This window comes from Dermacentor silvarum, chromosome 1 (assembly GCF_013339745.2).
Source record: "Dermacentor silvarum isolate Dsil-2018 chromosome 1, BIME_Dsil_1.4, whole genome shotgun sequence".
Taxonomy (NCBI): Eukaryota; Metazoa; Arthropoda; class Arachnida; order Ixodida; family Ixodidae; genus Dermacentor; species Dermacentor silvarum.
Genome location: NC_051154.1, coordinates 57,763,885 through 57,908,063, shown reverse-complemented (window position 1 = coordinate 57,908,063; position 144,179 = coordinate 57,763,885). Strand labels below are relative to the sequence as shown.

General features: G+C 45.6%; 1 protein-coding gene and 1 non-coding gene across 3 annotated transcripts; both read right to left on the bottom strand.

Annotated features, from left to right (window-relative positions):
* Positions 1-32,759: 32,759 nt before the first annotated feature.
* Trnar-ucu (transfer RNA arginine (anticodon UCU)) lies at positions 32,760-32,832 on the bottom strand. The gene has a single exon. It is a non-coding gene; the product is annotated as a tRNA-Arg (tRNA).
* A 12,181-nt stretch (positions 32,833-45,013) lies between these two features.
* On the bottom strand, positions 45,014-142,962 carry LOC119463840 (nuclear factor of activated T-cells 5-like). Of its 2 annotated transcripts, none has more exons than XM_037724662.2 (15): positions 142,747-142,962; positions 137,848-137,940; positions 134,707-134,963; positions 129,616-129,923; positions 119,082-119,250; positions 113,735-113,905; positions 112,919-113,109; positions 105,607-105,806; positions 99,580-99,714; positions 99,293-99,366; positions 92,577-92,706; positions 83,296-83,364; positions 65,700-65,879; positions 63,806-65,011; positions 45,014-47,907 (listed from the first exon to the last, which is right to left on the bottom strand). In XM_037724662.2, exons 2-15 carry the CDS (start codon positions 137,912-137,914, stop codon positions 47,903-47,905), a joined length of 3,162 nt encoding a protein of 1,053 aa, XP_037580590.1. In that variant the 5' UTR covers positions 137,915-137,940; positions 142,747-142,962; the 3' UTR covers positions 45,014-47,902. The 2 variants fall into 2 exon arrangements, with proteins under 2 accessions (XP_037580590.1, XP_037580606.1); XM_037724678.2 differs by lacking the exon at positions 142,747-142,962 and adding an exon at positions 142,530-142,674.
* Between the last annotated feature and the right edge of the window lie 1,217 nt (positions 142,963-144,179).

The window sequence follows — 144,179 nt, the reverse complement described above, 5'->3', positions numbered from 1 at the left end:
TTTGTGCATACATGCAGTGAACTTTGTTTCCAGTGACACTTTTTTTGCCCTTTATCAAGCTGTATCTTCGCATTTGTATATTCCATTTTATCTTTGAATATCTAATGGATATCTTGAAGAACTCCTGCCTTTTATATGTACTCACTGTTGCGACTATAATCTCGGTGTAATTACAATACATGACTGGTAACGGCTGCTCATGCGCAATCTATTGCAAAGAAGGACTGCGTCATTGAGGTTTTTCCCTGGCTGTTGCATATGTACAAAATGTAAACAAGGTTCTTGAATGACAAAGATTCATCAAAATATTTGTCTTCAACTTGTTCATTTCATGACCTTTACGTTTTTCATATAAGCTGCATGCACTGCTTTGCTGGTTTCGAAATCATATAGTTCTAAAGTTCGTGTGATATTTTCTGTACTTGTTAAACAGACAAACAAAAATGTGGAAACATTGATATAAGTTATTTCTGCCACAATTTTTGGGACATACGCATATATTCTTTCAAGAAAAAATTCATACTTTACTTGACCGTGCGTAGCGTTCAATAATTCGTATGCAGCATCTAATACACAATGGCATTGTGTCACAGACCCCGTGAACGAGGCACGAGGCGCAGACGCCGGACCAAATTCCAAAGCCGACTTATCAAATTCCGAAAATAATCCCACGAAAGCAAGGACAATTAAGAGTGGGCCCTCTGGTGCGCCAGCGAACGCCGGTTGCTGTCCAAAGACCGAGTAAGAGCCGAGAGTTGTCGAAACACAACAAAATATATTTTTCACACAAGGCAGTTACACACACACTTGCACACTTAGGCTAGACACAACACAATACAAATCAGATGGGTATTAACAAACGCAAGAAAATAATTCTCGACAAGCACTAAGAGTCCAACACGTAAAGTACAAAATAAATAGGAACCCTAAGTGTCCAATCGTATTCACCGTGCTGGGTTGGTCTTGGAGTCAGGCGATCTCGGTGTAGCTCGGGCATATCTCAAAGAAAGAACTGCTTCCGGAAATGCAGACGCTCGATGAACCCGTCGACTAGCTTGCCGGGGAATCCCCTTCTTCCGCAGACGCTCAGTCTTCACGTTACATCACTTCAGCGGTGCGGACTGTACTCTCGACGATTCTCGCACGGCGGTTATATAGCTTCTACAGTCATTCTCAAACATTCCTACCGGAGTCATGATCTCGTAGCATGACCAAAGCTTGGGAACCTTCAAGTCTTTTCTCGTACCTTCGACCGCTGCTGTCGGAGCTTTGTCAAGGGGGGGTGATGACTCATGCTGTTGGCGCACACTCACGCTGTAGTTATCTGTCTCGACTCGCCGGGTGAGAAGGTGTCTCGGCGCGCGCGTGTCCTCTCTCTCTCTCTCTCTCTCTCTCTCCGGTTAACGTCGCTTCGTCGAGGCTATTCTAGACGTTTCGGTGCCGTTGTTCGCGTTGCTGTTTGAGGCAATGGAAATGCCTCAAACATTGGCAATGGCACATTGGCAAAGGCAATGCAGTTATTATTCATGTATTTGATCCCTCGACAAATTCTAGAAGGAGAAGGCCGCGCTGCAACATAAGCACCCCCCCGAACAAAATTTCTGGCTACGCCACTGAGCGCTACTGAGAAAGAGTGCACATATCTCGTATGGGCTGTTCAAAATTGTCTTCTTACCTTGCGGGCTCGAGGTTCGTCATCGAAACGGATCATTGTCCTCTCATATGGTTGTAGACAACGACTTCCAAAAATGGTCGCCTCCTGCGTTGCAGTCTCGTATTGCAACAATATTTATTCAAGATACGCTATAAAAAGGGAACTCTCAATGGCAATGCCGATGGCTTAAGTCGAAGCCCCTAGATTAACAATCAGCCTCGATCGTTTCATCAAAATCGTGTTTTTTTTTCCTGACGTAGGATTGTAAAGGTTTTCATTTTGCTTACGCAGTTGGGTTAAGTCATGTCTTGTGAAGCATGTAACAAGTTTATGTATGTATTTAGTGCTGCTGCAAGTTGGTAAAACTGTCACTTTTGAGCGGGGAAATAAGCCTGGCAGAGCTCAGTGGGGATTTGTCTCGCGCTTGCTGACTGAGCGGCTGAGTCTCAGTGAAGTTCTGCAGATGCATGCGGTGAACGAGAAACTGCAGCGAACACTTCTGAGGCATCTAGACTCTGACTGGGACGTTGAGTTACGTTGGAGAACACTCACAGTGTTTCGTGCTCAAGATGGCGCTGTGTGACAACCGACGGCGACTGCAAGCATCAACCTGCGTCATCCCTCTGGCCTGTGGATGCCGTCCCCTGCCCATCGGGATCTCCTTCGGCGGCGGGGCAGTCTGTTACGATTCACTTAGAGCAGCCATGCCCGGACCACGTGCAGTCTGTTCCGATTCACTTTGAGCGGCCATGCCTGGACCACGTGTAAACGCATGGGATACGGTGTGCATAACGATCTCGCTCGTCAACATGAACAGACGAGTTCGTCACGAGGGTCAGAGGTACATCAGTGACGAAACCTGCCGTGTCGCCTTGCGACCATACCACCCCGCTGCATGTGGACGTTCACCCCGCTACGGTTGCCCACCTCACTACTTCGTCTAGTTTGCCCTGTCCTGCAGTGGGCGAGAGGAGAGGGGAAGAGTGCCCTGTAGTATATCAGTTTCAGTTTCAGTTTCTGTTTGCCATTACACGCCGCCAGTGGCGCCAGTGTTGTCACCTGTATATATACATGCCTCTGAATAAACAGGGGGCCTTGTTCTGTTGCGGCCGTGACTGTGTTTGTGGTTCTTCTATGGCGTCCGCCGAAACACAACAATGGCGACGAAGATGGGATCTTTTCTAGGGGTGTAACCGCGCCTGAATTTTTTTTTTTTTTTTTGCCATGAGCTGTATCGGGCTCGCTCCGCCGGCCCCATTCCTGCCTGTACCCGGCCGCCCTCCTGTTCCTTGGCCGCAATGGCACCGGATGTTCGAGAACTTCCTACTGGCATCAGGAGCGTCCGACTTCAAGCCCGAACGTTGCAAGGCCCTGCTGATACACAGTCCTCGGCGTTGAGGGTCAACGTGTCTTCTCCAGTCTACTGCTTACATCGGATGCCGCCCAGAGCGGTGAGTCAACTGCCGGTGGTAAGCGTAGTGAGGATGGCGGGGACGCCACTCAGCCTTCCGTTTATGACGAAGCTATCGAAACCTTAAAGCAACATTTCACAAGCACAAGCAATGTCGTCGCAGAAACGCATCGGTTTCGCCATCGTATTCAGCAGCCGGGGGAGTCTGTACAGGAGTATGTTGCTGCATTACGTGCGCTCGCCGTAGCATGTTCTTTTGCGTCTCTGGAAGACTCGCTTCGTGACCAGTTCGTGGAAGGGGTCGCGTCACAGCACCTTCGCGAACACCTTCTTCTTGAGGGCTCGAGCCTCTCGTTCTGCCGAGCAGTGGCATTAGCTTCACAAGTCGAACAGGCCAATGAGGACATTCAAGAATTTGCTTCCGGCAACATGCAGCGCATATCAGGGCACTCTCGCTTGGCGTTAAACGACCATAGAGGCACTGGAACCCGCCACCCTTCTTCGCGTGACGACGCGCCCCTGCGTGCAGCTCGTACCGAAGCGAGCCTGCAGCACGACACCCGCCAACCTGCCTCGTATCTGCGCCCATACAACTCATCCTCTCACTGCTATCGTTGTGGTTTGCGCCAGCACCGTGCCACATCACCCCGCTGCCCTGCCCAAGGTGAACGTTGCTATCATTGTGGTCTCATTGGTCATTTCAGCGCGGTTTGCAAAAAGAAGCAACGGGCCGTTACTGTTCGCGAGCTTAGCTACCAGACATTACCCGACAATGAAACTGACAATGAAGCTGTGAACATTCTATGTGTGAGCGCGTCCGGCCGCGCCGGAATTCTAGTTGAGGTAGCAGTTGGTCACGCGACTTTAACATTCCTTATCGACTCGGGATCTTCAGTCTCCATTCTAGCGGGTAATATTTTTGATAGGCATTTTGCCAGAAAGGTGCTGCTGTCCGCGCCCCGTGTGAAGCTGTTAGATTATTCGAAAAAGCCTATCCCAGTGCGAGGATGCTTTCTTTCGAAAGTCTTATACAAGGAACGCGAAGCGTCGATTCTGTTCTACGTTGTCTCGCAAGGCACATCGCTTCTGGGTGTCGACACCATTATGGCTCTTGACTTCCAGATTGATGGCTCGTCTCTCCGCTGCCTTGAGACTACTACGTCAGCTAACAGTGCTACCAACGTACAGGTTCCAGATCAAGAACCAGTTTCATCTGCACTTCTTCCAGCACAATTGCGCAATGAATTTGCATGCCTTTTCGACTCCACCCTCGGCTTAGCCAATGGGTTTGTGCATCGTGTCAAAGTACGGCTCTCGATTCCGCCCGTTGTAGCAAAACTTCGCCGCCTTCCTCTTTCACTCCGAGCCCAGGTATCTGAAGAACTTCGTCGGCTAGAGCAGTTGGGTGTGATAGAGTGCATTAACGCTTCAGAATGGGTGTCTCCGATTGTGGTTGTTCAAAAAAAGGATGGAGGCATTCGTGTTTGTGTTGACTTACGAGAGCCTAACAAAGCTGTCGTGACGGATAGCTTCCCTCTTCCACACACCGAAGAACTCCTCCACAGTCTCGTTGGGGCAACGCATTTTTCTAAGTTAGATCTCGCATCGGCCTACTACCAGGCTTTGCTCGATCCTGAAAGCCGTGACTTGACCACTTTCATAACTCACTATGGCCTCTTCTGCTTCAAACGCGTCTGCTTCGGGCTGGCATCCGCCCCCACTGCATTTCAACAAATGATGTCGAAAATCCTTCAAGGATGCGCAGCTCTGGTGTTTTGTTCTATATCGACGACATCATTGTTTTTGGGAAGAGCGAACAGGAACACTTGACCAACCTGACCTCTGTACTGCGGGGCATTAAGGAAGCAGGGCTCAAGTTGAATGACAAGTGCGTATTTGGCGTACAAGAACTTTCCTTCTTGAGACACAGGATCACACCGCAAGGTATCTCTCCTTTGCCAGAGAAAATTGCTTCCATTATGAATACTCCAGCGCCCACTGATAGTACTAGTCTGCGCTTTTTCCTCGGACTGATCGAGTATTATGCCAAGTTCGTTCCCATGCTTGCTGACATGGTAGAATCAATGCGAGCTCTTCTCCGGAAGAACCAGCCATTCATTTGGAATGATGCTGTAGACGCCAGTTTCGCCAAGGTGAAGTTTCTGCTCTCTTCCAGCAAAGTTCTGCACATGTTTGATGCGTCCCTTCCGGTTGTAGTGTCCACTGACGCATCTGACTGCGGACTGGGTGCTGTTCTCCAGCAGGTGGATGGCCACAGGCTGCGAACTGTTGCCTTTGCTTCACGCACACTTTCACCAGCAGAGAAGAAATACGGAGTAGGAGAGCGTGAAGTGCTGGCGTGTGTTTGGGCCTGTGAGCATTGGCATACTACTTATGGGGACGGCATTTCACGTTGCGCACGGACCACCAAGCTTTGGTCTCGCTGCTCTCTTCTCAAGGCACTGGGCGCTGCCCCCTTCGCATTGCACGGTGGTCGGAACGGCTGCTTCGCTACAATTATACTGTAGAATATCGGAAGGGTCTGAAAACCAGGTGGCCGATGCCCTTTCTCGCCTTCCAGTTCCGTCTCCGCAGGAAAATATCTCATTTGATGAGGTTGTGTCCTTTGTTGAGTTACCGTGCCTCACTAAAGAGCAGTTTCTACAGGCCCTTCGTGAAGACTGCATGTTGGACCAAGTCAAGACCTATGTCGCCACATCTTGGCCTGCACATAAGAAGCTCTTGAGCGAACTTCAGCCTTTCTTCCTGGTATGTGAAGAATTGTCCGTCGTTGACAACCTGCTCCTGCGCGGCGAATGAATCGTCATTCCCTTGTCTCTCACACCGCAAGTAATCGCTGCTGCCCATGAAGCTCACCCTGGTATAGTTCAAACAAAGGCTCGGCTACGAGAACGGTTCTGGTGGCCAGGCATGGACAGGCAAGTGGAGCTTTCCATCCAGAACTGCAGCATCTGCCAGATGGCTGACAAAAGTGCGAAGACTGCTGCTGCTCCCTTGCAGCCAGTACCCCTGCCAGAACGTCCATGGCAGAAGCTTGCCGTTGACATCGTCAGCCCTATGGAGATAGCACCACATGACTGCAGATACGCCATTACGCTCATCGACTATTTTTCCAAATGGCCCGAGGTTCAATTCTGCAGTGAAGTATCATCCCGCACCGTCATAAACTTTTTGCTTTCTGTGTTCTCCCATGAAGGCTATCCGGAAGTGGTAGTCTGTGACAACGGGCCCCAGTTCTCATCTGAGGAGTTCATTGAGTTCCTCAAAGATCGCGCTATCCGCATTGCGCACTCTTCCGTTTACTACCCGCAAGGGAACGGACTTGTCGAGCGGTTTAACCGTGTCTTCAAGAATTTTGTGCAGGTCGCCATGCTGGAACAGCGTCCGCTTCGCCAAGCAGTAACCGAGTATTTGGGCATATATCGCTGCACGCCACATGCCACTACGGGAGTTGCACCGTCTGTTCTCCTACACGGACGGCGACCGAGAACACGCCTTGACGTTGTGGGTCACCCGTCGCCAGTTTTCTTCAGCGATCTTGTTTCCGAACTTCATCGTCTGCGCCAACGAGTTAAGAGCAGGCAAGACTACAGCAAAGAGTACACAGACCGTCGCAGGGCTGCGAAGAAGACAACAGTGTCTGTCGGTGATTACGTTAGAATTAAGAAACCTGGAATATCAGTTAAGGGAGACCTCACGTTTAGCCAACCGCGGAAAGTAGTCCGCCCCCCAGCAAGGTCCATCATCGTTTCGGCTTGATGATGGACGAATCTGGAACGCGTCGAAGCTATCCAGGGTACCTGCAGCTTCAGCCGCATGGAATCTGCCGCATAATGCTGTGTCTGAACCCGCGACTCCGTCGTCGGCATCTCAGCAATCCAACGACTACGCCTCAACAACTCGATCCGAAGCCTCGCCAGCTACGCCCACGCTACGAGCTCCAGCGCCAGCTGTGTCGGAGGACCCTGTGTTTCAACGTCGGGTCCAACCACCGAGGAACAGAAGGCCTCCAGATCGATACCGGGACCACATGTAGCTTGTGTGCTAGGTGCAGACGGGTGCAGTGCCAGAGAAGTGCTGCATGAACTGTGTGCAGACGATTGCGTGTCTCTGCGAGCATTTTTTTTTTATTGCTTGTTCTAGGCCTTCTTGTTGTTCCATACAGTGAAGAGCACATGTCATGTATGGTTGCAGATAATTGTAAAATTTTGTAAACACTGTATATCAATACTAATCTACTAACTACTAACTGTTACTTACCTTGTTATTGTAAGGAGGGGAATATGTAGTATATCAGTTTCAGTTTCAATTTCTGTTTGCCATTACACGCCGCCAGTGGCGCCAGTGTTGTCACCTGTATATATACATGCCTCTGAATAAACAGGGGGCCTTGTTCTGTTGCGGCCGTGACTGTGTTTGTGGTTCTTCTGTGGCTTCCGCCGAAACACAACATGCCCGGATGGTGGAGGGTATAATAAAGCTAGCAAGCAGCCACGTGGGGAACACTTTTGATTTGCTCTAGCGTGCAGGTGCATACACGCTGAACGTGTCTCGTATGTTTTCTTTGGAACACACCGCTCACTCGTAACCATGTATTAAACTTGTGTCATTTGTTTTTATGTCGCCTCGTCTTCCCTGCCAGACCCTCTCCGATGGTCAACCTGGTTCGAGCTACAAGCAGACGTTGATGAAGGTTCACCAAACCTCGGCCCGTAACAATATAGTTTTAGAATAGGGGCCCCAAAGAAATAGCGTCGACACCACTGCGCATGCACAAGACGCAAACTACGTTTGGGTTTTGCGTTGGGCACGCTATTTCAGTGATTTAGCGGGAGCCCCAAAAGCTGCCCCAAAAGCTTTGCGTCAACAAACATGGCGGCACCCATTGAAGCGACGGCTGTGACCGAGTAGCAAATGGCTCGATTCGTGGTAACGCGTGAAGTTCGTAAGCTAGAAGTGACTGCGGTTATCGCTTTCTCTCAACTAACGTTTGTAGTGAAGATTGATTCATTAGACGCCGCTGTCGATTCGATTCGATTGTCGATTTTTTGGCTCGTAGGCCTAACGTGGATTAGCTTGGCTAGTGAAGGCACGTGAAGTTGGTTACTCAAAATTAAGCACAACAAATCGCTTGCTGCTAATCGAATAACCTCTCAATTGTAATTAAATGCAAAACCACGAAAGTCAAAATTACTCTTCTTATCATAAAATGGTATAGTTTATTTTATTATTTATAATAGTTTTTCTTTGACACCGTAGTGGTGCTGCAAGTGCAAGACACTATTCGCAAACGCAAAGCCCTATTCGAAAACTCTTCACTAATGCATGCCCCAACGCTAACACCTGCAAAGCTCTTTGGGGCCCCAAACTGTTGAGGCCCCTATTCTAAAACTCTCTAATACTTAGGACAAACCCGTTTAATTATGCAACATACAAATTGTCGCAGTAAAAGCGCTGATGAGCGGGCCGGAAGAATAAAAAAATGCAGCATTAGGGGGTGCGGGCACAGCGGGGGCGTGGCACTGCGGGTCATGTGACTTCCGCTTAGCACGTGTTGTCATGGCAATCGTTGAGTACCTAGGGACATAATCGCTTAGGGACTTTTGAGGCGCTGGTCTGGCACGAGACGTTCTTTGGGGGTACCGCCAGTCCTTTGTCCGCAGGCGCGAGGACAAGCGGGTGCAAGAAAGAAAATGCGCCCGCTCTCGCGCAAGCGGATACAGCTCGCGTTTGTACCCCGGTGCGGCGGTTGGCCCGGTACCCCGGTGCGGCGGTCGTTGGGGTGCTGCGGAGCGCAGCGTAGCAACACCCGAAATAAAAAAACACTGCTCCAGTCAGGTAGACAGCTCCCTCCCTGATAGTGAGATTATATTTGGATCATCAAAATAATGATGCGTTTATTTAGGAATACCATCGTTTCTCTCTCGCACCCGCTTGTGCTCGCGCCTGCGAGAGAGAAACGATGGTATTCCTAAATAAACGCATCACTGTTTGGGTGATCCAAATATAATCTCACTATCAGGGAGGGAGCAGTCTACCTGACTGGAGCAGTATATTTTTATTTGGGATGTTGCTACGCTGCGCTCCGCAACACCCCAACGACCGCCGCTTCGCGTCGGCGCCCGGCACCGCGGCTTCCGCCGCGGCACCGGGGTGCAAACGCGAGCAGTAACGCGCGGCCGCGCATACCAGTGCCTCAAAATTCCCTAAGCGATTATGTCCACGATTGCCATGACAACACGTGTTAAGCGGAAGTCACGTGACCCGCAGTGCCACGCCCCCGCTGTACCTACTAGCTATTGTAAAGTCGCGACCCGGGCATCTACTAAACCAGTACCGCACCCAGGATCTCTGCCAGGGGGGGGGGGGGGGGGACAGTTTGCCAATACCATCTAAACAGCACTAATTTCAATTTCTTTGCGGGAAATTGTCAAAAAATGTGCTTTTTGCGAGTGCGCAGACGATTGCGCGTCTTACAACTTAGTTGCAGTACTCGAAAGGCGCACGGAAAGACGAGAGGTTAAACAAAACGGGGGGGGGGGGGCTAACTCGGCCTCAGGAGGGGGCGGGTTACAACCCCCGAACCCCCCCCCCGTAGGTGCGCCACTGATCTAAAAAACCCGGCTCGTCCAGATGGCCGAGGACGCCGACAGGACCCACGGACTCCTGGCCGCCGCCTGAGGAGGAAGAGAGAGCGACTCTCCCCCTCCCCCCTGCTCCCTAACCTCATCCGGACTCAATAAATGTTTTCTCTCTCTCTCTCTCTCTCTCTCTCTCTCAGGGGATGCTTTGATACTATACGAGCAATAAAAAAGGTGCCTTACCTCGCAAACAACACGGTTCTTTGTCGGAACAAAGTTCTTTCGGCCAGTGTTGTGCAGCTACTGCTTTCCTTGTGGTATCATAAAAACTATTGACCCTTTTCGCGCAGCAGTTTGTTCTATTGAAACGAGATGGTGCTTTCGGCGGCGCGCCGCACGTGTCAGCGACAGCGCAAGAATATAGGTGTCCTGTGGCACGAATACGAAACCATTACCGCTACTGCCTTGCTTCCTGTGTGCGATCAGCTGTCGGAAAGGCAACTGCAGGTTTTCGCTAACGCTCTGTGCTCCAAGCATGCTGGATTGAATCATGTGGATTGAAGACGTGTGCAGTAGTTGGCTGCAAAAATAGTGACTGGCATATTGAGGAATGGAATGAACCTGTGTGGGCAAGCTGCTAGAACACTTCCGCAACTGTCCGTACGTGTTACCGGCACTTCGAGGTGTACGGCTTTCCCCGATGATACAGAAATTTGCTCATCCGCCAGCGTTGTATCGCTAACCTTCAAAGAAAGGGCTGCAGCCCCGGAACGTCGGCAAGAGTGAGTACCACTCGACAAAAGGAATAGCGCCGCTTCCTGTCATAGTAAGTTTCGCGCACAGTATCTACATACATCTACCACCTTGTATCGCTTTAGTGTACTCTAGTATCGCTAACCTTCAAAGAAAGGGCTTCAGCCCGGGAACATCGCCAAGAGTGAGTACCGCTCGTTAAGCCATAGGCAGAACGTTTTAATTTTTCCGGTAGGTGGGGGGGGGGGGGGGGGGGAAGCTGGGGCCTGACCAGCTTTCCGAACCCTACCCATCTATGCTTATATACAGGGTGTGTCCGCAAAGTAATGTCAGTGAGTCGAATAAAAAAAAAAGTTATTGCTCAGATCAGTACAACACTTTAAAAGGTTTTAAAATAGGCTCCTCCTCCGTCGATACATCGCTTCCAGCGAGATTTCCAGGCATTGAAGGCGTCACGTGAGGCCTCCTCCGAAACGTCCTTTAGAGCCTTGGTGCAAGCCTCTTTGACTTAGTAAACTGTCCCGAATTGATGTTCTTTCATGAAGTTTTCATTACTTGTCAAAGCACGCCTAATGCCACTGGTTTCGTTTATTTTCCGGAGGCAGAATAAAGGATAATAGAGTGAAAGTTATCAGGTGCCCAAATAAATAAACATATTAACAAATAAATAAATAAGACAGTGGTATCTCAAAAGCGCGAAAGGACTTCGATAGCAAATATGGGAACAGCGTGGATTGTGTTATTGAGCGACAAATGCAGCATATGACGAATAAAAATAAATAAGGAAAGTGCACAGCATGGACTGGGGAGTTTTACCAATAGCACAACCACACGTCTTTTCTTACCCAAATGGTCTCACTCTGCTTGCGCTGTTATGTACCCCATTTTCCTTCTTTTGTATAACTTTTTGCGTTGTTTTCTAAGCCAGGTGGTTCGCTTTGACTTGTAAGTCGGTGCCTTTCTCTCTCCTATTAACGACATCAGTTCGTTGTCTGATGCGATGATTTCACCATCATTGAAAGAGTGTTCGTTCGGGCACTTGATCTGGAAATGAAGTCGTCGGCCATCTTATTCACATTGATTTTGCGGGAGAGTTCCTTGTGGGCTTGCAAAATTGCCAGATGGTTCAAACGGGCTTGTCCAGTCGTCGACCGCAAGTATACATTTTCAGTCGCCGAAGGCAAGAAAAGGACCTGTCGGAAGTGGTCTGCGAGACCGGTATGGCCAACGCAATTTTTTTTAGCTTGGCCATTTCCGGCAAAAGGTTTCGCAGGTATTCGCCCTTGCCCGCCGTAAACATGTGCACGACGTCTTCGAATGAGTGCAATGATGCCGACCTTTGCTGGCTTAAAATCTCAATGAGCATATCTCTGTGCAAAATCAGGCGTCCTGGTTCAAAGTCGTCACCGCAGAACGCTATCACCGTAGAACATCCCTATGGCAAGCTGCTCAATGTGGGACTTATGCTGCCACATATCAGGTGGATACCTGTTGTTTAACGAAGACAGCACTGTGTCAAGTACTTCATAGAACCTCTGGCGGTACATGTCACTCGCTGATGGAAACACGTGAGCTGATAGACCTTCTTGATAGCGGCGTGGAGTCTTCTTTTGCCTATCAGCTAGAACACACGGGTCCTCAACTCCTACTTTTCCTGCCTCTGTCATACATACGCGGGTCATGCGCTTTATTTTATTTGAAGCTTGGGCCATCCGAGATGGCTGGTCCCTTCGCGTGCGCTGTCTCCCCGCGTGCATAGTACCTTTCCGCTGGTGCTTATACGGTGGAAAATACGCTTCCTTTTCAGCGTTCTGGCGAAGTATCAATAAGCGAGGTGCCCACTGTTGGTTTTGTCGTTGGTGCTCATGCTGTGTTTGTAGCCGGTGCACATTGCAACGTCCGCAGCCGCGGTAGAAGCGAGCTCGACGCCTGTTTTCTATTTCTCCTTTTATTGCGACAGCAATTGTATCGACACTCCAGGCAAATGCTCGCTGTCGTCGTCGCCGTGATATTCCGTATAAAGTCCAAAAGTCATATGAATGAGCCACCCATACACTGTGGGTGCGAGAAAAAGCGCGTAACACTGAGCCGAAAAAGATGGCGGCTTGATCGACATTATCTTCCCATGCGGTCAATATTCGGGGTAGTTGGAGGTCACGTGATCAAATGCGCGCATGGGGAGGAGAGCACGCGTCTTCTCATCTATCCCTGCCGCAGCTGCGAATGACTGTGCGCGGTTGACGCTTACACGACCCGCGTGCCGTATCCAGTACCAGTAACCCGTATCCAGTAACCAGTATCCAGTATCCAGTAACCCGCGTGCCCTAAGGGCGAAGCAATAAATGCGATAGCAACACAGCAATGTCATACGAAGTAAGGTGAGCGGCTTTGGAAGCAATACAAATTGTAGTAAACATGAGCTGATTAAGTAATCAGGTGTGCTGCGGCGTAAGTAGACCGACATGAAGAGAGACTCGATGACCACAAGGCGCGTGTGAAACGGTGGTGTTGATGAGAAGCGCTTCCCGTGGGCAGCGCGTGCGAAGGGACACACCTGTAGCGCTGCACTGCCGATCCGGGCAGCATTGCATGTGTAGCGTGCGTTGGAAAATGTGGCCCGACTATTACTTTTTACCGATTTTATCTATACGGAAACTCACGGCGACGGCGACGGCAGAAATCCGGTTGAAGTGTCCATGTAATTGCTATCGCAATAAAAGGAATCCGCTTTCAACGCCCTAAAGAGCGCGCTGACGAGTCAGCCCGTGCTAAGATCGCCAGACTACACGAGGAGATTTGTGGTTCAGTGCGATGCGAGCGAGCGAAGCATGGGCGTTGTACTATGTGCCAAAAGGGAGAGAGCGAGGAGGAACACCCCGTACTTTACGCCAGTCGGAAACTCACTAGTGGAGAAGAAGCGTATAGCGCTACTGGGAAAGAGTGCGCATATCTCGTATGGGCTGTTCAAAAGATACCCGCCGTGGTTGCTCAGTGGCTATGGTGTTGGGCTGCTGAGCACGAGGTCGCGGGATCGAATCCCGGCCACGGCGGCCGCATTTCGATGGGGGCGAAATGCGGAAACACCCGTGTACTTAGATTTAGGTGCACGTTAAAGAACCCCAGGTGGTCCAAATTTCCGGAGTCCCCCACTACGGCGTGCCTCATAATCAGCGCTGGTTTTGGCACGTAAAACCCTATATATATTTTTTTTTTGTTCAAGAATTGTCTTGGTATCTTGCGGGCTCGAGGTTCGTCATCGAAACGGATCATTGTCCTCTCATATGGTTGCAGACAACGACTTCCAAAAATGGTCGTCTACTGCTCGTATTGCAGCAATATTCTGTCGAGGATAAGCTATAAAAAGGGAACTTTCAATGGCAATGCATGGCAATGCCGTTGGCTTAATTAGAAGCCCCTAGATTAACAATCAGCCTCGATCGTTTCATCAAAATAGTTTTTTTTTTTTTTTTTTTTTTTTTTTTTTTTTTTTTTGCCTGACGTAGGATCGGAAAGGCTTTTATTTTGTTTACGCAGTTGGGTTAAATCATGTCTTGTGAAGCGCATAACAAGTTTATGTATGTATTTAGTGCTGCTGTAAGTTGGTAAAACTGTCACTTTTGAGCGGGGAAATAAGCCTGACAGAGCTCAGTGGGGATTTGTCTCGCGCTTGCTGACTGAGCGGCTGAGTCTCGGTGAAGTTCTGCAGACGCATGCGGTGAACGAGAAACTGCTGCGGACACTTCTGAGACATCTAGACTCTGACCGGGACGTTGAGTTACGTTGGAGAACACCCACAGTGTTTCGTGCTCAAGATGGCGCTGTGTGACAACCGACGACGACTGCAAGCATCGACCTGCGTCATACTACTGGCCAGCGGATGCCATCCCCTGCCCATCGGGATCTCCTTCGGCGGCGGGGCAGTCTGTTCCGATTCACTTTGAGCGGCCATGCCTTGACCACGTGTAAAGGCAAGGGAAACTATGTGCATAACGATCTCGCTCGTCAAAATGAACAGACGAGTCCGTCACGAGGTACATCAATGACGAAACCTGCCGTGCCGCCTTGCGACCATACCACCCCCGCTGCATGGGGACGTTCACCCCGCTACCGTCGCCCACCCTCACTACTTCGTCTCGTTTGCCCTGTCCTGCAGTGGGCGAGAGGAGAGTGGAAGAGTGCCCGGATGGTGGAGGGTATAGTAAGCCAGCAAGCAGCCACGTGGGGAACACTTTTGATTTGCTCTAGCGTGCAGGTGCATATACACGTTGAACGTTTCTCGTATGTTTTCTTTGGAGCACACCGCTCACTCGTATAACCATGTATTAAACTTGTGTCATTTGTTTTTACGTTGCCTCGTCTTCCCTGCCAGACCCTCTTCGATGGTCAACCTGGTTCGAGCTCCAAACAGACGTTGATGAAGGTTCACCAAACCCCGGCCCGTAACAATACTGAGAACAAACCCGTTTAATTATGCAACGTACAAATTGTCGCAGTGACAGCGCTGATGAGCGGGCCGGAAGAATTAAAAAAATGCAGCATTAGGGGATGCGGACCCGGGCATCTATCTTAACCCGGCTCGTCAAGGTGGCCGAGGACGCCGACAGCACCCACGGACTCCTGGCCGCCGCCTGAGGAGGAAGAAGGAGCGACTCTCCCTCGCCCCCCTTCTCCCTAACCTCAACCGGACACAATAAAAGTTTTCTCTCTCTCTCTCTCTCTCTCTTAGGGGATGCTTTGATACGTACGAGCCAGTAGCGCACCCAGGATCTCTGCCAGGGGGGGGGGGGGGGGGGGGGGGTTGACAGTATGCCAATACCATCTATACAGCACTAATTTCGATTTCTTTGCGGAAAATTGTCAAAAAATGCGTTTTTTGCGAGTGTGCAGACGATTGCGCGTCTTCCATCTTAGTTGCAGTACTCAAATGCGCAAGGAAAGCAAAAGGGTTAAACAAAAGGGGGGGGGTTAAGTCGGCCTCGGGGGGGGGGGGGGGGATTACAACCCCCCGAACCCCCCCCCCCCCCCACCCACCCCCGTCGGTGCGCCACTGGTACGAGCAATAAAAAAGGGGCCTTACCTCGCAAACAACACTGTTCTTTGTCGGAACAAAGTTCTTTCGGCCAATGTTGTGCAGCTATAGCTGCACACTATTTTTGCTTTCATTGCTTTCATTGTGGTATCATAAAAACTATTGACCCTTTTCGCGCAGCAGTTTGTTCTAGAGAAACGAGATGGTGCTTTCGGCGGCGCGCCGCACGTGGCCTCAGCGACAGCGCAAGAATATAGGTGTCGTGTGGCACGAATACGAAACCATTACCTCTACTGCCTTGCTTCCTGTGTGCGATCAGCTGTCGGAAAGGCAACTGGGTTTTCGCTAACGCTCTGTGCTCCAATCATGCTGGATTGAATCATGTGGATTGAAGACGTGTGCAGTAGTTGGTGGCAACAATAGTGACTGGCATATTAAGGAATGGAATGAACCTGTGTGAGCAAGCTGCTGGACCACTTCCGCAACTGTGCGTACGTGTTACCGGCACTTCGAGGTGTACGGCTTTCCCCGATGATACCGAAATTTGCTCATCCGCCAGCGTTGTATCGCTAACCTTCAAATGAAGGGCTTCAGCCCCGGAACGTCGGCAAGAGTGAGTACCACTCGACAAAAGGAATAGCGCCGCTTCCTGTCATAGTAAGCTTCGCGCACAGTATCTACATACATCTACCCCGTTGTATCGCCTTAGTGTACTCGCGTTTCGCTAGCCTTCAAAGAAAGGGCTTCAGCCCGGGAAGGAACATCGGCAAGAGTGAGTACCGCTCGTTAAACCATAGGCGGAACGTTTTAATGTTTCCGGCAGGTGTGGGGGGGAGCTGGGGCCTGACCAGCTTTCCGAACCCTACCCATCTATGCTTATATACAGGGTATGTCCGCAAAGTAATGTCAGTGAGTCGAATAAAAAAAGTTATTGCTCAGATCAGTACAACACTTTAAAAGGTTTAAAAATAGGCTCCTCCTCCGTCGATACATCGCTTCCAGCGAGATTTCCAGGCATTGAAGGCGTCACGTGAGGCCTCCTCCGGAACGTCCTTTAAAGCCTTGGTGCAAGCCTCTTTGACTTAGTAAACTGTCCCGAATTGATGTTCTTTCATGGAAGTTTTCAAGCGCCACTGGTAGACGACGTTCTGACAAACAATTATCACCAAAGGCTGTCTTTATCATAGGAAATATTTCGACTGCGGACTTGCTGAGGTTCACACAAATCTTGACGGCAATCCTTTGTTCCAACGAGCGCTGCATTGCGGTTTGCACGGGAAATGAAAATGAGATTCACGGAAGAGCAACCGCGTGTGGGTAAATTAACTTCCCCCTCCACCAATCCCAACCGGTCCTAGCGCGCTGCGGCGCTTCACAATATAATCACTGACATTAGTTTTCGGACAAACCCTGTATATATTACGTTTAATAAAAATTACACCGGAAACTTCGTGTGACCTCGAAATTGTTCACTGAAGTGACCAGCTTATATGAGTATTTGCATGACCTCAGAGTAGGAGACAATTCAGTTTTACAGCCCGAGTCTCCTCGTACCACCAAGAGAGTGGCATCTCTCGGATGAGCCATGCGACAAGCGGATTCAGTTAAACACGTTAGGGAGTTATATTTGTTTTGTGCGCATGACGTCGCACAAATACACATTAATGAAAAAAGCCATGTAACGCCTTGTAAATGGTTTAATACAAAAGATACAATCAAGAAATATTTTCCTGCCGAAAGGTCAGTTATTGAGAAGATAAGACATAACATATATAAAAATTAAACGATATATAACAATTTCTGAACACAACTTATGACGAATATTAGCATAAGTATATAATGCGTGTCCATAACGCAATAGTTTCATTACTTGTCAAAGCACGCCTTATGCCACTGGTTTTTTTTCCGGAGGCAGAATAAAGGATTATATAGTAAAAATTATCAGGTAATAAATAAACATAAATAAATAAGACAGCGATATCTCAAATGCGCGAAAGGACTCGATAGCAAATATAGGAACAGCGTGGATTGTGTTATTGAGCGGAAAATGCAGCACATGACGAATAAAAATCAATAAGGAAAATGCACGGCATGGACTGGGGAGTTTTACCAATAGCGCAACCACGCGTCTTACCCAAATGGCCTCTCTGCTTGCGCTGTTATGTACCCCATTTTCGTTCTTGTGTATGACTTAATGCGTTGTTTTCTAAGCCAGGTGGTTTGCTTTGACTTGTAAGTTGGTGCCTTTCTCTCCCCTATTAAAGACATCAGTTCGTTGTCTGATGCGATGATTTCACCATCATTGAAAGAGTGTTCGTTCGGGCACTTGATCTGGAAATGAAGTCGTCGGCAATCTTATTCAAATTGATTTTGCGGGAGAGTTCTTTGTGGGCGTGCAAAATTGCCAGATGGTTCAAACGGGCTTGTCCAGTCGTCGACCGCAAGTACATTTTCAGTCGCCGAAGGCAAGACAAGGACCTGTCGGAAGTGGTCCACGAGACCGGTATGGCCAACGCAATTTTTTTAGCTTGGCCATTTCCGGCAAAAGGTTTCGCAGGTGTTCCTCCTTGCCCCCCGCAAACATGTGCACGACGTCCTCGTGCAATGATGCTGATGTGTGCAATGATGCCGAACTTTGCTGGCTTAAAGTGTCATTCAGCATATCTCTGTGCAAAATCAGGCGTCCTGGTTCAAAGTCGTCACCGTAGAACGCTATCACCGTAGAACATCCCTATGGCAAGCTGCTCAATGTGGGACTTATGCTGCCACATATCAGGTGGATACCTATTGTTTAACGAAGACAGCACTGTGTCAAGTGCTTCATAGAACCTCTGGCTGTACATGTCACTCGCTGATAGAAACACGTGAGCTGAGGAACCTTCTTGATAGCGGCGTGGAGTCTTCTTTTGCCTATCAGCTAGAACACACGGATCCTCAACTCCTACTTTACCTGCCTCTACCATACATACGCGGGTCACGCACTTTATTTTATTTCAAGCTTGGGTCATCCGAGATGGCTGGTCCCTTCGCGTGCGCTGTCTCCCCGCGCGCATAGTCTTACGTTTCCGCTGGTGCTTATACGGTGGAAAATACGCTTCCTTTTTAGCGTCAAACGGGTTCTGGCGAAGTACCGATAGGCGAGGTGCCCACTGTTGGTTTTGTCGTTGGTGCTCATGGTGTGTTTGTAGTCGGTGCACTTTGCAACGTCCGCAGCCGCGGTAGAAGCGAGCTCGACGCCTGTTTTCTATTTCTCCTTCTAATGCGGCAGCAATTGTATCGACACTCCAGGCAAATTTTTGCTGTCGTCGTCGCCGTGATATTCCGTATAAAGTCCGAAAGTCATATGAATGAGCACTGTGGGTGCGAGAAAAAGCGCGCAACACTGAGCCGAAAAGGATGGCGGCTTGATCGACATTATCTTCCCACGCGGTCAATATTCGGGTTAGTTGGAGGTCACGTGATCAAATGCGCGCATGGGGAGGAGAGCATGCGTCTTCTCATCTGGACCTGCCGCAGCTGCGAATGACTGTGCGCGGTTGACGCTTACACGACCCGCGTGCCGTATCCAGTTGTTGGTAATCATTGGGGGGGGGTGCAATGATAAAGGGCGAGCAGGGATGGCTGCTAACTTCATGCGCGCTGTCTTAATTTCCTTCTTAGGCTGTTTTTCCACGCCTCAAGCGTTGCAGATCGCATAGCCTAAGTTAGGAGACAGGGGTAATTGGAGATCGCTGACAGAGGCCGTCCTGTAGTGGACAAAAAGATATGCAGATGATGATGATGAATGTAATTTTCGGAGTCGCGTTGAATCGCATGGCTGTACGAACCGTTCGTCCCCGCTGCCGGCGTTCTTCATAATGCCAGCGTTGTGATAGCGACTGCTCGTGGTCATCCAGCGAGATATTTACAGGCTTACATGGTCGGTGCATTGCACGATGTTTGTTATTTTAATTAGTAAGTAAATGTTACTACAATTCATATAGGCGATGTAACCAACGTAGAAACTCGTGTGAGGGCTGCACTTTTTGCCGCAATCTTGACGAGCCTTATGTACATGGTACCGGGCCATTTTATCTAGCTTTTCCAACTACGAATATGAAATCCGCCGTAAACCTCCGCGATCGCCTCCTCTCGCCATCTATAGTCGTGTACAACTTTAGAAGGCAGCGACATTTGCCCCTCAAAGGCGGGATGCACACGCGCATCCAGCAATGGGCGCGCACTCTAGACTGACGTCATGAGCCGGACGGCTGGTGACCCCGCCGACAGAGGATATGGCACTCCACGCTTCGAACTGGGCCGACTCGCGTCAGCGGGACTATTTCTTTAGTCGCGGTGGCAATCGGCTGCTGCGTTTCAGTGATCAGGGCGGGGCGCCTCTCCTGTCTTCTTAAGTTGTAACCGACTTTTTACAGCGAAGCTGTTACCCTAGGGCTCAGCTTTCGATCGTCGCGTCCGGCAATGGAAAAAAAAAAAAAAAAAAACCTTTCATTGGCCGTATGCTGGTGCGAGTGAAAGTGCGCGAGGGCGAGAGACGCGCGCTTTCCCGGGGAGCGAACGCACAACAGAGCGCAAGCGCAAACGCAACTTCCCAGTGGAAGGGGAGTTGTGGGCGAGGAGGGCATCGAGGCACTCTTTATAGACTGTGCGTGTGCGTGCCCGCTCTCCCACTGCGGCGCATGCGCGCAGCCCTGCCGGCCTCTGCCGCCGACTCGCTCTGGACAGGAAGATTATTTAGGAGCCGGTCAGCGCGGGCGGGCGACCAGATAAGGTCACATGCGCGCGCATGCAGTCGCGGCGCCTTGCGGCGCGTCATGCAAGCAGCAGCGAAAAAAAAATTACTCCATCTCCCGCTAAGGGAACTATGTGTGGATGCGAAGCAGCGGGGAGATGGTTTCGCGGCAGCGGCCCGAGCGCTCATCGCGGCGCTACACAGGCGAGAGAATGAGGCGCGCGCGCTCCGTCATTTTCATACCGCGTAACTACCGTGGCGCCCCCAGCGGAGTATGCAGCTTGAGCGGGAAATGGTTTCGCGGCAGCGGCCCGAGCGCTCATCGCGGCGCTGCACAGGAGAGAGAATGAGGCGCGCGCGCTCCGTCATTTTCATACCGCGTAACTACCGTGGCGCCCCCAGCGGAGTATGCAGCTTGCGGGAAATGGTTTCGCGGCAGCGGCCCGAGCGCTCATCGCGGCGCTGCACAGGAGAGAGAATGAGGCGCGCGCGCTCCGTCATTTTCATACCGCGGAACTACCGTGGCGCCCCCAGCGGAGTATGCAGCTGTCGCACCACCTGTCGTGCACGCCGCTCCGGATTCCTAGAGGAGAGAGGGGGGAAGCGTAGGAGAGGAGAGAGAGGGGGAGTGGACGCGCAAGCGCTGTGGGGGTGTGGGACGCGGGAGGGCGGACAGAGCCGCCGGCAAGAAACGCTTCGCATTTAAAAAATTGCAGAAGCCCGGGCGGGCTGCTCGGGCGCGTTCTCTTCGGCGGCGTCCGTGTCTTCCGCTCAAAGCAGACGACAAGCAGACGACACGGGCGTTCCCTTCAGCGGGCACGCCGTAAATAGAGTGTACCGTAACGTTGTATTTGTGGGCCCTGTAAGTCAAATAGCAACTGTATTTGTCGGTGTCTGTTCGAGGGCCGTAATACTAACAGCGCTGCTGCGTGCTGTGTGCCCTTCTTCGGAATTTGCTAGCCTAAGATGGGGACGCAGGTGGGATGCGTGAGTGCCCTCAGTAGAACTTGTCAGGCGCGCGGCTGATCGGGAGCAACGCGCGCGACCGGTTGCCTCGGCAACCAAAACAGCGATAATTTCTTTCTCGCCGCCAGCATGATAGTGGCTCCGTGGGCTTGTGACATTTTCTGGTCGCCGCAACTGGCGGAGTTTCCACTCCTAAAGGCTCTCGCCCGCCTCTCCCCTAACGGTGTCTACAACGGCGTTTAGCCGTTCGTCACGTAGCCAGCGTTTTGACTGCGCTTGTGTGCGGTCACACAAACAACGCGCACAACTGTTGTCGATGGCGGCGGCGTTTTGCCCGCGTTCGCACCGAACGCGCGCGGCGTTGGTGACGTGTTTATGAAGAACGTGCCAACCTTTGCCGTACACCCTATGGCGGTGTACCGTCGCGACCATAAGGCCATAGCCCCTGTGGTCCCTAAATAAATGAAAACCACCGGATCATATATATTTCTCATTCTTTAATAGTTCAAATAACCAATTACACCATCACATCTTAATAGTCATAATTGGAAATACATAATTCCCACCATACTACAGCTTCGCTGGTCTTCCATCTCGACCTCAGGGGAAGGACTGACAGTTTTTTTTTTTTTTTTTTAGTTGCGACGCGCGAAAGTACGCTGCACGGGAAAATTCGCAGTGAAGAGCGATCGCAATCAGCGGTGAACGCGAATGCTTCTCGGTTGGATTTAAAAAAAAAAAAACATTTGCTTTCAAGTTGGGGTGGGGCTCTTATACGGATTTCTACGGGAAAAATCTTCCTTCGTGCAAATGTCTTATGCTTCGCTATCACTAATACTACTTCGCATTTGCGGCGAAACTGCAGCCTCTTTTTTTTTATTTTTTATTCTGAGTCCTAGTAAAAGCTCTGCTTTTAGAATACCCCCTGAAGAAGGAGCCGATCGAATTGGCTCCGAAACGTCGGGCTAATAAATTCCCTTATTTGGTTGGAGTCAACCTCTAAGTCTTAATCAATTTTTTCCCAACCAGACAGGTAATTCTGTAGAAATGTTTAGCTTCAAGTCTATACGTGCAGACTTCGGACAAGAGGCAGTGCAACTTGCAAAGAACTATATCAATTGACCTTTTAAAAGCGGCACACCGCCACCTCTGAAGAATACCCCATGAAGAAAGAGCCGAAGTGGCTCCGAAACGTCGGGCTAATAAATTCCCTTATTTGGTTGGAGTCAATCTCTAAGTAATCACATGTAGTATCTACACACATTACACCAACTGGCACGGAAACTTACGCCCACTATATCGCCAACGTGTCAAGAATACGTGAATGGGCGCACACTTGAATATGTGCGCACTATATATGCACAATAATTGACAGACTATACACCGAGAACGCACGAATGGTCGAAGCTGAATGTTTCGTGACAGTCCACAAGAGTAAGCGAGTTACTAGCGATAATATATATTTGCTACAAGGTTTTACAATGTACAAAACAGCTCCGTTTCAAGCCTTGTGCGCAACAAGAACAAATTCATTGGAACTGAGTTTACCTGCGAGCGATCAGGCAGAAAATAATCAGATAGTGACGGCAAACAACATTACCTTGGTTTTGTCCAGCTACATGGCATTTGCATATTTTTAAATCTTGGTGCATGATATAGCCTGGACACCCTGTATATAATACAAACACACACACACACATTTTGGTAGCATCCCCCCCCCCCCCCCCCAAATCGGAACACAGAGGAAAGCGGAAATGAAAGACCATCAAATTGGATAGTGGGCGGCTATCATAAAGGCAGTCACGTCAGGTGCAAAAATTTGTGTGTTGCACATGCCAAATATTCTTTTGCTGTTATTGACACCCTGTATATAATACAAACACACACACACACACACACACACACACACACACACACACACACACACACACACACACACACACACACACACCACACACACACACACACACACACACACACACACACACACACACACACACACACACACACACACACACACACATTTTGGTAGCATCCCCCCAAAACCAGAGGAAAGCGGAAATGAAAGACCATCAAATTGGATAGTGGGCGGCTATCATAAAGGCAGTCACGTCAGGTGCAAAAATTTGTGTGGCCAAATATTCTTTTGCTGTTTTATTTAAATTTAATGGCATACGTCACCATGTACCAGTTCCTTATGCTGCACAGTCTTCTTTGCATATATTTAATCTTGTGCACCCCATTGGGCACATATATTCCCATAAAAAGATCAGTGATGAATATTATGAAGTAATGTATATAAGAAGCAGTTTGGGCTCCCCCTTCAACTACGTCATAATGAGGTTTTACTGTATTCTCATCTTTTTTTTTTTTGTGTGTGTGCTAGTGGAGCCAATGTTGGTAATGCGCAAGTCAGTGCATGTCAGCAAGTGAAGAGTGAAGCAAGTGTGCGCATCTTTGTGTGTAAGCTGGTGTGTCCTGTAGGCACGACTGAGATCTCTTCCACAATGGTGATATAACACATTGGTGATATAACACATCTGATACAACAGCTGTATGTGGTTCATTACAGATTGGACAGTCGCATAATTAAGGCAGTATTTACACATAGGTTGAAAGAGTTCCTGGGTGCTAGTTTGTGACCGTACATTCAGAAGCAATAGTTTACTTCCTCACCCATACTGCCAGTCAGCCAGATTCCACATGTTGCTTCAGGAGTCAATTATCTCTGTTTATTAGAACTTAAGGGGGGACGTGGCTTTGAAAATCAACTTTCTGATTTCTTCATGGATTTTGATGAAAATTGGCACAAATGTTTAGAATATTTCCCTGATAGTTCCATAAAAGTTTCAGAGTGATACCTTGAGAACATTTTATTGAGCAGAATTTTTCTCTCTTGAACTTTCTGGAGGGCCTGGGGAGCTTAAAAAACATGATGGAAGGCTCGTTGAGTATTGACTGCATAGCTCAATGCGTGCTGAAGGTCGTGACAGTCTTACTTTTTTTTTTTTTCGCAACACAAATTTTTTAGATAGTCATTTTTCAAGTTACCTTCGCACCAAGCACACTTTCGGGGTGAACGAATAGCCACGCCATAAATTTATAAAAGGTCAAGATAAAAATGCGAGACTGTCTCGACCTGCACTGTAGTCCAAGGAACGTGACAAAAAAAAAAAAAAAAAAAAAAAAAAAAAAAACAGAATCAAAATAGGCTAAACGGTAACGAAGAAATCAGCTCCAGAAACTGAGCAGAAAGGCGAAAAAACAGTTTTGAGAAAACGGCTCTCAAAGTTGCACCTTCTCTTCAGTTCTCTAAAACGCACCAAAGTTGTAATCTTTGATGTGTTTTGTGATGTGGGGCTTCTTGGACATGTGGCCTCTGGTCTGCTGAGCCTTCGCTTTGCCTTTTTCATGTTTGTATGGCATTCTTTACTGCTGCTCTACAAAGAGCATGGTACCTGGGTTTCAAACCATGTGAGGTGCAGAACTATGTGGGCATAAATGTACAGTAGTTCTAGCGTTGTATCTGCAGACTGCCTCATTGATAGCAGCCTCTAGTGCAGTCAGTGAGGCATTGTTTTCTCTTGGTAGAATCAACCATGTTACTGAATGAAGGCTCTCAGCAGCCTTCTGAACCATCTTCCATTGACAATGGCTATGGAGGTTAGGAGAGCCACTGATAGATAGGCAGCAATGCAGCTGCTAGGTGCTTTCCAGCCTGTACTTTTGTATCATGCCTCACTTCTGCAGCCAGGTGTCTGTGCCAGCCCAAGTGGCCTAGTGAACAGAGCTCATTATGAGGTTCTCTTTATGAAGGGGTGGTATGATAGGTATTGTTACGAGATATCGTGGCATTACGATAACAGAGTCGGCGCGCGATGTGCTAAGTCGTGGGTACGCGATGTGCGAAATGCCGAAAAGTGCGTAGCCGCGGGTCCGAGGAGTCGACACTTGTTGAGCGATGTGCCGACGCGCGAAATGCGTAGCCGCGGGCTCGACGAGTCGACGCTCGATTTGCTTAGTCGAGCAGTCGGAGGCGCCAACGCACGAAATGCTTAGGCAAGGATCTAAGAAGTCCGCGTGCGATGTGCTTCATCGCCGAGTCGGAGACGCCTACGCGCGAGAGGCTTAGCCGCGTGTCCGAGCATTCCGTGCCCGAAACTCGGCCGCGACGTCCGCGTCGCCGATGCTCGGAATGCTTAGCGGCGGGTCTGAGACGTCCACAAAAAGCGGGATCGGCCACGCTACTGCGATGTCCGCGTAGCGCCCGCTTTAACACTCGTCGAGATTACGGAAACTGTCCGAAGCTCGCGAGGAGACCGCAACAAGCGGAGCAGACGACGCCATCACGGAGCGAGAACCGGACCAATGGCGAACCGCGCTGGAGTCACGTGGCGGGCGCGGCCAATCGGTGGCTCCGGCATGACCTTCAATCATTTGCTTTTTGTGTGCTTGTTTCTGTATGGAGGAGATAGCTGAAGCGGCAGATTTGAAGACGGAGAAATGCGCTTTCCAACGAGACCAAGATGGCGGCGCTCGGCTGCGCCGTCCCGGAGAAACAGTCTAGCCACCGTACCGGAGATATCGTGGCTTGAAAAACGCCGTTCTTTCGCGATTTCCGCGCAATTTTTCGGCACCTTGGCAGATACAACAATTTTTTTAGAGCACTTCTACTAGGTTTTCAGTGATGATACTTCGGAATCAGATAGAATAAGAGTTACAGAAACTGAAAATGTGATTTACAAAAAATCGATTTTTTAGCCATTTTTCGCGATGCGAAAGCCGCGTCCCCCCTTAAGCTCCACCACTTTTTTTTGCATCTTCAGGATCGTGAAAAGCATACTGCTGCAAGATAGATCAGTAATTTTCAATTTTCAGTGAGTTTTGTCAAGTTTAGAGTGTGGACTCTATGAGGTCATCATCTATGTCATACATACTTGGAAAGCATCCATCCAGCCACTTGAAATATATGCTGGATGTAAAACATTGTGAGAAACGATGAAGGATAGTGAACCTACCTTATGATGGCATACATCAGACGCCCAGATGTCTACCTTGCAACTCGTTTTACTTATCCACCTTAAACACATTATTCAAATTGGCAGCACAGTCCCAATCAGAGGTGTCTCAAGATCTTTCGACACATTTTAAATATCATTATTTTTGTAAGTGCTTTTTCACACAGCACCTGAAGGGGATGTGAATTTTCAGGCTCTCCACACTTAAAACTACATATAACGTTCTTGAAAAGTATGTAAAGAAACATTTCACTTTTTCACTGCTTTCTCAGATGTTCACTTTTGTGGACACGGTGTGGTCTACAAAAAAAAAAAAAGCCAGAAAAAAAATATTGCATGTAGGGGTGGGCGAATATTTAAATATGAACCGAATATATTACACATTACATATTCATATTCGAAAAGGAACTTATTCGGTATTTTAAAATAATCTAAACTAACCAAATATTTTGCAACAGCAAACTGTTAAAATCTGGTTACGTTAAACAAAGTATAATAAATTTGCTAAACAAAGTATCATAAATTATCAGAAGTATTGCAATTATCAGACAAAAATTTTCAAGTCAATGCAGAAACAAAATGGGTAATACAAGCTTTGTTTTCAGTTTTGCAGCAGAAGCCTGCATGCCGACATGTGACAAGCGTGTAGTCTGTGATTTAGTGTTTTTGGAAGTCTAGTCATGTAGCAGTTTAATATTTTACGCTACTACCAGTGATGCTTTCCTTGCATGTTTCTACAGTACAGAAGTCATTCAGCAGATTTTTTTTTTTCCTTTTTCTTAACTTCAGATCTTTTTTCCCAACCATTTATGTAGCGTTTTTGGAAAGCTAATCATACAACAGCTATAGCCATTCATTCTTTTAAAGCCTGTTTGCAACCAGACTATAAAAAGGTTGATAGGCTATTCAGCAGGGTTTTTTCTTAAGTAAGAATGAGTGATGTTGTGTTTAACACTGTACTCTTGTCCGTGATAGTTAGCTGTCCTTTTTACGTGTCAGTACAGGCGGACATTATCTGCACAAGAAATGAAAGTGATTAGTATTTGACTAATTTGTAAAATGTGCTAATTAACTTTTAAACTAATTACTTTATACCACATCATGGCAATTTATAAATTGTAGCTGGTGACTTTTAAGGTGATACCGACTTGGAATGAATTCTGAAGATGACACCAGTTTTGAGATACGCCTTCCCAAAGTCTGTGACGAAATGCACTGATGTTTCAGTAAGTTTTGAGCTTCAATGCATAAAAAATGCTTTGTTAAAAAAGTAAGTGGAAAAGTGTATTTTTATGGCAAGTTTGACAGTGCTTATCTCAGAAGCACCGCTAGTTTCAGAATTGAATGTGCCTTGTACATCACTGGCTTCAATTTGTATATTGCAATATGTGCACTGAAGTAATTAGTTAAAAAATTATTAGGGAAATTTTGTTCATTACGCAATTATGCATCTTGACTTGCAATGTAAGTAATGTCCGTCTCCTCAAATAATCCAGATCAGTGAGTAGATTTGTGCTATAGGCCACAGGTGATTTAGAAAAATTCTGTTAACATTAAAAAGAAACACCCGGTGTACATGTCTGTCTTTGATTATTTAATATTCAGTACTCAAACTACGTATTCAAGAAAGTTGATATTCGCCCACCTCTAGTTGCAAGCAACAAATGAATCCTTCACAAGTGTGCTTTGCTGGGTGTGCGGCACAAGTCATTTTTGACACATTCCTTCCTAATTTATTAATTAAGATATATGCACATTGCACTCTACCTTGAGTAAAATGGGGAAAAGCTGTAATTTTTAGGCAATAAGCATGAGAAAGTGCTACACACTCAGCAACGAATTCGGTGCTTTGCCAAGTAGCGCTTATGTCTGCAGTGCTGCAAATCTGGTGTGCTGACGCACTCCGGCCAGTTAATGCAGCCATTGTACCTGCTGGCGCCTATTGGTAGCGACTGCGGATTGGCCTATAGCTGCTTCTATACTGCCTCAGGGCTTTCAGTGCTTGGCATGACCACATTTTCTTGGTGCCGTGTTACTAGAAATGATAAGGCTACGTGTGATATCTGTTCTTCCAAAGTCCTTATTGAGGAGCTTCTCAGCATCTGCATCTCAGGTATTTTTACTAGCTGTTACAAAGTGCGAGAGTTGAAAAATAACCCTCACGGTCTTTTCATTATTCTATCCCATAGGGGGAAGATTGACCTGAAGTGAGGTTTCTCCACTGAATCACTGAAGCAATTATACTGCAAATTGACTTCCTCTTACAGTGGTTGACATTTGCATTCAGTGTCATTGGGGCGGAAGCTCTTGCCACACTGTGCTCTAGCGTACGCTATGCCATTGCTTACGCTATAAAATAGCGTGTCATCACTGCGCATGCGCAGAACGCTATCCGGCTGATAGCGTATAGCGTACGCACCCTATTTGTCAGATTTAGCATTACCGTCTTTGCGTGGTTTGCGTAGTTTACGTAAAACATGGCAGCGGTCCCCGCTGCCCGCTTCGAATTGAATTTAGCGTGACTTTTGTAGAATTCGCTTCGTTCGTAGCAAATGACTGCGTAAACGGCTTTCGCTTAGTCTCAGGTCGCTTCAACAACAGTGTATTATGGATAACCTTGTGGAGCTTTCGAGATCGCTTCTCGTTTCGAACGACACAAAGCCTAACGAGGGAAACCGATGGATGGATGAGGCTGAACCCTTTAAATCGGGTGGTGGCATACGCCACCTAGCCATGACTATTAACATATTTTGTAATTTTGTGGTGGGTGAAATTTCACCCCAGCCTTGATTTTATCCACCAATCAGATAACCTCTGTTTGGTTATTTCTACCCGCTTAAAGTCTATTTTGCCTTCACTGTCCCTAAACCCCAATGCTTTGAAAAAATCAGCCCCGTTGCTTTGCACTGTAGGGCTAAGCCCTTTACAGAAAAGTATGAGGTGTTCAGCCGTTTCCTCTTCTCCACACGCACAGCACAACGTGTCTATACCTTGGTATTTGACTCGGTACATCTTAGTCCGCAATACTCCCGTCCTGGCTTCAAACAACAAAGAGCTTCCCCTAGAATTATCGTAGATATTTTCTTTGGCAATTTCTTGCTTGAAAGTTCGGTATGTTCCCAGTGCTGATTTCGTCTGCATCCCTGTTTTCCACAGACCCCTCTCTGTTTCCTTAACTTTTTCTTAACTGCTGTTTCCTGGTTTGCACCCCTCCTGCAGTCCAAATATTTGATTGACAGTTTTCTGGTCAGCTTCCTCCATTTTGTATCAACATTCCTCATGTACAAATAACTGAAAACTCTCCTTTCCCACCGCTTTTCTGCCATTTCTCTCAATCCCTCCTCAAATTCTATCTTGCTGCTGGACTTCCCTGCCCTCGAATGACGTCCATCCCATGTCACCCTGTACCCCCTGATTTGGTGTATTTCCGTGTGCTCCCAGAGCCAGTCTACCTACCCCTCGCTGCTTAACTTCCAACCTTGCTCGAACCTCTGATCTCACGCACAGGACCGCATTGCCAAAAGTCAAACTAGGGACCATCACCCCTTTCCAAATCCCTCTCACCACTTCGTACCTATTGTAATTCCACAGTGCCCTATTTTTCATCACAGCTGCATTTCTGCTACCTTTAGCCGTTACATATTTTTCATGTTCCGTTAGGTACTCAGCCCCATTGTTTATCCACACTCCAAGATATCTTTACTTATCCACCACCTCCAGCGTAACCACCTGTATCCTATGCTCGCTGCCCTGATTATCATTAAAAATCATGACTGCCGATTTTTCTTTACTAAACTTCAAACCTAAGCTATCTCCCTCTTTAACACAGATGCATCCATTAATCTCTGCAAGTCTTCCTTGCTGTCAGCCATAAGTACAATGTCATCCGCATACATCAGTCCTGGTAATGACTGTTTAATCCATTCTCCTTGCTTGAAATAGGAAAGGTTGAAGTAAAGTCCGCTCCTCTACAATTTTTTCTCCAATCCTTGTAAATACATCATGAACAACAGAGGTGACAGAGGGCACCCCTGCCTAAGGCCCTGCTGTATCTCTATAGGTCCAGATACCTTGTTTTCCCATTTTATAAGCACCTTGTTACTTTTATAGATATCTTTTAAAAGATTTCTTACTCCATCTTCCACATCTAGAGTGCCCAGTATGTCCCACAAATCCTTTTGGATTACACTGTCATAGGCTCCCTTGATATCCAGAAATGCAAGCCATAGGGGCCTGTGTTCCTTTTCTGCTATTTCAATACACTGTGTCAACGAGAACAGGTTATCTTCTAGCCTTCTTTGTTTCCGGAACCCATTTTGTAGTTCCCCCAGCACCTCCTCGCTCTCCACCCATGCCTGCAGTCTGTCCTTTATAATCTGCATCACCACCCTGTAAACCACTGACGTCACTGTTATGGGATGGTAGTTGTTTATGTCGGCTTTGTCCCCCTTTCCCTTATATATCATGCTCATCCTGCTCAGTCTCCACCCGTCTGGGGCTTTACCGTCCATTATCATGTTGCTCACTGCCTCTCTTAATGCTTTCTTAGATTTTGGGCTCAATGTCTTTATCAACATAATTGGGATGCCATCAGGACCTGTCGACGTGCATGATGATTGATGATGATTTATTGGCATCCCCTTTGAAACGGGGCGGCGACAAATAGTCACCTAGCCTGCTTGATTTAATCAGGCATACTATACACGTTCTTTATCTAGCATTTTTGTATACCTCTCATTATTATTTTTCTTTTTCAAAAATTTTCCTTGTGCCGCTGCCTATGATAGAGATCAGGTCGTATCCATCTTTTCCCTGCTTTTTTTCCACCAGTACTCCAATCGTCTCTTGCTGATCTCTACGGCTGATCTGTTTATGTTTCCTTCCACTTTGAAACCAAGCGCTTCTGGGAGTTGCACGTTACCTACGGTTCTTGCTGGGTGGATCCCATCAGGATGTGCCGAGTGGTTTCTGGATCTTTACTGCAACATGCACATGTCTCATCTAGTTCCGAATATTTGTTCCGATATGTTTTCGTCCTTAGGCAACCTGCTCGAGCCTCAAATAGCAAGGCACTGCCCTTTGTGTTATCGTACAGATTTTCCCTTCTAATTTCTTTCTTCTCGTTCTTGTAAATCTCCATTGTCCATTCGAGATATGTCAGCGCCACCTGTCGGTGAAGTCGAGAGATAGGCGCGACGATGGCATATTGCCTCTGAGATTGAAAGATCTCGCAGGCCAACTAAAACTGTAATAAACGCGCGCTGTTTAGCGTACGCTGTACTATAGCGTATAGCGTGATGGCATTGCCTCTGAGATCGAAAGATCTCGCAGGCCAACTAAAACTGTAATAAACGCGCGCTGTTTAGCGTATACGCTGTACTATAGCGTACAGTTTTAGTTTAGCGTACGCTATGCCATTGCGTACGCTATAAAATAGCGGGTCATCACTGCGCATACGCAGAACCCTATCCGACCGATAGCGTATAGCGTACGCAGGCATATAGCGTTACCGTCTTTGCGTGGTTTGCGTAGTTTACGTAAAACATGGCGGCGGTCCCTGCTGCCTGCTTCGAATTAAATTCGGCGTGGCTTTTGTAGAATTCGCTTCGTTCGTAGCAAATGGCTGCCTAAACTGCTTTCGCTTAGTCTCAGGCCGCTTCGACAACAGTGTATTATGGATAACCTTGTGGAGTTTTCGAGATCGCTTCTTGTTTCGAACAACACGAACGAGGGAAACCTTTGAGATATGTCAGCGCCACCTGTCAGTGAAGTCGAGAGATAGGCGCGACGATGGCATATGGCCTCTGAGATCGGAAAATATCGCCGGCCAACTAAAACTGTAATAAACGTGCGCTGTTTAGCGTACGCTATTAGTTGCGTACGCTATACTAAACTATACTAAAGTTGCGTACGCTATACGCTGTTAACGCTATGCAAGCGTTAACACTTCTGTTAGCACTTAGCTAACACACGGCACCCAGTATGAAACCATTTTTAAAATGCCTTCAAAACTCTTGTCATGTTGAGTGCACTGAACATCAGACACACCTGTGTCAGAATGGTTGTTTTGAATTCTTGCAAAAATATTGTTGCATGATGTTTAGAAGCTTTCTTCTTTTGGTTCCATATGCTTAGAAATACCTGAGAAAATAATACATTTTGATGATGTCAGAGTAAAGGACGCCACATCTCTCTTAGCGAAGGTGGCTTAGAGGCACCATTATTCATAAATGTGGACGGCAACATTGGGCATTGCCTGCAATGCTGTTACATTTGCGAGATGAATAAAAGCAATACTTTCGCATTCACGGAACCTTATGTTTACTGCGGACTTCATAGAATGCTGCAACGTCCAGTTCCCACGATTTTTCTAAAACACTTCTGCCATGCCGCTCTCATCCATTTGACAATCTGAAGGTGCGTTTAGCAGAACCTTCCAAACAGATTTTTTTTGTTTCACATATATATAGGCGGAACTTGAAGTTGGCGTCGACAAATGATCGAGGACACAGCGCATCTAGGGATTATATTTCGTGGACATCATGCTGCCATAAAAACTTTAAATAAAAAAAATGAACGCACACTTTCGTTCGCCATCCCTGCCGGGATTCGAACCCGGGACCTTTGGATTAGAAGTCCAACGCGCTATCCACTGCGCTACAGGGACAAGGTCAACGAAGTTATAGTATCAGTTAATTCAAATTTTGTTCGTTATTTACCTGCGCTCTTTTTTGCAAGTATGTGCAGTGACAACGCTCTCGCCTCACTCAGGTATTTGCTGCTCACAAGAGACGGCCCGTTTCAAATGATTTTTTTTTTTATTGCGTTGCGCCGAGTAGCCGATCCCGACGATGAAGGACGAGAACTCCGATACTCGACGCGTTTCATATATATGAAGCGTTTCGCAGCATGATAAGGCTTAAGTTTTTTATTCAAGCGACTGTGGCTCGACTGCGGTCCGGCGTTTGTTACCAACGCGTTTAGTAAACCGATAACATATAAACTTCTGTTTTATACCCGACGGACAGCTTAACCGCGGTTAAACTTAACCGTGGTTAACGCGAACCGTAATACGTGCATACTTGACAAAACAGCGCTACAACAGACGAGGACGAAGAAGGGTAGGTACTACACACACTAAAGTTAGTTGAGCGCAGGAAAACACTAGGACTAAAGGACCGTAGAACATACGTAGCACTGCGCTCAACTAAACGTAACCACGCTAAACGCAAAGAAATAGCGGGGTCAGACTGCGCATGCTCAGCACGCTATTTCAGTTTTGCGCGTAGCGTGGGACGCTAAACGCCATCCGTGCTAAACGCTCGGAGCGTTGCAAACATGGCGGCACCCTCGGCCCTTTGGCTTGACCATGCAGGTTCTTTTCAAGGCTTGGCGTAGATCCACACGGCTAGTTTGATTGTCGAGCTGCTCAGTTTGCTGCTTTGACTACTTACAGCTAGATAGCGTGGCGAAGTTTTGCACACGACGGTCGTGGCCGATTGGTTCTTTATTCTATGGTGGAGCTCAGCGCAGCAGGAGCAGCATACCAAAGAATAAGTTCAATTTTTATTTATTTTTATTTGGTTAATTGATATCTATTTTATTTGAGCTATCTATATATATATTGTTTTTCATGCTTTTTTAGTTTCTTGGTTAGTTTGGTAGGACGTTAGTAGGTAACGAATAGTTCTATTTTTTTGGAAGCGGGTTGTGGCGCACGTGTTGCATGGTGAAAGCAGTGTAAAGCGGCAGTTTTAAACAGTGTTAGGGAAGCTAGCGAAGGTAGCCGGATGGCGAGATTGCCGTACGGCTTACCGTGGGGCTTTGTTCAGGTATTTTGGTGGGCTTTCTAGTTACGTGGTCGGGCGGACGATGGTGCGGCAGGCTAGGAAGGACAGGGGTGATGGCGAGATGGTGCAGTGCTAGGAGTGCAAACGTTGGTGTTATTTGGACGAGACGCACTTCGCCAGTTTAGCCGACGCTGAGGAGGCTAGCTTCGCGTGCAGGTCGTGTGAAGGATTTAAGGGGGCTGTGCCGCGGATGGAAGGGGAATGGGCAGCTAGTGTGGAAGAGCTCAAAGGGGAGCTGAAGGCGGAGCGAGAGCGGCGAATTGAGCTCGAAACTCGGATCGGCGAGTTGCTTGACAGGGAGGGGGCCGAGGCCATCCTGGCAAAGCGAATAGCTGGCGAGCTACAAGAAGAACGGGAAAAGCAGGCCGTGCTGGAAGAGCGGGTGGAGGCGCTAATGACACAGGCGGCGCGTAATCCCGGGTCAGAGCTGCGTCAGGCGGGCGGCGGGGACAGCGCGGAGACTCGGGCAGAGGTATGCTATGAGAACAGGGAGGGACGCCTAGGGGCCGTAGAACAGCAGGCGAGAGCCGGCGGCAACACGGCGGTTCCACAACTCTACAGCGAGGTAGTGCGGCAGGCTTCGGGTGGGAAGGGACGAACGGCAGGGAGCCCGTCGTCGCGTGTCAGTGGCGCACGGCGGGTGGAGAACCAGCTAGCGCGAACTGGAGGACGGCAATCGCAGGCGGGAGGCAAACGTGTAGAGCGAAGGGTCCTAGTGGTGGGGGACTCCAACGTAGCGAGGGTTGAGGAGGGTGTCCTTAAAAAAGTGAAGGCAGACGGGCGGGTGAGGGTGCAGGCCCAGTCAGGGAAGTGCATGGTTGATGCAATGGCAAAAGCTCAGAAGGTGGTATGGGACAACATGGAGCACGAAAATCTGGTCGTTATCCATGCTGTTCTCAACGATGTGCTGAAGGGAAGGAGCCAGAACCTAAACAGACAGTTAGAGGTTGGGTTGCGTAAACTCAGAGCAGCCTCTGCGAGTGTACATGTGACCATGTGCACAATCCCAGAGGTCCAGGGCCAGGCTAGTGGGATGGAACGGAGTGTGATTGAGGCTAACCGGGTCATTAGGGGTCTGAGCCGACCACTTAGGTACGGCGTAATGGACGTAAACCGGGAAGTGTACGAGTCTGGCTCCCACCCTTTTGCACAGGATGGTATTCACTACAGTGGTGCCACGGGCGGGAGGGTAGGTAGTAGGATAGGGTGCCAAGCTACGGCTTTTTTGGGGGGACCCAGAGCCCTAAGGCCACCAGTGTAGACGAAGATGGACCCAGAGAGGCCCCGAGATTCAAGAAACGTAGAATCGGTAGGAGAAGAAATAGACGCAAGCACCAGGGGCAAGGTTATTCTGACATAGGGTACATTAACATGCAAGGTGGCAGGAATAGGCTGAAGTGGTAGGAGATAGACGAGCAACTAAGGCAGGAAAAGCTGATGGTATAGGGGTTTGTGGAGACACATCTTAGGGACATGGAGCAACCACCCTGTAATCCTGACTATGCATGGGAATATTGCAATAGAACAGAGGGCAGCAGAAAAGGGGGTGGAATTGGTGCATTCATTCATAAAAGTATGAATTGGCAAAGGGTCAAACAGGAATGCAAGGAGCATTTATGGCTAAAAGGGAAAGTTGCAGGAGAGCAGACACTCCTTGGCTTTGTATGCCTGTGGACAGGAGCAAATGCCAGAGGAAAACAAAAAAAATGCTGGAATGCATATCAAGTGACATTAATGAGATAGGACGAGGGTGCGAGATTATTATACTAGGAGATATGAACGCACACATAGAAGACATGGACGGGTACACAGACTCAACAGGCAACATGATGCTGGATATGTGTGAAATACATGACTTAGTTGTATGCAACCGTACTGAGAAGTGTGAAGGGCACATAACATGGGAGGTAGGGAGCCTGCAGTCAACGATAGATTATGCACTAATGTCACATAGGATGCACGATAGGCTAAATGTAATGAACATAGATGAATATGGCTCCAGAAGTCTAGGTAGTGATCACAAACGTATTGAGGTGAGTTTTAGAAGAGAAATGAAAGTAGGTAGGAGGCAAGATGAACAACCAGGTGGGATATTTTACTCGGAAAAGCAGCTTGAAATAGCAGCCCAACAAATTGAGGAAGTAATTTCAGAGGATACAAAAACAGAATGGACATATGCAAATTTAACAGGGCTATTTGAGCTAGAGCTTGCTAAGGTACGAGTCAGGCCAAAGGGGAACAGAATACGTAATCCCAAGATCTGGTGGGATGAGGAGGTTAAGAAGGCCATAGAGAAACGTCAGGAAGCATCCAAGGAACACAGATATTCAAAGCAGAGGACCAGAAGCTGATGTAGGCAGAAAATGGAATAACTTCTTAAACTGTAGAAGGGAAGCATCCCATTTGATCAATGAGAAGATTAGAAGAAAGGGGAGCCAATGGCTGTCAGAAAACAAAAAGGATAGAAAAGCAGCAAAGAAATTTTGGAAACATCTCAACTCCTTGAGTAATAAGACTAGCCTAGAGCAGAGGTTTATAGTTACAGCTCAAGGTGTTCGGCTAGATGGAGATGAGGCAATGGAACATATAAGAACAATGATGACAGAAAAATTTAAAGAACGAAACATAGCATGTGCTCAATCAGGTGAGGATAGACTAGTTAGTGCAGTGGCTCCACTTGCACAAAGCGAGTGGGAAAGGGCAGAGAAGAGGGTTCCTAGTAGCACGTCGACAGGTCCTGATGGCATCCCAATTATGTTGATAAAGACATTGGGCCCAAAATCTAAGAAAGCATTGAGAGAGGCAGTGAGCAAAATGATAATGGACGGTAAAGCCCCCGACGGGTGGAGACTGAGCAGGATGAGCATGATATACAAGGGAAAGGGGGACAAAGCCGACATAAACAACTACCGTCCCATAACAGTGACGTCAGTGGTTTACAAGGTGGTGATGCAGATTATAAAGGACAGACTGCAGGCATGGGTGGAGAGCGAGGAGGTGCTGGGGGAACTACAAAATGGGTTCCGGAAACAAATAAGGTTAGAAGATAATCTGTTCTCATTGACGCACTGTATTGAAATAGCAGAAAAGGAACACAGGCCCCTAGGGCTCGCATTTCTGGATATCAAGGGAGCCTATGACAGTGTAATATTTGTGGGACATACTGGGCACTCTAGATGTGGAAGATGGAGTAAGCAATCTTTTAAAAGATATCTATAAAAGTAACAAGGTGCTTATAAAATGGGAAAACAAGGTATCTGGGCCTATAGAGATACAGCAGGGGCTTAGGCAGGGGTGCCCTCTGTCACCTCTGTTGTTCATGCTGTATTTACAAGGATTAGAGAAAAAATTAGAGAGGAGCGGACTTGGCTTCAACCTTTCCTTTTTCAAGCAAGGAGAATGGATTAAACAGTCATTACCAGGACTGATGTATGCGGATGACATTGTACTTATGGCTGACAGCAAGGAAGACTTGCAGAGATTAATGGACATCTGTGTTAAAGAGGGAGATAGCTTAGGTTTGAAGTTTAGTAAAGAAAAATCGGCAGTCATGATTTTTAATGATAATCAGGGCAGCGAGCATAGGATACAGGTGGTTACGCTGGAGGTGGTGGATAAGTACAAGATATCTTGGAGTGTGGATAAACAATGGGGCTGAGTACCTAACGGAACATGAAAAATATGTAACGGCTAAAGGTAGCAGAAATGCAGCTGTGATGAAAAATAGGGCACTGTGGAATTACAATAGGTACGAAGTGGTGAGAGGGATTTGGAAAGGGGTGATGGTCCCTAGTTTGACTTTCGGCAATGCGGTTCTGTGCGTGAGATCAGAGGTTCGAGCAAGGTTGGAAGTTAAGCAGCGAGGGGTAGGTAGACTGGCTCTGGGAGCACACGGAAATACACCAAATCAGGGGGTACAGGGTGACATGGGATGGACGTCATTCGAGGGCAGGGAAGCCAGCAGCAAGATAGAATTTGAGGAGGGATTGAGAGAAATGGCAGAAAAGCGGTGGGCAAGGAGAGTTTTCAGTTATTTGTACATGAGGAATGTTGACACAAAATGGAGGAAGCTGACCAGAAAATTGTCAATCAAATATTTGGACTGCAGGAGGGGTGCAAACCAGGAAACAACGGTTAAGAAAAAGGTTAAGGAAACAGAGAGGGGTCTGTGGAAAACAGGGATGCAGACGAAATCAGCACTGGGAACATACAGAACTTTCAAGCAAGAAATTGCCAAAGAAAATATCTACGACGATTCTAGGGGAAGCTCTTTGTTGTTTGAAGCCAGGACGGGAGTATTGCGGACTAAGATGTACCGAGTCAAGTACCAAGGTATAGACACGTTGTGCTGTGCGTGTGGAGAAGAAGGGGAAACGGCTGAACACCTCATACTTTTCTGTAAAGGCCTTAACCCTAGAGTGCAAAGCAACGGGGCTGATTTTTTCAAAGCATTGGGGTTTAGGGACAGTGAAGGAAAAATAGACTTTAAGCGGGTAGAAATAACCAAACGGAGGTTATCTGATTGGTGGATAAAATCAAGGCAGGGGTGAAATTTCACCCACCACAAAGTACAAAATATGTTAATAGTCATTGGCTAGGTGGCGTATGCCACCGCCCGATTTAAAGGGTTCAGCCTCATCCATCCATCCATCTTTAGCGGCGCATCGTTGTCTAACAAGTTACAACAGCGTTCCGCAAAGATTTAGCGTGAGTAACACGCTAACGCTAGCGCAAACATTTTCCGCAATACTAAAACTCTCTATTAGTACGTTGCGTACTAAATGATCGCCGATATGTTTTTATTTTTTCCTCAAACTAGCTGTTGCCTCTGTCTTGTACGGTGGTGCTTGCGCGATATATAAATCATATAAGCGCGTGATTCAGAGTATACGTGTTTATCCTTTATTCTACGTGCTTATCTATCTGACGAGAGCGGTGCCCACGGAGAGTCCGAGGATCGCCGAACTCGTATTTGTTGCTAGTAGCATTTGTACACGAGCTAAAATCGAAGGAAATTAGGCAGTTGTGCATAAGCTACCCAGCAATCGTTCAGCATCACGTTTTTAAGAAGCAGTACGAACGAAACAAGTGCACGTGCGGGTCCGCGACATTTCATCGAACTGTTCGTTGCAGGAGCTCTGTGATCAAACGCCGGTGTCATCGTACGTACCACCCAACGCCATTTCATCGAACCCCACTTTATGAAAAAAAAAAGCCAGTTTCATCTAAAGTGCAGTAGCCATGGTCGTGTCAAAGTCATGCTCTACTTCAAACGATCTCAAATAACACCTTCTCGCCGTCACGTAACTACGTAGCACATGAAGAAACTATCACTGAAATGTGAGCAATAAACAATTGTAATTATTAAGGCAGAGGATGCATTGAAGGAACAAAATATGTTCCTGACTTGCAATTAAATTAAGCATGAAGAAATAATCAAACTTTCACTTAATGCTTTTTTCGTGCCCTGTCATATATATATTACAAAACATTTTTTTCATTTCTGTATGTGGGCTTCAGGAATTTTATACATTGGTGGAAGGATTTCAAGCTCAAAGTACTTGCCTCCCAGCTAGTAAAGGGTGGACCAGTGGCAAGAACTAGGCGTATGCAAAAAAGTATTATAATAAAGTTAACCATGTGGCATATGGTACAGCAGGAGGATTAGGTGCAAGCTTAAGGTGGGCCTTTCATTCATTTACCAACCGACTCACGGTTTCCCTATCTAGAGTCCTACAAAATGAGGTCAACAGTATGCACAATATGCATCCCATAGTTCCCTAAAAAACTTGCAAATCTTGCAGTGCAAGTCACTCTGCTCATATCATTGCACCATCCTATTCCAATAAACGCCCTCATGTGCCAAGTATCTCCCAATGGTAACAAAATACCAAATATGCCTCCAGCAAAACAGTAGAGACAGACCATGCATGTAAAAAGCACATCTGCACCATTAGAATTATTGTTTTAATTAAAAGAGCCCACTGAATCACGAGAAATTTTATGCTGATGAAAAAGAAATTTTATCTTTATTAACCTATTAAAGCCCAATAATTAAAGCTGCCGGATCTCAACATTAATTTAAATGCTACAATGCTGTAATTTAAAGTAGACTGGGCCTTTACGCAAGCAAAACCTGCAGCAGTTCATGAAAGGTATGCAACAAGTTGGAGCTCCTCAAGAGAAACATTCTGAACACAAACGGTCAAATCAAACTTTACCCAGGACAGGTACCAGTGCCATTGGTAGCTTACCAATGCCACTGGTTTCCTCTTCATGCATGTATGTGGTACAATGGATAAGAGCTTTAGTGTTGCCTATTAAGACACAGGCAATGTAATTTTAATTGATGCAAATGAAGATATATATTATGCCAGGTGCAGGCATACAGGACTCAAAACATAGGCATTTTGGTCAACAAATGTGGTCTCTCCAGCAATGTCGGTTTTCTTTTATTATAATTATACATGTTGCATGCCGTGCTTGGCAACGTTGACAAAAAGCAACATCTCTGTTGGCACAGGCTTACCTGTAAGCAGATGGGGACCACCTCCAATTCAGTAAGGGGGTTTGCACAATTGTTACTACATAGCTAGTCCTGCTTGGCAGTGGGGTGTACATAGTCTCTCTTCTTTTTCTTCCTACTTCTTTTGCAATTTATAATGAAATTGTGCACAAATGATACCCATTTATTGAAAATGTCCATATTGCTTTTCTTTTTATTGCAAATCAGTTTACCTGAAACACTGTTCATCATAGCAATGGTGATGACAAGAGAAACATTGCCTTCATCAGCCACAAGAGAGGGAGTGGGAGATATTTCTGCGGGATCCTTGTGCTCCACAATACAGGCTTTGAGAACAGCCAAAATACCTAGCATTCATGAAAGCCCAGTGTACTTTAGAAAGTACACCCGCATTCTTCTATTGTAGTGCCATAAAGCCACAAAATGCCTGCAATGCGATGTCTTCATCATTACCAGCATTCTTTCTTTAAAGCTTGCACATGAAAATCAGCATCGAGAAGCAAATATTATGCCTGATCAAAAAGAATAAAGCAGTACACACAGCAGTGCTTGCCACAGTCAGTTCAACTTTGGTAGATGCAAGACTTTATGTAGCCGATAGAAAGCCACAATTTGGTTGTGTTGGCAAGATGCTTCCTAGTGAAACTGCATTCTTAGTAATATGGTATGTTTATTCTTAACATTATTTCAAATAACTGTTCTGCAGTTTCAAAAGTACACTGTGCATGAATGGGTTACAGGAATATTCTTTTAACCTTGATTTGACTTCAGCTGGTAAATACCAAGAGGTTAGTTCCATGTACATTAGAAGCTACTTTTGGTTCCCCAGTTGGTACTCTGGTTGCTATAGACTCTGTTGACTGACAAATTCACTTAATTCATGTGTTGAGAAACAAGTGGTCCCTAAACAGTCTTGTGGTTAGGTACTATCTTGTGCATATTTTCTGCATTTTCTTATGCACAAAATACAACTTTACATCCTCACATGTTTCATGCTGGAGCAGAATTCATAGCTTCCACAGTACTACTGGAAGTAATCTGCAAATAAGCATATCAGATTAATGCGCAGCTTTTTATGGCATTACTGGTCCAGCATGATTGTGGTCACAACTTATCATGGCCCCTGAGCCGCACCAACAACCCCGTTTGTCAAGTCCAAAAAGACATCGCCGCAATTTTCTTGTTCCTTTATTTTCCCGCATTATTTCACAGTGGAGTGCTTTACCAGATGACGTATCAACTGCGTGTGATGTTTCTGATTTTGAGGAACGTATGTTACCCCACGCTTGATTACTGCTGCCACTTTTGAATCTGATGCGATGACTACTGCGTTGTGCTATCCTTTTGGCTGCCGCACCTGAAGCTTGATTGCTGACATCTTCACTAGGTCCGACTTTCTGCAGAAACCTTGTCTGCAGTTTGCTTTGGTATTGCTTGCCCACTTGCTTGGTCTTCAGCAAACGACTGCAGTATGTCGTAAATAAAAATAAAAAATAACAATGCCCATGTAGCTTCTATTCATGAACATTACATACCGACTCAAGACCAGTTCATAATTTCTTTAGCACAAGGAAGTGTTTTTATACAGCATGTATTTTTCTAGCTGCATCAAACATTTAAAAATAGAGGAATATAAATCACAGTGACATGTTTACCAATAGAGCATCCAGATTCATAGCCTCTTCATGAGTAACAAAAGCTTGTTCACTGAAAATTTTATCCAGCTAGATAATGGCCTTCAAACTGCTACACCCAAGATCAATAATTAATGCAACTTCAATAATTATGCAAATAACTATGCACATTACTCCATCTGAAGAAGCTACCATTCTGGACAATCGAATGGTAAACGTAACTCCATGATTTACAGTACTCTAATTAAATTTCTTTTTTGCAGCTAGGAAAAACACCCCGTATATAGCATTAAACGTATGCATTTGCAAACTTTTACATAGAGCAGCTGTTATAGGCAGGTTAAGCTTAAAAGGAAAACCAGAAATACATATGTAAATTGGGTGCAACAATTAGGTGGGTGGCATCAACACATTTTAAACCTTCCGAGTGCTGGGCATATCTACCCACTGTGTGCTGGAGGTTTTTCCAAAGTGAAACAAATTCCATTTCTGTTGCACGTTAACAGAAACACGTTAGCAGACTTTAAATGCAAATCGTATTTATTGGCCACGAGTTGAACATTTAGCATTTTTTTATCATAACAGTAAAACAAAAATAATGCTAATATTGATTTTAATTAGGATAATTAGTATATAGTAAGAAAAATGTATGAGGGTAATTTTTTGAATTGGTTCTTGCAAATCAGAATCCACATGAAGTACTTGAATTTAGGAATCACTGAAAAAAATGTTACAGTTTCGCCCGAAAGGCTAAGGATCAATTGCGATAGCAAATTAGTAGAGAGCTATAAGGAGTAGGGATAGTAGTTTTATCGGCTGCATAGCCTTGACACATTTGCTTACTAACTGAATTAACAAGCGTGGTGTCTGCGCGCACAAGCAAACATGAATAGATCACACTTGATGACCGCAGACAACCAGTCAAAACGGTGGCGTGGGGAAGCGCGGCCGCCGCAGCAAGCGAAGGTTCGTGCGGTCTATTGCTTCAACGGAAACTGAGCGGCGAATGCACAGCGCATACAAAGGTCAGAGCTGTGTGGAGATCGCTCGCAAGATACGGTGCGCGCGACACCGACAGCCCGTACCGGCGCAATGTACAGGAACGCATTTGTTGGCAGAGTAGAAGCCGCCCCCCCCCCCCCCCCCCTCCCGCGCTGCCTTCCCGCTTTGCTCCTTTCGCGTGGGAGATTGTGTCGCCAGTTCCCCTTGCGCCCGGTTGCAAGATACGCGTTTGGTGCCGCAACAGCGTCTCCCCCCCTGCCTCCCATACCCCCACGGCCTTTCGCGCGACGGAAGTCGCGTTTGCTCTCCGTGATAGCGCGCGTCCCCCGCACGCCTTCACTCGCACATACGGCGCGCGGCGATGATTTTATTGCCCTTGGACTTTATACGAAACCTCACGGCGACGGCAGAAATCCGCTTGAAGTGCCCATATAATTGCTATCGCAATAAAACTGTGCGAGTTTCTTGCTCCGGTTTGCTATTCTGTAATCTAGAGATGCATGCCATCCGAACAACACCAATTCGTAAGCTTTCTCACACCACCTGCCGCATACAAAAATTTAACACACTTCTGTACAAATCTCATGACCAGTACACATCCACAATCACGAATTATCTCAGAAAAGGCAAGGAGTGGAAATAGTTGCACGGCTTAACTCGGGCATGGCAAGGGGTGCATACAGATGCCCAAACGAGATAACTTGGGCACTTGAAGGGTTAATAAGGTGTGGGACGTGTTTGGTATTAAAATGGCACTCTTTCACGAGTCTTTTCCAGCAAATATTTTTCTTTTAAGTGTGCCTGGTATGAATGGAGCTACAAGCAATAAAATGTTTCCCCTGCTATACCTTTGCGGTCCTCTTCTGTCATTTGTCCTTTTTACTACATTGGAAGCTGTGGCATCCGAGTGCAATACCTACAAAGTCACTCCCAGCTACATAATCAAAGCAGTGGCACTGCTCCACACTAGTAGATGGCGCCACTACCACATAAGCGATGAGACTTCTCTTGCAGAATAACTGAATCTGGGCGAGCTCGTGCACAAAGAACGAAGGACACAAGCATGTTAAAAACAAGCGCTGTTTGTACAAACGGACTTCTCCGCATTGTTTAGTCGGGCCTTAGTGCAGCTAGTGGCATACTTGGGCCAACAACAAGAAGCGCACACAATCACTGCTACCAGCGGTAGTCAACAGTCTGCGTTTCCAATTGTGGACCAGCCTTTCTTTCAACCTTAAGCAAAAATGTAGCCAATTAAAGTTTGCTTATACCTTTGCGCCAACAGGCACTGGAGCATGCAGATGCACAAGAGGACAGAGGAAATGCCAAATTTTAGTGATAAGAGGTTTGTAGCTACTGAAGAGGCAGCCTATTGCTCAAGACCTACATGCAAAACTGAAGTCCTTTGTTTTTGAGATGGACATTTATAACATTCATTTAGCAGTCACATTGAACAGTATAGCTGTGTTATGGACATTTTTGCATTGTTAGAGGCAGTGATTATAGATGAGCAATTGTAAAGAAGTGTGGTCAACAGCCATGATGCTTCATGTATCATCATTAAAGATGGGAGAGAAAGCAGGCATCTCAAAAAAGTTGAAAAAAGGGGCAGGTGGTCTTTTAAGTGAAATTGTGCATAGTCTTATGTACAGGAATAATAATCTGTTAAGAACAGCATTGTCTGGTGACTGGACATGTATTTTTTAGTATTATTATTGTCATGTTTAAAAAGTTTTGCAGTGTCCTTTAATGCAACTATTTCCTGTAGCTCAACAGATAAGGTGCACATGGCACTTTTGACAAAAATATGAGGGCAAGAGAGAGAGTATCGCAATATGAAGTGTGGTTTGAGCGAGCAACACCAGCTGGTTTAATGAAAGTAGAGAGTAACATGCAAGGCAATAACAAAAACATGCATGTTCACATGTTGCGCCGCACGTCATCTTGCACGTTAGCTAGAAAAAAAGAGAACTAGAAAGGACTCGTACGCATGTTCACTTAACCATTTTATATATACAGTACAGATTATTGCACAAGTGACATCATACACAATGCTTCCGAATGCAAGTACAGCAACAACAACGCTGATAAATGTCTGGCAGTTGCCAAAGTGTACACCAGGTTATATCCATTGGACCTATGACACAGCTGCCAGCTGACAAACAATTGTGGCTGCACATGTCAAAGCATTTAGACCCATGGGAATATATAAGACAGCATGTTTATGATTAGTTTTAAAAACTTACAACCTGGTCAGCATTGTTTTGCATACAGTATAAATTTAACAGAAAAGTAAAATTTACCACCTTTACTTAATTTCTGAAAAATTATTGTTTGTTTCCTTTTCAGAAAAGTAACTGGTAAATTGATCCAGCTATTAACAGTAACCATTATGACAGCACCAAAGGTGCTTCACTAGTTATACAATGAATGGTTCTTTTGTGGGTCATGTATGCCTCACCACATTACACATAAGATAGCTGAATACAGGTCTGTACTTAGCAAACAATACATCAGTTGTACAGTACCAAGCTATCAGAAAGTTCCATATGTGATGGAAGCTTCATTTGATTTGAGAATCAATGTTTTCTGTGCAATCATTATATTACATAAAAATGTACTGAATGCTTATTACCAATTATATTTCTTCTTCAGGGGTTGCTAAAGTTCAAATGCAGGCATATGTAAAACAAATCTGTCACACATGAAACTTGCACACTCTAGAAGCTAATGATGTATCTTGTTTTTGCACTATATAACAGCACTGCACAATCTATAAACTGCGAATCCATTGGTTACTTTGTCATGCAAATTAATATGACAACACTTCAAAACACACACACTGGACGCCCCATGTGACATGGATCAATATCCACTTTCCAAAAATAAATAGTTCATTTTCAAATGTGTGAAAGCATAAAAGATTTGTAAATGGAACTTCAGTGTGGTTAGTATGCATACCATAGGCATAATTATTCTTTCCACAGCTGTTTCTACTAAGCTTATAACAGCACCAGTGAGAGAGCCAGTTAATCTCAATAAAGAATAAGTAACCATTACCTAAGTTACAATTCCAAAGGTACTAAAGCACCATGGGGCAAAAAAGCGAAGAGTGACACATCTATCTGCTTTCACCCACATAAAATGAACAGTTGTACTTATCATGAAGCTTGGTGCATGTCACATGGGGCAACGGCAAGTCTCCTGAAAATGAGACAAGTGGCAAATAAGCTCCCTACAACGGAAGATATCAGGATAACTGCCCTTGAGCAAAGTGCAGCAGATCAGAAAGAAAACCTGCGGTTTAAACACACACAGAAATTAAGGAGTGGCAACAAAATTAGCACACACCATGTCATTCCTTAACTTTGAGGTGTCCGAGAGATAAATAACAATGCTTCATTTTAAAAAGCTAACAAAGTGAGCCTGGTGGCAGAAAAATTTCAGTGAAGGGCACACCAACACAGCATTTTTCTCCCTAAGTGACTAAGCTGGCACACACCTAACAGAGAGAGCCTGCAAAGCAGGCAGTAATAAGAACATTACATAGTATCTAGTAACTAGGTTTGTATGTTACAAACCAGAATTTAACACTGCTGTATAAACTGTTAGAAATGTGCCGCGTCAGATTAAAAAATGCGGTTTGTACGCTCTCTGTCAGCCCTCAGCATTTTGTACGAGAATAATGCGCCAGTCCACTCATGCATGCCACATTTATATATGTGTTATGTATGTGCATGCATACATATATGTATATATACTATACGGATCATAACAGTACTACACACATTTTCACAACAGGGCATGACAAACACAAACTGCAGTAAATATGCAGGACCATGCAGCAAAAACTCATTTACCTATTATATCAGGGGACTGAAGAGCAGACATTGTGGTAACAACTCGCACTTTCGACTATTGGTGTATCACTGCTAGCTGCACAAGCTCAAAACGCGAACACCACACACAACTAAACTGCGAAAGAGCACAATTTTTGCTTTGTGTGACACAACTGCGCTACCCCGCAGCCAGTGCTATTGGCTGGGAACAACAGGGCTACTGTCAACTCAGGAGCTGACATTGTCTTGTGAGATTGGCACGAGGCACGTACCAGTGACTCCAAAATTGCAGAAAGCTATGTCAAAAACGGCAATAATTTACAATGGACCAGGTGAGCCATGTAGCCCACCTTGTTTCAGCTGTGCCCACTTTTGGCTGTGTTTATACTGAAATGACCCACAATGTTAAAAACATGTATGTCTGTTGTGAAGATATGTTGCAAACACAGCACACTGTGTGACTGCAATTCTCATGAACAAAAAACACACATATAAGAAATGTAAGAAACTGATTTCACAAGAACTTGATTTGTTATGCTTGTGTCCTGTTAGCACTCTAGATGGCAAGAACCAAGACATTCCGATGCTAGACAGGTGAGGCTGTCACACTTCCTGCAGCTCTGAATATTGATTGTAACCATATTCTAACTGCAATGTTCACCTTACAAAGGTGGCAGTATACCTCCGCCTCTCATAAGCAGTGCACTGTGTCTATGTACCAGACTACATACCATCATGCACCTAAGTAGAACTGCTGAACAGCCCTGCACCTTCATGCAAGCTCTGCAGGGTTACAAACGAAGTGATGTTCAGAAGACAGTGAGATGAGGCAAAATGCTACAAGCTGACAGTGTCCAAGTGCCTCCATTGTTGAGTCAGATGTTCTTCAGACTGCAGAGAAACAAAAGATGAAGCAAAAGACAAGTTTTACTGGCACAGCTCATCACAAGAGGGGATACTTGTTAGGAGTAGAAAACATCACATTCTGTGGCAAAATAAAGGAGTTTTGCTCAATCAGTATACAGCCCCAGTCTTGCAGATTTTTTTTCTTGTTTCCTCTGCTTCTGTCATTGCTTGCCCACTTATTAATTAACCAGTTAACGTCGTAGCCCTGTACTTTGCACTTGCAAAAAATTTCACTGGACAGACTATGGCAAAAAAAAAAAAAAAAAAAGTAAAGGCCAGCCAACCTTCGTTAACAATGGCTGACTGGCCTTAACTCTTTTTGTAATATTCTGCACATATTCACTTTCTACAGGCTTCATTTTACACAAAATTGCATTTTTACTTATGCATGTTAATGTTCCTGAATACTTTGTCAGATATATTTTCATGTCCTGATCACATTGCATAAAGGCACTGCTAAGAATATAATTTGTTTTTCATTAATCTTCTGTCTGCATTTCAGACGTCATTACAGTCATATTCGTTGTGGTAAACCATAAACCTTCTTCGGGACAAATAGATAAGTTTTATTCAATCTCTCTCCAATGTCAGCTTTTAAGATTTGTTTGTTTGTTTGGTTCTACAAGAGCAGTTTAGCATGCTGTTAAACCACTTCCCAGCTACCACAGCTGTTCCTGCTGAAAACATGCATTTACTACAGTGACAGGCACATGCAACCAGTGGTTCAACGTAATATGTTGAAACATTCAATGTTCAACATACAATTTGATAAAAGAAGCTCCTTCTTCTATGTACAGTAGAACTGCATATAGTAAAGCTCTGATAAGAGTAAATAAAAGCACCAGTACTGATTTTAGCTATCTATGGAAAAAAAAAAAGTATACATCCCAAGTCAGATACCACACCACTATATACCAATGGCCTTGGTAGCACAAATGCACTTCAAAGCATGCACCTCCGAAGTAATCACATGGCTGAAATCCAAGTTTTAAAGGGACATTAAAGGCAAACATTGAAGTCAAAGCCAAAGTGATGGATTCATGTCCTAAATTTTTAGAGCATCACCTTTACTGAGACCAAAGCTTTCCTAACTCGGAAGGCGACATGAATAGCGATGACATGAACCGCACAGCATTGGTGCGAGTAAAAAAACGCACCAGCTTTCATGACTTGCAACGTTTCATTTATAGTGTCCAGCCATGGACATCTTCTTTCTGGGGATTTACGTGCCAAAACCAGTTCTGCTTATGAGGCACGCCGTAGTGGAGGGCTCCGAATTAATTTTAACCACCTGGGGTTCTTTAACGTGCACTACAATGCAAGCACACAGGCGTACACGAGGTCGATCCCGTGACCTCGTGCTCAGCAGCGCAACGCCTCAGCTGAATGAGCTACCCTGGCAGGTGTCCAACCATAGACAAAAAATAGTTAATTATGCTACATTTTATTGCGAAAGAGAATGGAGTTCGGCTCATATTAGTAGATTTCTTTACGCCATCTTTTACTGTGCTATTTGAGGGGCTGTAACAACCTCTCTGTGTGGTCCTGTTGACTCAAAGCAGGTGGTACTGCTTGGCCAAGCTGTTTCGTTCCGCGACCAGCAGGGGCAGCGAACTTGAAGTACCTCCTGATTGCCTGTGACGAATCGCTTCGGGAGGCTGAAAAACGTCCCGCTGGGAAAGATCAGCGGCGACACCATGCCTATACATCTTTCAAAGAATACGTGTCACCCGGGCGCCGACCACGACGCTAGGAGGAGGAGACTCTTGGAAAAGGGACGCTACTACGTCGCTTTCTCAGGGCCACTCGACAGACCAGCTGGCTGCCAAGGCCGTTCTCCAAACAAACCCGTCGATGGCTGGCCCATTCCAGGAACAACAGATGCGTCAGTTCAAGTCAGGCGCGCAGCCGCCTGTCTACGAGTGTCCCCTCCTTTCTGCGGGGGAGTGAGCTGTGTGTGCCCGAGGGCACTTCTCTGAATGTGTTCGGGAAACGAAGGCGCCGGGGTATTATGCACACTCTTGCCCTCAAGGAGGGCCCTTCGGTGACTCTCGACGCTCCGATTGGAGGATGGTGGGACCGCAGCTTGGCCAGAGGGCTTTTAAGCGGACTTTTGCGGCTCTCTGGTGTGCTTCGATCCAGTCATGCTAGACTGACGAGATGTAACGTTCTCCTACTTCTCATGTAAATAATGTAAATAAACCCAGTACTCTTCGTTCTTGGTGAGAATGTGTTCCTCCCTTCAACAACGTCTTCAGCGTGGATGAGGCGGACGACGGCATGGGCCAGCTACCCCTTTGGATATGCCCGAGTCCAAATCCTACAACTGGTGGGCAGCGTTGAGATTGACCTCACGGATCTTGGGATGGACGTGGTGACCGACCGGTATCCTGATCAAGTTGGAGGCGACTTGGGAATGACCACCTCTTGCAACTGACTGGATACGGCGGAGAAGCACTGGTGATATGGTGCTGCTTCTGTGGGTAAGCGTTTGATTTTGGCTGTAAGATTTACCAGGCTTTAATTTTTCTGTGTTTGTAGAATTGAATCGCTGGGGATCTTTTACTTGTATTCTGATTCTGATTTGCGTGTGTATCGCAGCAAGTATTGTGTGACAGCAGAGCCAAAGCCTAAAAGTAGCGACCATGGTCCTGTTGAGTTTGACGAGAGCTAGCCTGTTGTGGTTGTGTGAAGAGCTCGAGGTAGACGTAGAGGAGGACTTAGCGGAAGCAGAGATTCGTAAAACCATTCTCCAAAGTGACCATGATTTGAATATCATCGAACATCTCGGTAACAAAATTCAAAGCAGAATACAGGAGCAGGAAGCAATTAGGCAGGAACAGGAAAAAATTAGACAGGAAGAAAATAGGCAGGAATTGAAAAGAATATTGCAGAAGAAATGCAGTCCGGAAGAAAAGGAAGCAAGCAGGAAGTATGTAGCATCGGTGGAGAGATATATTGGACGTTTGCAGCAGTCAATTGAAGAAAGAGAATGGTGGCTTGAGAAATCTAAGTTGGACGCAGCGAAAGTGGGAAAAAGTCGCTAGCAGGGTTTTCTCAAGAGCCAGAGAGAAAAATACCTGTGAGGTTAGCAGCGCGTTCAAAGGTGAACTCAATGTGTTAGCTGCTAACGATGCCTTTGTGGGAACAGAGGCCGATGAAGGCCGTAATGAGAGCGACGAGGTGCTGTGCCAACAGAGCACTGCAGAGACAGCTAGGCCAGCTGTGAATGAATTGGCACATTCACCGTGTGTGGGCGTCGCAGGAGTTCTTAGCGAGATCGTTAATGAAGAACAGGGCACTGCTGACCCGACAGACACAAGCACCCAAGTCGAGTCAGGGCTGCGTGCCGATGCGCAGTGCAAGCTGGACGATGCGGTTGTGGGCAGTTCGCAGGATTGCGAGCTGTGTAGCTGAAAGGTAAACAACCGCATGGTTCAGGGATCGGTAAAGCTGTCTGCCAGTCTAGGGTGCCAAAAGAGGGATGATTTAGGCACGAATCATTCGGACTGTGCGGGTGAGACAGCGATCGAGACTGACGAGCTGTGTGCCGATGCACAGCGTGACCTGGACAATGCAGTAGTGGGCAGTCCGCAGGATTTCGAGTTGCGTAGCTTGAGTACAGACTGCTGCATTGTTCCAGAGTCGGTCGAGCTGTCTGCCAGTTGGGGCAAAGAGGGTGATGATTTAATAGTAAATCACTCAGACTGTGTAGGTAAGACAGTGATCCGGACCGAGGAGATACGTAACGGTCAGCACGAGGCGCGAGCAGATGACTCAAAAGTGAGTTCGACGAAGAGGCACCGAAGAAGGAAGCGTAGTAAGGATCGGAATGTGGTAGAGAGTCTGACGCAGCCTAGCAAAGTGAAAGGCGTCAAGATGCATGAGCGGGGCACCAAGAAAAGAAAGATGCGAACGGCGTTTTCGATTAAAGCGTGTCCGAGCCACCGGCTAAAAAGCGTCAAAGGAGCATGCTCTGCACGAACGCGGAAAAAGGGCATGGGGCAATTATGTTCCCCGTTGTTCCTTTGTTTTTTTCGGGGTGCAGCATGCAGTGCGAAGGGTCACAAGGGAGCAGGACGAGGTGAAGTGATAGGGAGACGCGACGAGGTCAACCGAGGTCATTTTGAAAGCATGTCGCCAGGGCACAAATTGGCAGGGGACTGTGAAGTTTCGAAAGAGTTGACAGAATGTCAGGCCTTTTGTTGTTCCTGGATGGCCAGGATAGCTTTCAGGGCGCGACCACCTCAAGTACGGCTCAAAAGTACGAGTCCGTCGTAAACAATCGGAACGACAGGAAAAAGAGAAGGTTCCGCAGAAACAAATGCTTTGTTTTGTTTGTTTATTTTTTAGCATTTAAAAGTTTTGCGATTTAGGATTAGAATTTCTTTCAATAAGTAATTTATAAGCTTTGTTTGTTTTCTTTTGAGAAGCTCTGAGGTTTGAAAGATTTGATTTCAGTAAAGCTTCAGTTTCGCGAAGTGTTCATTAATGAGTAGTCAGGTTTTTTTTTGTGTGACTTGAAGCGTCAAGGTCCTTTGTTGAAAGCCTATTGTAACGTGCGCGGGTATTAGGTAAACCTTTGTTAAAAGTGCAAGTTTTCTTTTAAGGTTACGTGCATTGTGTTTTCAGTGAGTGCATAATTTGCACTGAGAAGCATATGTTCCATTAGCGCGTGTCCTGTGCGGACAGAAGGAAACAGAATGTTTGGGACTGGGTCGCTCGTATGTGTTGAGGGCGGCAGTGTTCTAAGTTTTCCAGTAAGCGTGCGTGGAAGTAGGTATTAGCAAGCGCGTTTTCCTTTTTGAAGTTTTTCTGAGTGCGCAAGTTACGCAAGTTTAGTTTTTGTTATCTTAAGGCGTGTCCTGCAAAGTCAAAAAGGAAAGAAAACGTCTGCGTGAGACGCAAGTATGCGTTGTGGTTTGGGACCGCAAAATTAGCGTGATTTTGATTATGTATCCTTTAGAGTTCACGAGGCTGTGCAGTGGCACCAGCGAGTGCGATAAGTACTAGTCCACTGTGAAGTGTAGGAACAGGCTGTTCGTGAAGTTGGACTGCATAAAGAGTTTTGAAACAGTTGGTTTCAGAGCCTTTGGTTTTAGTTCTACGTATACCTTTGCTCTCGTGCAGCGCGACAGTCGGGTTTCGTTGAACTCAAAGGAACGTGAGCACTCGCTTTGGCGGCACAAATTTTTGGGGTCGAAATTTGCAGTCCCCAGTTGAGCAGCTTATATTGAAATTTTGGTATGAGGCCTAGTGAATTAAACAGCTAATTCCGGGCGTTTGCACACTGAGTGGTACCGGGTTGTCGTGATCGACTCTTCCGTGCCGGTTGTTGCGAGATGGTTGGAGGCATTCCGAGTTTGCAGTTGTTGCAGAATGCCAAGCCATCTTCTTGGTCACCAGCCACTCTCATCCTGACCAGCGGTTGTCAACGCTGGCCAGTCGAGATTTTCCGGGCCATGGAGGAGCTGTTACATTTGGTGAACAGCGGGGGTAGCGAACTTGAAGTATCTCCTGATTGCCCGTGACGAATCGCTACGGGAGGCTGAAAAACGTCCCGCCGGGAAAGATCAGCGGCGACACCATGCCTATACAGCTTTCAAAGAATACGTGTCACCCGGGCGCCGACCACAACGCTAGGAGGAGGAGACTCTTGGAAAAGGGATGCTACTACGTCGCTTTCTCACGGCCGCTCGACAGACCAGCTGGCCGCCAAGGCCGTTCTCCAAACAAACCCGTCGATGGCTGGCCCATTCCAGGAACAGACGCGTCAGTTCAAGTCAGGCGCGAAGCAGCCTGTCTACGAGCGTCCCCTCCTTTCTGTGGGGGAATGAGCAGTGTGTGTCCGAGGGCATTTCTCCGAATGTGTTCGGGAAACAAAGGCGCCGGGGGATTATGCGCACTCTTGCCCTCAAGGGAGGGCCCCTTCGGTGACTCTCGACGCTCCAATTGGAGGATGATGGGACCGCAGCTTGGCCAGAGGGCTTTTAAGCGGACTTTTGCGGCTCTCTGGTGTGCTTCGATCCAGTCATGCTTGACTGATGAGATGTAACGTTCTCCTACTTCTCATGTAAATAATGTAAATAAACCCAGTACTCTTCGTTCTTGGAGAGAATGTGTTCCTCCCTTCAACAACGTCTTCAGCGTGGATGAGGCGAACGACGGCATGGGCCAGCTACGCCTTTGGATATGCCCGACTCCAACTCTTACAAAGCATGAACTTTGAGATTGCTGGCACTGTAGAATTTCTACTTATTTTTATAAACCTATATCCTTATAAACCCAACTCCCTCACCCTTCCATCTATGGATGACTCCAGTCAAGAGTGGATGCTGTATCTATACTCCATCTCACAAGCCAGTTGCAGCAATGTGGAAGCTACACGAATTCTTAGCTAATAGGAAGGCCACATGCCCCTCGAGATGTGCTCATCTGCGGCGCGTTGTCTGTTCTGCGTCGGCTTGCCATCCTGTTACATGCTCCATGGTTGATGGATTGACACAAGAAATGTTTTGACGCCATAACCATAAGCTGTGTTTACATGCATTCGACAGCAGGGCTTTGCTTTACCTGTACACTTTCCCTGCAGTTACATTGCAGCCTCCTTAGCAAGTAGTAAAGGCGAATTCCCTTACAAATGTTCACCTGCGCCACAGCGTCTGCACGGCACCTGCTTGGCATTTGTTCGCTACTGTCATCACGTACCATGTTAGAGCGGGGTAGTAAATTAATGATGCAGTGAACAATTAGACTTTTATAGCGTTCCACATCGTCAATGCATCACCAATGCTAATGTTGTGGTGCCATCTACTAAGTGGAAATCAAACCAGTTTTACGGCTCAGTGTCGTGTCTCTAGTCCTAGCAGCGTGAAAACAAACAGCTGATCTCAATAATTACGACAAAACATACCTAATGATTTGACCTCAGCTTGAGATGAGACTTAGCGATGAAGCATTTTACTGCTTGTTTCTTGCTGACAGGGCGGAGAGCCAGTAACAAGCGCGAATTCGGATCGAAGCAGGCGGTCGGTGCTGTATGGGCACTGCCATGTTGCCACGGTTAGGGTGGCTATTACGGTTACCAGTGGCAACTGCCACAGTAATTCTCGGTATACGACGTGCATACACAAAGGTCCTAACATGTCATGTATCGCTGTACCGTATCATGTAGCAAACAAAAATAAAACTCTCTAGTGTAGCCAATAATCAGCCAGTTACACCCGGAACTATATACCGCTGCGCAAGGATACCGCCTATGTACATCTCATACCTTCGGCAGTGCTGCAACCAGCTTGTGAGATGGAGTATAAGATTTCAATAAATACATTTGTCCCTCTACACAAATCAGTTTATTCATCAAAGGCGATTTGAACCACTGAAGAATTGTGTGGGCCCTCCTGTTTCTTTGTATATATAAAGCAGGTGTTACAATACTGGAAATGTAATCTTAACAGTACAGTACAGTACAGTACAGTTTGCCTTTTTGTGTCCCTTATGTGTTCATCACTGCATGCCATAATGCATAGTGGTGGCTTTCAAGGGTATCTTCAATCCTGCTGCCACTTTTAGCTACTGAATCCAGTTTTTTCATGCTTCCTGTTCAGGGAAATGACAGGCATGGATTAATAATCCATACGAAAGGTTCATACTTGTATGGACAGCATGGACACAAGTATTCTACAGGGTTTTTTGTTACCTGCATCAACTCTTTAAATTAGATCACAGTGACCCTATGTTTACCATCCAAGCGTCCAGTTCGGTGGCCGCTAGGTAAGGAGTAATTTGTGCAGTTATGTGCCCACAACTAACAGAGTTGGTTTAGCTTTTTATTAACTTACCTTAGATGTGCTCAAGCTTTTGTAAGCTGGTTTTCGATGTTAACTAGCCAAATGAAATTTTGAAAAAGACGTTTTTATAGAAGCTATGCAAATGATGATTACACCTTTGCATACTGAAATCGAGACCACTTAGGAAAAACAGCAACTATGCCATCAATCTTGCTGCCCAGTTGTGCCTCGAAGGTGAAATAATTGTTCACATAGCTCCTACAAGAACCTTTTTTATCTTTGTTTACCCTCCCTCAAAATTTAATTGTCCGGCTAGATAATGTAGAGAATAAGCTTCCATCTGCTCGAATGCAACAGCCTTCTGATTTAATAATTAAAAGGTAATTAAGGCAGATCCGTTATTTGCATGCAAAACTGCACAGTATACATAACTGTGCAATATACTCTTTATTTAGAGATTGTGAATTTGTACACTCATATGGTAAACAGGAGGTCACCATAGATTTAATTGCCTTAATTAAAAAATTTGGTGCCACTCAAAATAAATGCAACAGTACCTATATTGCATTATTTTCTATTTCTAGACTATTCATTCAATTTTGAAGCAAACTTGAGTGTGAAAATAATGTTTGGAGTCATTCAACTTAGCCTGACAGCCTGACAAAGTAAACATATATCTTGATCCTGAATGGTTTACTAGTCGTGGTTCTGTTGTATTTGTGTACCTTAAACTTCATGGTGTCCTCACAATATCAAGCCATCAAAAGTGAGTGCACTACAAAAATGCTTGGATGAGGATTTACACTGCATTATACAGTAGAACCTCGTTCATACGTAATGGGAGAAAAAAACTAACTGGGCAAACGTACGATTCAAGGTCACAACAAAAATTGGCAGACTTAATTTAGTTTACATCTACGTAATGCGAATCGCTGCAGCAGAAGACGCCGACGCGCGCGAGCTGATGGAGGACGAGTGGCCCGAGACGTGTGTTGTCGCTTTCGCGGCTCCAGCAAGCTCATGTTTGCGTTCCTCGAATTCGGCCTTTGTCAACAGCTCCCTCGAGTGGGTATTTTTGAGGGATGTTTTCACGTGCCCTGCGGTACAAGACGCCGATGGGCCCTGGTGGTGTCCGAGCGACCCTTGTCATTCAATTGCACGTCGTCGTTTTCCTCTAAGAAACCGAAACGAAATCGAGCTAGTGGGCGACGCCGAAATACGATGCCGACGATGCCGCCTGAGCAAAATATGACGCTCAGCTTGTGCCGCCTGCAGCAAGGAATGGCAGTGCATTCGGACTATTGCCTGTTAAAAGCAAGGAGGTTATAATATACTTACTGTTAAAAGCGTGCAGTATGCTTCCAGCGGCAATACGTCAAACGCGCTTGGGAACAGATAGGTGAATATGCTTATCTCAATAGGGATGGTGGCGATAAATGTGAATGTGGCGTGTGACGAACAGGGAGATTAGCTGGTACCGAAATAGGAAACTGAGTGCGAGCCGGTGTTTTCACGTGGTGGTCGAGTACTGTGGTGGGCCGCTACTGTTCTCAATCGCGCGTGCCTTGCGCCTTTTCTTGTTTACATGGGATCTAGTGGCCGGAAAACGTTTTTTCCGATGTACTAAACGCTGGTTCTGAAAGATCACGTTCTCCGGGAAGGTATGAACTGGTAAAAACAAAAACGAAGTGTAACTGTATTGGGTAGTTTTTTGTGTTGTCGATGACAAACTTTGGCACCGGGAAATCGTACATAATGGGCACAAGGTTTTACTTTATATAAGACTATTGTTTGCTCTTTTTTTTTTATTCGGGGGGGGGGGGGGGGGGGAGGCTCGTACAACAAGCAATGACATATGTCACTTCTACTAACAGTTGTAGTTAGAAAAAAAAAATTACTTTGACAAATTAAAATTTTGTCTTATTTTTTAAAGTTTTTTTATTTAGAATGACAGCAGTGCTTGCCATAATTTTTAACAAGTTTTTTTCTATGAAACACTTTTGATCAGTTCATGAAATCCCCAAATCATATGTGATGTTATGAATGCTGAACAATGCCTATACATTGTTGTGTGCGTGTATGTATACTATCGACCAAGAAAAGTTTACGGACCAAGGGATCTGACAAAAAGCTGAATATCTCCGCAGCCTCAAAACGCCAGTCAGGTATTTACATTTCCAGCCTCTACTGGCATATGTGAACAACATTGTGATGTACGGTTTTACTGGCTACTTTTAAAGGCTGCTTGGATATTTAGCGTTTTCTGAGATCCCGTGGTCCGTAAACTTTTTGGGTCGATAGTACATACAATGCTAAAGCAACAAAGTCAGTGACATGGAAACAGCATTTCTATGTCATTCCTTCTTGTTGTTTCTGCAATATATGCAGTGGTGCCACTGACGAACTGAGATTTGGAGCAATTTTTGGAGCAGCAAAACCTTAATTTTGGAGCAGTTTGGAGCATCCAGCTACAGATTTCGGAGCACTTTGGAGCTAATAAATGCCAGCTGCTGGACACGTCCTAAGCTATTTCAAACACTTGAAATTGACAAGCATTATTCCAGAAAGTATTTGCTTGCTGTAAAACAATGTTACTCTGCCTCTAAATACATGAGTTTCCCTTTAATTTAAATGAAGACAACAAACCTGTTCACACAGTGTGCTGTGATTAGTTTATTTCAAGTTGAGCGAAGCTGCTCAGATGTTGCCTTTTACATCCTATGATTTTTTTCATTGACAGCTGACACTTTGTTATGTTTTCAGCAAGGCTCTAGCATCTGTCAGAAACACCTGGCCAGACTCAATGTCATCAATGCTTTTCTGAGCCAGGCCAGCCTTGATGAGCCCCTTGTAATGCTCAGCCATTGCTTCAAACGACACCAGGTAATTTTCAATGGTCTGTTTTCCTCGTAAAGCTGAAGCCTCTGTTCAGCAACTGGCCGATTCCCAACTGGCGTCGACCGATTATTTCGACACCAGCAATTCAAACAACCTCGATTATTTGGACTACATTGAGGCACCATCACTGGTCCATAAATTTAATGTATACAGGTAAGTACAACCGAAATTTCGGACACCTTAAGGTACACCATTTTATGTAATTCGGACTCCGCCTGCACGACTGCGTGCTAATTTGACCGCCGAGTTGAGCGGAAATAGCAATATTTTGGCGTTGATACGTCGCTGGCATCGTCGCAGCATGGAGGTCGGCCATGTTGCCGGCACCTCCTGGAAACCGAAACTAGCGAAGCCTAGTTAATCCAGCACCGACCGCGCCCAAACCGTCGGGCAAGCGAACTCCGGCAAGCCATTCGGGAGTGATTGAGGTGGCTCCGTGTGTCTAGCGTTTATTCATTGACATGTTAACTAGCGACACGGTCGCGGCGACTGAAGTTGTTTAAGCGGTGCCTACTACACCCTCGATGTCTCCACTGACAAGGACAGTGACTGTTTTAAAAAACGCCGTCATTCGGCTATGATAGCGCGGTCGACTCCTGCGTGGTGGTTTTGTGGCGATGCATTCCGCTCGATTCTATATGCCGCCCTTGTCATCCACCGTTCTCTGCCAGCTGATACCATATAACGCAGGCAGAGCGCCGCTCTGATGAAGCGCACGGAGTGACAGTGGAAAAGGCATCGCTACAAAATCGCGGTCCTGTGGCTAAAGGTTGAAGATTCGGTGCATGCATTAATTGTACTTTTGTCTATTTGTAGTGACAGCATAACAATGGTAGAAATATGGACTGACCAGATCGTAGGTAAGCACGACTAGCAGTGGACACGTCGACGGATGATAGCGTTCCTGGCACACTACCAAGTATGCAGACGCTGACGCTAGTGACATGAAATCCCGCGAAAGTGAACGTATCCCTGAAAGTGGTCAACTGAGAATAATGTCTTTTTTAGCCACTGGCGGAATAAATTCAGTTCTTTCCTGGAGAACTTGGATATTTCTGACTCCCAATTATTCGGACTTTTAGGCAGTCCCCATAGAGCCAGAATTATCAGTCACCGACGTATAGATAACGTTAAGTTCGATTTATGAAGCCAAGCCGCTTTAGTCATGCGCGCTACACACGTCTGCAGGCCACTGCAGCCAGACACGTAATGCGCAGTCACTAATTTTGGCGCACTTCGGCGCAAAATCGCGTATTTTTATTAGGATGGTGCAGGAAATCTCGTATGGCGCAATCTGGCGCATTTGGCGCAGGAGTGGGAGCACTGTATATATGTTAATAATGTATCACTAACAAGCCTAAACCCACACCATGTCAACTTTCTGCAAAAAAGCTGTGGCAAATCTAGTGTTAACCCTTTCCGTGCCAAAAAAGAGTCTCACTTGTCCAGGTATTTTCTGCAATATGTGCCAGTCATGAGTCTCACTTGTCCAGGAATTTCCATTTGCCTGTTGAATGTCACAGATGAGTGGAAATTGTTTTATCATTTTGGTGTGAATGCTGTGCTAGTACTACTAGGTGGCACCAGCATCCTAGAAAACTGATTTTTTGTGGGCTTGCTTGGCAGAAATGGGAGTGGAACTCTGGCTCCCCTCAGTTTTGAAAATGGCGGCACAGTTAGGTGGGTGCAGCTTTTTAAATGCTGGAATTATGGTGTTCCTGGATGTTTCTTCACCTCAAGTAAACAATTAGACCTGGAAAGCTCTAGTGAGTCGTGTTCGGGACTTAAACTTAGTACTGATGATATTGGGGTAGAGTTTGAGCCTCTGGTGGCCTCTCTTGCATGGGCGCAGCTAGATGAAAACGCTTTGCCGCTGGTACAATTTTCCTTTCCTCGCACTACCAGGAATGATGCATCACATGGAGGAAAACAAAAGCATGCTTGACTTCTGTCTCAAGACATGTCAAGCTTGTCAAGCCCGATAAACATTGTATAAAGTGTTTCTGTCGCTGTGCCTATTTGCAACTCAAAAACATGAAAAAAATTGACTGTAACAGACAACAAAAAATAACAAATGAACTTCTGATATAGCAATAACAAAGCATCATTCACAATGAATCATTCATAAAGAAAGCCACCAAATGGTTAATGACATCACTGCACTTTTGATTATAGGCTTTAGAGCTTAAGAAATCAGAAGCAAGTCATAAATAGCCCCAACATTTAATTATTAGATCCTAGCAGACTCTAGATTGTTGTTGATAATCAGTGATTACGTATGTACACACTATGTAATCTATGGAAGACAACAAAATTTTTATGTGCGTATGCTTTATGAATGTATAGGCACCGGGCGGCCGTCGTGAGGCGCCAGCAGCACGCCGGCGATATACTGACGAACAGCGCCGCGAACGGCAGCTGTCAGAGCACTGGCATGTGAAGCCGACGACGGGACGAAGGCGCTCGGTGCTTCCAGTGATTTGGCACTGCGGGTTTTAAGGGCTGACGCATTGGAAAACGCATTTTCGTGTGTCTGCTTTTGAGAAAGGTCGTCACTTGTATGAAGCCGATCACATTTGTGGCATCAGGCAGTATATAAAGCAGAAAACAAGCGCAAATTGCGATGCAAATGCACCACGCGAACGGAGCTCACTACGGCAAGCTATGACGTGGAACTCCAGAAGTTATATTCCAGATGTTATTTTATTTTGCGCGTTAACATTCTCGCGTATTTAATCATTTAAAAAGGCGAAGAACACAAAAATTATGGACAGAAAAAAAAGGAGACATACGTCTTCCTTATTCTGTTTCTTGAGCTGTTTCGCCGATCTCCCGTTCTCTGTCCGTTGTAGTTCTTTTATCTTTGCAATGCTTCCTCATTCTTAATTGATTATAAACTAGCTCAATCTTCAGTCACGGCCCATTTCATATAGCTTAGCGCGACGGGAGCCGTCGGTGGTGGCTAGTGTGATCACGTCACTGCGTTGGCGTGCGCCGTCGATGCACAGCACAGTCATGTGCCGGACGCAACCAGAGTTGGGAATTGCTAGGAAGGAAAATGTACATTAAAAGGAAGACCGATACACTGATAAGACGGCAAAATGACTACAAATCTGAGTGTTCGCCTTCGGTGCCCAAGCTCCAGAGCCGTTACACTGCGGAGGCGAAGACAGGCAAGTAGGACACGAAGCTCTTGCGTATGAACGGCTATTTTATTAACGTTAGGACAACTAGACCATAGCAAATCAGCGTCGGAAATGCACAGTGCCCAGCGATTGAAGCGCTGACAGCGCGTGGCTGCCGCCGTTTTCGTTTTTTTTTTTCCTTTTTGCCTCACAGGTGAGCTCCGTGGGACCAAATGCAGTCATAATGCATTACGAAGGTTCTCGCTTTCACTCTACACCAGAATGCATCAGTTTGGTGTCCCCAGCGCTTACAGTCAGTGCAAAAAGCGCTGGCGACCATGCGATTTGAGTAGCACTGTACGCGCTGTTGCCTACAGACCGCACATATACAGACTTTCCACCTGAAAAACGCGATGCCGTGATGAACCACGACTGAATTGAATGGCCTAACCAGCTTCAGTCATGTTTCAGTAACTGTTGATGCACCCAAAAATGCAACATGTTTGATCAGACTTAGTTTCGACCCGGCCACCACATGCGCCCCGGCCACCACATGCCATTACATTCGCGGCACCGCCGCATGAAGGCACCACCGATCCAAATACATCCCGCACCCGGTGCCTATAGGACTTTTGGCTCCTGCGTGATATCCAGCCAACTGAAACATCTTATTTCTTCAGCATATATTAAAAAATTGTGGAATGGCAAACTGTAAGCAAATGCTACAACTACAAGTCTCCAAAAACACTACAGCTGAGGCATGATGCCACAACAAACACTACGAAGCATTCCAACACTCACTGCGTGAGCATATTTATCCTTTTCTTACAGCCAGCTCTTAGTGTGCAAATTCAAAATACCACCGTCATCAACATTATCATATGACAATATTACAACTTGCTCAACCCAGTTTTACGCAGTAACTGGTAATTTAGGTAAAATAAATGAATGGCCAGTAATTAGTTCACGAATAATCCAAGTTTCATCATCATCATCAGCTTTTTAAGTCCACTGCAGGACGAAGGCCTCTTCTTGTGATCTCCAATTACCCCTGTTGTGCGCTAGCTGAGCCCCCGACTTGCACCTGCAAATTTCCTATTTTCATCACCTTACCTAGTTTTCTGCCATCCTCGACTGCGCTTCGCTTCCTTTGGTACCCATTCTGTAACTCTAATGGTCCACCAGTTATCCACCCTACACATTACATGGCCTGCCCAGCTCCATTTTTTTCTCTTAATGTCTACTAGAATATCGGCTATCCCTGCTTGCTCTCTGATCCACAACGCTCTCTTTCTGTCACTAAGCGTTACCCCTAACATTTTTCATTTCATCGCTCTTTGTGTGGTCCTTAACTTGTTCTAGAGATTCTTTGTTAACCTCAAAGTTTCTGCCCCATATGTTAGCACCGGTAGAATGCAATGATTGTACACTTTTCTTTTCAATGACAGTGGTAAGCTCCCAGTCAGGATTTGGTAGTGCCTGCCGTATGCATTCCAACCCAATTTTATTCTTCTGTAAATTTTCTTCTCATGACCAGGGTCTCCTGTGAGTAATTGACCTAGATAAACGCACAACTGTACATACTATAGAGGCTCACTGGCGATCCTGAATTCTTGTTCCCTTGTTAGGCTACTGAACATTGAGCCCAAGTATAAAGTACCTTAATTAAAAAGTGGCCCTTTTTTACCAACAACGGAAATTTTCAGTAGTGCAACAGACAGTTAAAAAAGTGGCAACTGTTTGTCATGATACAAGACCATAAAACACCATAGAAATAAATCACAATAATAGCATTAACTTGTGGCTACTGCAATACCTAAATTAAAAACCATAGTATCACTCACAAATTCCAAAACATATAAAAATTAATTTTCATCAGCCAATTTCATCATCCAGCAAAAAGAACATACAGCATACTCCAGAGTTTACAATGTACACAAGAAAATGGTTGAGGTCTCAGGTCAGATGCTTCATTTGTTGGGTGCACTTTGGTTTCAGCAAATCTATTTGGCACAAACCATATCATTCTTTTCATTTAAAAGAGAGAGAGAGAAAGAAAGCCTGCCATACCATTGTCAAATGCATTGGGGTTGATCATGCGCAGCAGCTCCGACTCTGGAAGCATCGACATTGCCGAGATGTGGTCCATGTTTGGCCCTTGAGCTTGGGTTTGTGCTTGCTGAGCCGATTGAGGAGTTTGATCCCTGGACACACCCAAGCTAGGCTCCACAACAAGCGTTTGCGGCTGGCTGACTGGCTGTGCTGCTGCCTCAAAAGAAGTCATGCCAAATGCACCAGCAGCCGCCATACTGTCCTGGCACTGAGGGTTGCTATCAAAAGTACCAGTCACTGAAAACTGAGCACTTCGTGCTGTGTTAACACCCACTGGGCCTGGGTCCATGATCACTTTGTCACCAAACACTACGGGCACCTTGGGCTCAGACTGGGTCAGCATACCATTCAGTGAGTCTGGCCAGCTGGAGGTGACCTCTGTCTTGACTCCTGTGCAGGTGAAGTCCATGCTCTGGACCTGCTGCTCCAGGCTACTGGCAGGCCAACTTGACAAAGACAGCACTGGAGCATCCTTCACCTTCTGTTTCTTGAACTGCTGTTCATCTGTAAAGGACGATGTAGTGTTGTCCAAGGGCTGCATCTCGGGAGGCCGCCCTTCAAGGTCTGGCTCTGTTGACGCTGACTCGCAGTTGATCTGTCCCCACAGCGGCTTGGCAGCGTTCTCAGTTTGGTTTTGGTGGGCTGTAGTCAGAGCACTCCATTGGTTCTCACACTCAAAGGTGGCTGAGGCAGCGACTGTGTGAGCAGGTGTGCCCGTCTCTGTTGTCACTCCCATGAGCTGCTCTACACTGCAAGGAGGTAGCATGCTCTGGTCTGAGTAGAACAGACCGAGGCTTCCCAGCTGCTGCTCATCTGAGGCCTTCAAGGGTTCCTCTCCGGGCAATTCATAGTTTGCAGCACACTTGTCTGGGGCACCTTCAGGAGCATGAGAGATCTTGCGCTTCAGGTGACATGACTCAGCAGGGCTTGTGTCTTCAGCTACAGCTTTGAGCAGTGTCTGCTGAGGAGCTGATGAAACTACGAGGCTCAATGTGGCAGGTGCTGCTGGCTGCTGCTGCTGCGACTGCTGTTGCTGTGGCTGCTGTTGCTGCTGTTGTGTCTGTGGCTGTGTTGGCTGTGCTGGCTGCTGCACCACTACAAACTGGATGTTGTTAGGTGCTGCAGCTGCTGCTCCACTGCAGTTTCCTGGCTTGGGCTGAGACTCTGAAAGAATTCAAGGAAGTCTTGTAGCATTCTTTAAATGCTAGAAAAGAAAAGTTAGCAGCCACCTTTGTTTTTCCTCCCTTTAATATTTTTCAACATAGCTTTTACTTGACAGCGATAGAGGGCTTTAAAAAGGTTAGACACAGACTTAAGACACCTTTCGGCATCCATAAGTCACTTGTTGCGCAAAGCAGTTAAATAAGTATTATAACTGTTTTTGCTTGTTTCATTCTAGAGCAAGCGAAATACACCTGCTACCTGTTGCTTCCAGTAGCCATGCCTTGCATGGCCTTGAATTATGCAATTTTCAGCAATCTGATTATGCTAATTACCCCACATTCATAATATCTTACCAATCTTTTTTTTATCTTCAATTCCTTTACTCCCTCTATGCAAAATCTTATTTTGCACTACAGAGTGACATTACCAATGCTCAAACTGTCTCCTAGGGCATTACTGCTTTGTGCAGTAAAAAATAAAAGGTTGCGCAAAAGCCCCAAGTAGACTAAAGGCCTGAATGTGGAAGGAACACAAATGAACACTAAGAAACAGGCAAATCAGAAATAGATGACATACTGCTTTGTCTGCACTTGGCATTCATCTTCTTGCACAAGGGCACCAGAAGATTACTATGCCATATGCTGGAACAAATGCAGTACACAAGAGGACCATTCCTTTCTTTACCAACCTGGGACAGAAGCTGATGCAGGTGACAAGGCGATAGTTGTAGTTGGGATGACAAGTGTTTGAACCGGGTGACGTTGTGCCCGTGGAGACGTCCCCGCCAGTAGTGGAATTTGAATTATGGTCGGAAGCTGTGCTCCCTGTGAACTTCCAAAAGGCTGTGGCTTCAATTCCAGGCCTGACGCTGCACATAGCAAAAGCCAATAGTACTTGGAGAGCATGCCATGATAAATAATGCACATTATAAATAATATAATGTACAGAATGCCATTTTTTTTTTTTTACTTTGCACAAGCAAAGTGGGTAGAGCACTAAATGACTATTATCTTGGCTTAGTGCAGGAGCGTAAATGTTATCTAGAGAAAGTGGCATACACTGCATGAAAACACAAGCATGTGGGAAAAGCATGATGGGACAAGCTGCGGAGCACAGGGACACTAATTCTACGATTTTGACGTTTAGTTGACGAGCTTCCTTCTAACAGACTATCAACTGCAGAAGCAATGCAGGGACTGAAAAGAAGCCCGAGATGCTGCATAATAACCTTCTATGCACACAGCCGATACTGCATATGTATAGTACAGCATGGGCCCCACGGCTGTGAATGACTATGTATACGAGGTGTGTTCAAAAAGAAACTCAACTTTTGAAATAGCATGCCAACCGGCAGAGGGAGCGCGCTGCGGCTACTGAGCGCAAGTAGCGGCAGGTTTAGACAACAAACTGCCATTTGCCGCGTTTCGCTCTGGCCGTTAGTTGGCGAGCTACAGCTGCTGAAGTGAGCCCATGAACAAGTGGTTCTTTGGATTGGTGCCAAAGTGACAATGAAGGAATTGGAAGAACAGTGTGTGTGTGTGAAGTTCTGCTACAAACTTGGGAAAACTTTCACAGAGACATTTCAGTTGCTTAGCCAAGCATACGGGGAGGACTGTATGAGTTGCATGCAGTGCTATGATTGGTTCAAGCGTTTTGAAGACAGAAGAATGTCAGTCGATGACAATCCCAAGCCTGGGCAACTATCCACATCTACAGATGCCCACGTCGAGAGAGTTCGAACTGTGATTTGTGGAAATCGTCGTTTGACTGTTCGAGAAGTTGCTGACGAAGTGGGTATCAGTGTAGGATCATGTCATGAAATTTTGAGCGACAAACTTGGGATGCGTCGTGTCAGTGCAAAATTCGTGCCACGTTTGTTGACTGACGAACAGAAGCAGACCCGTGTTGAAATCAGCCAGGAACTGCTCACCGCTGCCAATGACGATGAAAGCTTTCTTAAGAACATCATAACAGTTTTCCAAATTTGTAGCAGAACTTCACACACACACACTGTTCTTCCAATTCCTTCATTGTCACTTTGGCACCAATCCGAAGAACAGCTTGTTCATGTGCTCACTTCAGCGGCTGTAGCTCGCCAAGTAACGGTCAGAGCGAAACGCGGCAAATAGCAGTTGGTTGTCTAAACCTGCCCGCTACATGAGCTCAGCAGCCGCAGCGCACTCCCTCTGCCGGTCGGCGCGCTATTTCAAAAGTTCAGTTTCTTTGTGAACACACCTCGTATGCTTAGGTAAAATAATTGCAGCTAATGCATGGATAATAATCGAATTTTTTTCTGAAATGAAGCAAAGTAAGGCAGTACTGACAAAGAAAAAGTTGCATCAATGAGCTTTGCAAAAAATATACAGTCGAACCCACTTATAACAATATTCAAGTGCCAGGAAAATTCCATTGTTATAACCGATAAGTGTTATAACCGGGTTGCATGAAAAAAAAAATAGGGGAACGGCAGAGCTGTTGAGAGAAAACTACAATGGCGGGGAGGCCAGTGCCCCTCCCCACCATCTTCCTCCATTCGGCTGCTGATTGTGTTGACTTGTTTAACTTTGTAACTCTGCTTCCTGCATGCTCTGATCGAGTGTAACAAGTCGCGGCTGTCCGCGTTCAAGAATGGCACTGCAGCAAAACCTCGTTAATTCGAATTTCACGGGACCGAAAAGCGTCCGAATTAACCGAATGCCAAATTATCGAGGGTATCAAGAAAATAAACCAATGCTTTCTACATCAACACACATTCATTTACTGAATGAATCAGCAGAATCCTGTTTCTATTTTGCACAAAAGCAGTGTGAAAGCTGCAATTCTTGCTATCTCGTGACTGATTAGCCCTTGCAGCGGCGAAGGCTTTGCGACTTCTGTCACAGCGGGGACGCAGCGCGCGTCTTCATCCGAGACGCGCTTTTCACTACCGCGCGCACATCCAGATTTTTTTGCCCGTGTCGCCAGGTCGCCACCAGTGTTGCGGAGTTACCACTCCGGAATTGGAATGACTCTGGAATCATTCCGTATTTTCGGGACCCCGGAATGGAATGGCAAAAACGCTAGGAGGAATGGAATGGGAATGGAATAAAGCGCCTTTGCCCGGAATGGAATGGGAATGGAATTACGGGTTTTTCTGAAAATAGAACGCTTTTTCGTCTACGCCGCTGTTTTTTGTCAAAATATGCCGAAGAACCAACCAGCCCACGTTCAAAAATTAGCAAGTCAAAGCCTCGAATTTAACAATAACACAGTATTTTTAAAATGGCTTGGCTGATTGCAAGTACGGTACATTTAGAAGCAACGCACCTACCACAATTCTGTCCTTATAGACTGAGTTGCTCCGAGGTTAGTCTTGATTCTTCGCGTAACTGCAGCTCTATGCCGTTGGTATCCGTCGTGCGGAACTACGGCGGCAGCATACTGCCCCCCCCCCCCCCCCCTTGCGCCTTGTGATTCTTTTTTTTTTTACCTCGGCGGCGCCTTCGCCCCGGCCACCTGCTGTCTCCCCCCCCCCCCCCCCCTCTTCTTTGTTTTTGCTACTGCTGCTGTCAGCGACACGGACGCATATTTGAAAAAGTGCTTCTCTAAGTTGTGATGCGTACTGACGCTGGCACGATGCTTGTATCCACTGCAAGCTTTCGCATACCACTCTCCCCCCCAACCCTTTTGCAATATTGTCCCACCTGTCTAGACAACAGATGCTTTTGCCCGAAACTGTCGACAAAGGTCTGTAGGTCAGCGTAGCGCACAGTCGTACACGATGAACTGTGCGCCCTCTCCCTCCATACAGAGAGAGAGAGGGAGAATAAACTTTTGAAAGCATTGGTTCGGCAAGCCAGCCGAAGCAGGAGAGCCCACGTAACTGCGGCCACGGCGGCGTCTCCTCGAGCCCCGCCGCGACGATTCGCGCAGAACAAAACCCACGTTCGCTCTGCTTTAGGGTGGGGGAAGGGGTGGGGGAGGAGAGAGAGGAGGTCTGGGTGGCGCCGCCGCCGCCGCGCTGGCGCCTGTTGGCAGCTAGAGAAGCCCAACGGTTCATTTAGTAGTTCGCTCATACTGTGAATGCTAGACAATGCTTCGAACCATCCCCTCGGCTTTCTGTGCTACCACCCCCACCCTCCTTTTCAGCCTTCTATTGCAAATAAAAAACGCTTTTATAATGCACTGCCACACTGGCTCCTGCGCCCAGCGGCTCACGCACGCAGTAAGTCCGCCAACATGGCACATTCGAAACAATCTTTTGAAATTACCCGCGAAGAAAACAAACAAGCTGCACGATGAAAGCTGTGATCCGAAACTATACATGCTATACGCACACGATCTGACCCCCCCCTCTCTCTCTATATATATATATATATAATCAGATATTTTTTTTTTATTTACAAAACATAAATCTATTTATAAATCACACATGGTGAACCATGGCACGAAATATTATTTGAATTTGCATTTATTTCTTGCAACTGTATAAAATCTCAAGATGATGCAGGGACAAAAGGCAGTGACTGCCCAGAGGTCCCTGACCCCACCCAGTAGTATCAGTGCAGCGCACACAAGAAAATGCACATTTGTTACAGACAATTTTACTAATTAAACAAATAATTGTACTTGATGTTTAAGTCTACGGCACAAACATATCGCGAGATAAAGCAGCAGTATTGTCGAGGTTCTACACAATGAAGGAAAATCAACATAAATAACTTGCAATATTCACAAGAAAAAAAAAAAAAAGACGGCAAATGTGTGCGAACTTGAAGAATTGCAACTAAATTACCAGCAAAGCTGTTTAAGTTTCCTGTAATTATATAGCATAACTTAAATGGTTGCCCGTATAGTACTGTTCCGTTTGGAACCTTGCCTGCATGTAATGCTTTAGAGCACTTGTTTTTGTAATTTTGCAAAAAGCCAGTAATTCATTAATACACGTTACTTCGCCATAACATTTACCATGTTGTACTTTCTCCCTTCGAAACCCCCCCCCCCCACCCCTCTCGCTCAAATTTCACTAGATTTGATATCGGTTGAGTTCTCAGTTCTCCCAGGGCAGCGGGATCAATTCTGCTTTGGTTGTAACACACATTCATAAAGCTCCAGATCACTTGCTTGCATAATTTACTGAAAATATCATAATTAGTCCCCTGTCTTTGAAGTTTACTTACACAGCGCTGATACCGCGTCCTTTTGTTTTCGCCAAATATAAACAAAGTGTCTTGTTTAGTTCACAGAGGACATCGCTGAAAGCAACTAGGAATGCCTTATGACGCATGAAAATAAAAGGGGGGGGGGGAACCATAGCTCACTTATTATTTGTAACGTTTATAACTAGACCAGGAACGTAAACATTTTGTTTTGTCGTGCATTGCACTTACCATGACCCCCCCTCCTCTTTCCATGAAATATATATCTGTTGTAACTAACAGCTATGTCGGGACACTGGGAAGCATAGCTGAAACCGGCTATATCACCCACTCTAACGCTTTTATAAGAAATTTTTTGCGAAGACTGTGTTTGATCCAACCTCATTTAACTTCGCACAGAAATTTTTCATAGCACACCATCAATTTTAGATAAATTTGGTCTTGGTGGCGTTTATACGAGGGTCGATCGAGAAATAAGGTTCCCAAAGAGCTTCAGCCGCACGGGAAGGTGCGAGGCGAAATCCGGCAACACCGCTGTGCGTGGCTGTTCCCCCGCTCTCGATTCCGCCCGACCGTGCTTCGCTGCACCGCTCAGTCTTGGCTCAGCAGCCGTCCGAGATGGAGGTGCCCATTGTTGCTCCCGCCAAGTGCGAGATTCGTTCCGTAATTCGCTTTTTGCACGCCAAAGGGACTTCACCCGTGGATATTCATAGTCAGTTGACAGAGGTGTATGGCGACAAGTTATGTTCGTTCAACACATCCGAAACTGGTGCAGGGAGTATAGTGCTGGTCAGAAGGATGTCCACTGATGAAGAAAGGAGTGGAAGACCGTCAGTTTCGGAGGCGATTATCGACACGGTCCAACGCGAAGTGCTTTGTGAAGCGTCCGTGAACTTGTTGCTCGGATTCCTGGGAGTTCTTACGGTACAGTGGAAAGAGCTTTGACTGAAAAAGTTGGGTATCACAAGTATTGTGCTTGATGGGTACCGCGTCTGTTGACAGCAGAACACAAGGAGAAATGCCTTGCCTGTGCTCGCCAGTTTCTTCAACAGTGTAAAGCAGATAAGGAAGGATTGTTGGACACCATTGTTACGGGAGACGAAACGTGGGTGTTTCATTTCACTCCCGAAACGAAACAAAAGTCCAAACAATGGCATCACTCAGGGTCACCAGTTGCAAAGAAGTTCAAACAAACTCTTTCTGCTGGCAAAGTCATGGCCAGTGTGTTTTGGGATCATAAGGGGATACTGCTGATCGATTTCATGGAACCTGGGACAACAATAAACTCAGACAGTTATTGTGCAACACTAAGAAAACTCACGCGAGCTATCCTGAACCGCTGGCGAGGACGACTGACAGCCGGTGTAACGCTGCTTCACAATGCCTGACCTCACGTCTCCCGTCAAACCCAGGACCTTTTGACAAACTTTGGGTGGACTGTCATGCCCCACCAACCTGTACAGTCCGGACCTCGTGCCCAGCGATTATCACTTGCTCCCCAAGTTAAAGGAACACTTGAGTGGCCAACGCTTCCGGAGCGACAATGAAGCTTCCTCAACGAGTTGGCGGCGGAGTTGTGCGACATTGGGATGCTGTAATTGGAGCACCGTCTACAAAAATGCGTAGAAAAAGATGGCAAATATGTCGAAAAATAGAGCAAAGTGTCTTCTTTCTAACGATGTACATTGCTGTGAGAATAAACAATGTTGTCTATTTGTAACATTGATGGGAACCTTATTTCTGGATCTACCCTCGTAGCTCTGTCAGGGCAGTGGGCTCAATTCTGCCCCACTCGTTAGATAGACTCGTAACACTCTAGAGTGCTTTCATACGTAATTTATTGCGAAAGCCTCAATTACCCATCTATTTGGACTTTACCTACACGTCAGACATTATCTGGTCCTTAAAGTCACAAAACATAAAGAAGCTGCTTCCTTTAGTTCAGTGAGGACACCAGGCGAACCCAATATATCACACATCAAAAAGTAAAAAGAAAAAAACATGAGGTTTCAATAATTATTCGTAACGCTTCTAAATAAGCCAGAAACAATAAAACTTCTGGACACATTGTAGTTAAAATGCTGCCTATTTTGTCAAGGTATAAAATATTTGAAACGCAGAGTTCTCTTGGGACATTGGGAAACCTAGCTAATAACCGCAGCGTGAGGCCTCATTCACACAGCCGTCAAACGCTCCGTCACGTCACCGTCACGTCAAAAAAACGCACAGCAGGCGCGACGGAGCACTGTACGAATAGGCGACTTTCGCAATGCCGAGCGGTTTTCTGCTGCTGTTCTTGATTTGCAAGCGGAGACCACAACAAGGGCGCAAAGCTCGGCGACGAACAAGTATGTGGGGGCGAAAAATGTGCAGGAATCGCAAGTTCGGCCATCAGCGTGGTCCATGTCGCACATTTGAGCACCACCGAAACGCACAGCTGAGTTTTCGACGTGCCGCACGTGGAACCAATGCTGGCACGCATGTAAACAAACCAGCCGCCGCTGCTGTTGCCAGCTTCAGCTTTGTAATATGGCTGTATTTAGCGTCGGCTTCTTAATTTCTGATTGGTCGATATTTGAGGGGCGGGGATCCGTCACCGTGCTGGCGACGGAAACGTAGAGCACCGCTCTGCGTCGCCGGCGAGCCGTTTTTGAGGGGAAAACGACTCGGAAACCCTCTCCCCTGACGAAAACGGATGCCGTGACGGTGACGTGACGGAGCGTTTGACGGCTGTGTGAATGAGGCCCGATACTTCCGAATACTTGCTTACAGTTTTTTAGAGCTGTATTTGATCAACACACATTTACCATAGCAAATAAACTTCGCATATTGTTCCCCCTATGTTCGCAAAATTTGACCTCAGTTGTAGTTTTAACTATGACAGCGCAGCGGTCTATTCTATCGGAAAAGGCAAATTTTATTCACACATTTGGATAATTGCCTATATATTGCCCAAAACATGCCCCTAATTTTCCCCAAATATGAACAAGATGCCATGCTTAGCTCACCAAGGACACCGGAGAAACAAACTACGCATCTTGTATGATGCACGAAAACACATGGAAAAACGAGGGTTCAGTAAATATCTGCAACACTTGCATTTAAAGCAGGAAAAGGAGTTTCGCAACATATTGCACTTAGAATTCGCCATATTTTCACAGAATTTAAAGTCCATATCTCGTGCAGTTCAGTAAGGTTTCAACTTGGGCTTGTTGGTTTTCCATTATGAATGTGTAGCATTCCGTGTAAAGAACATGGACAAAAAAGAAGGAACATGGTTACACACACGGAGCGCAAACTATCAATAGTTTATTGCCGAGAAGTTTTTTTAGGAGTCTGGGAAACATTTTGACATCCTGAAACACTTCAATGAGTGAGAGTGAGAGCAAGGAGAGGAAAGGCAGGGACGTCAAAAACTTCAATGAGTAACTTTCTACAAAGGCTGTCATGGACATACGCATAATAAATATATATTGCTCGTCACTCAGAACTATGCTTCGTACTTCGAATAAACATAAACACCGTTCCACCACATAGTTTACCGAGAATCCCGGGGGGAAGCAACTAAATGCCGTGCATAACGCATAAAAATTGGGAGAAAACGAGCATTTGTAACTGTTTTTCAAGCACTTTTCGAACACATAAGTAACCTGCACAGTTACGTCACCAAAAGATGGCCTTCATTCTTCAAAATATCAAATATCTGCTGTTCTCGCTCCTGCCAGGAAACGAGTAATAGTGTAGCTCTTATTTAGAAACGGTCTGAAAATAAAATCGACAAAATCAGAAGTAACACATGCCTTTAGAAAAAAATTCAGTGTTCTATCGGTATTGAAATGGCTCTGCCCGTTCGACCAAGGTAATTTTCACAAACGCATCTACAATAAGTTATGATCACACAATTAGACAGTTAGATCTGTATGTGGCTTGATTAGATTTTTCGTGGGGATAAGATACTGAGACTGCAATGATATATAGACTATCTCTGGACGGAGATTCAATAGCTTCGACATTTGATAATCCAACGATTTCATGCCGTAAGGCACACCAATCGTTGGGTGTGGCTGATTATAATATTTTAACAATCCTCGCTGCGAAGCAGGGGACACGTAGTAAAGAAAAACATTACTTACGTGGCCACTCTACTAAGGAAAAAAATTTAGCTTCTGCTGTTTTTTGTTGGAATTTCCAGCGCGCAGCCGAAAGTGCCCACTCTCAAAATAAGGGGGGGGGGGGGGGCATACTTTGCTTTGCTGGCATACTTGGCATACATAATGGCATACTTTGCCCCTCCCCCCTCCCCCACTTCAGACAGTGAGGGGGCAAGTCCCCCCCCCCAGGTAGATATGCCTATGGAGGGTGGAAGGGCAACGGGACAGAGACGCGTGAGGCAGGCGATGCGAATAAGGATGGAAAACAGCGCGCGGCGACCTGCAACGCCTCCAATTTCTTTCCTTTCCGCACGGACACCCAGTAGCCAGACTTCATCATCATAACCGATAATGCGGCATGGGGGCATTGTAGTACGTAGGTTATTTAACCATAGAAAACATACAAAAGTTGACGGTGCAGCAGCTTCTCATTGTTATAACCGATATATTGTTAAAACCGGTATCGTTATAAATGGGTTCGACTGTATGAGGTTTTTTTTTTTCGAACCGAGTCAAATCCACAAACCGGAACTAAGTCAGATAAAACTGTAGTGACAAGAAAAACTCGGCAACTTTCCCCTAGAAAAGCGGTTGCAATGAAATAGGCGAGATAACGCTCGGCGAACATGTACGCAGATTGTATTTCATATTGAAAATGAGCCAGATCTTGTTGTGGCACGGATCAAAATGAGCCAAATCCATTTGCCCAATGGGAGTGGCTTTTGGCGTGACGTCATATAACCAACATGGCAGTCTCCTTGCGAGTTCCCGCCTGACAGCTCGGACTGTTTTGTGGGTGTTTTCGCAAGTTTTTTTTTTGTTTTTCAGAGTTGGCTTATCATGGATTCGGACGGCAATGAAGGGATCAGCAAAAGATCTGTCCTCAGACGTCAACGACAAAGTGAACATAAGCAAGGTCGCTGCCTTGTAAGAATACGCCGCTGTATAAATGTAAACATCGGAAAAAGATTCTCAGGTGTGTGCTTGTGACAGAAGCATCTGTTAAACCTTTCAAGAAGAAGTTCGACGAAGTGTGCAGGGCGGAACAAAAGGCGTTCGTTTTGATGTACTGCACACCATCAGCAGTAACGTAGGAGAGCAAAAGAAGCGGAACATCATCAGAGCCTTGCTGCTGTTTACAAGGTACAGCTGGAAAACGGGAAAGAGATCCGTGTTTGTCGCAATATGTTTTGCGCGGTGCTTGCTGTTAGTCACAGCACAGTTACTCGCTATGTAAAGCACAAGCATGAAAAAGGCGAATTGAAGCCCGACAGCTGGGGAGGTGACCAGAAGCTCAAGCGTTACAGTTGAAAGCGATCAGATGTCGTGGGGTTTATTATGAGACTTGGCGCAAGAGCGGCGCAAGAGAGTTCTTGAAGCCCTGTTGCCTATGTTTAATGGCTTTGCCGCCAAAACTCCATCGTACCATTCTTGAAAGTCAATTTTAATAAAGTTTTCATAAGAATACCACATGAAATTTAGTGTTTCAAATCAATGTGAGCCAAATCCAAAGTTATCATCCTAATATTGGTCAAATCCGCCGCATAATTTTTAATTACTTGTGGCCGTAAACTTCCTCCGGCTGACATGTAAAATATATCACATACCTGCCAAGTTTGAAGAAACTAAATCCGGGAGATCTTCCGACTGGGCCAGGGGGGCAGTCGGTTACACAACCCCCCACCCCAACGTCTATATTTTCAAGCACTGACAGGAGAACTCTATTACAATTTTATTTACAGATATACAAATGACCACATGAACATCAAGGTCTCACTTTTGCAAGCATTTCGTTGTTGCTAATTAAATTCTCAGGTCTTACACACCAAAACCACGATGATCTGATTATGAGGCACGCTGTAGTGGGGAACTCCGAATTAATTTCGACCACCTGGAGTTCTTTAACGTGCACCCAATGAACGGCCCACGGGCGTTTTTGCATTTTGCCCCCAACAAATGAGACCGCCGCAGCCGAGGTTTGCTCCCGCGAACTCGTGCTTAGCAGTGCAATACCAAAGCCACTAAGCCACCATGGCGGGTGTTCAAAAATTCTTCAGATAATGTTTGATTGTAAGAAATTCCATTTCTTTCACATTTTGCGAGGATGACGTTTCCCAGCGTCTTAGATGAATGACACATGGACGAGCGGCACTGCGTTCTCGTATTTTTCCTAATGTTAAACTGCCGCTCGCACTCTGCATTGCTCTGTGGTATCAACAAAATACCCAGCGTCACTTCGGCTGAGCACTACATTAAAAATACTTGAAGATATTTTTTGCGCTAGCACTCCTTCATTTTAAAGCCATGACTGACCGTAGGCCTATGCAATGCCAGAGCGGCTGACGCCGAGGAGAACGATGGAGAGTCGAGTGTTGCTAGTTGCAGAACGCAGCATTCACTCGCTAGCTTAATGAGACTAGGGCCACTAGGGCACCGTAACGATCATCAGCCACTGTGGCATATCTTGCAGAGCAAAGGTAAGTTTTATACAGGGGCAATATTTTCTAGCAATCACTTCTTGTGACACTACCATATTTGCGAGCTTTCGCATGACTTGGCACTGGAGGCTTCAAAGTAGACAGCCGAAAGCATCCCCGACACTGTGCCAAGATAGCTTGGCACAGAATTATCAATGGCGTCGGCAACATACACATTATAAATGGCGTCGGCAGTACACACTAATGTTTCCAGTGTCCAGTGATGCAAAACCTTACAAAAGTGACTGTATCTTCAATAGCGACAGCTACTCGGCAAGACAACTGCCGCCTCCTATCACAAACACCAGTGCGACAACATGCTAAATTGTGGAGAAGTAGGCAAAGAAAACTTCACGTTAAAAAGGGGGCTAATGAACGGTGGACTGTTTCACTCGCTTCTAGCTGTACAGCTGTCTACGGTTTGTTTTGATCGGCTGTTGCACTAGCACTGCAGAGGAGAGAATTAATTTTTTCGTTAAGAGATGGCTCTAGGTGGCGTGCACTATCATCAGCCAGAGCGAGTAAACTGAGAAACTACAGCACAGCTGTGAGTTTATGCGACTGCGCGGGACCAAAGCTCGAGGTGCGCTTATTACACGGGGGAAAAATATCCTAATTTTGAAGAGAAAAGTTAGAGTGCGTTTATTATGTGCCTGCACTCAATGTATGAGTTTATACGGCAGAGATAAATTCGGGGATGTGGCCCTTACACGAGTCTGGTACACAATACATGGATTCTATAGAATATAAGGATGAGCAGATACGTAGGATTGCACAGAGTCAGACGCTCAAGTTGACCTGAAACGCTGAGGAGGTTAAAAGTTAAATTCTGGGGTTCTACGCGCCAAAACCACAATATGATTATGAGGCACGGCATAGTGGGGGAGACTCCGGATTAATTTAGACCTCCTGGGGTTCATGCACGATACACAGGCGTTTTTGCATTTCAACCCTATCGAAAGGCGGCCACCACGGCCGGGATTTAAATCCCACGCCCTAGGGCTTAGCAGTGCAACACTCTAGCCACTAAGCCACCATGGCGGCTGCCTGAGGAAGCTCACCCTCAAAGAGAGGGTGAGAAATGATAAGTCAGTGCAGAAATTAGCACATAGTAAATGCTTAGTTCATGAAAAACACCTACTTGACTGTCACTGTCTTTTTTTTTTTTTAGGGGAAAGGGGCAATTCTGTGAGAGGTGTTTCTTCAGAAGTGCTAGTAAAGAACAAAATTTGTAAGATGTTCAGGAACCCTTGCGAAAAAATTATACCTGCTTTTGTTTAGGCCAGATATGCCTAAACAAACCTCAATTATTTAAAGAAACACGTGCTTGTGATCTTATTATCTAAAGTTGTCACATACTGTATATAAAATTACGGGCATATGTTTTTATACATTTATTCAATACTGCCAGCGGCCTTTTTGGCAGCCAAGGCAGGAGTGTTACAGGAAGAAATGTGATAACAAAAATAGAACGGTAACAAAAAATTGTCAGAACATAACAGCAACACAGGTACCGAGAATATTAGCAAACACAAAAGCAAACAAAAAGGACACTAAGTCACCGCACGTAGCGGGAACAAACAGAAGTGGGTGAAAATAATAAAAAGAAAATCCCCCCCCCCCCTCCGTTTCTTTTTTATTGCGATAGCAACTATACGGCCACTCCAAGCGGATATCTGCCGTCGCCGTCAGGTTTCGTATAAAGTCGAAGGGCGATAAAATTGTCGCCGTGTGCGGTATGCTGTTAGGCGCGTAGCCAGGGGGGGGGGGCTGATGGGGCATCAGCCCCCCCCCGAAATTTTTTCGTGCTGTCATGCACCGCCGACCAAAACAACCACCGGCGCCGGGAATCATTGTGGATTTTGTCTACAATGTCTTTTTGACACTCGAAAAGACATTCCGGCGCGAAAATTGCGAACTCGGGCTGGATTTCGTGGAAACGCCCATGCGCCTGGAGTCACATAACGTAAGGAGCCCCAGCCGAGCACAAATTTTCAAGGGATTTTCGATAGCGAGCGGGCGCGTCGAGGCATCTCGCAGCGGCACCGTGATCTACGGAGCTTATGGATTTCAATTCCGAAACTTGATGGGTATAAAGTTCTCATACAGTTTTGACGCGAAAAGTGCACTGACATTTCCAAAGGCGTGCTTCTGATTTTTAATTCTGGAACTTTCTGGGTTTAATGTTTTTATAAACTTGGGCCAACATGCGTGCACTGGAGCCCTCGTGTCCAAGCCGTTCCAGAAATGGAAGCACGCGCTCGCAATCTTCCACACACACGAAAATATTAAATATCACCGTGACTCTCAGCTGGCATCTGATAATTTTTTCCAAACATTTTCAGCAAGCGCGCCCAATGTGATCGATAAGCTGGACCAGTGCAGGCAAAGTAAAATAAGAGAAAACAGAAGAAACTCAACGGCCTATTTAATTTGAGACAGTTGTTTTTGCGGGCGGCAAGGTCTTGCTCTCCGTGGCGATAGGGACACTGGTCCTATGGATTTAAGCAAAGCCCCCGCTGAAAATACAGGTATTTCCAGAGCGCTTCTTCGCATGCGAGCTGATTGTGGAGATACACATCTGAAGAACCATTTGGAAAGTTGCCCCAGTAATGCCTCGTACTTAAACCAGACGTACAAAACCAAATTATAGAAATTTGTGGTGAAATTATCAAAGAAAGCCTAGATGCAAAAGTGAACGCTGCAGGGTGCTTCTCCGTACTTGCTGACGAAACGACGGATATTGCTGGAATCGAACAGCTTACTGTTTGTGCAAGGTACGTAAACAAGGATGTCAACGATATCGAAGGAAGGAAGGAAGGAAGGAAGGAAGGAAGGAAAATAAGAGGTGAAAGGCAGAGAGGTTAACCAGGTTAAGTGTCCGATTGGCTACTGTGCACAGGGGGATGGGGTAAGGGCAGAAAAGATTAGAAAACAAAAGAAGATAAAAAAAACTAAAAGAAACGTATCAGTCCGCACATTCTATAGTTTTTCACGAAGTCTTGTTTCTTTTAAAAAGCGTAATAGCGTTTTTAAAGCAGTTCGTTCCGACGTCGGCTGGGACCAGGGACCAAGAATTGTGGCTTCCGTAAGAGGACGGCTGTCTACCTTGTCGAGCGTGGTGCTGAGGAAACGATACCGAAGTGTTTTTAGGCTTTAGCACAGGAATAGATGCCCTCTCTCATGGAGACTACATGTTATATGTATATGTGTACAAACTAGAACACTGCACGGGCTCAGGCTCGGGCTTACCCGAAAGCCCGGGCCCGGCCCGGCCCACGGGCCGGGCCGGGTAGAGCAGTTTTTTCACGGGCTCGGGCCGGGCTCGGGCACGGCGTGTGCTTTTTGACCCGGGCCCGGGCCGGGCTCGGGCTTTCTGGTGGTGTGCATGTAACGTGCAGCGAGTTATTCTCGGGCGTTTCAACTCTGAAAAACATGTATTTTTCGGTCTCGGGCCGGGCTCGGGCTGGGCCTCGGGTCTAAGGTAAAGGGGTGGCGGGCCGGGCCGGGCGGGTAACGTAGATTATTTCCGGGCCCGGGCCGGGCCCGGGTCTAGCCATAAAGGTTTTGTTCGGGCTCGGGCGGGCAGCCCAACGTAAAAACGGGCCCGGGCCGGGTCCGGGCTGAAAAAATCGGCCCGTGCAGTGCTATAGACTACAAACTGCTGCATATTCTAGTCGCCCTTCCAGTGCCACTGCCAGCGCAGAGAGATTTTCAAACATGAGATTACAAAAAAAACCACTTGCGCTTTACAATGAGGAACGCATGGTTATGCTGGCGCTTCTATGTATACGCCCACAGAGACGTCGCCATCAACGTGTCCGAAGTTACTGAACGCTTCGCTAAACCTCCCCACCGAGTGAAGTTTATCGTTTAGATAGCGAAGCAGCAAAAATCAATGCCTGTAAAAATATATCTGTTCCTTCACGTTCCTATATAAGCTCGTAATTATGAAAACGTATGACTGTTCATTAGCTTTTAAAACCACAGAAATTTTCACCGTTTATTGTAACAGTTAGCATGATGATCAAAATTATTCTGGGAATACAAAAATTACGGGGACATCAATAACCAATTTTGACAAACCTTGCTCATTGAAAGCCCGGCACACGCGGCGTTTCCCAAAAACGCACTCGGATGTTAGGTAAATCAACTTGCTGCATCATCTGTGGCTTTCGTTTGTCCTTTTCTTTCCTTTTTAGCTACATGTATTTACTTCTTTTTTGAAACGAAGCAATAGCCTTCTTTGACTTTGGGTGCAGACTAATTGTTGCCGTTGTGCAAGCAGTTAAAATACGGATTTTCGTATTGATTTCTGCATTCTTTTTCTTTTATTCTAGCCACATGGTGCTGTCGCGATCGCAGCATGGCCCAAATGCATATCACAATTTCTGAGATCATAGTTTTCTTCTTGTCTGGATCGTCTGTCTTTATACTCGTATGCGTGAAGTTTACTATCTGTGACTGCGCAACATGTTTATTTGTCTTGTTTGACGCATTATATACAATGACGTTTCCTTAGATACGTAGATTTATTGCAGACTTATACGTATATTTAAATATCTTGTTGCGAGGTTTTGTGTATACAAGCAGCGAACTTGGTTTCACGCGACACTTTCTTGCTGTTTATCTTGGCATTTGTATATTCCATTCTATCTTCGTTTTTCTAATGTATATTATGCGGAACTTCTGCTTTTTATATGTACTCGTTGTTGCAACTATAATTTCGGTACAATTACAATATACGACCGGTAACATCTGCTCCTGCGCAATCCATTGCAACGAAGGACAGCGTCATTGAGGTTTTTCCCTGGCCGTTGCACATGTACAAAAATGTAAACAAGGTTGTTAAATGACAAAGATTCATCAAAATATTTGTCAACTTGTTCATTTTATGGCCTTTACGTTTTTCATACCAGCTGCATGCACTGCTTTGCTGGTTTCGAACTGATATAGTTCTAAAGTTCGCGTGATATTTTCTTTACTTATTAGATAGACCAAAAAAAAAAAAAAAAACCGTGGAAGCATTGATATCAGCTATTACTGCCACAATTTTTGGGACATACGAAGCTATTCTTTTATGAAACAAACACATAATTTACTTGTCTTGACTGTGCGTAGCGTTAAATAATTCGTTTTCAGCACCTAATATACAATGGCATTGGCAATGGCAATGCAGTTATTATTCATGTATTTGATGCCTCGACAACGTTTATAAGGAGGAGGCCACGTTGCAACTTGAGCCCCCCCCGAAAAAAATTTCTGGCTACGCCACTGTATGCTGTATGTGCGAGGGACGCACATGTGCGCTTTCACAGAGAGCGAATGCATGGCAGAGAGCAAACGTGACGACTCCGTCGCAGGAAAGGCCGTGGGGGGATTGAAGCGAGGGAGGGGGAGCGCCGCTGTGCTCCGGAACCAACTGCGCATTTAGCGACCCGGCCCAAGGTCGCTAAATGCAATCATCATCTATTCATGTTTGCTTGAGCGCACTGACACCATGCTTGTTAACTCAGTTAAAAGCGAATGTGTCCAAGTTTATACAGCCGATAAAACTACTATCCTTACTACGTATAGCTCTCCACTAATTTGCGACTTTTTTTTTTCCTCCCTTTATTTTCCAGCATTTTTTTTCTTATTTCGTATGGAGTTATAGGTATATGTGCAGTTATGGTTAGAGAGAGAGAGAGAACAACTTTATTTAAAAATAGACCCCAGTCCGGGTCTATATTCGACGACTATGCAGAAAGACATTTGTATTGCACAAAACTTGCAAGAACTATCACAACCATTAAAAAAAACTCCCGACATTGCTTAAAATATTGAGTATATTTCTCGCAGCTGCAGCTATAGTACAAATTTCTTTAAAATTTGATGTCATTCTTGGTTGACTAATTGATAGTTTCAATATCTAGGCCAGATCAGTTATAGACCTTGGCTTTGTCAATTTTTGCTTTGCATAGTCTTTAGGAGCTTGATGCAACCCAAAAGAAAACCTTCTTCCTCTTCTTCGAAGAGTTACATGTTGGTGTAGTTGTTATTAGCTCTTGGAACGATGCAGGCCCCATGCCATCTTTATCCTAAACACTAGTGGCATTTTCATTTTCTCTCCTATACTCCTGTAGGCCTTGTCCAAAGAAAGCCTTGCAAAGCTCTTCATACAGGAAGCGATGAAGTAGAAGTAACAATTAGAAAGTATTTTCTCCCTAACCATGTGAAATTGCTGTAGATTGCATATCTCAAAAGGTGTCACACTATGAATTTCTGTGGATGTACCTGGTCACAATCGAACCCATTAATGAACTGAACCTCAAAAATGTATTTTGCACAAGTCCAGTCAAAACACACCTCTTAACGACTAGTTAATATGGTTTAACAGTTGATTTTAGACCATCCTGAAAATACCATGATGGAAATATGTGTTTGCTGGTTCACTCCATCTTCAAAGGGGTGCAGAAATGAAGAGCAAGCTATTTAATACTACAATTAAGGCAATGCGCCACCATTCCTATACTCACCAGTTGCAGCATTAGCATTTGGTTTTGCCTTTGTAGCACTCAATGGTCCAGCAGATATTTGGCCTCCGCCTACAATTAAACAGAAACCGGTTACACACTACCTCCCGACTGGACAGAAAAATTAAAAGCAAAGCCAAATGGCTGAAAAATAGGTGACAGAGACAGAAAAAAAAAAAAGGATTAATGAAAGAAAGAACAGCACATTAAAATCCAATGAATTTAAAGGCTACCCAACGAGAGATAACATCAAACATGTCCCCTGCCACCATGTCAAAGGTATGAGGGGCATACTAAAGTGTGCAGCAGCACTTCTTATGCAATTCACTGAGAAAGCTCTTTGTTACATTCCCCTTGTCCTCAGCATGGTGGCAGCTTGAAACGACAGTAAGTGTGCCGCAACCTTTGAGCCATCACATTTGCACTCAGGCACGCCCACACGCACGTTCATGCTCATCAACCAGCCACTCAGAGCCAAACACATTCATTCATGCGCTCATTCGTTCTGCAGAAGCCATGCACTGAGATTTCGTTATGCCAGAAAGAAAACTGCACTAGAACTGTACAAGCCCCGACAGAACCTACTACCACTATGCCATTAAACTTTTGCGCACCGTAAAATGTCCACATCACACTATCTACCGGCTGTCATCATTGACCAATCATACACACTGCACATTGGCTGGTCATTTAAGACCAGCAAAAAAATTTACTGTGTACTAGACATACCAACATGATAAAATGAACCATAGCCAATTGTAATAACTAAAAATACTATTACCAAATGACTCACTGTCCAACATTCAAAGCTGAGGTTATTAATAGGCCTAAATATTCTGACAACACACAGCCACCCTCATGTGAATAAATATTACTTTGGAAATCAATGTTTAATGACTATGCTAGTCATGAGAAAACTTGCTAAGCTGGATTATATGTGTTCTTAGTTGTGTAACAATTATAGCCAAAAGGACTGTTTTTTTTTCTTAAATTAAAGTCTGTAATATTCAACATTTTCTTTAACATAATTATCTGCACTGATTAATCATTTCATAATGGGGACACTTTACCAGGACATAGGTCACAGTAGCAGCTATCATTGTACAATGTTTGAGGCACTACAATATGTCTATGGGTATATGACACTGAAAACGCTAGAAGGTGCTTCAGAAAATGCAGTGGCCATTGACAATGAACGCACTGTGCAACAAACAACTGCGCATTGTTGAAATTACATATATTTTTGTTCATGACCACAGTATTCAAACTATGATTGATGGCTGCCAATATCACATTGCACATGAATGTATGTGACTAGTGCTTTGCTGTGTTGCACGACTTTTAACTGTATATAGTTGCTATTGTGTGCTCTACAACTGAACCATGTTTTCACTACTTATATTCCTGTATATTGTTTGAGTTTATTTGTTAGTTTTCTTTGTATTATGCCATCCCTGCTTGGTCTTCGGACTGCAGCATGTTCTAAATAAATTAAAAAAATTATTTATTGTGCCCTATCCAGATTATGGAAACACTCATCTACCCACAATGGGTTTCTCATGATGTTACTCATGTTTCTCATGAAAGCATGGGCAAAAATATTAGAGCAGTCATCTCATATACCAAAGCAACATGTAGTGTATCAGCATCACAAAAGTGCATAGCAACTGGTTTTGCCCACAAATGACATTTACAGATGTAGGCCGAGCTATGGAAGTTTGGTGGCTTGTCCACTGCACACCACTGAAATGTCACCACAGCAATAAGGTAGTGAACGAATGACCGTAAGTTAACAAGCACAGTGCTTTGGCCATATGATGATCATGAGGGGTCAGTAAAATGATATAAGCTATCATGTAACGAATGAACTGAACGTGGAAATAACTGAATTTGCATCCTGTGTAGTCACACATTTGAAGCATACATGGACTCTTTATGCCAAGTAGTATGGCAACAAAAATTTGTTACGGTTCCATGACCTTTCTGCTCCGTTGGCCACCTTGATGTTCAAACCTCATTTTCAAAATTAAAGAACTTAAAATTTATGACATGGGCTTTTTACGGTGCAGCAAAACTCAGTACATTCAAATGATCCAGCCAAAGTTGCGAAGACTTCAGCCTTATGCAACAGGGTTGACACATTAGCAAGTAAAGCATCTGTTCATAGAAATGCATCTTCAATAAATTTTTGAACATTCTGCTACAACGTTAAGACAGTACTCTCAGTGCATGTCAAGTGCATACCAAGCACCCAGACAGACTTCGTTATTCAACATTCAAATCCTTAAAAGCACCTGGCAAGAAGGAGAGAGAGAGGAGAAAAAAATATATAAAGAAATCACAACAACCTGGCGTATCACATTCACACACCACCTTCCACACCAGTCAAGCACACACGGTCTCAGGAGCCACACAAAGTCACGCTTAACACGGCTGTGTGTCACTCTTGAGAAATCGGGGAGGAGACAGGCACTAGCACATTCTGCGTGACAGTACAGCCAGAGAGCATGGGGTGAAGGGACCAGGCACAAGGCAAATGGCCCTGTGACACGCCAATTATTTCAGACTGCTCGTCCCCGAGGTGAATCCAGTCACACTGCACCAAAGCCTGCGACACCAAATCCCCTTCCCACCCAGCATATGCCCCAGAGGAAATGTTGTAAGCCTAAGTAGGCACTCCATAAATGACATATACGTGGCAGTCAGTTTGTCAACCAGCACCAACCAAGCCACCTGTAAAGAGGCATTGCAACAAGAGTTAACAAAAGTCACTTTCACAGGGTAACAGAAAAAACACATAAAAGAAAAAAAAAATGCCACGTAACATTTGAAAAAAGGAAACATCAGAAAAGCATGAACTTCGAAGTTGTAACGTAGATTACAAAGAATAAGCCTAACTCACAGACTTCTGACAATTTAAGCAACTAAGTCACTTACAAACAAAAAGAAAGCTAGATCACAAGGCCCTTGAGTTTATACATATTATTTTGCACTGCTGGTAGTAAGAATTTACTGCCTTTCACTAGACTAGTATTCTGTGCAAAATTAAAAAAAAAAAAAATCCAAAATGGTGTTTAGGAACTGGTGCCACTGAAAACAACTTTTCATGTCTACACTTACAATCACACGCTTTTCTTGTACAATAAGACATAGTGTCAAAGGTAAAGCTAGAAGTTCTATGAGATTTTTAACACAAACATTCAAATATCTGTACCCTTAAACATAAAAAGGCTCCTAAATGTTGTGAAATACAGCTACACTTAGCAATTTTAAAGTCAAGCTGAGTTCCCTTGAACATTAGGGGTGATAGAAAATGACATGCACTACACTTCAATAACAAAACGAAAATATTATGATTACTTCCCTAAATGGCTAATGCTGACATGAAATAGGGCCAATGAAAAATGACCTTAGCACATGCAGCACTACTAGCATTGTCTGCAAAACCTTTTAACACTTTTTGGTCCCAATTTTACCACTGCAGTGAGAAATTTATATTTTGTGCACCTGAACGAGAGAAGACCAAAAGAAATAAGAACTTCTTAGTGCAGTTGTTGGCAACATATCAAAGTAAAAGCCTTTCACACAAACTTAGAACAAATCAAGGTATTGAAGGCAGTGTATGGTTCTTCAAACTTGTTAATTCACAATCATAATGGAGCAAATTATGGGCACAAAATATTTGAAGACCATTCTTGTGCCACCCCAGGCAAGTGACGTGCTGTAGATAGCATGCTACTAAGATACTGCACAGCGGCCTAACCTCAGCTTGATATGATGCATGGACATCTGCCAAATATGGGAGAGTGTGGCACCAAATTGACAAGTTATGTAATTAGAGTACCTGACAGTCAGATTTCTAGGATTAGTTCTGCCGTTTGTTTTTCTCCATGTTGGATATTTGTTGCAAAACATTATAATTCTTATAGAAATTATTGGACCAGAAAGGGTTAAACAATGTTGCCTATGATGTGCTGAAGATTGAGGTACCAAGTCAACACTTTTACGAAAGAGGCAGGCAGTGTTGCAAGCACTAAAACACTTGTAAAATTGGAACAGGCCACTGAAGTGACAATGCGGGGTATAGCAGTGTACACATGTATCAAAAGTGGTCAGTTTTGTTCTTATGCATGACTCAAATTGATGATTAATTTACTGCTGTACATGGGTGGGACTTGAGGCAGTATGTTTAATGAATGATGACTACAAGAAGAGTAGGCACTTGTGCATAACTAGTCACAAACATATCGCACACAAAAAGAAAAAGAAATTTGCACAAGAACACCCAGAAAGATCGGGTGTGGGGCTTCGCCGAGTGAACGAGCTAGTAAAATATTGTACTTACCACATGCATGAGTTAACAGCAAAGGGTGTCATTTTTGAAAAGCTGGAGCTCTAAGTGGAATTAAAATTTCGGCAGTTAAGATCATTTTTCCGCTAAAGGTTTGAATATTTCAAAATTTTGATGTTGGACAGCCTTATTATTACTGCTGCATGCTCTGCTCAGTTGTAGCAGATAAAAGAGTAACAGATAAAGTGCAGCTGAACAAAAATTTACACAAGCATGCACACTTTCTTATCTCACTCTGCTCTCAAACCTGCAGGTGTTCCCAGCCCGAAGTAAAATAATGGTCCTCACAGTCCCACCCACAGCAGTGCTTCGCAGCACTAAGGAAACGTAAGCTTAAAAAGGCTGTCAATGTTAAGAAAGGGCTAAAGGCAGGCTGGGCAGCCAGTCGCGCCTAAGATGCAGTGCACAGTTGCAGTTACTCTGTGCTGTCACTGCAGCTTATGTGAATGTCCAAATGCATAAAGGCACAGTCAATGCAAACGCTTAATGGGTATATGCAAAAAGTGTCGAGAAAAACCTCTGTCATGGCAGAGAGAGTGTAGGAGGAGGAGGAGCCGCCCAGGCAGGGGAGGTGTGAGCGATCACACCCTTTGCACAACACACCGATAACCCCAGGGAGGGCGCTCATTCCTTTAACCTGCAGTCTGAGAAATGGGGAGGAACAACACAACAGTTTTCTCTCGCTCTCCAGTGCCACATTTTTTTTTCGCAACTTCTCAGTTCAATGAAGCACATATCAAAAACATGGCACACACACACTAGGGTCAAGCATGCTGAAGGCTGGCCTCCAGAAACAGCCCTGCGATGTTCAGCACCGAGTTCACACTGACCCCTCTTGCTTTTGAATTTCAATCTTCGAAACCTTTGCCCTTTTGTACTTGTTCAGCGTGTGAAAAGTGCTGCAAATGACCACATCTTTACTGCAATCGAGGTTGGAGCAAGGAGCAGACAGTGTGCTTCAATTATCTATTCTTTTCTCCGAGCATAAGAGTCGCTCACATTCTTAAGCAAGGTCTGCTAATGGGCAATATTTCCTACGCTTTCTGCACCTGAGGCATTGCTGCAGTGAAGATGGTAAACATTTGCAGTGCTAGTTCAAATGATGGCAAGCCAATTCAACTACCCAGTTAACTCGCACACACGCACACACACACCCATGCCACAAGCACACCGCATTCAGACATGTGCTTCAAAAGTGGTTTGTCCTTCCCTAAAATTGTGCTGCATCATGATCAAGGTACTATTCAGGACATAGTTTTCCTCGGGCCAGAATAAATTCTAGCACCAATATAGATAGTTTTCATGTGACGTCACAGACGCAGTTCTCGCCGTGTTAGTACCCAAAGATGGCGGCCACGATCATGCCAGGATACTATATTATCGCGCACACATTGTTTGCTTTTTGACGGTGACTGTTTTTCACTGGTTTATCACTGTTATTGCTTTGTCGTTCGATGCAAGACGCGCCTGTCGTGCTGTCATGCCGTCACGTTTCTTGCTTACGCCGCTTCTCGCCGTGCTAGTATCCAAGAATGGCGACTGCAATGACGTCTGTGCAAACTATCTTGTTGAATGATCAACATAAAGCTGCAAAACCGCCGTAAGCTTCTCAAAACAAAAGCGACAGTGCAAGATAGCATTTTTCACTGACTGCATTGGGTTTACAAGCCCAATCTAAAAACATTATTACCATAAAATGCATGCTTCTAGAGGTCAGACAGGAAGGTACCTCTGATAAACCAGAGTTTCTCCAGTGTCCAATTCCTTTATCCTCCTCCCCCTTTTTTTTGCCACTATACTAGTACAGCAGATTATAATTTACCCAAATTCAACCAAGCAAGCATGAATCTTGCCCATGCTTAGGAATTAACCACATCCCAAACCATACCAACTACATGCGTGCGACTGGCCTCATTATTCCAATCCCTTCCCCACAACCTGCCCAACCTAGGGGAAGGAAGAAAAAAAAGATGCAAAGCTGCTCAAAATTAACCACACAGTAATCTACAAGACAAATACACAAAAACTAGGTCAACTGGGTTACTTATGCCCCAAAGAATACAGTGCATGACACTGCACATGGAAAACAATGATAAAGCCGATTAAAGCCATTTTTGAAGCATATAAACAGATTCACACATTGTGCTCATTTCAGAGTGAAAGGCTCCACAGGGCTTCAACTTGACTTCAATAAGGGCCTCAAACCATAATGGTCTCAGCAATAAGCCAATTATAACCAAATGTTGCACGCACTCTCGCATGTTCTTGTCTCTTTTCCCTCAAAATTTTTCCCCTTCAGTGACAAGACTGCTTTCTTCAGCCTTTTCTTCCTTGACCAGGTAAGTAGCTTTCAATCTGAAAGTGTTGCCCTGGCACACACACTACAACACATTCATCAGCAGCCACACCAGCTTCAGAGAATGAGACAACAGGCACCAAGAAAGAAGACAGTGCTAGGAAGAGGAGCTGCCCTGCGCCAACAGCACAAGAGCAGGAAGGAAGGGACACTGCCTGGGCCCTGCACAGCTGCACACCTTGCACTCTCACACTCACCCAATGGGCACATGCGCACACCTCTGCATACCATCAGGCACACCAAACATAGGAGCAAAGAGTACAAAGTAAAAAAAATCAAGAAAAACAAAAACAAAAAGAAGCTACAATTCTCCAAACTGCACAGAAGAGCAGAAAGTTGCTGCCCCTCTGGAGCCGGAGAAAAGCTGTCTACAGCAGAACCAGACCTTCAACATGCTGCCCCATAGCAACAAAGGCACATCAATTTAACAAAACAACAGGTCACACATTTGTTTGCCTGCAATGCCAGCCTGATGTGTACCTGTGTCTGTGTCTATACACGAGAACGGAGAGGAAAAAAAAAAAAAAATAGAGAGAGAGGCAGAGAGCAACTGCAGGCAAGCCTATGATGCTCCAGAGGGAGCAACAGACGTATCTTTGAAAAATGATTGAAAGCACGTGACTACAGTAAAACAAGAGGTTATGCTACCTTAAGTGCGGAATTTCCAAAGCTCGAAATCTATCTGCAGCCTGAAGTTAATCATGATGTTTGCGCAATCAAAGCTGAAAGTGCTGGAGACTACAAGTATGTGTATGTGTTTTCCTATCAAAATGAGTATTTCTCTGTGGGGATGCGCGACTCTCCCGCGTCCCCTGATGTTTTCCCCAAATGGCTCTCGTGTCTCCTGTAATCAGGCTTCCCCGTGTAGCTAAGCACCGGCGGCAGTTGGCGTAGATGTTATGAGAGATGGCGCGGATGTTGTGCTGCTAACGCCACCTAACGGCGGGGTTACTCGGGCGCACAAGGAACAGGGTCTTCCTCTTTGGCTTGGGATCGACGAGCAGCACACATAGACGCTTCTCGCGTACGCCGACCCGCTTCGCGGGACCATCCAGAGAAGGCTTAGGGGCACGACACCAGAATGGACGAACTCGGATCGTTCGAATGCGCCACAGTTCGCGTGACTGTACACGAGAAAGACGTGAACGACTAGGCGTTGGTGTCTAGCATGGGGCGAACATATTCGCTCGCTATCCGATCACAGTGAGTCAGACTTCCTAGATTTGTTGCGCCCATGTGAATGTTCTATGGGTAGTAATTTGGCTAGCAGGCATTAGTGTATGAAAGGAGCAATAAATGCCCTTTTGATTGTTTGCACTACTGTGCTGTCGTTCCTTTGTCCCAAGAGCACGTCTGAAGACCCCACATCTCCTAAAGCTGGCAGAATGCAATGAACACTGATTTATCTATACTTTGTTTATACATAAAGGTTTATGTTTAAAGGTTTAAACTAGATACCCAAACTTCACACTTAGTTTGAGGAACAGCAGTCAGGTCAATGACCCCTTACAGTGATGCTGGTTGCTAAATACCACATTCTCTTTCAGTTGAACATAAACTGTATGTACTAGCTCTGCTTAACTTTGTGCCTAATGTTATTATACAAATAAAAAAAAAAATGTCTGATTAGTACAACCCTGCTCTGAGAGTGGAATGATGAAAGCATTTCCTTAGAAACATAGGTCCTCAATCAGACCTGGTACAATCCAACATGGACGCATAATAATCATTCCTTTGGTACAACTGCCTTTTTGAAGTATTTTGGGCACATGACACACGGCTTCATAAAAAAAAAAAAAATGCAGTTGCCACTAAAGGCAGGAAATGTTAGTTTATAAGCACAATATACATGCACACAAACATTCAAAAGCATACTAGGCTTTCAACTTTTACAAATTTTGCCACTAAACCAAGCTGGCATGTAAGGAACTTTAAAATAGGAGAAACATGTACTTAGCTTTCTGTTTTTTTTTGCCCAAGATTTCTTACCTAGTTCTTAATGCTTTTAAACTTAGCTAGTACAGTACAAGTCCAATAAGGCATAAGATATGATTATTCCCAGTGCCTTGAAGCTTTAGCAGAACTCAAACGCAGCTCACTTTTGCTTCTGGAAGAAAACGGCTTCAAAGACATGTTAAAAGCTACAGACCCCAAGCCTCATTGCCATCCAGTAAGACAATATATTATGCCTACATTTGTGGGGACTCTTAGCATTATTGTCTGGTGCATTGTGACTGCAAATTCACAAGGAATAATTAAACTGTAGGCTAAAGCAATAGAATTTGGAGGCAGAACACTGTTCTGGCAGCCACCACCAACAAAAAGGAGTTGATAGAATGAAAAAAAAAAAAAATGAAATCTAGAAGTGTTCATTTTAAATCGGCCTATTCTTTTTATTGCGGAGATCAAGCCAGACTGCTGCCCCCTTCCCTTCCCCCCTTCTGTATTTATGGCACACAGGTATGCCCAACTCGACCACGTACAACACAGCAGAGACCTATGTGGCAATGCCATCCCACTGCTGCACTGGGGGCACGCCTTAACCAATCCCCACGAAAATGGAGGTCCAAGGCCTACCTGCCAGGGGCATATAGGTGAACGGGTGGGGCTCACTGGCCCTTCCTCCACTGGTCACCACCAAATGCACCACCACGAGGTGCCCCACATCCTGGTTTCTGTAGGCGGGCACTCGGCAAATCAGATGAGTCTGCACAACAAATGGTACAACTATGTGATTGCATGCACAGCCATGCTTGAACTAAACCACACAACTTGCCACAGTGACCAAAACTTGTTCCCCATCACTGCCAGATGCTGACTCTCTGCAATGAAGAGTGTTAAGTCACATTACTATTTCGGCTTCCTTTTCACTTTCTTGACGGATGTCAAAGGCAAATGCTTAAAGGGCCCTGAACCAACCCTCAGGCTTGGTGAAATAACATAGTCCGTGGGTGGAATATGCTGCTGTGAACATCTCGCAGTCAAGTTTTGCTGTCGTACGTGGTGTGTGGAGCTCGCAAGCGGAGTGCGAAGTCACCTTTATCTCAAACGCTTTCTTTTCAACAGAAGCGATGATCCTACCTCTTTTCTGAACGCTTTATTTCGTAATAAAGCGCATTCCAATATGCAGCTTTATTGGTAGCTGTGGTCAGCTATATTAGTCCACTGGCTAAGTGTACTGCGGCTTGCTGAGGACAACTACATTTGGCCCACGTTTAGCGCGTCGTAGGCACCGAAATCGGACGTCGTGGCATCTAAGTCAACATTCTAAATGAAATTTGAACTGCGCATCATGGTGACGTTTGGAAGGTGGAGTGTTGTGGCCATGCCCCACTCCGCTGTAGCTTTCGCAGTGAAAGGCATTGAAGAAGGAACAGGAGCACAGCAGAAGCCGTGTTTGATTGCCAATAACTCCGCTTCTGCTGAACGGATTGAAGTACTTCTTGCGGCAAAGTATTTATGAAATAGCCTATTTTCACATCAAATGCCTTTCTCCACTTCGATAAAAAGTGGTTCAGGGCCCCTTTAATTAGATTAGAATAATACATTACTACTTTGCAACCTCTTTGGTGTTTGTTCAATAAGAAAACACTTTTTTATTAAAAGAAAATTGGCAAATCTGTTCTGTGGAATCCCACAAAGTGGAGGAAGATTTATGAAAAAAAAAAAAAAAGAATTGTCATCCACCCGGTTGCAGCACGAAGCTATAGTATAGACCACTTATAACGTAACTGTTTATAGTGCAGAACTGGCTACAACGCGGCATTTTCCGACTCCCGTTTGCCCTCCCATAGAACTCCATGTATACGCATACCGCTTACAGTGCAGCCGCGTGAGACGAAATACCGGCTATAATGTGGCTTCCGCGGGAAAATCTCGCCGACAAGGGCGGCAGCGAGCACGCTTCTCAACGAGGTGCGTGCTCCCGGCTGGCGTATGCATTATTCAATGCAATCAAACTCTCGTTAATTCGGACTTATTTGGCCGCAAATCGGTTAATTCAGACTACTTTCAGAGCTCGGTGAGCGAGGAGCGCCGCAAATGTGCGACGCAAAAGAGCAAGAAGGGCGCTAGCGTCCAACCGCAACGAGGCGGCGGAGTCCACATCACCACAGCTACGTACAAGTTGAAATTGTACGTGAATGACAGCAGCACTGGAATGCTTCGAGCCTATTTGTGTCTTTAAAGCCTGTATTCTTGCGTTTACCACCGCGCATAACACCGCGTTGGCCGTGGGCTTTCGTAACTGCGTAGTCGTCATCCACGATCGCAGTGGACAGCGGCCGCGGTTTTCTCCGCAGCGGTTGCGGCGAACAGTAGTTTCGTTTTTACTCGGTACGCGCGTTGGCCACGTGCCTAAAAAACTGTGAGTTGCCATCAATGATCGCATAGATAGCGACCGCGGTTTCGACTGCAGTTGTTGCAGCGAATGGTAGTTAATTCGTCCTTGCTGCGTGCGTCGAGTGCATGCCTTCAGCACCGCAAGGTCGCCGTTCATAGTCGCGTCGATAGCAGTCACAGTTTTCTTCTGCAGCGCTTGCGGCAAACAGTTGTTTCGTTTTGACTCGGTGCAAAGCTGTCGAACTTGAAGAGCACCGGCGACATCGCGATTATGTTTTCGCCAGTGAGCTGGCAAAAATGTAATCGCGATGTGCGCGCGATAGTAGAAAGCATGTCTACATGCTTGATCTACATGTTTTGCATACAGGCAGGGCTTGAAAATCGTTGTTTTGGTTATAGTGCTAGTACCGCTTATAGTGCAGATATTCGCGACTCTGGCGACTTACGTTATAAGCGGTCTACACTGTATAAAGGGAACACATACGGGTTTCTCAGAAGGAGAGCTTCACAGTTCAGGAAAAGTTACTCCTGGTCCGGGACTCGAACCCGGGACTAACGCCTTTCCAGAGCTGTCTCTCTACCATCTGAGCTAACCAGGATGCTAGCAGATAGCAGTGCGAGTGTGAATTAATCGACAACTTGAAGCACAGGGATGCTGAATTTGGCAAATCACTTCTGCGGAATCCCGCAAGGAGAGGATGGTTCATGAAAGAAAAAATTTTCATCCACCCGACTGTAGCAAGAAGCTACAAAAAAAACCCATTCTTGCTACAAAGAAAACCCATACGGGTTTCTCAGAAAGAAAGCCTCACAGTTGAGGAAAAATGCATGTGATTCGTCAGAAGTGATTTACCATATTCAGTGTTCCTGTGCTTTGAGCTGTAGATTAATTCATCCTTGTCCTGCAATCTGCTAACCTCCTGGTTACCTCAGATAGTAGAGTGACTGCTCTAGAAAGACACTGGTCCTGGGTTCAAACCCTGGACCAAGACAAATTTTTCCTCAACTCTGAAGCTTTCTTTCTGAGAAACCCATATGGGTTTCCTTTGTAGCTTTGTGCTAAAATCCGGTGGATAACAATTTTTCCTTTCATGAAACATCCTCCACCTTGTGGGATTCCACAGAACCGATTTGCCATATTCAGCATCCCTGTGCTTCGGGTTGTCGATTAATTCACACTCACGCTGCTATCTGCTAGCATCCTGGTTAGCTCAGATGGTAGAGCGACCACCCTGGAAAGGCGTCGATCCCATGTTTGAATCCCGGACCAGGGCTAATTTTTCAACTGTGAAGCTTTCTTTCTGAAAAACCCGTATGTGTTTCCTTTGTAGCTTCGTGCTACAATTGGGTGGATGAGAATTCTTCCTTTCACCAAAGAAAATTGCAATAGAAACGGTGCATACCTTTCTAATTGGTCTTTTGCCAAAACTACAACGAAGACATGTGACTCAGGAATTCCAAGGTGACATCATTAACCGTCTTTCTCACCTCTGCTGCTTCCTGGCCTGCCAATCTCCTATTAGTAGCGGTGCGCAATTATCAAAATTTCTGGATACGAAACTTGGCTTCGAATATCGAATTGAATATGGAATAATGAGAGGCACATGCATTTATTAGCAGGTTGGGTTAATTTGTTATGTTAGAACATCGCAATTAGACTGTCATTGTTAAAAAACTAGACTAGTAAGCCGTTATTTGAAAACATTGTGTATTTGGCTCATGTTAACTTGGAAAATTAAGTAATTCCCACTAGCTGTACTTGCCAGCCTACGCCTTATTAAACCACATCAAATACCCGTAACACTTGGAGGCATTTGACTGTGCCAGTCGTTGCTCATCGCACTTGCTGCGAAGAAAAAGCTCGAAATTTAGCGGGGGCGAAAAAAAAAAAAAAAAAAAACATGCACTCTTGCTGTCCGCAAACCCATGACCCTTGCTAATGACAGGCTGGCTTTCCCGCCAAGTTAGACGTTGAGTGACTAAGTGTGTTTTACAGGAAAAATTTCGCTAGCACCTAGAAATCACATCATTCAGCACAAAATTGCCACAATATTCTTCGATTAGATAGAAACAAATGCTAAGAACCGTGTCTGCTTCCGCACAGCCAGCAATATATTCGATTTGATTAGAATATTCGTATCCAACTGAATATTCGAACCACTTTCGAATATCTATTTTTCGAAATGAATATGAATATTAAAAATATAATATTCGATAATATTGAAACTTTCTAAATATTGTCACACCCCTACCTATTAGCAATAAAGAGGATTTATCTGTCATTATATATGTGTAATCTGCTAATCAAATACAGTCTATCCCAGATATATCAGAAGGAGGTTGTAAAATAGTTTGATATATTGACAATTCTAAATATAAAATATCCCTATCTGGAGGTTATCTGAGACCTCTGCACATCTCTGACAGTTTCCTAAGATGGTGAAAAGTGGGAACTTACTAAGTTGTCTCTCCAAAGCCGCGTCAAACGTGCAAAAGTTTACTTATTAACACTGCAAGTCACTCACATTGCGGAATGGTCTTTGCACTGCCCAGACACTAGACTGCGGTGTGCCTCGTGCGCGTCGAAGGGCTTGTTGCTTGTTTTTATTCAAAGTAGAAATGGATGCACCGCGGAAGCAAACTAGCCTGTATGGATACTGTGCCATGCTGCCATCAGTGCACTTGTATGGCGAATCGCACGTGATTGTGCCGGGCCCCATGTCTGTCACAATACCAACATTAAGGCGTTTAAACGGGTGACTGTCATATGTGGCCAATGAGCCAGGCGGAATGTTGCGTCGGGTTTCGGAATCGACTACCTGTTGGAACTAGTCATCCTCGCTTCTTGGCTGCCCTAAAAAGTCTGTGCGTCTTCTTGCAGCCGGAACATGTCTTTCTTCTCAGCCCTTCCCCTGCATCGGTAACTGGCGACATTACACACACGCTGTTACTTTTGAAGGGAGCTTTTAGCTTGCACAACATCCAAGTCTGTTACCTCTCACATGCAACCATGCGAGCAGGAATGAAACATGTTCAGTGCGGACCCACGTCACACAGCCTGAGTCATGTGTACTGCTGCCGCAATGGGGGGGGGGGGTCTTTCCTCGAAGTGCAGATGTGGCAAGCTGTGGTTTTCTTGAATTCAAACTGTAATCCAAAGATCCATCCAAATGGAGGTTGGGGTTTTATTCGTTTTGGCCGCTTTCAGAATCCTAAAATGCCGCTCATGGAAAGCCTTTGTCTACAACAAAACGGTGCTGGCGGTGCAGCATCTCCAGTTCGGCATCCCATGCTCAGCACCACTCAGTGAAAAGATCCGAGTGTCATCCACGCTGTCTTGTAAAACAGGTATCAGACTGAGAGGCCTTTCGTGTTCTTGAAGCAAAGTGGCGATCTGCTATTGCTGATAACGAATTGCTACAGTTTGCACGAACCATCCATAAGTGCAGAAAACAAAACTTGGCACCTGCACATTTTTCCTCCATGGAAAGTACCGTATTTACTCGATTGTAACGCGAGGGGCGACTTTTCATTGCGTCCATCAAGAAAAAATAAAACCGCAAAAGTAACGCGAGGGGTGACTTTTTGTTGCATCCAGCAAAAAAGCGCTAACGTAACGCGAGACCACGAGATACATGAAAAAGTCCCAGTTCTGCCCGAAAGGTGGAGCACCAATTGCGATAGCAAATTAGTATAGAGCTATACAGAGTAAGGACAGTAGTTTTATCGGCTGTATAAACTTGGAAACATTCGCTTACTAACTGAATTAACAAGCATGGTGTCAGCGCGCACGAGCAAACATGAATAGATCACACTCAATGACCGCGCACAACTGCTGTCACCACGCTGGCGTGAGCAAGCGCGCCAGCAGCAGCGAGTGAAGGTTCGTACGGTCTATTGCTTGAACAGAAACTGAGCGGCGAAAGCACAAAACGTACAAAGGTAAGAGCCATGCGGAGATGGCTTTCAAGATACGGAGCGCGTGACAGGCCGCAGCCAGCACAAAGTACAAGTACAAGCACGCAATTGCTGGCAGAGTAGAAGCTGCAGCCTGCGCAGCTTCTACTCCTGCGCTGCCTCCCCGCTTTCCTCCTTTCGCGTGGAAAATTAAGTCGCCAGTTCTCCTTGCGCCCGGACGCAAGATACGCATTTGGTGCCGCAGCTAAACGTCGCCTCCGCTTCCTCCCTCCCATCCCCCCACGACCTTTTGCACAACGGAAGACTTCACGCTTGCTCTCTGCCGTGCGTTCGTTCTCCGTGAAAACGCATGACCCTCGCGCGCTTTCACTCACACATTTCAGACAACTTGAATTTTGGTATTCGATTGTAACGCGAGGATCGACTTCAGGTTGCAAAAATTTGGGAGAAAAACACGCGTTACAATCGAGCAAATATGGTACTACCCTCAGATTCAGTATCATGTTTAACAGCATCTGCCAAAACAGTGCAGTTTCAGATTTGTAGACATTAAAAATTTCCGACAACGCAAGAAGTAATCGCATCTTCGTTAGAAGAAGCGCACTTGCAGGGGCGCGGAGCAGCGTTTGATGCATCAAACATGCCAATGAACGAGAGTTTGATCTACGCATGGTATGTCACTACACTTTTGCATGGGATTTTCAAGGGAATTTTACCACTGTTCAATATAGACAATCATTCAATATATCCGAGTTGGATGTATCCGAGATTGACTGCAATTCTTGTTTGTTAACCAGACTTCTATTTACCTAATCCAGGCAGTGAATGCAAAAGTAATTTGAATTATGTAAGATTGAATTATCTGAAGGTAGCTGCGAGTGTAGCAGAGCTCAGACAAGAATGCAAGACTTGCATTTTGTTTCATAGATCATTGCTGCCAGTGGATACATTTCAAGATGCCATAACATCTAGCTCTGCTGTTAGCTGTGCTAATAGCAGGGCTAATATTCTCCATTACATTTACTTAAACTTACCGGCTGCAAATATTCCTTTTCTGGAACAACACACTTTTCCCATACGTAGTTTGGCTCACAGTCTCCCAAATTATCTGCAAGTAAAAAGCAGTTGCAACGAATGCACAGCAAAGAAGAGCATTAGTAGTATATTGCAAACATATGTTATCAAAACTTGCATTTAAGAAGCAATACAAATCCTCGATGGCAACCAAAAAATTCAGCACTTTAATAAAATATGCAAGAAGCTAGAAATGCAAGATAATAACCGATGTACTACGCGAAATTAAATATCAAGTTATACTCACCAGAAGCAGGCTCCTTGAACAACACTTTTGTATCTTTGAGAAAATTTTTTCCAATAATGAACAACTCCACATCTCCCTTGATTGAACACTCAGACAACGACTTCTTTGATATTTCAGGGATACCAGGAGGCTGGGCTGTTAAAAAAATGCACAATAATCAATCACTTTTCCCTGGCACAACCATTTCCAACATCTAAGTGTGCTAACCAGCACACAGTGTTATTTGGCTAATAAAGATTGGATGAGATATTTTTAAATGGTCTCATGTTTTGGTATCAAGTACAATTGAAGAAAGCAGCAATCACTGCGACTGAAAGGGATCATTCGGTGGTACAACAAATTTATAGAAATTTGAAGCCTGTTCTATTTTCCTAGTAAAAAAAAGAAAAAAAAAAAAAAAAAAGTCGGGGTAGCTTGCACTAGTGGCGCAAGGCTAAAGACACAGCGCAGCTGATCGGTTCCTAACTGGTCCTGGCTATACGAAGTGATGCAAAGTTATACGGAGTAATGCCAAGTGATGCTAAGTTATACAAAGTGTATAAGCATTTTCTCGTGGTCCGTGGCATCGGGGAACGCCTCGCGAAGCACTCATAGACCGAGCACACGTAGGGGAAGTGGGGCGAAAGCTATGCACAGTGTATGGGCGGCGCGCAGCAGACAACACGCCGGGATGAGCGTGCAGTGGCTGAGAGCTCGGCCGAGCCGCCGGTAGAGACGCCTGCTGCAGTCATAGACACCGCGAGCGTTCGGCGCTGATGAGGGGAAACGGAGAAGCGCGGATGGCGTCGGCAGCTTCTCTGCACGTTGACTCGTTGGTGCTGCTACAATTTGTTTCTCTCTCTTTAGCTCTCATTTTGTCTTTCTCTCTCTCTCCCGAGCATAGCAAGCGACGCGCGCACTCTCTCTCGCTCTCATTTTCTCTTTCTCTCTCCTGAGCATAGCGCACGGCGCTCCGCGAGGTGGTTGCTTCTCCCTCCCGAGCATAGCGCGCGATGCTCCGCGAGGTGGTTGCTAGGCACCGCAGTGGCAGATGGCACATATTACGGCCGGCTTAAACATCTCCGCTATTAAAAACTGACACCTACTTTATTTAGGCATCAATGAAACAGCCCATACAGTATAAAAAGCATGTTTATCCTGAATATAAAACTTGGCACCATACAACCCATGGCTGACAGAATACAACATTACAGCTGACTTGGTGCTGCACATGCACTTCTAGACAGCTGTTCAGTAAACGCTGCAGAGTCGACAAGGCCAGATGTGGTGCATAAATAAAGAGATTTAGTATGTCGGCAAACTTCTTAGCATTTGCAGATTACCGGGTTACCAGAGACATGAATGTGAGCAGCCTGGTTAATGGCACCCGCAGAGCTCAACCAGACAAACACAGAGCTATTACTGTAGTAACAATGTGTATTCTACTTCGCTGCTGGTGTAAATTTTCGGCAACGGCATAATCATAAACACGTTGTGCTTTAATTTTTTTCCGGTAAGAATGCTCATGTAAAACGGAAACGTGTCTAATGCATTGTGGTAAGATGAAGCGTCACAAGATGTTGTAACCATTGTTGTTGCTTCCGTACATCTCTCTGGTAACCTGATAAACAGTAAGAAGTATGCAGACAAGTTAAAGCTCTCTAAAGTGATGCGAGATTAAAACCCGGTGTGACACATGAAACACTAAGCAACTGAGAGGCTCATATGATGCAACATGCATTACTACCTGCGTGGCAATTTCAAAAATTATACTTTTATACTTTTATACGGGCAGCCTAGCTCCATTGAATGTTACCTTTCATATAAAATGTAACTTTTTCAAGGTTCAAAAACACTGTTAAGAAACCAAATCAGTCTTCCAAACAGGCCCATATATTATAACAGATTTATTATACACCTCATCTGTGAAAGAGTCAGTGACATTATGGGTGACAGCAAAGCATTGGTTGCAATTCAGCTTTGAGAAAACCTTGCAAGCAAAGTAAAAAATAGAAACCAAAACCGGGACCAAGCAGAAAGTTTATAAAAAAAAAATGAAATACGTATAGTCAAACTTCGACATAAAAAATTATTGGATATTAAAAAGTAAATATAAATTTTTGTTGGCCATGCTTCATTTTAATGGAGTTAAACTTCGATATAACGAACTTCAGTATTATAACGAAATCCTCGACATAACGAAGTATTTAACTTAAACCTTGTGGGGAGCACACATGCCCATCTTTTCCAGCGTACTCCCGTCTCTGCGTTCGCACGTTGCGGACGCATCGGGAGCCTGCATAGACACGTGAGAGAGGCACTATGCAATCCCCCCCCCCCCCTCCCCCCCCGGCTCGCTGAAGAAGGAAAAGTATCCGATGGGCAAGGAGGACATTCTCCTCGCAAAAGGTAAAAAGGTATAAAAGAGTGCCACCGTGGGAGCCCCCCTCCCCTCTCTTTGGCGTCCGACCTCGAACCTGCTGGAAAAGATTTACCTGCTGCAACCTGTGAGTGACCTCGTTTGCCTGACTATCACACGCAACGAGGCAAGCCCATTACTTATTACAGAGTTGACTTCTCTCTGCAAGTGTGCCTTATTGCTCGCAGCAATAAATATTGATGAGTTGATACTGCTGGTTGCCTTATTCCCGCGGACCCTACGTAGCTGCGATTACACACGCTACAGGTTGGGGAGTACGACAGAACGGCTGTGTGTGGCTAGATTCGGAGCTTGCCTTCAGCCCTAGCCTCATGCAGAGCGTAACCCAACAAACTTCTTGCCCATACAACACCACACCATGTATATTGAACCTCAATATAACGAAGTGTGTCTATACACGATTTCAATACAACCAAATTTCACTGCCTCCGTGGTAGAATAGAGACACAATAAATGGAAACCTCCACACAGATGCAGATAGTCAAATGGTTGAATTGTATGTGGCTGCGTGTGAATGTACCTCTCAAATTGAGCGCGATGGCACCAAGAGCCACTCCTGAAGTGGAGCAGCATCATGTTGCATATTAAGTCCAAGTGTGATAAGATCCTATGGCGCCCTGCACGCGCTGCATGCTTTAGATGCGAGTGAAAGCATACGAGGGTGAGCCAAGAAGGGTGGAGGCTTGATGAGCGCCGTCTTCCCGGGCTAGCAAGGGAAAGGGGGGAGGGGAGCGAACTCGTGGTAACACGAACAACTGTGCATGAGGGGGGACTTCGCGGGGATGGTGTGTGTCTCTTTTTTTAACACAAGGCTGCACATCACTGTCAGCGTGGCTGAGCGCATATGCACCCCCGCATCCTGTTTTAGAAGTAATCTGCGGCGTGTGCATAGACGAAGCATTCGCTCCCCACTGCTGGCGAAACTATCAGCCACGGGGGCGGAGTGGATGCGAAGGCGTGGCTGTCTTCGTTTCATATCGTTGATGTGAAGATATTATCAACATGGCATGAAACCGTATCTTTCGTCGCCAACTCTCAAATTCAGCAAAATGTCTTTTTTTCTCATTCAAATTTTGCTTTTCTGGTTGCCCGATAAATAAAAAAATTTCATGGCCCTTCCACATAAGAAAAATCCATTGGCGACTGTACTTTTTTGCATAAAATATAGAATTTCAATATAACAACATTACAATATAAAGAAGCAAATTGCCAATTTTATCGACTTCATTATATCGAGGTATAACTGTATATATTCTCCTGCTGTAATGAAACTGAAAATGCATGCCTCAACACAGTATCGCTTATCGTGAAGCAAATTTTTGTTTGCATATGGCTCTTCTTTTTTCTAGGGTTTTATGTGCCAAAACCAGTTCTGATTATGAAGCACGCCGTAGTGGAGGGCTCCGGATTAATTTTGACCACCTGGGATTCTTTAACGTGCACTACAACGCAAGAACACGGGCGTTTTTGCATTTCGCCTCCATCGAAATGCGGCCGCCGCGGCCGGGATTCGATCCCGTGATCTCGTGCTCAGCAGCGCAATGCCTTAGCTGACTGAGCCACCGCGACGGGTGCATATGGCTCAGTATCGGTATTATTGTAGAAAATTTTTCAAATACAACACCAGTCACCGACCAATTTTTCTAATACATCGTTCTTCAAACCTGCTTGTTTATTTAGAGTTCCAAACAGCACCGCCACCTATCCCCTAAAACCAATATTAAAGCAATTAAAATTTCGGACGACATACAGCATGCCACTCAATTTTTTGGACATTAGCGCGTAAGGTGTCACAAACAAGGTGGCAGTGAACAAAGTTGCCACCACATTGACTTGGCACTAAACGGTAGCATTGGTTGGTGATTCCTAACAAAGCCAAGGTGGGCCTAGCGGCCTAGGCTTAACCACCTCCTCGTGCGGCTGCAGTGAAAATGCGCCAACTAGGGAAAAAGGCTGGCGACAAGTAGTAATGGAAAGTGCATCCTCAATATGTTAGTACCCATCGACCTCATCGGCGATTGAGCGTGAAATCACATGAACAGGCTATTCCGACGGCCCCAGCAGTGAAGTTTGGATACACATGTGGCCTCCTCCATGTCTGCAAATCAGTCAGCAACTGTGCTCATTAAGAGCAACGGCCCATTCGGAACAAGCATGCACATTTATTCCAGTGGCTTGGTTTGGCTTGGCTGGACTACACCTTGCAAGCTAATGCGCCAATCTCGTGATCACAAGGTTGTGTATTAGTGACAGTGCAAAACACGTGCAATTTATTGTTGCTGCGCTATGTATCAGCACAGCAAGCCACCAACAGGCTATCAAAATTCATTGGTGACCATTTGCACCAGCACACATTTGTACTGGTGCAAAGGCACCACACTTGCATTTCTTTTGTATAGACATCCTCACAATTTTTTTTTTCTTGCTGATAGTGGAGTACAGTAGAACCCCACTGTTACGTCCCCGGGTGCTGCGTTTTCCTGGCTGTTACGTCGTTTTCGGCCGGTCCCGGCATAGCTCCCGTAGAACCAAATGCATCGGTAACCCTGCTGTTGCGTCGCAACTGGGGGACCGTTCCCGCATCATGCGTTGCGAACTGCCACCCCGCGCCAGCCCAAGCGACCATGTTGCCTTTTCATGTCGCTTGGCTTGGTGGCTTGACGATTGGATTTGCTGCCCAAATTGCCGGGGGTGACACCTATGACGCATTTTCGGTTTCTGCCAGCAAAAGCATGGCCTTTGAGATCTGTCTTTGCTCATCTAAAGATGGTGTCTATGACGCGTTGGGGCCCTAAAATTGGTTTTGGAGCATAGGTGTTCCGTGTAAAGTCCAAGGGCGCTAATGCCGTCGCCGCACCGCGCGCGCAAGAAAGAAAAGCATGGAGTAAGCGCGGAAGGGATAGGGATGTTGTACTCTGGCATCAACTGCGCACTGCACGGCCACGCGCAGTCGCGCGGGCCGTATCTTGAAAGCGATCTGCGTTAGGGGCAGAGTCTAAGCAGTGTAGGTGCGTCAGTGGCTCGTGGCTTTGTGCGTGCTGTGTGTTCTCGGCGCACAGTTTGCATTCAAGTGATAGACAGCACAAAGGCCACTTTGCTTGCTGCTATTGCCATGCTTCCTCACGCCAGCGTTTTGACAGCGAGTGTGATGTGCTCATGCTTGCCTATGCGCGCTGACACTATGCTTGTGTTAATATAGTTAATAAGCGAATGTTTACAAGTTTATATGGACCATAAAACTACTATCCTTACTTTGTATTGTACTAATTTGGTATCACAATCGATGCTTCGGCTTTCAAGTGAAACTGTGACTTTTTCAAGTGTAAGAATTAAAATAAAACTGTGTGCAGTTCAGCATTACTCTGATTCTCAATTTTCCCCATTTCTCGGCTCTTGCGTTTTCTGGCTGTCAAGGGTTTTTTTTTTTTTTTTTTTCCCTTTTTTTTATCGGTCCCATGAAAAACATATCAGTGAGGTTCTTCTATATATGCTTATAACAAATATTGGATATAACGAAGGTATCTTTGCGTTGGATGAGATCTCATTATGAGGTCTGACTGTAATAATATTAAAAAAAAAAAAAAAGCAAGACAGTAAAGTCCACTTACTGCACAAAATGGGAGCTGAAGCAACTTGCAGAATCTCTGAAGGTAGGCCCCCAGTGTCCTGTCCTCGCTGTGCAGGCAGCACAACACGGAACACTAGGCGACACTTTGTGCTGCGTTTCTTGTTGCGTGTACCGCCATAACGAACCAAGCGCTTCTCCACATCAACATTGCGTTCCTTCAAGATTCCTACACAGTCACAGCTGAAAAAGAAAGCCAGTGCAGAAAAATTAAAGGTACATCCCCTCCTTACCATTGAAGTGCGTGCGTGCGCGCGCGCGCGCGCGCGCACACACACACACACACATGTGCACAGCATGGTTCTCGATAGCCGCCTTGGCTCAACAAATAAAGCATCTAGACAGAAACAATGAATTGTAGGCATCAAAGGAATCTCTGCTAACTGTAAAGATGCCATGAATATGTATTATGTTTGCGCCACAATGTAGACCTATTTTCCATCACTTTCCATAGCACATCCTTAAATACCCAGCCGCAGCCTACCGGCAACACAAGCCTCTCCAGCAAGACAGACATCTTAGCAGTCATTCAGGGCCGCACAAAGAAAGAAAATTGTTGCAGAGACCAACCAAGAAGACTGTCAAAGTGAGCAAATAGCTTATGAAGACCCCAAAAATCAAACAAACATGCAAGCAATAATTCTGAAGTACTATATTGCTGATGCCGATAACGGTGTTTGATGATGGCGGCACAAATTATCGTCTACAGTGGAATCTTGTTGATACGATTCTCACGGGAACCGGAAATTAAAATGTGTCTTCCAAAAATCATATTATTCGAAACACATTGCTCCTGTAAGACATATGTGAGGAAAACAACAAAAAACGTATTATCCCCCAAAAACGTATTATGCAGAATCATATCAACAAGATTCCACTGTACATTTTTTGGTAGACAGCACAATGATGGCATGACGATGATGGCAGCATGACCAAGATGGTAAGACAACAAAATCACAACAGCGTGATGGCAACGGCGGCATGACATATTCCTTTGACTATTCGCTTTAAGATCATTCACATTCCACGCCATGTTGGAGTTGATTTAAGCAAAGCTGCAGTGAGCCGGCAAGAGAAAATGGCGCATCTGGACAAGAGACGTGCAGCAGACATTGGTGACAATGGCTAATGTCCCTAAACCCAACTAAATGCAAACTCATTTCCTTCACTTGTCGTCAAATTCCCCTTCACTTTACTTATAATATAGCTAATACCAATGTGCATGTTCCAGGACATATTATCTACCAATATGTCCTGGAACATGCACATTGCTAAAGTCACGTTATCTGCTAACAGAACTTTAGGTTTCTTAAAACGTCATTTGCGTAACGCTCTGAGACACATAAAACTACTTGCTTACAAGTCATTAGTCAGGACTAAGTTGGAGTACGCATCTCCCATCTGGAACCCACCCGAAGTAGGTCTCACTAATACCCTAGAATCCATTCAAAACCGTGCTGCTAGATTCATTCACGCTTCGTATTCATATGAAAGCAGTGCTTCATCCCTCAAAGCTGAGTGTAACTGATCACCTTTGTCTTGTCGCCGACGCATTGCAACCCTCTCTCTATTTCACAAGTTCCTTTCACTCGCCACTTAATTGCGCTCCTTACATTACCCCTGCAGCTCAGATATCTCATCGCACTTGTCATGCGCTATAAGTTTCTCGCCCACGTGCCTGTACTAAAACATTTTCTGCTTCATTTATTCCCAGCGCAGCAAAAGACTGGAACGGCCTTTCTCGCAACATCGCCACTATCAGCTGCTCATCAAGCTTCATGCATAGCATATCAAATGTATCATTGCACTGATCGTTGTGTCAAAAATACTGTGTGTGAAGAAAAAAACCCACCCCTTATGTAATACCCCCTCGAGGGTCTTTAAGGAAAAAAAAAAAAAATGAAATGAAATTAACGCGCCCTGCAACCGTCATCCCAGAAAGTAGAGAAACGACACAGCAGCACCGCTACACAGCATCTAAACCTTCAGATGACATAAATCTGTCACTTGACAGCATGTGCGTCTCAAAAAGCTAGTTGGCGTTCCGTGACTAACACTACCGTAAAATTCCGAGCAAGCGCCCCCACCCGTGCAAGAGCCCCGCCCTAACTTCACTGCTAATTTCAAATTTCCGCGCCGTTCCGGGTAAGCGCCCCTCCCCCACCCCCCCACACCCCCTCCCGCTCTGCACCAACACTTTTCGTGGCCTGCCACATCCAGTCCACGAAAATGATGGCAAATTCGGCAAATCGCACCGGTGCACATCGGGGCGCCCCGGGGCAATGAGCCATTTCATCGAATCATGGTCGTACCTGGGCGCCCCAGTGGGCACACGAGTGCATCGGGGCGAACTGCGGCTGGCGGTCTGTAGTTCACGGACTGCCGGCCGACGGCGAGACCTGCCTCTCGCACGGCACAAAGCAGTTCCCTGCGGCACAGCGACGTGACCACTTGGTGACAGAGGAGTGGTTGCGGCTACGCTCTGGCATCGCCAGCAGCTTCACCGCTGCTAATCACTCGCCACCGATATCGTCGCTAGGCCTTTTTCAGTTCACTTCGAATCTGTAGCAGACGGCGCTTCAGCACGAACCGCCGACACTCCCAAGCAGCAATGTTTTGTTACCGTCGTTGCCGCTTTACCCTCTCCTCGCAATAATTTCACACAATGAAGAAAACATGCTGATATTTGCGGCGCCACCAGCTGCGATGCGAGCATGGCCGAGCCGTGGTTCGCTGTCCGCCGTCGGTAGCCATACACTGCAGCTGAGCTTCACTTGTATCGGAACTCTCATTAGTGCTAAACATTTCACCGTGGACATGGTTTTTAATAAAGTGAAGATTACGCGTCACTTTACTCTCGCGGGCATAATTTTGCCTGGAATAGAAGCTGCATAACCAATGTTCGCGTCGCCGGTCGCGGCGACGCACCGGTGCAGCGTCGATGCACTTTCTGTAGTTCTTTTGGTGGTTTTGAGTAACGGTGGTGTTGAGAGTGATAAACACCACTAACAAATCTTTGGCTTAATAAAGTTCATGTTCAATAAAATTTTAATGCTATTCCCACTGCGCTTCTTTTTTTTTTTTGCGAGAAAATTTTGTCGTGGCCATCTTGAATTTTGGTGCCGTTCCGGGATAGCACCCCCCCCTAACTTTGCCAGTAATTTCGACTTGCTCGAGGGGGGGGGGGCGCTTGCTCGGAATTTTACGGATACCTACAACACGGTTGCACAAGAGCCCAGTCCCTCAGTGAAGAAAGTCCGACTACGAAAACAGGTGAAAGAGCCAAAGAAAGCTATTTGCTTTCCCTGTACCGTATGCGTGTGTCTGCCAGCAGGCCTACACCCGTGTTTTATGCTAGCGTCTGTTCAGTGAGGCTTCTTCGTGCCGCACTGCTCCAGGCAATGCATGGGTGCAGCGCATATCTTGTTGAGCCAACAGGCACATGGTGGGCTGCTTTTATTTCTGCAATCGGCACGCGCCTGAAGCAGCCCCCGGGGCTCAACGAGGCGGCAGAGAACAGTGGTGCTTTTGGGTTATCTCCTATTGAAGCCATGCAGTAGGCTTACAACGGTGCTATGCACTGCGCCACACACACTGCTGAGCATGAAGTTGAAAATGCTTATCGCGATAAGGTTGGCGCTGATAAGTCATACTGGCGCGCCTGTCGGTGGTTATATTTTTTGTTGAGGCCACCACCAGGCCTCCGTGCATTTCTGATGCATATCCCTATAGACGGTTTCATCCAGCACCACCGCGCTCTGGCAACGCTGTGCACCGGCATCCGGCACCCTTAGAAAGCGTCCGGTAGCCGTTGCTTTTGCTTGTTTTTGCTGGTATTTGCTCGCTCGCGCGCTCGTCCTGTGCATATTCTGTGTTATTTTTCGGGTATATAAGTGCGACTTGTGGCATTCAGTGTGTTGGGTGACGGCGAGTAGCTCTTGGAGCATCGACTGTTTTCATTACGTTTACTCGTCAACGGTGTTTTTCAAATCTGGGAGCCTACCAAGAGCTCCCAGATTTGCTCTGCTCACTTCATCCAAGGTATGTTATTACGTGGAGTAGCCGGATTGCTATAATGCTGAATAATAAAAGTGCTACTGCACGATTGTTCTGGCTGTATGTCATGTAACTGACGCGAGAGCAGCTCGACTCTCGCCCCCAGTTTGCCCGCTCGTCCGAGTTTCTTGCCACAGCGTGGATCGCCATGCTACGAGCATGAGTTAAAATTATTGTTTAGCGGGTGCCATGCTGCCGCCGTTTTATTTTAATGTTTTTCGTATCTGGGGCATAAGTGCACTTCTGCAGCTTTACTACCTAGGTACATGTGCGCATTGGTTTATCATGTTTAACGTCCCAAAGCGACTCAGGCTGTGACAGACGCCGCAATGGAGGGCTCCGGATAATTTCGACCACCTGTGGTTCTTTAACGTGCACTGACATCGCACAGAACGCGGACCTCTAGCATTTCGCCTCAATTGAAATGCGACGGCCGGGGTCCAAACGGCATCTTTCGGGTCAGCAACCGGGCACCGTAACCGCTGAGCCACCGCGGCGGCATGTGAGCATTCGTATCGGTATCGCAGAGCAGAAAAGTTAGCGATTTCCGTGCATGTATGTAGGAAGTTTCGGCCACATTCTAAAAGCATTTACGAATTAACGGAGGCCAATTATGGATTGCAATCTCGTGCCCAACACTACAGGATTCATTTTGTTAGAAGTGTGGTAAATTCGTGAGCATTTAAGTTAGTCCCATTTCAGTCGACCTAGGCTTCTTGCACTAAATGACTTTTGAGAATGTACAGTTATTTGTGGATGCATATTGAAAAGCAGAAACAAGGCATATGATGCAGAAAACATGTGCATGTACACATGCACAGCTTACCACTTCATCCTCCATCTTGCAGCCATAAAAGTGCCATTGCAAAATGCAAAAACGCCCGTGTGCTTATGTTGTAGGGCACGTTAAAGAACTCCAGGTGGTCAAAATTAATCCGGAACCCTCCACTACGGCAAGCCTCATAATCAGAACTGGTTTTGGCACGTAAAACCCCAGAAAGAAGAAAAAAGTGCCATTAAAGTTTTTCTAGTTTTCGGCAGTCCCATTACCTGCCTTGAAGACAACAGTCTGCGTTCATTGCATGACCTCACTAAGATGCTCCGCTTGTTGCTCCGGGGTTGTAACTGAGGGAAGGTGTTTGGAGCCCGGCAAAAACGAAAATCGCACGACATCATCGTCCAGCGGATTGGGCAGCTCTCTGCCTCTAAACATCAGCTTTTGGCGATATCGATCTTTTGCTTCGGTGCTAAGCACCTTAAAGTAGTCGCTCGTCATCTCGACAATATTCACGATGTAGAATCAGCTCATCACAGATTCCACCAAGCAGTGCAAACATCGACACGCCCGCCTCACGTCGCGCATGCCTTCAAACAACATAGCCGGAAGTGCTTCTAGCTCTCCTGCCAGAAGTTCCGATGGGGCAACCAATCAGCGGCAAGCGAGGTTTGTTTGTAAACACTGAAACCGTCTATAGGCATCACCACACTCGCACTGAAAAGGGAATCATTGGTGAAGCGATCTCTGCACTTTTCGAAAAGATGGAAGATCTTTTGTGGCACAGCGTGGCATTGGCCACACCGCAAATTGAGGCGGCATAGTTACCCTTTACAGGACAAAAAGTGACTGTGGTACGCACTAACCGGTAGTCATAAGACGAGCCACTACAGCTTAATGGTCAGCCAATGCATAAGGCTCTATGGAGACTGGGTCAGAGATTCATCGCAACTACGTTTCAGCCATTATGTACATTCTGAAAGTACAGTAAAACCTCGTTAATTCGGATTTCACGGGACCAAAAAAAAAAAAAAAATGTCCGAATTAACTGAATGTCGAATTATCGAGGGTATCCAAAAAACAATAAGCAAATGCTTACTACATCAACGCGCTTTTATTTAGTGAATGAGTGAGCGATTACTGTTGACATATTTTGCACAAAAGCAGAGCGAAAGCTCAAATTCTCGTCATCTCTATGAGTCGCTGTGGCGATCGAGGCCTTGCGACTTCCTTCGCAGCACAGCCGCGGCGCGCGCCTTCATTTGCGATACGCTTTGCACTATCGCGCGCACATCCTGATAATGTTTTCTCCACTGAGCTGATAATCGCGATGTAGCCGGTGCTCTTTATCCTTGACAGCTTTGCACCGAGTCAAAACGAAACAAGTGCTTGTCGCAACCGCTGCGGAGAAAACCGCAGCCGCTATCGACACGATTATGAATGACAACTTTATAGTGCTGAAGGCACGCAACCGTATGCTGCAACAACTGCGGAGGTCACTCTAGACGAAATCGCGGTCGCTATCTATGAGATCATCGATGGCGACTACGAATTTCTTTAGGCACGCGGCCGACGCGCGTAAAAACGAAACTACTTATTGCCGCAATCGCGGCCGTTATCGACGTAACCGTAAATGACTACGCAATTATGAAAGCCCGCAGCCAACATGGTGTTAAGCACGGCAGCAAACGCATGAATAAAGCCGTTAAATACGCACGAAATAGGCACGAAGCGTTTCGGCATTGCTGTCATTCACATACGATTTCCGCTGATGATTATGGCGGCACTCCTCGCTCGCCGAGCTCTGGAAGTTGTCCGAATTAACCGATGTGCAGCCAAATACGTCCGAATTAATGAGAGTTTGATTGCATTGAATAATGCATACGCCGGCCGGGACCAGAGGACGAGTCCGAATTATTAGATTTTCCAAATTAACGAGGGTCGAATAAACGAGGTTTTACTGTATCTGTAAATTCTGTATGTCCAAAACATTTGAAATTCAATCAAACAGCAATGTCGTTTGGGAACAATTTGAAATTTCATATGAATTCTCACAAGCTTACATTTGCGAGCATAAGTACAAGCACATTTGACAAGATACCATGTGGAAATTCCAGAAGCTTTTATGTGTAATATTGGCTGGCTAACAACTAGCTATAGGAAACAGGCTTTTTTGTGGAGAAATTCACTTGAGCTGACAGTTTATATAAGTGGCCAAGGGTGCAATGATCAAGGGGGTTTTCTGTAAGTGTCCACTAAATGAAATGTCCATTCAGTGCACACTGATTGGATAGAGCTCGAAGCTAGTAGGGCATGTGCCAATCGTCACCGCCGGCTCTCAAGCTCTTACCATTCAGCGTGCGCTGAAATGGACACTCGTCCACTCCGTGGACACATTGAATACCTCCCCAGGAAGAATGATGGGCCGAAAGTACACTGCAGTGTAAAAATAGCTGGGGCTCACCTAACAGTCATGTCTTTTGATGGCAACATGTCTATTTCCAGAACTGTTGTACCATCGAGACGACGCTCTTGGCATGGCGTAGAGTTCTTGCCACATACCCTGCTGGCCTGATAAAACATATGTGGCTGCACTTTGCCTTGGTCTGTGCCAATGAACACTTGTAACTTCACTTGCTCCTGTAGTCCAGTCAGCTGGAACAGCCCATGAGGTCATTTGACAGAGTCGGTACAATAGTTCAAGTTATTCCAACAGGTGCACACAGTTCAGCAAAAAAATATGCCTTCCAACAGAGCACAGCCAGACGACAATGAAGGGTGGAAAAAAAAAAAAAAAAAAAAAAGCTTAGTTCCTGGAAAGCACAGTTTTTTGCTCAAAAAAGAGGGGGGCTGGGGGGTGAATGGAAGCCTGGAAGTAGCAACTTTCCTTATAAAGGTGTTTGACTGTATAAAAGATAAACAATTCGTGCAATGTGCTTGCGTTGTAGTGCACGTTAAAGAACCCCAGGTGGTCAAAATTAATCTGGAGCCCTCCATTATGGCGTGCCTCATAACCAGAACTGGTTTTGGCACGTAAAACCTCAGAAAGAAGATGCAATGTACATTTCAAATAGGGATATTACGCGGGGTAAAAATTTGATACAACAGAAGTCTTGGGAAAGTCCTGCACACTTTTCCGTGAAAATGTATGATTTTGAAAGTTTAAAGGTTAATGACATTCACCGCAAATGATCTTAAGCCTTCCAATGTGGAGCAGCATGAAATGCCTATGTGGGGAAGCAAAGTTCTCAACGAACAATATATTAGTAGTACCACTAACCTTGACAGTAGGGAAGCCCATGCCCGTGCGATCCTTCACAGCTCCACGGCTGCCCTCCGTGAGGTAACGAGCCCGGTGCTGTTCTTCAGGCTGAGAAAGTATCTTCAACTCTACATCTCCCCGACGGCTCCGACTAGGGAAGGTCATGTACAGGGTGGGCCGCTTGGCAACCTGAAAAAGCCACAACCATCGTGGTAGATCAGAACACCTGTAGGACAAACTTTTTTTAACTTTCAGCCACCATTAAGAATCCTTATTTTAAGAAAATTTCAACTTGTACCGAAGCAACACCAATTCAAAATGTTTTGACTTTCTCAGCATGCTTATCTATGTGCAACAAATTGTGTCCCCTGCTAATGACATTTTTACTGACAAGTCCACACATAAGGAGTACCACTTATCTTGTTAATTTATTGTTCTTGTTTTCTTCATGCTTATAAGCAAGCCTCGAGTCTGGCACCGCTACTTTCCCAGTGATGTGAAACTGCCTTCATACTGGCCAATTACTCTTTTCATCTGTACATGATATAGCATGGAGATTAAATTCCAAGGCATTGCAACTGATGCGCTACATATCGGTATTTGATACTCTGCACAGCTTTAGAGCAGGAGTTGTTGACGTCCAGCATGACACTTTTGAAGGCTTCACTGTTAAACTATTGTTATACAATTAAATTACACTGAAAGCAATGACCAAAAGTTTCTACCAGAAGTTTCATGGGGGTCCCAACATTTCTCATGCAAGCCAGTACATTATCTGCTCAGAAGTTCTCCTTCAGTTGCATCAAGAACTGCAACATTGGTATTCTAAATACAGCAGATATCCTTTAATTCGACTCTAATTCGACTCCGGTTTATTCGATCCCTATCGAAGGTCTCGGCGAGCGCCCATATATTTCTATGGGCCAAAGCCTTTGTTATTTCCATCCTGAAATTGGTCTTGGCTGGATAATTCGAACGTGGCTGGTCAGCACACATGTGCCTGACTCCAATGGTGACCCCAGTGGTGACTCCAAAAGCGGTAGCGCCATTCTTGGTGGGGCTCAGGGTACAGTGAATGTGCCAAATGCACATCATCTCCCATTGAAAATGCCTATTTCCTGCCTGCCCCAGGAAGCATTTCTTGCAAAAACAGTAGCTCACAATCAGGGTTGCATCAACCTATGAGCTAATGGGGCTGCACCCCCCCCCCCCCCCCCCGACTACCAGGGGGCACCATGAAAAATGTTTCCTTGACGGGCCCCTAAAATATTTCAAAGGGCCCTTCACCAGGGCGCCCCGTTGGAAGTTTTGGTTGTACAATAGAAGTTGTAATGCAACGTCCAGGGAGCATTCTACTGCAAGAATTCTTAATAATAATTTAGTAGTAGCCAAAATAGGAGCAAAGAATGTGTGGTGCACAGAGGCTCTCTTCCTTTGCTCGACCAGCGCCTGCAAGTGACCTTCCTCTCCTGCCTTCTCCCATGTAAGAAATGAGGGTTCACATCCTAGTACAGTAGAACCTCATTCATATGTTCTGGAAAAATATGCAAGAGAAAAAGTACTAATTGAGAAAACATACGATTCAAAGCCGATAAAAAATCTGGCAGAAAAATATTTGGTGGACATCTGCGTAATTTGAAGCTTTGCGCGAATCGTTGCAGCACGAGACGCTGACGCGTGCTGAGCTGGTGGGGCCCGAGTGGCCCGTGACTTGCGTTGTCATTTTTGTGGCTTTGGCCCACTTATGTTTGTGCTCCTCGAATTCAGCCTGGGTTAGCAGCTTCTTCGGGTGGGGCATTTAGGCGGGAGGTTCACTTAGCAAGCATCGTTGGGGCACGAGATGCCGACATGTGTCGAGCTGGAGGGGATAGACCGGCCTGACGTGCATTGTAGTTTTCCTATTGCGTGGCTTAAGACGGCAAAGGGAAAACAAAATGAAATCGAGCTGGCAGGTGATGGTAGAATATGATGCCACCAGCAGGAGGGACCAGTAGTGTGCTTGAGCTTTCGCCTATGAAAAGCACACAGTATGCTTCCAACAGCACTATGCCACATATGCTGTCAAACAGATAAATGAAGATGCTTATCGCGACGGGTTGGCGGCGATTGCTGTGAACGTGGCATGCGTCGACCCGCGAGGAGATTCGGTGGTGTGCGCCATTCATTTCCACGTGATGTGCAGGCGAGCACTGCGAGGAAGTTGCTGCAACGAGCGGTTGTTCTGAATTGCACGCGCCTCGCGCCTTTTCTTGTTCACATGGGATCTAGCAGCAGGAAAATGTATCATACGATTGCAGTTGGCACAGATGGCAGTTCCTGAACATTGGTGTCGAAATATCATGTTTTCCGGGAACGTATTAACCGAAAAAAAAAAAAGTGTAACTGTATTGGGTCATTTTTGCTGTTCTCGGTCGCCAACATTGGCACTGGGAAATCATACGGAACGGGATCGTATCAACGAAGTTCCACTGTGCATGTGATTTCTGGTATTCGCCTAGATTGTATGCCACATATGCAGAGAAATTTCAAGTGTCCATGTTAACTAAGATGTTTGTTACTTCACAACATGTGGATCTCCTTTTCCCGAGTGATGGAGTTTAAGATAGAGTCCTTCTGGATTCATGACAAACTTCACGGTTGAATGATGGCGATGATCCCGTTAGACAATAAGCATTAGAGAACCTAACAGAAGAAAAGAAACATGTTTTCTCAAAGCAGAAATGGTACAGGCTTCGTGCAGGTTTCAGAGACAAAAATTCAAGGGTATTCAAAACCTTTCAAGGCCCCATAAAAGCTTTATAAGGGTGCAGAGTGGCATCCCATGTAGCAATTTTTTACTACTACATATACAACGTTTTCAAAACACTGTAGATAGCTTTATTGCACTAGAGATACAAAAACTACACCAGAAATGTCCAGCCTTCATCACTTCAAGTTCCTAACTAGGGTCGAAGAAAGCAGCGTAAACACGAGAGAAACAACACCAAGCATCTGTGTCTCTCGTTCTCTCCCATTGTGGGATTTTCCAGTTAAGCACAAGTCATTGTGCAAAGTGGAATGCGTGTGCACTCGTGCTGGCTCTAAATTTATATATACAGTGGAACCTCATTGATACAATTCTGCGTAATACATTTTTCGGGATGATATGTTTTTTTGTTTTTTGTTTTTTTCGTTTCCTGGCCAACGCCCCCCGCCCCCCCATAGGAGCAATGTATTTTCATGCGGTTGACACGATCACATTTTCACCTGAAATTGGATGATACGACTGAAAACTGGCATTTCCGAAACTCGTAGCTTTATATTTAAGTGTACTAGATTAAATTACATTCAAACGACCCACGAACAATGTGTTAAGGGACGGCGACACTAGCGCAAAAACGCGCGCTGCACGGCGGCGGAGGCAGAACGCGCGCCACAAAAGCTGCCGCGAAGCAGGTTTTTCGTGCCATGGGAGGGATCGGTCCTGGGCTGATTTAAATTGCCACGCGCCCCGGCGGCAAATAATCGCGAGCGAAGCAGACCAATGAGAGCTGCCCCCTTCAGTGATGTACGTGCCTCCAGACCAGCCATGACGGGGGAGACTGGTGTCATGAAGACGCGCCCGACCGCTATTTTCGCACTTGTAGTGTCGTCTGCTCGTATCAGCTTTCACTCGTGCTTGTTTTGGTTGGCTTTTCAGGCAAGATGTTCATACGGTCACGTGGCTGAACGAAGCGCCTGCCCTCGTTCGCCAGTTGTATCGCTCGTTGTGTCACGCTGCTCTACGGTGTTCCTTTGTTTCGGAATTCTTGGCCTCGTGGTGCCGTGGCCTCCGTAGCAATGTCAAGGAACTTATCTTTCAAAAGAACTTGTTTACGGACTTTGACACACAAGAAAAAAGTTCAGCGAAAACTGATGAGCTGTTTTAAAGTTGCTCAATAAAAGTGTGTTGGCTGCGGTTCGTGTGGTGTCTTGATGCTGCTCCGCACAACATGCGTGTTATGTGGAGCAGTATCACTCGATGCCGCAGGAAGCTTTGCTAGCGAGTTTGTCACCAAGTAAGCCTGCTTTCTTACGTTTTGGGGCTTGCTTTGGATGATAAAATTTTTGGATGATGTGTTTTATTTTCTGGTTCCCGCAAAGATCGTATCAACGAGGTTCCACTGTATATATATATATATATGTATACATAAAGATTTATATAAAACAATGATACAATGTTGTTTCTGGAATGGGAAGTTTGCCCAATGTACGCTTATCTGCCCTAGAAGGCGGTTAATATAACTTACCTTTGACTGCATTACTCAAGAAATTCAAGGATTTTCAAGGAGAAAGAAAAGAATTCCAGAACTTTCAAGGGGCTTGCTAAGCCATCGCGGCGGATGTTAATCCGGCTCTGCTCACAATGAATTATTACAGTATTTACCAGTTTCTACCCGCATCTTTTTTTCCCCGAGGAAATTTGAAAAATGTGGTGCCTAATGAAATACTGCCAATTGAATCAGCAGTGTGTTCCGGCATTTTTTATGCCTCTTGTTCAATTCGTCTCGCTGGATAATTTGACCAATTTCGTCAGTTCCGTCCCAGCTGAATTAAGGGAAGTCGACTGTACTGTATTTGCATGAATACAATGCAACCACCATTTAATACAAGAAATGGGGGGATACATTCTGCATCTTGCATGGTTGTTTATTTATCTCTCCTAGACTGGCCACATCCTGTGGTAATTTATTCAGCAGAAGTGATTGTGGGAAATGAGAAGACAAAATGCTAACAGTAGCGGTAACTTGCCACAGCCAGAAGTAATGAGGGAGTTTTGCATATCACAAAAGAAAAAGAGACAACAGAATGGACTTGCTGTGTTCAGGCATAGTCCACACACAAACTAGCATGCATATACACACTTACATACATCTAGAATTTGATGTTGGGCTAGCTGGTGCACAAATGTGATGGAAGAAATTTATGTGCAAGAAGCACATCATCACACAGAAATGCACATAGCATCAGTCCAGCATATCCTTTGGCATTATTTTCTACTTTTTCAATTAAGATTCTTCTTGACAAAAGGGCACTTGCATGCTTGAGCCACTCTTACCTGTAGGCTGAGAACTGTACTATGAGAAAGAACTAAATGACAGGCATGAAACGAACCCTGCATTGTACACAAACTTAGCAACAGCTAAGTAACAAGATTTTGTACACAAATCTCTTCCCTATGTTTTATTTAGTGTAATGTGCTACTCCTTGTCTAAACAGCAGTACAGAAACTGTACATGAGTGACTTCACTGCTATGTACATGACTAGCAACTGGATGACACCACTAGAGGCCCAGCCTTATGCTGTCAGTCCTAAGGCATCAGAGCTTGAGTACTTTACACTGACCTGGTTTACTCTCCTTGCGATACCACCCTTGGTCACCATTGATACAGGTGGAGCAAAGATCCCTGTAGAGCGGTTCGAACTAGAGTCTGCCGAAAGGAGACTCTTGGCAACACCACAAATGCCAGCAGGACTGCAGTGTTGCTCCTGGGGAGTGGCTTGTGTCACCTCTCTGCGGGAACAAAGTTATCACTCTTTCAAAGGAATTTCAACTTCAAGAAGACAACCCTAGAAAAATCCCACCTACCCACATAATCCCTGTGTGCCACTGGAGAACAATTCGACTTATGCCAATGTGGAAAGAAGCCACCATGTTAGGTATTGCTGAAAGGCAGGAACGTTTACTACAGTAAAACCTCGTTAATATGTACCTGCTTAAAAAGTAATTACGGTTTAAATATAGTCACAATGACTCCCCCGCCCTGTCGAGATTGAAGCTAATATATCGGCCGACCGCTTAAGCCATAGTCGCTTAATGCATGCCATTCGTACGTAGTATTTACTTTATTTTTCGGTGCGTACAAGCGTAGAATTGGTGAAATGTTGTGCGCGCAGACCATAGATAGCGAAATTGCGGCGCACGGACCTTTCCCAGACTGCAGTCGCCCCCAATAGTGACGTCAAAACATGGTAGCCATAACATGTTTCCTGCTTCCATAGCTTCTAACGCTTCCAAGTCATCGTCATGGATGGCCCTTCAGTAGCCGACATAGCTAGTGCGCGGGCCGTCATTAGGGCATTCGCAGAGAAGTGGGGCCTGATGGAGAAAATGGCTCGCGGCCTTGCCGAGTTTGAGGATGCCGTTGTTGCTGCAAGGCCGCCACGGCGGCAAGTGAAAATCAGATTTTTTGATGCCTGCTCACAAATAAAACTTCTCTGTGTGCGTGTTTCAGTGAGAATTAACACATTTTTTTTTTTTTTTTGCCGGGAAGTCTATAGCCACTCATCTGCCATTGTTGGTTAATTAATACATCGCTTAGTGCGTACCTGTTTCACGTTCCCTGCCAACTATGTATTAACAAGGTTTTACTGTACTGTGGGAGCAATTAATATTATGGCTTCTTAAAGAAATACCAATATTTTAATAAAGGTAGCCATTCTACGGATTACAAATGGTCTTCGTGTAGTGCCTTTCCTCGGTCAATCAGCGGGGCTTGTAATGACAAAATGCTACTGAGCAGCAATTTTTTTAAATATCTGTCTCCATGTTGGCCTTGAACCTGTGCCTTTTCGGTTGCAAATCAATTAAAGTGTTGTATTTCTAACAAATGAACCATGACACTTTCATTGAATTGACAGAATAGCAGGAAACTTATTAAATTTGAAGCAAGTATGCCGCTCCACTTTGTGCATGCTTCACATAGGACTAGAGCCTGGTGTTGCAAGCATTGCAATGATAATTTTTTGGGCAATAAACTGATGAATGATTGATTGACTGAAAGGAATACATTGACATGCGTACTTATTTGTCTTTTTGCGGTGACCATTTATCACTTGCCAACAATTCTTAATGATATTGCTGCTTCATTCATCCTTTATTCGCATTCAACATGGGACAAGCCAGGAAAAGACAATCCTCTCCTGTTGCTTCTCTGGGAATGTAGAGTGGGCCCTTTACTTTCTGCACTTCTTATCCCACAGAGTGAGACAGTTCTGTTGCAGCACACATGGCTCAACATACTCAGTTTTCAGTGGTACAGCAACGGTCAGTCACAGTCTCCAGTCATGGTGTGGACTGTAGCAAGTGGAACGATGTGCACATCAGTGGTTTATGATGTTACATGACAGCTGACTGTCTGATTGCCATAACGTTACCTGCTGCCTACTTCATGGTTGAAGACATGCTGCACCTGGTGCATACTTTAACTGGTTGCATTAAAAGACGATGTAATTAATATCTTGCTTGTTAAAAAAATTGAGATTCCTAATGTAAATATGGAGTCAGCAGCTAACCATTAGCCACTTAAGGAATCTTGACGACATCAGCTCATCATGAGTAATCGTCACTTTTAGGGGCGAAGCTCCTTAGGGCGTGGGTCTGTCCTTCCTCCGATGTAGTATGTAGCCACCTGTAGTTTTATGAAGTGTTCACTAGATGGCGTAAGTGTCGATCTTTCTATATATTTAAAAATATTGTCGCGAGCCATGGCAAAGACAAAGACGTTGTAGTGGGGCTGGGTCAGAGGCTCTTCTGTCAGACTGAAACCTGCTGGAACCTGTGCGCTCTGTGCAGTCTTGACTAGACAAGCGCTAGCCGTTTACTGGTAATTAAATACTCCCCGTAACATCTTTTTGGTGGAGGTTGCGGGTTCTATTCTACCCGGCCCTGGATCTTCGAAGCGGACGCCACGTTTCTCCTGCCTCCATGGCTGAGGACAGTTCGCAGTCATCGCAGCCCGCGCCCGCGGCTCCAGCAACCGTGGTCCTTTCGCAACCCCTCGACCCCGGCACGTTTTGCGGCACGGACAACAATGACGTCGACGATTGGCTCTTATTGTACGAGCGCGTCTGCAAGCACCACAGGTGGGATGAGACCCTAATGCTCGCCAACGTCATTTTTTACCTACGGGGCACGGCTCGCGTGTGGTATAACACGCACGAAGAAGAACTGACGAGTTGGGACGTCTGCAAGGAGAAGATGCGCGCATTGTTTGGTCGATCGGCCGCGCGACAAATGACAGCCCGGCACGAGCTGGCGGCCAGAGCTCAGACGTCCACGGAATCGTACGTCGCATACATCCAAGACGTGCTAGCCTCTAGTGAACGCCATCTAGTGAACACTTCATAAGTGTATATAATGTCACTAGATGGCGCTAGTTTTTCGTACAGTTGATGAGAAAACCTACAATGTAGTGCAATGGGTTACCGCTAGGGGTGTTATAATAAAAGGTGCTCGCTCTTGGTGCGCTTTCTCTTTCGCTCGGAGTCGCCGGATGGAAGACAAGGCTGCGGAGCGGAGAGCGTGGAAGGCGGCGGCGGCGCACTACAATGCAGTGCGACGGGTTACCACTAGGGGGTGTTATAATAAAAGGTGCTCGCTCTTGTACGCGCTTTCTCTTTCGCTCGGAGTTGCCGGATGGAAGACAAGGCTGCGGAGCGGAGAGCATAGAAGGCGGCGGCGGCGCGCGCTCGCAGGCAGAATCCTGCGGTGAGAGCCCGCGAGGCCGCAGCTTCACGACAGGCAGCGCGGCGGCGGCGCGAAGACCCCGTAGTGCGAGAACGAGAGGCAGAAGTGGCACGGCTGCGGCGCGAAGACTCAGGCGTTCGCGAACGCGAAGCAGTGGTGTTATCCAACCGTTATCCCTTCATTTCATGGACCACAAAGCCATGGTAATGAAGGGACTCCGCAAACCAAGCATCTAAGAAGCGTCTAAGAAAATAAAACGTATTGTATATATACACACACTGTTTCTCACGTGTTTACTTGATCATATACTGGGCGAATTACTCGGAGTATTCACGGTTTACCGATGATCCCTCCGGAGCTTCGCCCCATCATCATCATTCACCTCGTGGATATGCTGCGATTTTTTTTTTGGCTTATGACAAGTGCACCTCTGGCAAAAGACATTTATCATCATCACTCTTATTAAATATGATTTTTCCCACTGTTTGTAGATCCACTATTGTGTTCTAACCATGTTATTAAAGCATACTGCTGCATCGACATCTTCTTTCCGAAATCTTATATTGTCACTCCCTACAAATCAGAATCTACTTGACATCCATGTTGACGGTGATCACATGAGAGCATTGATTGACACTGTAGCCTAGATATCCATATTATGAGCGACAGCCTCTGTCGTCGATTGAAGAAAGTTCTAACACCTGCCAGAACATGAGCCACCCACATTACCGATGGGGTCATGGTTGTGATCGTTCAACAATATGTAAAAAATGAACCAGTATGGTACAGTGTAGACCGCTTATAACGTAAGTCGCTGGAGTCGCGAATATCCACACTATAAGCGGTACCGCACTATAACCAAAGCAACAATTTTCAAGGCCCGCACATATGCAAAACATGTGCACCGAGCCAACGGCATTAAACGAAACTTCAGGGAGCGGGCGGCGCCGGCACGGCGAAGGGCGCACGCGGAGATCGTGGAATGTGAGGGAGGAGGGCGGCAGGGAAGCGGATTTCGCCTCGGCATGCAACTCCGCCGCTTCGGTAGCGTATGTGACAGTCAAGGAATGCGGCAAGAACGTTTGCATTCAATTCACAGTCGAATCTCGTTAATTCGAATCTCGTTAATTCGAACCAAATCACGCGGCGGCGCCTCCGACCGGCATTGCTCCGGCACCGCCATAGAGTAAAAGCTTAGGAGGGACCCCCAAATGTCGCACGTGAACAAAAAACACGGCGGAAATTTTACCCTCTCTCAAATGGCAAGGTCACCGATTCTGCGTTGCGCCGGAACATGCGTGTACGTGCCGACGTCTCAGCCACGCTACCGTAGCCACGCGTAGAAAATGGCAGTGAACCCTTCTTTCTCCTTTATGCTTCCTCTACTTTGTAGTCACGTGTTGACCTTGCACGCTGCGGCTAAGGCGCAGAGGGAAGCAGCGGCGCTGTCCCAGGCCGGCCAACGAAACTGCCCCACGCCGGCAAACGCCCGCTTCCCGATAACGGCAGAAAACAAAACTTCGGGGAGCTGGCGCCGGGCCGGCTGTAGCGGCGGTGGGCGCGCACGGTGACAGTCGAAAGTGAGGGAGCTACGAGGGAGGGCGAGGGGAGCTACCGAAGCGGCGGAGTTGCATGCCGAGGCGAAATCTGCTTCCCTGCCGCCCTCCTCCATCACATTCCACGATCTCCGCGTGCGCCCTTCGCCGTGCCGGCGCCGCCCGCTCCCTGAAGTTTCGTTTAATGCCGTTATCGTGAAGCGAGCGTTGGCCGGCGTTGGCAGTTTCGTGGCCCTCGCTCGCTATGCGCGCCATGATATTTCACGATTCGCACTCAAGATCCTGGTTTCAGCCTCACTGGCTGTTCGTTCGCACCACGTGCCCTTCTCCTCCACTTCGTCTCTCTTTCTTCCTCGAGCACTCCTTGGGGCGCCCGCTTGAGGGGAGCGTTCGCCGTCTCCGCTGACTTCCGTACTCCCAGGTGGCCGCACTGTAACCGGTATTTCATTTCCCGCAACTGCACTATAAGCGATACGTGTATACATGGAGTGCTATGGGAAAATTAACGGGAGTCTGAAAAGATCGCACTATATCCGGTCCTGCACTATAAGCGGTTACGTTATAAGTGGTCTATACTGTAGTTGTTTTGGGGAAAAGTGCTCTCAAGGAGTTACAGGTGCACTGACGGGAAAATTTTGTAATGTATAATTTTTTTTATTGGATAGCTGTCAACTTGGTAATTCTGCTATAGAGCCTCAATTAATTAATGACATTCTTTTTTTAATTCAACCAGTTCAAGACACATGCCACGTGCTAAGTGGCCTTGGACATGAAAAAGGGGATTATTCACAGCACCAAAACCTGATGTGGCGGTCCTGTGCTATCAGATACCACTGGCAGGAACACACACACACTATGACTATGCTGTCGAAAGCCGAGTCTATTCAGCACTTGACGGGATTAGACAGGAGTGGGTTCCCCTGAGTTTCCGAGAGAAGTGCGTATGTGGAAGGGCCAATTTGGCAGCTTTCGGCGACAAGTTCATTGTATGGCCTCAACAACCACATGGGGCTGATTGGCGCGCTTGCGAGTTGTTTGCAATACCACGTGACCCCCACCTACATATTAGGTGACGTGAATAGTATCCTATTTTACGTCTGAAGTCATGCTGCAATTGGCAAATGTTTTGAACAGATCAATAAAAGGTGCTGTAATTAATTACTTGTGGTGCTCAAGGAACTGAGGCTTCGTTATGGTGTTGACAGCGACCTCAAAAGCAAGAGAGCGGTACACTAAATATTTGTGTCAGTACTCCCTGAACCCCTCGGGGCTTGGTGAAAAAATGCAGTCTGCGGATAAGCATACGCTGCTGTGAAAGTCTCAGCCAAATTTAGCATCCGTGTACGGCGCGTGGAGCTCACAAGTGGAGTGTGAAGTCACATATTTCTGAAACACTCTCTTTTCAAATGACGCCTTCTCCTCAAACTCTTTGAAGCTGTCGGTGGCTTACATATGTCATCATATGCAAGATTCCCATAGACTGCTACTATTGTCTGACTAACTGACGTCAATCAAGAAGGGTGTTTGGATCAGTCTGCTTCTTCCTACTGTCACTGTGTATATTTATTGACGCAGTTTAATAAACAACCTCAAGTAACAAAAAATTTGCTTTCGTAATTTGATAAGACTAACACACTTCCGGAAGAAGCCCATTATCGTCTGCTCATGCCGGCCGTGCCCGGCTGCGTAGGAATTAAACTTTGGCCACCCTGCTTATTGGTGTTGTAGCCGTTGGGTCGCACTAATTTCGATTAGTTTACAACACTCAACTAGCCTGAAATCACGCGAAACTTAAGGTCAGAGTAACACTTGCCAGCGCGTGCTCCCTCCTGCAGGTTGCTCCTAGCTAGACGCCTTGGTAGAAATTGCTTCGTATTGAGCTACAGTAAAACCTCGTTAATACGCTTACGACGTAGTTACGGTTAACACGTAGTTGCTACAGTTCCTCGGCCGAGCCCCCATTGAAACCAATGTATTGGTTTCAATGGGGGCTCCGTCGCGTGTGCGTGTGGACTGCCTTTAACAACAGTTTGCGGCATATGGAATGTACGAGAAAAGCTAAGGAGCTGTGCTGCATCCAACATTAAGAGGTGCCGCTTGAGGGGATCAGCCTTTCCCGAGGTTGAAGAGGCTTTGGGGTTATGGCTGAAAAATGCCACGGCGCAGAACTTGCCAGTCAGCGGCCCCCCGCTCGCCGAAAAGGCAGAAATATTTGCCAGTCAAATGAAGTGCAATAACTTTTCTTGCAGCAACAGTTGGCTAGCAAGGTTTAAAGCGTGCCACAACGTAAGAGCGAGGGTGGTGTGCGGAGAGGCAGCACATGCAGACCACGAAGGTGCTGCATAATGGCAGAATGGGCCGCTGCCGGCGACTCTAGCCAACTACGCCATGGAAGACGTCTTCAATTTGGACGAGTCGGCACTCTTCTACCGACTTCTGCCCAACAGAACGCTGGCGTTCAAGGGCGAAAATTGCACTGGTGGCAAGCATGCCAAAGAAAGGCTGTCGATTGCTTTCGCGGTCAACGCGACAAGAACCCAGAAGCTACCACTGCTTGTTATACTGCTCGCAATGGAGCGCAGCAAGACGTACTCCATCGACATGTTAGGTGCAATACACCTGCTAGCCTACTCGTGGCAGCAGCTGGAGTCCGCCACAGTGGAGAACTGCTTTGCTCGAGCAATGTTCGTTGTCTTCTGCGATGTTCTGCGACAGCCTGCTCACAGAGGTGTTGGAGCGTCAAGGTAGTGCCGAGGCTCTGCAGTTTGAATCCTTCCGTGACCTAGACAGTGACGTGGCAACATCTCCTGACCTAACAGACAGCGAGATTGTCGCCGCTGTTGTGCCTTGTGAAGTTGAAAATGACGAGAACGACGTTGAAGCGGATCCGGATCCAGGTCCGTCCCTGACGGCAGTTGCTGACGCTATGGCTGTGATGAGGGCATTTGCCGAGAAAAAAGGCCTCATGCCGAGGTTGGCCCGCGGTCTCTCAGAATTCGAGGATGCTGTTGTCGCTGCAAGGCCTCCGCGGCGGCAACTGACACTCACCGACTTTTGGTCAATTGCTTCTGAATAAAGCAAGCTGTGTACTGTGAACATTACTCATTACTTTTTTCTCACTTTTGAAAGGTAAGTCGTGGCTAATTCGTGGTTTTTGGTTAACCGGTTAGCACGTATTTTTCCCCACGTCCCCGCCAACTACGTATTAACGAGGTTTTACTGTATCCATCGGTCAAGCTGGTGCAGGACAAAGCTGGTCCGCACCACGAAGCATGGCCAGACTAGAGGTAACACGAACGTGCACTCCAGCCCTGTCGTCCACAAAGCAAACGCTGCGCATATGCACTACAGTTGCATGTAGCTGCGGTCTGCTACATAGCGCAGATACCGCAGGGTGCTGTGACACTGAGAACACTGCAGCTCACTGAGGACAACCTCGTTTGGCACATCGTAAGCACCAAAATCAGAAATAGTGGCATCTATGTGGACATCCAAAATAAAATGTTAACAGTGCGTCACGGTGACGTTCAGTAGGCGGGGCGTGGTGGGCATGCCCCGCTCTACCGTAGCCTTCACACTGCAAGGCATTGAAGAAAGACTGGGAGCACCGCGAAGGGGATCACAGGCGATCTTTGACTGCCAATAACCCCGCTTCTGCTGAATGCATTGAAGTACTTTTGCAGCAAAGTATTTCTGAAATACAGTAAAACCTCGTTAATACGGATTTCACGGGACCGAAAAACATGTCCGAATTAACCGAATGTCGAATTATTGAGGGTATCAAGAAAACAATAAACAAATGTTTACTATGTCAACAAGCTATTATTTACTGAACGAATCAGTAAATTCTGTTGCTATTTTGCACAAATGCAATGCGGAAGCTGCAATTCTCATCTCGTGACTGATTAGCTCTCGCAGCGGTGAAGGCCTCGTGACTTCCTTCACAGCACGGCCGCGGTGCGCGTCTTCACCTGAGACACGCTTTTCACTACCGCGCGCACATCCCGATTATTTTTTCGCCAATGTCACCAGGTCACCGCCCATCTCGATGCAGACGGTGCTCTTCATTCCTCGACAGCTTTGCACTGAGTAAAAACGAAACTATTGTTTGCCGCAACCGCGGCCGCTGTCGACGCGATCATGCACGGCGACCTTGCGGTTCTGAAGGCACTGCACTGAGTCAAAACTAAAGTACTTTTTGCCGCAAGCACTGCGGAAGAAACCGCGGTCGCTATCAACGCGATCATGGATGGCGACTACGCAGTTTTAAAGGCACGCGGCTGACGCGCGTACCGAGTCAAAAAGAACTACTTTTTGCTGCAACCGCTATCGACACGATCATGGATGGCGACTATGCAGTCATGAAGGCATGCGGCCAACGCAGTGCTATGCGCGCCGGCAAACGCAACAATAAAAGCTTTAAAGGCTCAAATAGGCACGAAGCGTTCTGGCGTTTCTGTCATTTCCATACGATTTCCACTGATGGCTATGGAGACGCGAACTCCGTCACTTAGTTTCGGTGGACGCTAACGCCGTTATGGCGTTGCACATTTGCGATGCTCCACGCTCGCCGAGCTCCGAGAGTCGTCCGAATTAACCCGATGTGCGGCCAAATACATCCGAATTAACGAGAGTTTCACTGCATTAAATAATGCATACGCCTGCTGGGACCAAAGGACGTGTCCGAATTAACCCATTTTCCAAATTAACGAGGTTCGAATTAACCAGGTTTTACTGTAGTCTATTTTAAATTCAAATGCATTTCTCAATTTCGATAAAAAGTGGTTCAGGGCCCCTTTAAATAAAAAGAGAGAGACAAATTTGTGCCAGTAGTGCTTCTCCTTTAAATTGAGACATGGAGCTGGAATCCACACACGTCTGCACTGCACTATACCTAGCACCTCTAGCCATGATTATGGCTGCAATTGTGCATCAAAGAAATTGATCTTAACAAGGTAACTGATAAGATGCCTTTGCTTGATGGCTTGCACAATGTACTAGAAATAAAGACAGGTTCCAGTGCGTAAAAAAAATGAAAAGAGGTGCAGTGACAAAGGATGACAAAAAAGATACAGCATTCTACCTTTTCTGTCAACCTTTTGTCACTGCCCCTTCTTTCATTTTTCTTACGCACTGGAACCTGTCTTTTTCTAAATTCCAATTAGGCCAACTCTCTGCCTTAAGTACTAGAATTAACCTGGATTCAGGTTCAATACCCATTCATGTACAAGTGCATCCACAACATGCCTTAGTGCCTTTTCATTAAAGCCACTAGTTTATTATTTATAATGCCCCAGCAACCAATATAGCCGAAAAGGCGAGCACATTCAGCACTTCAATAAAGGAGTACTACAAAGAAATACCAAGTATACTTGTAGATTACATTTTTTAAAAACTAAGTAGGTCAGTTTTACCACGACTGGTAAGCCAGAAAGGAATAAAAAACTGAAAGAAAAGTGGCAAAAACCACCTTGAAATTTCAACAGCAGATCGCTGTGATGTCATGGATTTTGACAGCACTTTCTTGAGATTAGTCAACTCTTTATCTATACAGATATCCCGCTGTGTGCAGAAATAAGCAGAGACTCAACTCTGAAAGTCAGCCAAAATAAGCAACAATACAGTGAAATCTACGATGTCCCACTGATGTCATCGGTGCCAGTTTGGATGCAAAATTAAAAAGGGGGAAGATTGGCTTTAATGTTTTTGGCTAGTTATCGCCATTTTTTTCAAAGGAAATACAAATATAGTTCTGAAAGAATTCTCTGCCAGGCTAGAATGTATGCCCTTTAAACTGCTGTATCAATAAATCCTCCCACACACAGTTCCCCCCCACACAGATCAGTGAACTCACTTGATCAATGCGCGCAGAGCAGTCTGTAGGTTGTGAAAATCTGGACCCGAGCGTGATGCCAAGGGTGTCTCAGATGGTTGTGGGGCATCCCCCAGCGTGGCTTCCTCGGACACAGCGAGAGGTGAGGCTCCCGCCAGGGCCCTGCATGGCGACTGGGGTGGGGGGCTGGCACTGGCACGACTGGATGAAGGGCTGCCAGAGCAAGGGCTGCCCCCCAGTGCACCCAGCCATGACTGCTCCTCCTTCACCGTCATGTGGAGCATGCGCACCAGCATCGAATTGGGCTCGTGCAGCAGACTGCCACTATCCTGAAAGGCACACCAGAGCAGTCAACATCTTGCGCATCATGCCCCCACTCCTAGTATGACAGAAACTGAGACTTTTTTGGCAAGACTCTTGCATGTGGAAACAAAATGCACTAAAGGGAAAAACTTTCATTCACCGAAGCGTAGTATGAAGCTACAAAGGAAATCCAGATGGTGTGTGAAAATGCTACTGCACGCCATGGGAAAGAGTGCACAGGCTAGTGATTTCAGCTGCACTGAGTGTTAACAGATAAAAACAACCAAAATACAGAAAGGCATAAAACTCGACCTCTGCCACAAAGTGACAGATATTCTATCATGAGTTGTCTGGACTAAATGTCTATGTTCTTCCTCCACAATGCTGTACTCCATATTTAAAATTAACCCTGTTCTACAAAAGATTCAGAAGTACCTCTCAGTGCTTTGTACATGCACTATATATGGAGCTCTACCACTTAATTAGGAATAATGCTAATACCTTGGCCTGAACTGTTGCCCTGGCAGTTAGTGCCAATATCATCAGAAGCATGCACTACTTGACTGAGCCACAGTTTCTGTTAGCTCATTTCTGAGCACAGAGTTCAATTTAGGCACACATGCATTATATTTAGCAGTTGACCTCCTTTCCATCACTATATATCAGACAATTATATTTCAATGTTTCATGTTCACTGCGGGAACCTTTGTATTAAGGTCTTTGTAGCATTTCTGGTGGACCACTATGTCAGTTGAGCAATGAAAATTACATTCATCACATCGAAACCTCTAGTAGCAGCAGAAATAGTAAGCAAGGTAAAAGACAAAAACATGAAAAACTGACTAGTGCAAATTGCCAAGGAAATGGGATGCTTTCAAGAAACGTAAGAATTTGAGAGGACTTTTTAGGGACCCCCCCCCTAGCTGGTACATACATACTCAAGCTAAATAAGGAGCGACTACAGGCTGTACTGATGCCTAAGCGAGCAGAAACTGGTAAGGGTTTTACCTTTGGCACAATTTGATGGATTCATGTATTTAGATAATTTGATGGACATCATGTACTTGAAGCACCGCAAGATTCAAATACATGATGTCAATAAGTACAACCTGTTGTGCGACCTTTATATTTATTATTTATTTATTTATTTAGATAAATGCAATGCTCAATGCCAGAGTCCCTGGAAAGGTGTGGAATGCAGCAGCTAGAGAAAATAATTTTAGGTAGTTTGTTTTGTACCACAGAAACGCTTTTGATCATGAGAACATGATGCAGATTTCTCTGAGCGACCCATTGAAGCTAACATACAGGTATAATAAATTACTTGAGGTACATACATTTGGTGATATAGTGAAATACAAGCTTGAAGATGAGAGTTCAAACAATTGAGGTGCTACAGTGGCAGTTGGAACAAGTGGCAGACTGAACAACTTTTGTGATGAGGCATATAATGAATTATATGTAGAATAACCACTCCTATCACTCAAATATTGCCTCCTGTGCCACATTTTCACATGAGAATTTTGTACACCCAATGCTGACATGGCCAAGATATTTTTACCGACTAGCACGTTTAAAACAGGCTGTCGCTTCGCATGTTACTATATTTCATCTTGAGGCATAAATTATCATGGTAGTTTGGCAAGGTGCAATGTTTTTGTTTTGTTTTTTTACCTTCTTTCTTGCTGCCCTTTGACATTTGCATGCTTCACTGTCTTCACCTTGAGGCTTAAGTGCAAGCAGCCTGGTGCCCAAGTTTTGCTTGGGCATCCCATGCTCACTCAACCTATTGCTCATCCACCTGGACCTTCTCTGCTCATTTACTCCATTAGTTTTTGCACACGGAGCAACCATGGCTTCTTCCCGTAGCCTCATGTGCCAGTTGCACAGTGACCATGTGGTTATCCCAGCTGTCACTATGGGTGGTAGTCACTGACTTCCTACACCGAAAGCTTAGGCTGGCAACAAAGTTAAAACCAGTTACCATCAGTAATCAATCAATCAATCAATCAATCAATCAATCAATCAAACATGCACTGTGCACTAAGTGCCCACCAACTTACCATGGTGCATGCTTGCCATCAGCTGGGTCCTTAAAAATAGGCCTAGCAATGAGGCAACTAAGGGAAAACAGTGTTCAGGTGTGGCATGAAAGCTAAGCAATCGTTAAAAACAAAGTTTCACGGCTATGGTGCTTTGCTTACATCAAAATACATTCCTGGGCAAGAGTTTACCAGCAGGAGCTACCATATTTACTCGAATCTAACTGCGCTCTTTTTTCCCGACAAAATGGGTCCAAAAATTGCGTGCGCATTAGAATCGAATACGACCATAAATCTGCGTTACCATATTGCTATCAGCATTTCAATATGGCCGCCTCGTACACGCTTCGAGCTTAGCTGCTGTAGCTAACTCCATGTGCTGTAGTACGTTTGCTTAGGCATTAGTCTACCGTCTGTCTTCCCATTTTCTGCGTTTGCTCTATCAGCATGAAGTGCCAAGTTCATCATTATGCTGCATTTAAAAGGAAAGTTGTATGTGCGGGGACGGACGCAAATCGGGCCGCATCACCGGCGTTCAGAGGACCCTAAACTTGCGTGCGGGACTGGCGCATACAGGAGAGGATTCTCTTTTCTTAGAAAGTTGTATGTGCGGGGACGGACGCAAATCGAGCCGCATCACCGGCGTTCAGAGGACCCTAAACTTGCGTGCGGGACTGGCGCATACAGGAGAGGATTCTCGCCAGCAAATCAACACGGAAGGGTTTCAGTGGACCGAAGCGACGCATTCTGCTATGATCCACTTCGGCGATACGATCGCCTCGGCCCTATCTTGAAAGCGATCTGCGACGGGGAGAGAGTCCGCCGCGCGCTGTGTTTTCGCCGCTTATAGTTGGCGTTGAACCGAGAGGCGTGCTAGCATGAAGGTCAATACACTCGCCACTGTGCCGCGCTCCGTCACCCCAACGTTTTGACAGCGAGTTTCCGCGGTCATCGAGTGAGATGTGTTCATGTTTTCTAGTGCGCGTGTGACCCCTTGCTTGTTAATTTAGTTAGTAAGCGAATGTTTACAAGTTCATCCGGCCGATAAAACTACTATCCTTACTCCGTACAGCTGTCTACTAATTTGCTATCGCAATCGACGCTTTGTCCTTTCGGGCAGAACTGCGACTTTTTTTTTTTTATTATTCCTCACAACATAGTGCATTGAGAGTAAATCTTTTTTTTCCAAATGAGAGAAAGTTGTATTTCTGTATGAAAACATGAGGTGCGCTATACTGTAATGGATTTTTTTCTCTCTCTCTCGTCATGGAAAATGGGTGCGCGTTACAATCGAGCAAATATGGTATAGCGCCATTGGGCGAATTGCTTGTACTGATCGTGAGGCTCTCACATTCGCTAGGTACAGGTGCTGCAGGCGGTGATAAGCATGATGGCTCAATAGGTGCTGTCCAAATCGTATGCTTAGAGCAATGGCTACCTCAGAGTAATAGAAGCCAATGGTACATAGCCTGCGGCATTGAAAGAAGGCGGAGATATAAGCAGGTATGGTTCTGCGTTATGGTGTATCATTTTTCACAGGAGTAAAACAGGTCAGAATGCCAGGAGTTAGTCCCATGTTCGATCCCGGGATGAAACTGTGAAGTTTTCTTTCCGAGATATCCGTATGGGTTTCCTTGTAGCTTCGTGCTACAGTCGGGGCGATAATTTTTTTTTTTATGTAACCTCCTCCACCTTGCGGGAATCTGCAGAACTGATTTGCCATATGGGACAAACTACATGCATGCAAAGTTTTTTTATTTAATTTTATTTGCATGCCCCATCTAACCCAGTTTGGGGTAGTGGGAGTGGTCAGCACGAGCACAGTGCAATGCTCGTGCTTCTCCTTGGAGACATTGCCTCGCTGATCATGGTAATCCCGGCACCAGGTAAGTATATTTACATATACTGCTATCTCATTATGAGGAGGCTTAAGGCTAGGGAAATTATTGGGCAGGAACTTGTGCTACCCAGGGTTGGCTCCTCCCGATATTGAACATGTTGCATTTTGGCATAGCATTGGGGCAATTTTCCCTACAATTTGTAGTTTCACATAGTGCATTGATGATAGAATGCAGATTGGGGCAAATGGCACAGTACTCCCACCACTTGATTGTGCTTCATACCAATTCCTGTCCCTGGCGATGGAAAGAACCTTGTGGAGGTCTCTACGTGCAACAGTAAAAGACCACGTGCTGCACACTAGACTGGTTAGGCTATCCGCGTTCATGCAGCACTGCACTACACATGCCCGAATTATGCTACCAGGTGTTACACCAGACTGAAAACACAGTTTGGAATGTACAGTCAGCCACAAATGCTTACGGACCACGGCATTTAAAAAAACATTCAATTTCCAACCAGCCTGCAACAGTAGTCAGTAAAAGCAAACATCACAATGTTGTTCGCACATACTGGTAGAGGCTGTACATGCGAATACTAGGCTGCGTTGTGAGGCTGCACAGATATTCAGCCTTTTCTTAGATTTCGTGTTCCGTATAATTTTGTGGTCGACTGTACTATGACAAGACGAAAGCACAGCATGTAAGTTACTTTACCTAAGTTATCCGATTACAAACAAGCATTAAAGGATGAGGACAGCAAGGAAGGCATACACAAATTCACTCTCTTTGTCTGTTAGCATTTACATCCGATAGTCCAAAACAAACTCATGATCCCCACTTTTAGATGATCCACTTTTTGTAGCTAAAAAAAAAGAAAGAATGGCAGCTAGCTGTAACTACAAGCATTCCAGGCAGGTATCACAAACCTGAGCGATGTCTCGTACAGTAGAAGACACAGAATCGTCATGCTGGTTCGTCGTGTCCAAAGTGCAGTCAAGTGTACTGAGATTAGACTCCATCCTGTGGGACTGCTCACACAATGCACTTGCAAGCTCACTCAGTTCCGAATAGGGTAAATCTCGGTAAGATGATACTGGATCGTAATTCACTGGCTGACCAGACAGCTGGCCATAGTGCTCTTCCTTTACACCTGATGATACTGGTCCTATTGGCACCTGAGACCCTGCATACACACACAAGACCACATTTGAAAAAAACATTATGAACTACCTCCAGAATGTATAACAATTCACAACAGTGATTAAAAGCACATCAGAGCAAGAAATAACAAGCATAATGAACAAGAAAATAGCCTTCTACTTTAACTTAAATTTTTTTACCCAATGTTACCAAGCAAGTATTTCCCTAGCTGTGTCACCAATGCTGTAAGGAATCATGAGAATGTATAGGGACTGTACAGCACCTAGAGGGGGCACAGTGGCAGATCACGAATGGCCAGTCCAGCATTACATTGCATACATGTTGCTTGCTGCCTCTACTAACCCTGTATTTTCCAATGTGCAATCATGACTTTTGCATACACAATCAATAGTTCCCACCGTCTTGACATTGCAGGGACCTTAAGAGCTAAAAACAACCAAACAAATAAAACTGGGCAAAATAAACTGCTTTGCATGCCTCCTGGAAAACAATGAAGATTCTTAATATAGCATTCTAAAATGTTCATGTCTACAGGTAGTAACCCCTTGCTTCAACACTGCCATAATGTGTTTTTAAAACAGGCAGTAGATGCTTGTGACCTGGTTAATATACAATGTCAGTTTAGGCGCATAAATGCAGGCACAGTCTTGGAATGTGAACTATAAGCGTGACAAGCATGAAGCTGTGCTAGCGCACATCAGCACAACATCGAAACAGACTAGCAAAGCTAATGTGCATTGCAATACTTGTGGCATGCACATTACATTGCAGCAAAGTCAGTACAGGCATAGTCCATAACAAGCATAAAGGCACCTGCGTTGAAAGCTGCCAGCGCAGTTTTGCAGCACTGTCCTCACTTATTGCGCATCAACTACCAGCTGCAAAGGCTTGATATCATGTATACATCAAACAATTGGGAAGAGCAGAGTTTCGTAGCTGCAGTTTTTCTTGTTGGTATGCAAACTGGTTAGCATTTCATCTGCATGCAAGCTAAATGTCCCTGTACATGTGATAGCTGAATAAGCCGTATGATGGTAAGCCGTAAAGCATAGATGTAGCAGATGACAAGAAGTAAGCACAACACTCACACATTGTGATTAAAGCCTTGTAATCACAAATGCTTGCAGATATCCATCTGCTGTAACGACACTGCGGTATTCTCTAGTCGAAGTACACTCAGTGACAGCTGTAGCTGGTGACGTAATGTTAGAGGGGGTTATGAATTCTAAGCTTAATTTTCTTTGTCAACTTTTGCATTCTGGCATCTTTCAAAGAGCTTCAGAGCAGTTTTCCAAGCAATGAACTTTTTTTCCATCCATGCTCTTCAAAGGTTCTTATCCATCCATGTCCTCAGTTCCATCCACAACTTCAAAAGTTGTTTTACTTAGAATGTGGATGCCATGCATTGAAAGACTTAATTTTTATTTACATTCACACATTTTAATTCAGTGTCATCAAAATTCAACATATGTAATAGGGAAAATAGAACTGCAGCTAATGAGCCTACAGCAAATCTGAACACCAAGACCCATCCCTCATCATTTAAATGAGATCAATTTTTAAGGAACTTAACATCGTAAGAGTATTTCTTGTTGGGCTATTTGGTTAAACACGGCCATTAGAAGAGGGGTACAAATTGACCAGCATACACAAGAGAAAAACATACCAAACGAGCATTTGAATACAGCACACTAAAAACTTGCTCATCTTGTCTGTCCGTCTCTGTATATGTGTATCAATTTGCATTCTCTTCTAATAACCAGACACCGACAATCCGGTTCCTGCTCAAGTGTGATGCCAACACTTTCTCTCTAGGCAATAATTTGCTTAATTTATGCAAAAAGTTCACAAAGAGAGCTTTGTTGACAGCATGAATGCTGCCCTTGCTTGCAGTCATCTGCTACATCTAGCACACGAGTTAACTTGACAGCATGCCAGGGTGGTACCACCATTTTGCTGCATGCTCCCTATAGCAAAACACAGCGTCTTATTCCAGCCGTTGCTACACTGTGACAATACAGCAGGTGCAGAGTTCACAAAGAAAGCTGAGTCATGTGTTCAGATTTTCTGCCACGTCAACAGCCTTTGAGAGCTCAATACAAATTTGCTCATGTGATGGTGAGAATTTAATACTAATAATAATAATAAGCATTTAATAGTGATCCGGGTGACAACATAGGCAGAGCACCAATCGAACCACTGACGAAGCATCAAAAGGAAAAGAATCCAGATAGAGTTGTTCCCGGCTTTAGTTCTCGCATTTAAAAACTGCTGAGGTATGAATATGGCTCATGCGCTGTGTAAACAAAATAGAATACCAAGATGCATGCAAAATAGAATGTTATCATTACTCCTCAAATCACAGTTGTTGCACAAAAAGTACAACCTACATAGCCCAAATGGTGAAGAAAATACTGGGTAACACACATAAGTCTTCATGCAAATCAATATTCATTTCCTTTATCACAATCACATAGTAGCCGCTCTGATAATTACTGAATTGACTTTTTTCTTTGTTTTATTAGCATATGGTATTACTGTTGTATTATACACCAAGCAGATGCAGTGTATTTTGTATTATCTTTGTATTTGATGTACTTGTTTCATTGTTTCCCCCAATAATGCCCATGAGGGTGCTGTAGAAATTTGTATAAGTAAATAAATAAATAAATAAATAAATAAATGACTTATGCATGCACTTCAGTTATCACAAGTGCTCAGTTCAAGTGATCAGTTCTCATTGCTTGGCTGCTCACTACAATTCTGTGCAACAGGGTTTGCTTCAGCCATTATCCAGGCTTAAATGGTTCACACCAAATGCCCAGCCCTATATTGCTACTCAAACAAAATAGGTTGCTTGAGATGACTGCACTAGTTCTGTGGCAAATAAAAAAGCACAAGCTTACCTTTTGAGATGTAGTCAGATGGCAAGTTACTCGTATCAGCTTGGGGGCGGTTGGTGATCTTGCCCATGTCAACATTTGGAGAGGTTCAAACAGCTGAGAAATAAAGAAGGGGGGGGGGGGGGGTGGAAAGGAAAAACAACAACAAAAAACTCAGTAAAAAACCAACACTTTATTTCTAAAAAGATTTAGTACATTCACATCGATAAACATATCTGACTGGGGGAACCAGCACAATGTACTTAAATATGCTGAAAACAGGACGAAGGTTAAGGCCATTTGAATGTGTTGACATATGCCTCAAAATGTAAGTCAGAAAATAGATGCTCAGTGAATTAAACTGGAGTGGTCTTGAGCAAGTTTCATATAGCCTGCAAAAAGTAAGTGTACAAGTATGAGTTATTGAATCCAGGCAGCAAATTGCATTGGTAAAACGCCTCCCATCTAATGAGTATGCACTCCTAAATTGCAGTGGCTACACATCATGTAGGTAAAAATTAATTTGACCTAGTTAATGCCAGCCTAACAAAAACATTTCTGCAAACAAAATTTAGCACTTTTATCATAACCATATTGAAGCCACATTACACAAATAGTGGGATACCTACATGTGAGAATACCTACAGGTAAGTATTAAAAACCTTTCCTGGACAGCACTTAGGAGTGACAGGGATGACGGAGAGGCTTGAATTATAGCCAATAATTTTTTTTTTAAATATTTTCCACAAAAGCTTATTTACTGCGAGATTCGTAGTGTTGCCTGAATTATTTGTGCATACAATGCTGCAGCAGTTTCACACTCCTCTATTAACTCTGCCAAGAGGCATTGAGAATGTATAGCAAGGCCGATAAATAGGTCACTTCCCTAATTATTCTCTTGGACAATATGCACTAGAAAGGCATAGATAAGCAGGCTGACTGTGTGGCTGCTCAAAGAGGTCTCGTGCCTGTAAACAAGCTTCTGATCTGTGGCTGCATCACTCAACAGCACGCCTGGCAACAGAAGTGGCGAGTCCCGCCACCTCAGGCGTATTTACTAGCGACCCGTTATCTGGTTGACCAGAAAACATAAACACCAGACGAAAGACATTGCCGTGACAATGAACTCCTGGCAGTACTGGAAGCTGGTCGCTCTCATGCATGCTCAGGGGGCCTCACTTGTACTTTGCTCACAAAAAGTTTGGCAAAGAGTGAGATACCACAGAATGAAGCCTATCTGGCTAGGAGAGGGAAAGAGGCACCCTGTGCTAACATTGCCAAAGCACTTTCAGATTGGAGAGCTGTCTTGGCACATCCACGAGACGAGGGTTTACACAGCTGACTGAGCGCTACGCTAGTTGTAAAAGTGAGGCACTTAAAACGTGGGCCCAGTGCTGGCTTTCGAACAGCTAGAACACAAGAAGCATAAAACTTGACTAGAAACTGAAGAAAGAAATCAAGCTGTAGAATTATACGTAAAAAAAAAAAAGAAACTGCAAGCACATGTAAAATGTAAGCAGTGCCAATTATAGCAACCAACCCCTAAAAATGAGTAGGCTGAGTATTTCCAATTCAATCAAACTGGGCAAAGGCAGGTTAAAACTAACAAGTTTAAAAAAAATATCTTCTAAAATGTTTTAGCAACCGACAGTTCCATATTGTGTAAACAAATCATGTGTACTCATAAAGCCACTGTGAAGTAGTGCTTATCCATAGTAGTTTAGCTTGTAATATGCGACTATGATCATGTTTCCCCATGGTTGTATTAACACAATGCTTCTCATAGCAAAAATAATAAAATAAGTTCTCATAGCACTGGTTACTGATGCCATGTGTAAAGTAGCTTTGATTCATAAGTGTACTGGCATGAGCATGTATATAAAAAATAAAATATTAAATTCGCACATATATGCAACTTCGTGCACAAAGGCACTGGAAAAACTTCAAAATAAATCCCAAGTCAACAGAAGAAAGAGTATGTTCAGGCAATGGAATCTCACCACACAGATCGAAAGTTAATATGCCTCGCTCTACAGCTGATACTTGCAAACAAGAATGTTGCTCGTCCACATGGTCACAAGCTTTCTGCGCAATTGCTAATAAGACCTAAAGAATGTGACAGACAAACTCCAACAAACAAGAATGCCCAAAAGCCTTGGGTCAACTGACAAGACCCCAGCTGTGCCCACTCAAGCACCACAAGTATGTGCAGTGGCATCCCAGCCATCACCACTCAGTCTCCATCACTTTAGTGGTAAGGATAAAAGAAACAGGACTCCACAGATAGCCCCAGCCTTATCAGAAGAGGCTTCCTCCAAGCACATGATGTGGCACCAGAGACAAGATTACAATGATGGGCAAAAGACAAACAACGAAAACAGCACAGACTGCCACCCAAGCCACACCATACTACATGGTTGTCCCTTATGCGGCCAATGACACTATCCGGAAGCAAATCGGCAGTTGCTACTACTGACATACGACAAGGAAAAAAAAAGCAAGAAAGAAAGCATGCCCAACAAGCAGAACCACGCAACATTTCCATATATGCTTTCCGAAGTTCTCAACTTGCGAAGTTATTCTTTAGTTGCAAGATACATCGGACAAGGAAGAAAAAAAAGCAAGAAAGAAAGCATGTAACAAGTAGAACCACGCAACATTTCCACATATGCTTTACGAAGTTCTCAACTCGCGAAGTTATTCTTTAGCTGCAAGATAACTTTTTTAAAGTGCATTTATTTTCTTCACTTGAACACTATGAAACTGTGACTGCACGAGAGTTTTGTTGCATAAACTGTAGACATAACTTTAGTCCCCACATGCAAATAAAAGTCTAAACTTTCTTGTCTAGTAGCTGTGGAAACCTGAATTAGGCCTGGTCTCAACAAACTTCACCAACACAACAGTAAGCTAAGTTGGCAAGCTGAAGAATAAGTAAAAAAAAAAAGAAAAACTTAGAAGTTGGTACACTTAATCTATATATATATATATATATATATATATATATATATATATATATACTGATTAAATTTTGTGCCTGCATGCAAAAACAAGATGACAGCAAGATGTTTCATACTAGTGTCACACATGCACTTTCGACCACGATGGGCTCATCTGCGCAACCTACGGATGGGAGCCAATCGTGATCGAAGTGCCCAGTGTGACCGGGGTTTCCGTGCTGTCCGAGATTACTCTTGAAATTAAACAGAAGCATTGGTTCAAATACATTTCTAGTTAACCTATAAATGATTTGACCAGGAATTGAGTTCCCCCCCCCCCCCCCTTTTTTTTTTTCAACCCTCACGGATCCAAATAAAGATCAATAGCACAGGAAACAAATGAAACCTAAAATGCGAGCAAGTGCTAATGATTTTCTTTTCCATGAAACCTTTCCTGGAAGTCATAGTTATGACATGCTACAAGTAATTATTCATAGCTGATGGTTGTCATTAGAGCAACAAAGTGCAAAAAAAAAAAAAAAAAAAAAAAAAGGTCTCCTGATTTTGACAGTTCCTTTGCTGCTTTCATAAAAGTAAAGAGCCATGCAGTTTTTATCAGAGTACAACCAGCGCCTCCTGGTACAACCAGGTACAACCAGGCACTGGTATAACGCATTTGTTACAGTTAATATACTGCAATGTCGTATTTCGTTGGAGATCTTATGTTACGACTAAACGGGAGTAAAAAAAAAAAAAAATGCTAGAGAAAAAGCAATGCTAGCTCGCTCGTAAGAGAAGTTTACGAGCTTGTTAACAACGCACTCCACTTGACGTTTCTTGACTGTAAACAGTGTCAGGCCGCTCCAAAGCATCCTAAGCAAGCAGTGCAGCTTGTGCAGCTGCGGGGCTCTTCACCCCGTATCGCTTTATTGCGGACGGTTGTTGCCCTCCTGATATTCTGACATAACACGAACCATTAAAAGAGTGCCCCGTCCCGTATACGTACTTTCGCCCTCGTTGTAGGGTGACTTATCCCCGATTAGTTAACATGTCATCGCTGTTCAGGAACCTAGCGATACGATATGACAAGCACACAGGACAGGACGCCGAACATCCATCGGAAGCTCGAAGGCGACAGACGTAATAAGAAACGCGTTCGATCGCTGCATTTCCTGTCCGTGCGCCAAGACAACAGCCGAGCAAAAACAGAGCAACACGACGCGTCACCACACTTCGCTTGACTCGGCTTGCAAGGGAGATGGAGCGTGATCAAAAAGTGCTTCGGGCGAGAATCTTAGCGCTAGACGCTTCTACACTTAACACTTATCGCAGATAGCAACACCGCGAGATTAAAAAACGTGACGGAAGATCGAGTAAAAGGGGCATATCGAACACTGCTTCTGTTTTCCTGTTTTTCTCAGCTCACGGTTCGCGTATGTGATTGTTCTGCGGCAACTAGACCAAAGGAGCTCGGAGAGCCACCATAAATAGCGGAACGAACCAAAAAACCACGCAGAAAAAGAAATAGAAGAACATGGATAGCTAAATGCACAAGCAACCAAGCAGAAAAGAGAACGCAGACCCGTCACAGCCACGATTCCTATTTTGAGACAAGGAGGTAACATCCCGACTCATTAGACAAAACTGTTCGTTCACAACGAAGTTACTGGATAAATCCTTCCTGCAAATTCATAGCTGAACGTCAAGAACGCCAGCACAGTCATACACATAACAACACAGGTCAACTCGAGCAGACGCAAACCTTACCACTTCTTGTATGTGACCTGTACGGACTCTCATGGCAAACGAAGTGAGGCAGCATCGACAGCAATTACAACAAACACTCATAAGTTCGGGAGTGTTTGTTGCTGAGTGCAACGTAGCAGGACTAGGCGGCCTCATTCAAGCAAAAATAACCAATATCAATATAGTTATTGCTACGAGGCTCGACGCCATTATGGGTCAAGATCCCAGAAACCCTCACCTCCAATCCACGCGAGCGACGCGCAGTTCCTTCCCTGATGTCGTCTTCTTCTCGATATCGTGACACAGTATTCCAAATTTTGGCTTTCATGTAATCAGGTTATGTAGGGCGATCGGAAACTCTAATATAAAAACAAAACCGCTCCGTCGCGCGGTAACAAACAGGAGGATTGAGGTTATGCAGCCGTCTGCCTGAAACTGCCTCTGCGCATGCGTCATACTCTCTCTCTCTTGCGTTTTCCTTTCCTACCCTGTGCTTCTTTTCCTTTGTATTTTTCTGTTATCTGGTCACATGACTTGCTGCGGGCGAAGTCGGCGTAGCCGAAGTGTCGGGTGCTGGTTTGGCGTTCGGCTTGGTCGCTGCTTCCGGATACGCGTCGGTCGGCGTGCTCCGAGCGGCGCGGTCAGATAGCTTGATAGTCTGGAAGTCTGGGAGCCTGGACTCCCCCCAGCCCCCGATTTAGGCGCTGCCCTCTGCCTACATATGCTCAAGGTGGCTGGCATTGTACGACACGAGTTTTGTCGGCCGTATTACTAAAGGGACTGAAGAGATCGCACACTTGTTTGCTGTCTTGATGCTAATGCCTTTTCGCGCTTGGTCAGTGGTCAGAGCGACGGTCCGTTTACGTTATCAATGGGATCAGCCGGCCGTGAGCGGTGCAAAATAAGACTAGTACAGAATAAAGCATAACGCATCGCTACAAAATACCGGCCCTGGTGCTCCGAAATGATTTTACACATTGACATTTTAATAGCTGAGCTCCGAGCTCTGTACGTAGAAATGTAAAGCTTCCATCGTCTGCTACTGGTGCTTGGAAGCAGTGCCAGGGGCACCCCGGTCACGTGCCTTCCCCGAAATTTCTGGGTTAGGACGTGGCCTGCCCCCCTTCACTCTCCCCGTCCCCGGTCAAGTGCGTGATATGCCCCCCCCCCCCCCCCCCCCCCCGGAAACATTTCTGGCTACGTTACTGCGTGGAAACGTACTTCGAAAATGAACAGCAGAAATGTTTGTTTAAACAAATAAAATGTGAGGTATTACAGGTGTTATTACAGCTACCACTAAGAGTGCATTTAGGCTCAGCGAGTGAACCAAATCAGTGGCTCGGCGTTCTTGCACACACGTGAGCTGATACATGCGCGCCCTCATCGTGGCCCAAAGAAAACGTTATCCACAAGGATATAATCGTAGCTAGCTTTTTCTAAACGAGGTGGCGCCACGTGAACCACGTCGACCACAGTTCAGTTCAGACGGCGCTTGGTGACAAATATTACCAGTTCGTGAAAGTGAACTAGAACTGAGATAGCTCACTTTAAAAGAGGGTGCTTTTAAAATCCACTCAGATGTCGCGACCAACGTTGGTCGCGCCGACGAGCCGGTTGTTCAGATGTACTGTTCGGCAGGGTCGCAGTACAGAATGCTCGCAGCCCGCGGGC

Excerpts from the sequence above, each read along its gene's own strand:
- LOC119463840 (XM_037724662.2), bottom strand. The coding sequence starts at position 137,914 with ATGGGCAAGATCACCAACCGCCCCCAAGCTGATACGAGTAACTTGCCA. Across the intron at positions 134,964-137,847 it reads ATCTGACTACATCTCAAAAG|GGTCTCAGGTGCCAATAGGA; the intron begins GTAAGCTTGTGC and ends GTGTGTATGCAG. Across the intron at positions 92,707-99,292 it reads AAAAGGAATATTTGCAGCCG|ACTCATCTGATTTGCCGAGT; the intron begins GTAAGTTTAAGT and ends TTTGTTGTGCAG.